General features: G+C 36.8%; 2 protein-coding genes across 2 annotated transcripts; both read left to right on the top strand.

The window, feature by feature from the left end:
* Nucleotides 1–18,760: 18,760 nt before the first annotated feature.
* On the top strand, nt 18,761–48,437 carry TMEM236 (transmembrane protein 236; the record flags this gene model as incomplete). Its single annotated transcript, XM_081047990.1, has 4 exons — nt 18,761–19,017; nt 29,779–29,851; nt 33,102–33,243; nt 47,854–48,437. The coding sequence occupies 4 exons, from the start codon at nt 18,761–18,763 to the stop codon at nt 48,435–48,437; spliced, it is 1,056 nt and encodes a 351-aa protein (XP_080904116.1).
* A 12,370-nt stretch (nt 48,438–60,807) lies between these two features.
* On the top strand, nt 60,808–143,053 carry MRC1 (mannose receptor C-type 1). Its single transcript, XM_081050245.1, has 30 exons — nt 60,808–61,139; nt 74,946–75,347; nt 78,792–78,965; nt 82,951–83,115; nt 87,597–87,710; nt 90,518–90,664; nt 94,596–94,778; nt 97,818–97,975; nt 99,555–99,665; nt 103,240–103,355; nt 105,484–105,632; nt 107,824–108,023; nt 110,446–110,573; nt 111,064–111,151; nt 112,316–112,460; nt 113,982–114,023; nt 115,301–115,464; nt 116,491–116,558; nt 117,899–117,999; nt 118,697–118,839; nt 119,286–119,400; nt 122,380–122,546; nt 125,022–125,124; nt 128,259–128,491; nt 131,449–131,614; nt 132,496–132,645; nt 136,352–136,465; nt 136,996–137,160; nt 138,268–138,309; nt 139,172–143,053. Exons 1-30 carry the CDS (start codon nt 61,079–61,081, stop codon nt 139,420–139,422), a joined length of 4,365 nt encoding a protein of 1,454 aa, XP_080906371.1. The 5' UTR covers nt 60,808–61,078; the 3' UTR covers nt 139,423–143,053.
* Nucleotides 143,054–144,179: the final 1,126 nt, after the last annotated feature.

The raw sequence follows: 144,179 nt of genomic DNA, 5'->3' as shown, positions 1-144,179 counted from the left end.
CCTCTGTCAGACAGATTGATCAGTGATCAACAGAATGGCGTATTCATGAAAATTTGCCAAACACTAAGATGGTGTAAACGCAAAGAGTAGAAATTGAGAGATGATTCTTCATAGTTCTTTCGTGTTTCTGTACATCTAGCAAGTAGAGGCACTGACTATCTAGACTATCTTTTCAAAGATCTTTGTGTAGTGAACAGTCTTGGAAGATAGAAGTGGTGTCTCCCTTTGGAGCAAAGGGCAGGCAGGCTAACCGGTATAAAAGATTGGGGTTCCCTAAACTCAGGGTTCCTCTTTTTTGTAATTCACTGCATGTACAGGTATCACCTGACCCTTTGTTTTTTTGTTGTTTTTATTAGTTTCAGATGCACAAGACAAAGTAACACTTAGACGTTTATCATTTATATCTCTCACACTGTGTGGACCCACTGCAGTGTCTGTTGTCACTTCTCTTTCATTTCTGATTTTATTAATCTGGGTCCTCTCTCTTTTTTTAATGAGTCTGGCTAAAGGTTTGTCAATTTTGTTTATATTCTCTAAGAACCAACTCTTGGATTCATTGATCTTTTGTATTGTTTTTCTGGTTTCTATTTCATTTATTTCTGCTCTGATCTTTATTATCTCCTTCCTTGTGCTCCCTTTGGGCTTATTTTGCTGTTCTTTTTCCAGATCCCTTAAGTGTGAAGATAAACTGTTGGTTAGTGATGTTTCTTGTTTCTTTAGGTAGGCCTGCAATGCTATGAATTTCCCTCTTAGGACTGCTTTCACGGCATCCCATAGATTTTGGGTCGTCGTGTTTTCATTTTCGTTTGTCTCGAGATATCTTTTGATTTCTTCCTTGATCTCCTGCTTGACCCATTCATTATTTAGTAATAAGTTAGTCAGCCTCCATGAATTGGCATGTCTTCCAGTTTTTTTCCCTGTAGTTCATTTCTAATTTCATAGCACTGTGGTCAGAGAAGAGAATTGGTATGATTTCAATTTTCTTAAATTTATCAAGACTTGTTTTGTGGCCTAACATATGGTCTATCGTGGAAAATGTTCCATGTGCGCTTGAGAAGAACGTGTATTTTGCAGCATTGGGGTGAAATGCTCTGAAAATATCGATTAAATCCAAGTGGTCCAATGTATCATTTAAGGCTGTTGTTTCCATATTGATTTTCTATCTGGAAGATCTGTCCCTTGTTGTCAGAGGTGTGTTGAAGTCCCCTACTATGATAATGTTACTGTTGATCTCTGTCTTTATGTCAGTCAGTATCTGTTTTATATATTTAGTGCTCCTATGTTGGGTTCATAGATGTTTACTAGGGTTATGTCCTCTTGTCAGATCAATCCCTTTATTATTATATAGTGCCCATCTTCATCTTTTAACATGTTCTCCATTTTAAAGTCTATTTTGTCAGATATAAGTATTGCAACTCCACCTTTTTTCTCATTTCCATTTGCATGAAATATCTTACTCCAACACTTCACTTTCAGCCTGTGTGTGTCTTTTGATCTGAGGTGAGTCTCTTGTATACAGCATATACAAGGGTCTTGCTTTCTTATCCACTCAGCCACCCTATGTCTCTTGATTGGAGCATTTAATCCGTTTACATTTAAAGTGATTATTGATATGTACATAGTAATATGTACATAGTTGTTGCCATTTTTAAATTTGTAGTTAGATTGTTTTCATCTTTTATTTACAGAAGTCCTTTTAGTATTTCTTGCAATGCTGGCTTGGTGGTAATAAATTCCTTTAGCTTATTCTTTTCTGTGAAGCTCTTTATCTCTCCGTCAACTTTAAATGATAGCCTTGCTGGATAAAGCAATCTAGGTTGTAGGCCTTTGTGATCCATCACTTTGAGTATCTCCTGCCACTCCCTCCTGGCCGTCAATGTTTCTGTAGAAAAGTCATTTGATAGTCTTATGGGAGTTCCCTTGTATGTAACCCTCTGTCTTTCTCTTGCTGCTTTTAGGATTCTCTCTTTGTCTTTAAGCTTTGCCATTTTAACTATAATGTGTCTTGGTGTGGACCTGTTTGTGTTTGTCCTGGTTGGAACTCTCTGCACTTCTTGGGCTTGTATGTTGGTTTCCTTCATCAGGTTAGGGAAGTTTTCGGACATTATTACTTAAAATATGTTCTCAATCCCTTGCTTCCTCTCTTCACCTTCTTGTATTCCTATGACGCGCATGTTGTTGTGCTTGATGTTATCCCAGAGGTCTCTTAAACCCTCTTCATTGTTTTTTATTCTTTTTTCTTTCTGTTGTTCTGTTTGGGTGATCTCTGCTAACTTGTCTTCTAAGTCACTGATTCAATCTTCTGCTTCATCTAATCTGCTGGTAATTCCTTCAAGTGAGTTCTTAATTTCGGTAATTGTGTTCTTTAGTTCTAACTGGTTGTTCATTGTGATTTCTCTATCCTTCTTTATGTCGTCTCTAAGCTCCTTAAACATTCTTATCACCAGTGTTCTGAACTCTGTCTCTGATAGGTTGGTTACCTCTGTTTCATTTGGTTCCACTTCTGGAGATTTCTTCTGTTCTTTTATTTGGGACATGTTTCTTTGTTTCCCCATTCTGGCTGACTCTCTGTGTTTGCTTTGATGTATTAGGTAGATCCCCCAGAGTTCTTAGTTCTTGCTGGGTTATCTTACGTAGTATGTGTCCTTTATATTTGACTTGCACTACTTCATTCTTCTCTGCTTGTGCTCCAAAGGTGACTCTTGTGTTGTGTATATTGTCCTGTTAAAGAAGATCTTTAATTGCTTTTCGCTGTGAGTAGGTGGGGTTAACTCCTAGACTGACTAGTTGTAAGACTTGGCTCTGCCCACCACAGGGTGTTCTGCTGCGTGAGGGTTGACCGCTTAAATGTGGTTTGGCCTTTATGGGCTCTTGTGTCTGTAGAGAATTCCGTCTGGGTGTGTGACTTGTAGGGTCAAAATCGGTAGTACTCTGGTTTGGTCTGGAGTTGGCCTCTGGACATGTTGAATCTTGTGCCTCTTAAGCTGGGCCCTTCAAGTAATCCTTCCACGAGTCTCTTAGCCGTTCTGCGTGATGAGCAGGGAGTCCTTTGATGGGTTGTATGTCCCGTTTGTGATAAGATCCGGATGACCCTTTGTTTTGTTTTTTATCTCCCTGTGCTCAGGGAACTGGCACAAGAAAATGCTGATATTCTGGCTACTGCCAATGATGTAAATAATACAGTTCTTTGGGACCCAGGCGTCTTGTGTCTTCTGTCAGCATTCATGGAACGGTGCGGGCTAACTTGTTAGCTTGTAAGGAAGGTAAAATGTCAGAGCCTTTGTGGAGCTGACAGTGTTGTTAGGTAATAAAGTCAAGACATTGCTTCTTTTTTTTTATTAAAGTTTATTGGGGTGACAATTATTATTAAAGTTACATAGGTTTCAGGTGTACAATTGTGTAATACATCATGTATATATCACATTATATGTTCACCGCCCAGAGTCAGTTCTCCTTCAATCACCATATATTTGATCCCTGAAAAAATGCTCAGCATCACTAATCATCAGAGAAATGCAAATGAAAACCACAATGAGATATCACCTCACCCCAGTCAGAATGACTATCATCCACAAGACAAATAGTAACAAGTGTTGGAGAGGCTGTGGAGAAAAAGGAACCCTCATACACTGTTGGTGGGAATGCAGACTGGTGCAGCCGCTATGGAGGGCAGTGTGGAGGTTCCTCAAAAAATTATGAATAGAATTAACATATGACCTAGCAATCCCTCTCCTGGGTATCTGCTCAAAAAATCTGAAAAATTTATCTGTAAAGACATTGTTTCTTGTGGAACAGAAGTTAATCTACTCATGAGTAAACCTTTTCCCGAATGGATTGGGTGCCCATATGTTTTTCTACTCCCTGGAAACAGATTTTTATTTGGTTGGATTAAATTACTCCATTTCTTTCTAAAACTTGCTGTTATCAATGAGCGGATCTTCCTAAGAGTGAGGTTATTTGGGGCAGTCATATCTTTTTCACTCCTTTATTGCATTAACTTCTCCTGGGCCTCAGTTATATCACCTACATAATAAAAGAATTATATCTCTTAAAGTCTATTCCAGCTACAGTATTTCCAGGTGATATAAAAAACAGCATCACTTTAATTTTCTTTATTTAACAAGCTCTTATGTTGTTCCGTGGAGTGGACAGGTACCACTCTCGGTACTTTTCAAATAACTCATTTAAACCAGGGTCAGGTTTTTGTAGGTGACAAAACTGAGACTGAGAGTTTGGTAATTTGCTCAAGGGCATTCAGCTAGAAAGTGGCATAGCTGGGGTTCAGGCCCGGTAAAGTTTGTACTCTTTCCACCATGCTGTGCTGCCCGGCTTGTCATTGAAAAATTGATTCACTCTCAACAATGTGAGAACTCTGGAAGCCACATGGGAGAATGAGAGAGGCTGGGAAGTCCAAGATCAAGTTGATAGCAGATCCAGTGTCTGGTGAGAACCTATTTCCCGGTTCGTGGAAGGCCGTCTTTTCACTATAACCTCGCGTGGCAGAAGGAAGGGGGCAGACAACACTGGGGCCTCTTTTGTAAGGACCCTGATCCCATTGGTGAGAATTGTACTCAGGAGGTTTAACTAAACAGGCTCATGACTTAATCACCTCCCAAAGGCCCCACCTCCTAATACTGTCACATTAGGGGTTAGGATTTCAACATGAATTTTGAGGGGACACGTTCATTCCATAGCAGAATTGACATTTGTCATTTAATGCAATTTGTTTCACCACATGAAATATATTAAATTTTTCCTCTATAGATTATATTATGCATGTTTTATGGAAAGCCAACATTACCTAGGTGTTTTCCAGTTAATTGTTTAATATTCACACTGCTAAGAATTTACATAAAGTACTGAATTTAAATTATCAGTAGGTGGTGCTGCTGAGATTAAATCCTGAAAAATCTGAAATAGACATATAACTGAAGATTATGTAGGATTAAGACAGGTTATTTGGGAAAGACAGCGCAGTCAATTTTCTGAAAAATTTTTTTCATGACATCTGTAAAGTATTGCTCTTTAGAATTTTGATTTATTTAATAGGTGGAATATTCTAGATTTGCCCAACAATCAAGGGACAGCAATCGATGTATCTCCACAGCGTGTTATAGGAAGGATGAGCATGTTAGAGAACACGTTATCGATGGTTTTCTGCCATGCTGTACTGGGAGGGTAACTATTGCCTTGTTCTAATTTACTTTTAGAGATATAAGCAGTGAGTCATGATGTGTATCAAGATTTTACAAATGATCCCATTTCCTGGAGAACTACATGCGTGAAACTTCACAGCTTCATCTTCTAGCAACAAGCATCTCATGAGACAAATTATAAGCAGTGACTTCTGACTTCATGAGGTACCATTTTCCTGTCAACCCTCAGGAAACAGAGTATCATAGACCTTTACCAATAGGAATAAGCCCATAAAAATCATGGAGTTTTTTTTTTAATTATTATTATTGGTTACAGATGTACAAAACAATGCAATAGTTAGACATTTATACCCCTCACAAAGTGATAACCTCCCTCCCCCCAAAATCATGGAGCTTTAAATTGTCTAACCAGCATGGATTTTAATGATGCTAAAGTCTTCTGTTCCCCAAAGTACATCATAGGGATAGTTGGTAAAATGCAGATCTTCTGGCCATTTGTCTGGAGATTCTAATTCAGTTGATCTGAGGTAGGACTGGAACTCTGTAATTTAACAAGTGTCCCAGTGAGCCACATGGTCACACTAGTTTGGGAAACACTGATACTGTGCAATTTCCTTTTGATCTGAGTTTCTTTACATCCTTGGCCCAAGGCTGCACGAACATTTTGGGGTGACAATCACTTTGGAAAAGTTGAAGAAAGCTATGGGCCCTTTCCCCAAGAAAAATGCTTCTACCCAGAGTTTTACATGTAATTGCAGGTGCTTCAGAGGTCCGTTAGCTCCTGTCTTACAAACCTGTGTCCTATAGAATCAGTTTAAAACTTCACAGCTTTGCTTTCAAGGCTTCCCTTACTCGGGGCCCACCCTACTGCCTGAGACTTGGCCCTGTTATTCCCATCACAGTCAGGAGCTGTGAAGATGAGCAGATTTTACCAATTATATTCCTGGACATGTGGAAAAATTCAAATCAGAGGAACTTGGATGGTTTCCTTAAAGCCGATGTGAGTTCTTAAAAACCACAGAATATAGTCTATTAAGGAAATGCTCTGTGCAGAATTTCAGTTTGCAGTCATTGGCATCTTCTAGGAAAAAAAAAAAGATAAAGTTGACTGTTGATCTGTCAAGGTATGTGTATCAATTTCTTTTATTCTCAAGCTGTTGTTCAGAGCAGAATTTGGGGGCCATGTCATATCACAGTAAAGGTCATTGTGGTAGCACGATGGAACTCACATCGGATTTTTCCAGATTGTTTTTTACCAAAACATCCTTCAGCATCAGCAGGCCCGGATTCTCCCAGCCGTTACAGTCAAGTCACTCAGGTTTTTAATTATTGAGACTAATAGGTTTGTTCTTAGAACCAATTTATCAGCAGTCTGACACTGACTGTAGTGTAAGTTTGAAGTATTGTCATTATAGAGGAAGGTCACAGTAGATGCATTTGGTCAGATCCTAAATAGATGTTAAAATAGAAATCACCTGGGCCATTACCTTTGTAGGGATGATTTAACCATTACATTTTTATTTACTCCTACATTTATTCTACCGTGTTTCCCCGAAAGTAAGACTGGGTCTTATGTTAATTTTTGCTCCAAAAGATGCATTAGGGCTGATGTTCAGGGGATGTCCTCCTGAAAAATCACGCTAAGGCTTATTTTCAGGGAAACACAGTAATGATTAGCTAGATGTTTACATGAAATTGGTTTATCTAGGCTTAAGTAATACTGGAAAAACAACATACCTCATATTAAGTAGCAAGATACAGTTTTTAAAAACAACATGCGGTTTTTAGATGTAAACATAATTCTTTATAACGTATGACATTTTCATTTCTGTAATTCCCATTGTCTCATTTTAGCAAAAGCATCAGGTTGAAAGTGGAATTCAGCAGATGTTTGAGCCGAATGAGATGTAATACTGTGTTTCCCCGAAAATAAGACCGAGCCAGACAATCAGCTCTAATGCATCTTTTGGAGCAAAAATTAATATAAGACCCGGTCTTATCTTACTATAAGGCTGGGTGTTATATAAGACCGAGTCTTATTTTACTATAAGAACTGGTATAACATAATATAATATTATACCAGGTATAATATAATATAATGTAATATAATATATAATATACTACCAGGTCTTATATTAATTTTTGCTCCAAAAGATGCATTAGAGCTGATTGTCCGGCTAGGTCTTATTTTCGGGGAAACAGGGTAGTGACTGCCGTGCTTCCCTGAAAATAAGACCCAGTCTTATATTAAGGTTTGCTCCAAAAGATGCATTAGGGCTTATGTTCAGCGGATGTCACCCAGAAAAACCATGCTAGGGCTTATTTTCCGGTTAGGTCTTATTTTCGGGGAAACATGGTAAGTGGACAGGAAAGAGCACTGCCGGCCTGACTGTGGTCTCTTGGAAGTCCTGTTTACAGGCTGACCCTTGATTGGCATTTGGGAACTTGGATTTCAAGAGGGTTCCCACCATTCCCAGAACTGGTAAGAGTGGCTCACTGTGCCCCATCCCTTGGCATAAACAATGTGGTTTATGCTGAACATCTGCTTTTCTTCTGGGAGTCTGCAATTTGGCTGCAAGCCAGGCAGAGTGTCTCCATCATCAGTCCCCAGTGAAAGCCGCAGGTATTCAGTCCAGTGAGCTTTCCTGGTTGGCAACATTTCCTACATGTTGTCACAACTTGTTGGTAGGGGAATTCAACTCATCCTGTGTCACTCTACTGGAAGACTCTTGGAAGTTTATACCTGGTTTCCCCTAGACTTGACCCCATGTGCCTTCTTCCTTTGCTGGTTTTTGTGTGGTGTAATAAATCATACCCAGGAGAACAGTATCTGAACACTGTTGAGTCCTTCCAGTGCACCATATCGGAACTGGGGGTGGTGTTGGGGTCCCTGCAACACAGCCAGATGCTGTCACTGCCTTTAAGGATGTCATAACTGTGTGAGGAAATAAAACATGTATATGTACAAGTGCAGCACAAGGTAGAATTTAGTAATGTATTAAGTACTATAAGAAGAGATGGGGCTACTAGTGCTTGTGACTGGGAAGTGACAGTTAATCTTTAGTCATTTCAACATTTGAAGCAATATTTTCCCCCAGCTTTGTTGAAATAATAATTAGTATATAAAAATTGCACACCATGGATATAATTTTGTGAGTTTGGACATGTGTACACTCATGTTACCATCAGCACAATCAAGGTCACAGACATATCAATCACCCAAAAATATTCTTGTGTTTTGTTTTGGTTTTGTAGTAAGAACATCTATTAATAACATGAGATCTATTCTCTTCACAAATTTTAAGTGTGCAATACCTATTGTTTACTATTGACACATTGTTGTACAGCAGATCTCTGGAACTTTTTCAACTTGTATAACTGAAATGGTATAGCCACTGAACAACAATTCCTCCTATCTCCCTTCATCCCCTGGGAACCACCATTGTCTACTTCTATACATATGACAATTTTAGATGCCTCATGTAAGAGGAATATGCAGTATTTGTCCTGTGACGGACTTGTTTCACTTAGCATGTCTTCCAAGTCCACCCATGCTGTTGCAAGCAGTAGGATTTCCTTATTGTTTTTTTTTAAGGTTGATTAATATTCCTTTGTATATGAATATGCCATAATTTCTATATCCATTCATCTGTTAGTGGACATTTGGGTATTTTCATATCTTGGCTGTCGTGACTAATGCTTCAATGAATGTGGGAGTCAGGTATCTCTTCAAAATCTCGATTTCAATTCATTTGGTTGTATACCCAGAATGGGGATGCTAGATCATAAGGTAGCCCTATTTTTAATATTTTGAGGAACTTCAGTACAAGTTTTTCATAGCAGCTGTACCATTTTACATTCCCAGAAACTGTACAAAGTTTCTGACTAGTATATATGTACCATATATGTGTGAGTATATACAGAGGGTGCCTCAAAAAAGTATACACATTTTAAGAAAGGAAAAAACTGTATTAAAATTACACTGATGGTAACCACTTTGAGCACCTCCTGTAATTGCAGAAGTCAAACATGACTTGTATTCATCTTTTGTTATCGGTATATTGAGCATTACAATTTTAACAGTTTTTTCCTTTCTTAAAATGTGTATACATTTTTTTGGCACCCTCTGCAAATTATATATATATATATATATATATATGTATATATGTGTGTGTATACACACACACACACACACACACACACACACACATCCTAACAGGTGTTATCTTGTTTCACATTTTAGGAGTAAATATTTCAGTTTTTCACCATTAAGTATGATGTTAGCTATGGGCTTTTCATATATGGCCTTTATTGAATTGAGGTAAGTTCCTTCTGTAGTTTTTTTTTGGGGGGTGGGGGCTATCATGAAAGGGTATTGAATTTCGTCAATTTTTTTTTCTGCATTTATTGAAAGAATCATGTGATTTTTGTCCTTCATTCTGTTAATGTTATGTGTCACATTGAATGATTTATGTATCCTGAACCATCCTTGCATTCCAGGAATAAATCCTACTTGGTCATGGGATATGATCCTTTCAATGTGCTATTGAATTAAGTTTGCTAATATTTTGTTGAGGATTTTTACATCCCTGTTCATCAGAGATATTGGCCTTTAGTTTTCTTGTGGTGTTTCTGTCTGGTGTTGATATCAGGGTGATGCTGACCTCATAAAATGAGTTTGGAAGAGTTTATGGAGAATTGGTATTAATATTTAAATGTTTCATAGAATTCACCTGTGAGATCTTCTGGTCCTGGGCCTTTCTCTGTTGGGAGGTTCTTGGTTAAATCTCATTATTTGTTATTGAACTGTTCAGTCTTTCTATTTCTTCTTGATTTAGTCTTGATAAGTTCTGTATTTCTAGGAATTTATCCATTTTTTGTAAGTTGTCCAATTTGTTCGTGTATAATTGTTCATAATTGTCCCTTACGATCTTTTTAATTTCTGTTGCATCAGTTGGAATATTTCCTTTATCATTTCTGATTTTTAGTCTTTTCTCTTTTTTGATCCATAGTCAATCTAGCTAAGAGTTTGCAAATTTTGTCTTTTATAAAAAACAACGTATTGTTTTGCAAATTTTTAATACTTTTCTATTCTTCATTTCACCTATTTCTTCTCTAATCTTTATTATATCCTTTCTTCTGCTAACTTTGGGCTTGATTGTTCTTATTTACTTGAGGTGTAAAGTTAGGTTGTATGTTTGAGATCTTTCTTTTTTTAATGTAGTTGTTTATCACTATAAGCTTCCCTCTTATGATTGGTTTTGCCATATCCCATAAGTTTTAGTATGTTGTATTTTTGTTTTCATTTGTCTTAAGACATTTTTAAATTTCCCTTTTCATTTTTGTTTGAGTACTATATGTCTCTACCTAGACTACTTTCTTGAGCACGGAGAATGTGCCTTTTTTTTTTTTCCAGGAAACTTTACCTGAACCTAAGTTGACTATATGTTGCTCTTCTTTGCTCCTGTAATGACTTGGGCGTACACCTCTCATTGTACTTCCATTGAAATTACTCATTGAAATGTCTGTCTCTTTAACTAGACTATAAACTTATAAGAGCAGAGAACATGTCTTGGTCATTCCCTTCCCCGCGCCCCGCAGCATTAGCACAGTAGCTAGCATAGAGAGTGCACTCAGTTCATTTGGGAATTCATTCTGTCACTTGCAAAGTCGGCAAATATTTTTTGAGATCTTACTATGTGTCAAGCACTAGTCTAGGTATGAAAATATGATGGAAATCAAAATTGGTAAAAATACCTGCCCTAAAGAAGCTTATGTTCTAATTGGGGGAGCAGACAATTAATGTACTAAATAAGTCAAATAAACATTACATTATTGTTAAGTAATAAGAGGAAAAAGAAAGCAGGGAGAAGGATAGGAAATTGAGGAGGGGGATATTTTGAAAATTTGGATAAACAGTCTCACTGAGAAAGTGTGATTACATAAATACCCCCCAAAAGTGAGGATTTTGGATATCTGGGGAACAGACAGAGTGAAGAATGTGAGGTTGAAGAATATTGAAGAGGACACTGAGAGTGAGAGTAAAAGGATGTTAAGTTGGAGAGAAAGATGGTGAGGAAGAGATTGCAGGGTTTGAAAATTCCTTTTTTTTCTTCTTCCCCCCCGCCCCCAGTTCAAGCCAGTTGTTTCTCAGTCTACTTGTGTAGGACACAGCTCCCTGGCCCATGCTGGTATTATGAGCCTTGCGCTCCTCCAGGCTGAGGCAGTCGGTCACTGGTCAGCTGCTCATACGGTAGCCGGTGGCAGCTCATGCCAACCTCCGACTTCATGGCAGCCCAGCTCCAGGGAGAACTGTTGTTCATAATCTTAGCTATAGAGGGTGCAGCTCACTGGCCAATGTGGGAATCGAACTGGCGACGTAGGCGTTAGGAGCATGGCACTCCAATAGCCTGAGCTACTGGGCAGGGCTGGGTTTGAAAATTCTGGTAAAGCCTTGGGCTTTTACTCTAAATGAAATAGGAAGCCACTGGGAGTCTTTTGACAAAGAAGACAGAAGTTGACTTATTAAATGTTTGTGAAACTGAATGGGCCAAATATACATAGTATTAGAAGACATATTATGTACCTTATAGTCTAAGTTTTAGAAAGGGTAATTTAGGTTAGAAGATTCCAAACCCACAATATCTTTTAAAATATCCACTTAAAAACTGTGGTTAAAGGGAAACCTGCACCGCCTAGTGGAGGTAGGAAGCACTGCATTTGGGTAAATCACCTCGAAATTCTATGTGATCTATTTAACCAAAATAACTGGATAGTTGTCATTTTTGCATATTTTGTTAGGATACGGGCATGACTACTAACATTATTTTCAAGTTACTTTATCTTAAGTAAGGAAAAAATCTGCAAACATATCAAGTTCTTATCAGTGAAGATTTGGAAAATCTAGGTTAAATCATTTTTGTGAACTTTGGGATGAACCTACACTAATAATTAGGACTGCATCTACATTGAAATAGATTTTATTTTTTTGCTTAAATTGGTTACTTTGGAATATTTAAAGGCCAACTTAGATTATTGTTGTCTCTTGAAAAATAAAATCTGAGAATTGTTGTAAAGAAATGACTTCCTCTTTTCTTTAAGATTCTGTTTCTTTTTCTATAAGATTTTTGTTTTTGAGCCAAATTGATGATAGTACCAGGAAGTAAGATCTTAAATGCTCCCTCTAATATTCTATTTCTAATTCTCAGCTCCCATTCATACATCACTACACACAATTTATGTGATGGCTATGAGGTCGGGAGAGAAACCCTTCCTTCCTTCCTTCCTTCCTTCCTTCCTTCCTTCCTTCCTTCCTTCCTTCCTTCCTTCCTTCCGACCTTCTAAGATCTGAACAATTATAATAGAAAAGCATATTACAAGGGAGCATCATTATTTTTAAAATGTAAGAACATTTTCTACATTTTGTTAATTTCAATAATAGAGTCACTAGGTAAATGCTGGATATCAAAAGGGTTTCCAAAGTGAAATCTTTGCCCTTGCAAAGTTGTGTATTTAATAGCCAGAGAGAGATGAAATTATACTTTCCCATAATATAAATTTAGTATGCACTATGATAACATAAGATTGGGAAAGGGGCATATATTAGATAGTGAAATAATCTTACTGAATTCACTTCAAGTGATTTGGTTGGTGACACCTGCTTATGAGAATCTGTAATATATTTTGGGAATACATAAATATTGGACATGATAAATGATCAGTAAATTAGGCCTAGGGACACACTTTCACCTCTTTCCTAGGCTCTTCATAGATCCGGCTTGAGCGGCTGAGTAGTTTCACTGTCACCAGCCACTGCCTTTTTGCACATCAACCCCATATGATCACAGGAAACAAACCACAGACATGCCAGAACATTCCTAGCAGTTTGTACATTTTGTTTCACAGACTACATTGAAAACAATGAACAAACCTTGAGATTACAAATGATCTTACTAACAATTTAAGAGACTTTCAATTTTGACTTCCTGCCTCCAGGAAGGAAATGACAGTTGGAAGTGTGGAGAACAGGTGTTGCCCTGGACAGCATGATATCTTCTGCTTACTAAAATAAAAAACATTGCATCAACACTCCTACATGGAAGTGAGTTCTAACCACAAGACTCAGTCTTTCCACCACAGACCCAGCTTCAGAAAACCAAATCTGTTTCCTACCAGGAAGTTGTTAAAACCAGCATGAAAGAACCTAGTAAGAGGCACAGTTCTTGGAGTCAGTGTTGGATGAATCCACATAAAGAAATTGGGTGGCTTGAAAATATCCCCTTCCATGTCCTTCTAATTATTGCAGTACAATTGTGTGGTGGGTTCATCAGGGAATTTAGAAGGAAAAGAATCAGGATTGTCATAATCTGGTCCCAGCTGAAGGGTAGGTGATTTGAAACCCTCTCTCATCTCCCTTTGTCTTTTTCTCCAAGTCAGGGGTCTGGTATGTTTTTCCTCCCAGTAGCTTAATGTTGGCACAATGGCAGAACGGCATTCTTTTTCTTTGCAAGCTTGTGAATTCCAATATTCCTCGTGAAGGATCCTTCCCGGCCTCCCAATCTGTTATGGAAAATGTAGACAAATGACCCTTTAGAAGGACTAAGGACTCTGAAATAATTGAACGCTCTATGCCTTGGATCAAATACCAGACAGTCCTCTCCAGCCTCTTCCTTTCATGGTTCAGTCCATTCTGGAATATGCCTTTTTGAAGGCACATGGGTTCGAAAAGGTTGAGAAAGATATTGTATTGGGACCTATACAGTATTTGTGAGTGCTTGCAAGGGGCCATAGTCTTTTCCTAACATCCCCGATGAGATGAAGAAACTGCAATCCTGGCGGCTTTGTCTTTTCTCCCTTATCTAGAGACCGTGCTTTGGCAGAAAGAGATGTGGGGCCTGTCAAGGCGACCACGCCAAGAAATCGAAGCTCATGGGCCGAGGGAACAGACTGTATCGGGACAGGTAGTACATGATTTCTCCTGAAAGGTCAGCGTGAGGGACAGCATTCCTTTGGAATGAAAGATGAGTTAGCCGTTATCAAAGCCTAACACGTCCCCCCTGTGGCCCACCACTTCTCTTCCCCTCCATCTGCTTATGCATTCCTTCCACAAATATACACTATGTGGTCGGCCCTGTGCTGAGACATGATGATGCTAAGATGAAAACAGATGTTCTCTGTCTTCGGGGAGCTTTCGGTGATGCAGTGCACCAATAACAGGGAGGGAAGTGCTGCCATAGAAGTGTGAATGCCTGCAGAGGGGTTTGGACTGCAAAGGAGGAAACACTTCTGCTGGGAAGAGGATGGGAAGGAAAGGTTCACGCAGAGCTTAAACCGGGGGCTGAAGGGCGAAGGCTACACTTGTTCTCGCTCTCCTGTAAGATCAGGAGAAGGCAGTCAAATCCAACCCAAAATGCCCAGCTAGGAAACAGTTACGGAAGGCCACTGTTTGCCTCTTGACGATTTCACTGCTCTTTGGTCCTGCTGTCAAAGTGATATGTGGAAGTGGAATTGTTTATTTTGCTTCTGCTGAGAGGTGAGGGAAAACATTAGTGGAGGAAAGATAAAAAAAAAAAAAATCACAAAATTTTTACTCAGCTGGGATTGTTTTGTATAACTGATTTGTGTTTTCTAATATTTTTGCTTGTGAAATATCACCACATGCAAATATCACTATGAAATATTACCACTATGCAAATTTTATTTATTATTACTCTTGATCTTAGCCAAAAGGCCGAGAAGTGATATTTTTATTATTTATTAATAAATAAAAGTGAAAACCCCCTCGACCCTACCTCACCCATTCTCCAGGGACAGCACTGTGAGCAGTTTGATGACTATCTTTCCAGATTTTTAATTTACATTTAAATCTCCAACTACTGTATTTGAAAACAAAAATGAGGTGTTGCCATCCATATTGTTATGCGTGGGATTGGCACCTTGATTCTCTCTCCCACCCACCTCCCCAACTCACTCTGCATCATGACCATTCTTAGAATTGTTCTTCAAAGGAAGTATCATTATATGATCTAGAGAAGTCAGCAGAAAAAATCAAATAGACCAAAACTCACCTCCTCTGAGAAGCCTTCTCTGATCAACTCTACTTTGATTTTTTTTTCAGTCCTCTCCTCTGAATCATCCATTAGTTGTATATATTGTTTCTATATTATATTTAGCCCCTGCTCATAAACATACCCCGTTGTCTTATACTCAAGGCCTTTGGGTGCAAAGAACAAAGACCTCGTTTTGTAAGAATACATGTGAACTGGAAAGATCAACAGCTGAGACACTGGTCTTTGTGGTGTGCTGGTGTCTACCTGTTGATTTGTTCCAGTTTTTTCACACTCTGGATTGGCTTCCTCAATCTACCAACTCTTCTCTTCCTTTACCATTTGGCTTCCATTTGTTCATTCATTCGCTCAGCAAACTTAGTGTCAACAACATGCTAAGGGTGGTTCTAGCTCATATAGTTTGGATGGCTCTAATTCTGACTCAAAACAATGACCTCCTTTAATTCCACTTATCCAATTCTCCCCATGTTTCTTAATTCACATTCCTAAGGGTGAGAAAGCAATTGGCCCAATTTATGCCCGGCCATACTTAGATGGCTGAACCCCGCGGCCAAAGCCTGTTCTCCAGATGTGGCTGGAGAAGGGAGATGGAGGACAGAGGGCACACTAGCCCTTCACAGCCCTAAGCTGCCCAGCTAACTCCATGAGTGTTCTCAGGTCTTACCTGGGGTTTGTGTCATGTCTCTAACCAGAGTGTACAAGGTCGGACAATTAAGTTTGTGAACTCATCCTAGAAAAAGTGCTACATACCTCATTGCTGAATATCACTATGGTCACCTTTGAAGCACTCCCCTTGGGAAGCTAAGCACCGATGCCAGTGCCTAGTCCACCCTTCAAAGCAACTTTGGAACTCTTTTTTCTGGAATGACCATCAGAGTTGTTGTCATATTACCCTTGATGTTCTGAATGTCATCAAGATGTCTTCCTTTCAATATTTCCTTTATTTTCAGATAAAGAAAGAAGTCACTGGGGGCCAGATCAGGTGAGTAGGGAGGGTGTTCCAATACCGTTATTTGTTTACTGGCTAAAAACTCCCTCACAGACAGTGACCTGTGAGTTGGTGCATTGTCGTAATGCAAGAGCCATGAAATGTTGGTGAGAAGTTTAGGTCGTCTAACTTTTTCACGCAGCCTTTTCAGTACTTCCAAATAGTAAACTTGGCTAACTGTTTGTCCAGTTGGTACAAATTCATAATGAATAATCCCTCTGATTTCAAAAAGGTTAGCAACATCGTTGCAACAAGTTCGTGAACTTAATTGTCAGACCTCGTAAGTCAATATGGACTCTGTCTCTGCCATGATGGCACACAATAAATGTTCAATGAACAGTGTTAACACAGTCCTTCCTTTACATGGAGTCGAGCTCACTGAGAGCAGCGGGCGAGAATCACAACCTCCCTCCACCCAGAGAAAGCGCAGCTAGTTATCACAGTATTCCACGTGGCAGGTTATGCTCACACTCTCGGTGTTATCTGTGAAGGGGAAGAGAGATTAGGAACCCCAGGAAAATAGCAGGTAAGAAATATAAAGGGAATGTCAGTTTTAAATTCCCATACATGGGAAGAAAAATTGAGCATTTAAAATGGAATTATAGACCTGGGCATGAGTCCTTTGTCCTGACCAGGCCATTTTTATTCAACCACTTTCTTCAAATGCTCAGGTCACAATTCCTATAAATATGCAAAGTTTGTATATGAAATCGTAATACAACATAGCACTGATGACTTAAGACAGAGGGTTAGGACAGTAAAATATAATTTGTATCTAGTATCTTTTAAACAGAAAATTTTTGTTAGGGATGATATCGAGAATTGATGTCAACTATATGATATTAGAAATAGTTGGTGACAGAACTGCTGCTCAGATGGTTTTCTGCCCCATCCTTCCATATTCTTGTCACCGTTCTTCCAAGTCTCTTCGTTCACTGAGACGACTTTTGCTAAACTTCAGTGAATTTGAAATTCAAGTTCAGATAAAATAACTAGATATCCTGCAGTGGGAGGGCAGGAGGCGTGACTCCCCAAAGCTAGCTACCCAAAATCCTAGGTGCGTCTGGAGAGCCAGGCAGCATAGGGCCCGTTCCGCAAAGGGCCTTGGGAGAGAGGAGCCTAGAGAACACTGGCTCACGCCAGTCTGACAGACAGCGGGCACAGAGGGAGCCATCTAAAGAGCAAGTACGGGGAAGGCATTCGTGCTGGTGTCTGTGGATGCAGTGCTCTCCTCATCGCTCCCGCTCCCTTTGTTTTAGCTGAGGCTCCCATCTCTTGTCCAGACTCCTCTGTCACTCCTGGTTGGCTTCCTGCCCCCAGGTTAAGGCTGCTGCTGTCCTTCCTCCACATATGCACTCACTGTCCTTTCCAGACGATCAAGTGACTCCTTTAGTTCAGAAAAAGTTGCTTTTATATTCACAGGCACCCCAAATCCATCATGGGACATTTACATTCTGATCCCAGCCGATGTTTACAACCTCTCCCTCCCCTATTTACTGCATGCCCCACCAACCTGTTGCAGTCTCCTTGCTCCTTTCTACTGCCTAAGAGGTCACTGACACCCCAACCCCCTCCATCCCACCCTCCCTGTCCTATCTTTTTTTCCTTCCCCTTCCCAGAGCCTAAACAGGAAGTTCTCTTCTGTGTTACCATAGCATTTGGGTTGTGGTTCTGACTTCAGTTATTTTTTTGTTGCTCATAGGTTTGTTTCCTCCAGTGGATTGTGGACAATTTGAGGGCAGCGACCTTCCGTCACTCATTCATCCTCACACTCAATACCTAGCACAGGTGCTAAGGAAGGATTTTCATGGTGACAACTGTTGTCTTTTAAATATTTGATGCACTTTCAGACTATATGTAGATAGCTCTTAATTTAGTGTTAATCCTGATAACAGGTTTTTAATATGGCCGTTAGTTTCCTGACCAGCAAAAGAAAAATAACGTTAATCTGTATTACGTAGTGATGAGTGTATAAGAACAAATATTTCAAGTACCAGGAAGAAGTTGGGTTAGGGAGTTGGCAAAGCAAATCTAAACTCCGACTTGTCCAGTGCTTTGAAGAAAAATGAGGGGTCGTTTTCCAAGACGAAGACTCAGGTTTTGGGTAATTCACTTTGCCTGAATTTGCTTAGATATAAAAAGAGGGGGTTGGGTCCCCCTTTAACTGTAAAATTATATTCTTCTAATGATTCTGTTTAACAAGTGTTAAATATTACACGGACGTTTTTTGGGCTCAAATTAGCAATTAAAGCTACGTTAAAAAATATCTTAACAGTGCTTCAAAGCATGTTCCGAAGTTGATTTGATTTCTAATAATGGATGTGCAGACACATGAGGCGATCACTTCCACAGCTGCTCTGTTTCTTTAAGAGAACTCGGTTGTTAAGTTGGAAGATCATTGAACCATATGAGGGTCAATAAAAGAATAAAAAGTCACTGGTTGGTGATTCGAGTACAAGGAACTTGATCCTCGTTCAGTATCTGTGTGTCCATATGCTGCCTAGTCAGAGGGGGAGCGTCTGGTCCTCAGCAGCTCACACTTCCCCGGGATGGCTTCTGGAAGAATAATCAAGCTTGTGGTGTATGAGCTTCTTCAGTTTGCTGCTTTCTCCATACCCACACTTGTGACTGTGGAACAGTTTGCCACTGCCTATCAAAGGACAAGGGAAACACCTGAGAAAACGCATTATTGGCTGATTGTATCCTGTTCGATTGCCTATGTGGCTTCAGTGAGTCTATTGATTTGGGTTCCTGTAAAAGTTATCTTATACAAGAAACCGCATCTTTCCAAAAAAATTAAAGGATGGTAAGTAAAACTATTCCTAAGCAGGGAATCCCTCAGATGCTTTCAAGGATAGTTCTTCATGTACTATGTGTAAGGATGTTAGCATAGCAGAAATGGACATAATGTAAGATTAAAGAGAAGTAACAATCACAGTGTCTATAAATTATGCTATCAATATTATGCTATCTTCCATATTTTTGTAGGGTCATAACAAATTACACTTGTTCGTACAATAGACGTTAGCATGAGTCCATGACACCCTGAGCAGTAAATGTTGGACCTAATTCCTCTGTATACTTAACTGCCTAAAGTTATCACAGTTAGTTTACAGAAATCATAATTGCAAGATTATAATATAGAATTTTACTTTTGTATAAAACTGAAAGTAATGTCTGTTTTAAAATGTTTTCATTGCCTGTTTTGCAGGTCTAAGGCCTCCTCTGACCATTAAACAACTGAGATTTTTAAGCAACTGTTTCCTTTAATTAGATTTTTAAAAATACTATGTTGGTAAATTCTTTTACCCTGGTGGGGGTGTGGAGTACTTCAATAATAATACAAAAATATTTTAAATAAATTAAGACTTAGTGTTGATTTAACGAACAGTTTAGCTAATGTCTATATTGACCCATGTAAAAGTGCTGAGAACAAGTAATCTCTAATACTAATACGTTTTTTATTTTAGATCTTCAGATCTGATTCTTACTCATCTGGGATTTCTTTGTTTTCTTTGATAACTTACATTTTCTTTCATCGTGATCTTTTATTTTAAAGTTGAACAACATAGAATACATTTGAAGAGCAAGGAGTTGGGAATTTGAACATAAACAAGGGTAGACATGTGAAAATAATAACTACCTCAATATAGCTAGTATTATAGTATTATAATACTATTAGCTATAGTATACTAGCTAATATAGCTAGTATAGTATAGTACCGCAATATAGTATTACTGTTGGGAGGGTGCAGAGGGGGAGAGCTGAAGTATGGAGCTCATGAAGTGCCCTTTAGATAGTGATACCGATACCGGATGTGGCCTCGAGAACCCTACTTACCAGGACACTTTCAATTCCCGGTGGGCAGAGCTCCTGAGGGGTTTCGGGCATAAACCATTTGGTTGGCACTACTTTTATCGTGAAGTTCGGGGTTTTTCCAAACCTTGACCCCACGACCTAAGGGGTGGATTTGGAGCTCTCCACTTTTTACACTACCTGGTAGTTGCTTTGATTGAGACTCCTGCCTGGTGGAAGGTTCAGATGACCACAGGAGTAAACCAATGGGAAGCTGGTGCCCACCAGCCTGGGAAGGGGCTCTTTTATCTTTTTTCTTTTATAGCTCAAATTCCTAGGACTCTAGGTTCTTAATATCATCAAGGCAGCAAACCTTCCTATGGCATATATCATCATCATCACTATTAAGCTATAATTGCTTCTTTGCTGATCCCGTACGTGCTAATAGATTTATATATGAATGTCATTTCATCCTGTACCACCTCATGAAGTGGGTATTCTCATAAGTTTGTCATTATTATTCACAAGAGGAAACTGAGGATTGGAGAGCTATGCAACTTTCCCGGTCAGTAAACTAGTGAGTGGAGAGGCCAGACTTCAGACCCAGGTCCCCCTGACTCCATAAGTAGTACTTCAAACCACTACTACTTAATCTCCTGGGGCAATGTAGAGTAAGGAAGAGAGTAGTCCCTTGTTTCTACTCCACAGAACACATATTTCCTTTTGTACATCTGGTTCAGCTAGTCTCCTTGTGTAAGCTGTCTTGGGCTGTCAGAACAATTACATCTGTCAGTGTTTCTTTTCGGGAAATACTCTTCTGGTCTTTCGTTTCTGTTTGTGGGTATGGCTAGCCTAGCCACAAGTGCCCTAACTAGTTTTAGATATGACAGGTTATCTGTAATTTCAGTGAAACTCAAACTGTTTCCTCATGGCCTCATTCATGAGTCTTATCATATTGTTATCTCTTCCTGGCATAGGACAGAAGAAATAGCAACTGAGCACTATTCTAGGAGCTTCTTGCATTTTGTACTGTTAGATTTGAACTTTACAACAATCTAGTGAGGTATGTGCCAGTGTTTTCATTTGAGAGATGAAGAAACAGAAACTCGAAGAAATGATTAACCTTGTCAAGTGATAAAGTTTGTAAATGGTGCAGCTAGATCTGTGAGGCCAGATCAATCTGATTCTGTGCATTATCTCTGTTTCATGCAACTTTTTCTTTATTCTTTCTGACTTTGAATACCAAGTGTGTTTCAAGAGAACAGGAGAAATTCAACTCTTTTCATGTCACTAGGATGCATTTCCCCAAAAGATGCATATTTGGATATTATATATGATTCCCTAAAGATGAATATTTTGATATTTTAATATATGTGGCAATACAGAGTGTGTCGTATATCTTAGTCGCTAGATGAAGATGATACAAAAATAATTGCTGCTATAGAAAGTAGGTGTTAAAAGCATGAATTAGTTTTGAAGAATACTTAAATTGTTAGCTTCTGTGAAATTCCATAGATCCTTAGCTCTCACAGATATATTGTTGATGAGTCTGTTGGAGAACGTCCTTGTAGATCCACACGGGCATCCTGAGTCAAGGAGAGAGTGAGTCATCCAGCTAGTAAGGGGTGTGCTGTGGCAATACAGACTGGGACGTCCAGACCTGAGTTCAAATCCCAGCTTTGACATTGACTATGACACCTTGTGTGAGTTATTTAAATTCTTTGAATTTTAGTTTTCTCATGAGCATAACAGGGACAACCTAGTTTCTTCATCGGAGTGTTATTTGAAGAAACTGAATAAGACTATGCACATAAAGTTATTTATTTGAAGAAACTGAATACGACTATACACATTAAGAGCATAGCCTGCCACCTCAATATTGGTGTCACTACCTCAGGCTGAATTTAGTATTTCCACATGATCTTGTTTAATCCTTAGAATGACTCTGAGAATTGGTAGGACTGATGATAAAATTGATAAAATGGAAGAAAACTATATGCTATTTAAGTGATATTCTTCAAGTTTAGAGACTCTCATAGATCTCTTTTATCGATTGAGAATAATTAAGGCCAATATAGTGATACCATGACTATCTTCTAAAGTATTTTGCGTATACACAGTGCTTTTATGTTTTATTTCATTCACTTGACCTGCAGGCCAGTGTTGTAAAGTTGACCACATAGATATAATTCCCATATTATAAGTGAGAAAACAATGTCAGAGAGCTGAAGACATACACACTAAATCAACACTGGAGTCTGAACTTTGCTCTTGTTAAACACTTCCTCATTCTTTTCAAATGATTGTTCTTTTTTGGGGGATGCCTTTCATAATTCATAATTATGTCTAGGGAGATGGTGTGAGGAATGAAGAAAAGCTATTTATGTACACACCAAATTGTATATTCCAGTAAATAAGAGAAATCCTCTTTTGGAAGAACAGTGAATGTGTGAAATCACTGAGCAAGGCTTCCCAGGAAGTGAAGCAGACCTCCGTGGAGAGGGTACCTTGGGGCAGGATAATACTGGAGGACTCGTGGGGATTCCCACACGGCCTTGGCACCCAGGGCTGTATTTCAGGAATTCTCTCAAGTCGTTCAGAGTTTAATTACTTTAGGCATGACGTGTCAGGAATCTTGGGCAGTGCCAAGATAGAGAGACTCCACCCTTTGGGACTACATTTTACCTCGCTTAACTCCTTAACATACTCAACAAGATGTTGCTATTGATTTGTTTAAGGTAGGGGTAGTAGTAGTAATAGTAGTTGTCATTGTAGTAAAATAAGAGCAAATATTTACTGAACAGTTACTATGGACCAAGAATAATTGTAAACATTGTATTTTAATTAATTCTGTAACCTTTTTATGTAAGAACACTTATAGTGCCCATTTTACAAATAAGGAAATTGGGCACAAAGATGAAAAGACCACACTGCTAGTGAGTACTTGGAGCCAGCACTGACACAGCATGTCTGCCTCCAGAGCACGTTACTCTTCTTACTATTCCATGGCAACACACACACAAGTGGTGTGTACAGCACCAGTACATCTGGGCCGGACAGATGGGCTAACCTGAAGGAAATAGGGCTCGCGCTTTTCAGCGCCTCTGAGAAGGTCATCGATAAACTACTATGAACTAAATAAACACTGGCGCTTAACAGTGAATTACTTCTTCCCAAAATATTCCCAGTTCTCTCCGTGGGTCTGTCATTTTCTGAAATACTCAGAAGGCATAATTGTGTGATGATGCTCGACTAGGCTTTCTCTGCCTTGGTCCCACCCCCATATTCAGAAATCAGCAAAACTACATTTATTTTTGCTTTTTCTCTCCCAGCATATGCAATAACTCACCAGATTCTATTAATGCTTCCTCTTTCATCTCCCTTGTATCAGCTCCTGGTTCTCCATGACTGTTTTCCTCACCCTCGTGAGGCCCTCATTTCCAGGACCTACTCATACACTGGCGTGGTTTCCCAAGTTTTTAGATGGCCATATCCTGTGTCAGATCATTGGTCCTGGTTGTTTTGGTCAAGGAAGCATGCAGAGCATATCATTAACTAATGCCGGGGCTCAGCCACCCTTCACTAGCTGGTGTCCTTGTCCTTTGCCTCCTCTCTCCACTCTCTCTTTCCCTCGCGGTCCCAGCTGATAGACTAATAATCTTCTTGAAAAGTGTTCTCTGCAGGTCAGTTCCACCCCCCCCCCCCAAAATGTGCTCTTCCTCTTACTTGCACAATTCAATGTTGACAGGATAGCACAGAATCCTAAAGCAGGAAGGCACCTTAGCGTTTTACGCTGTTCCTCACAATACAGATAAACAGTCTGCCTCTGAACTTAAAGAGGATTCACTACTTTTTGTGTCTCTAACTATGAATATAGTCTTCCTTATTCCCTTATATGAAAATAAAATCTGCCGCCATAGGACTTCCTCCCCATCTGTGTAGACTTCACGTCCTCTGCCCTCCCCTCTTATGCCAGTGAATTTGGCCATGGCCAGGAGCTCTGCCTACCCCCCACCCCGATTTTCCTTCTTCATTGCTTTTCGAGCACCCTCATGGGTTCTGATAGTGTGAACTGCCACTTGTATGATGACGAGTCCCGAAATTGTGTCTTCAGTAGTGGCTTCTCTGAGCTCACTGTACATCTATTAAAGCTTTTCAAATACTTGAAGATAACTACATCACTCTGCCAGCTGACCTTATCTCATGCACAGCCTTCTAAGTCTTTTACGCAGGTTCCAGGTGTCATCAGTTTTTCTTGTCCTGTGATTTCTTTTATTACCCTTTTGGATGTCTCCTTGGGATGCTGGCTGGCTTATTAATGTCTGGATGTGATCTCATGGATACCCTGATGTCCTATTGACTTCAGCTCTTGATGTGATGTATTGATTTCAATTGCAACTGTGTCACTTATTTCATAACTGAGAGTGTGGTTGACTAAAATCCCTGAAACATCTTGCTCTCAAGTCTGTTTCCTCATCTTGTGCTTAGGCAGCTCCCATGAGCCTGTGTATCCTTACTGTGAGCCTTACAGTGACAGTGTATCTTGCGTGTCTTTCTGTCCTTTGAACAGAGTGTAGTACACACATTTAACCACAGTGTAGATGAGTGGGAGAATGGATGGATCTTGAACTATGTTTTTTAATCTGAACTCTGTAATTTACTCTTCTCCCTATTAAATACCATCATATTGCTTTTAACCATAGTATTTTTAATAGGTTGCATTCTTCTCAGTCCTGATTGTGTCACCCAAAATGCTAGTTGTCTCACTTGATTTTGTGTCATCTGCACATGAGATAAGCATATCTTCCTTGTCTCCCAGAGTTACTAGTAAATGTGTTAGATGGCACCGTTTTAGTAGGAATCCTCCAGGTTAACAGTCATCCACTAATCTGCTCTCAGGGTTGGTTAGAATAGCTATGAATTTACCTATTTGAACTTCCTTCCAGTTCCCATTTCTCATTCACTCAGTCCCTCTTTTAATAAATATTTGCTGAGTAGCCATTGACTGCCTGGCAGATCTATGCAATGTGGACATCGCCATCCTAGTCTCACTATATCCTAGGACTTACCCTGGCATTCAGGACCGTCCATCCTCCGACTTCTACTATCTCCATTTCCGGACTACCTCCCTGCACAGATTCTTCATTCTAACTGGCATTATTCCCTGCCTATCATAGGGGGATACCTGACTACACATTAGGTATTGTCTCCTTCTTCAGGGAGCTTATAGTCTACTGCGGAGACTGCACAGTTCCACGTTAAACCAATTGGATAGTAATATAAAACACCCAAAATGCTAGTTGTCTCACTTGATTACTAAATCACTAAATAGTATGTGACTCACGGCAAGGTCTTGATAATCCGAGAGAAGAGTCACCAAAACTTAGTACTGATGGTCGGGAAGGTACCCTTTTTGATTCATTGTCCCCCCCCCTTCACACCCCATGAGACCACCAATGCCCTGCAGGTGTTCAGTAGATGGGGTTTGTGGACTCAGGCTTATGAAGAGAGCACTGTGCTTTAGAGGAGTTAGGGAGTCCACCAAAGACAGCTGGATTTGAGCCAAGCTGGGAGTAGGAAGACATTCCAGAGGGAGCGATGAATATGAGTAATGAGCTGATGTAGGAATAAACACGTCTTCTGTAAGGGGTGGGAGAAGACCAACTTGCTGAGAAAGGAGGGAGTAGAGAGAAGTGGACTGGACCATATTGCAGAATGGGTAGGAGTGTGAGTTTTGGAGTCAGAAAGACCTGGATTAGAACTCATCTTTCACCTAGCTTTGGGATCTTGGGCAAATTAAACCTTCATCATCACTTTCTTCATCTGTAACCTAGGGCTGATACCCCCACTCAGAAAGTTGTTGTGGGGTTTGAGTAATGTCTATAAAATGGAATAGAGCTCCCTGGGCTTAGTGTAGAGTGGAAGGGTTACTGTTGGAGAGTTCAGGCCATATTGTGGGAAGCCTTGAAAGACAGGAAAAGAAATTTTGGCTTAATGATTAGGTAAAAGAGAACCTTTGTGAGTTTTTGAGCAGAGTGGTTGCCCAAGTTATTATCTGACCTTTCCACTCTCCACGCTTCCTCTGTGAGTAATCTCAGGGCCAGAATTCTTGTTGCACAAACAGAAATCTTTAACTCACCGTGGCTGAGTGCATGTCTTTCTTTACAGGCCTGCTTGTGGGAGAGTCCTCCTTTTTGACAATTTACTACAGATATATACAGCGCTCTACTCTGGAAATTATACCATGTCCACAGTTCCTTCTCTTCAGCCAATCTGTAACGTGATGTTAGCCTCGCATTAGTGTCAGCTTGTGTACACCTTCAAAGGATTGGCTATGATATTTCTAACAGAAATGCTATTACTCATTGGATTAGTTTTCTAGGACTGTTCTTATGAAGTACTGCAAACTTGGTGGTATAAACAACAGAAATTTATTGTCTCCCAGTTCTGGAGGCTGGAAGTCTGAGATCAAAGTGTTGGTAGAACTGGTTGCTTCTGAAGGCCATGAGGTAGAATCTGTTCCAGGCCTCTCTCCCAGATTCTGTTGTTTTGCTGGCACCAGTTAGCATTCCTTGGCTTGGAGATGTATCATCCTGACTGATCTCTACCTTCATCTTCACATGGCGTCTTCCTGCGTTTCTTCACATAATCTTCTCTCTGTACATATCTTTCTCCTAATTTTCCCTTCTTATAAGGACACCGGTCATATTGGATTAGAGCCCACCCTAATGACCTCATCTTAACTTATTACCTCTGTAAAGACCCTGTTTCCAAATAAGGTCACATTATTAGGTACTAAGGGTTGGAATTTCCAACCTGTCTTTTGAGGGGACATAATTCAACCCATAACACTCTTTAATAAATTATGAACATATGCTAGCAGTAAGTCAAGATTTCCAAATACAGATTATCGTTGTTTCTGGTTAAATAAAACAGAGACTTGGATTGATATTTATTTAATAACTATTCTATCTGTTCATTCAGTATTTATTAAATTCCTATTATGTGCCAGACACTCTCTGGCATCATGAGGTCTTTGAACTTGGATGAGAAGCATGTTACATTTTTATTTCCACTCACCTCTAATTGAAAACTAACGTTTCATTTTCAAAATTGGTAACAAACTACAGTGGTATTAGCAGGACCTCTGACTTTATGACACATATCTTTTAATAACACATTTCTCAGATTTTTCATATCACAATATACAGTTGCTGCATATACTTCAGAATATGGTTTATGATCTTCGCTACCTTGAAAGTATGAGTGATTACATTTTCCACTAGATCTTGAGTATTTCAAAGAAAATAGGTGACAGTGTGTTCATAGGTAGGTATGTTTATTAATATATCAAAATATTTTAAGATTTTGCATAGTTTTTCAACATAATTGCTTTGTTTTATAAGTCTATGTATTTTATTTTGTGCATTTAAACGTTCTATTCTGAGAAGCGTCCATAGGATTCACCAGGTTCCCAGAAGTTTCATTGCACAAACAAGTTTGAAAAGTGTTGTTCTAGATGGTGGAAAGAAAGTAGTGAACAACATAGCTAGGGCCTCTGCTCCCAAGGGGCTTACCTTGGGTGTGGACACAGAGGGATGTGACAAATACGCAAGTAATAAAATAATCAGCAGAATTTCAGGAAGTCATATATAATATATATGCGTCAGAAGTGTCTGGATGCTGATGGTAACCACTTTGAGCACCTCTTGTAATTGCAGAAGTTAAATGTGACTTGTAGCCATCTTTTGTTATTGGTGTATGCTGAGTATTACAATTTTAATACAATTTTCCTTTCTTAAAATGTTTATGCATTTCTTTGGCACCATATATATATATATATATATATATATATATATATATATATATATATTTTTATGACAACAAGGAGACAAACATGGAAGATCCAGTAGTAGAGAGTCCCTGGCAGTAGGAATAGCCAGCATATGACTCGGAGGTGGGGCAAGCTTGGTGGGCAAGCTTGGAATAACCAGAAGGCCAGTGTGGCCAGACTTAAGTAGGTGTTGGGGGAGATGCAGGTCATTCCAAGTGAGGAGGAAAGTAGGAGAAATAAGAGAAATCACATTATGGAGAGCAGTGTAGGCTAGGGTAATAAGTTTCAATTTTATTCTAATTGTTCCTTGTGCTCCTATCACCACGATCTATCCATAGGATTCTTTTCATCTTGCAAAACTGAAATTCTACCCATTCAACAATAGCTCCCCAGTCTTTCCATACTCCAGCGTTGGAGATTGTGGAGGAGGACAGTGATAAGATGTGTTTTACATTTAAAAATATGACTGTTGACTCTAAGGAGAAAATGTTGCTAGAATAGACGCATGAACAGGAAACCACTTAGAAAATACTGCAGAGGAGAGATGATAGTAGATGAACCCTGGTGTTAGCAGAGCATAGATTTTAAATGTATTTTGGCAGTGAATGAGATAGGATTTGATGATGATCAGAATAGGTATGGAGAAGGATGTGCGTGGGTTCTTCTTTAGGCACGTTAAGTCTGAGTTGCCTTCTGGACATCCAAGTAGAGGTGCCAAGTAGACAGTTGAAGTATAAGTCCAGGGCTCAAGATAGAGGCCAGTCTATATATATTATAATAGGTTTGGGAGTCATGGGCAAGTGGGGTATTTAAAGCCAAGGGATTGGCTGAGATAATCAAGGGAGATAATGGACACTAAGAAGAGGTGCAGGAGTAGTTCCTGGGATACTCTTCATCTTTTAGAAGTCAAGCTGAGAAGAGAACTCTATGAATGCTGTAGCCAGTCTTAGAGAGTTGAGTGTTGGATCTGGGCTCAGAAAAGGAGGCAAAGTGACTGATTTAAAATCCCATCATACCTCTGGTTTTAACAGGGCATGCTGGTTCTGGTTTATATCTATACCTAGAACATCTGAGATGGGGCTGGAATAGAGAGACACCTATCAGGACCCAGGAGAAATTCTTTGTCATTTGAAAGACTCCAATACTTTTTGTACTTAGACATACACTATCCTATAAATGTAATAAATATGTTATGTATTTAACTAAGGAAATAGGAGGTAAATATATCATTGTAGAAAATATTTAAGTATATTTTGTCTTCCCCTAAATCAATGATGCTAAATGTGTAACTATATTTAAATTCTCCCTGCCATAAGATAGAATATTGAATACATATTCTATCTCAATAACTGATTGATTGATTGATCTTGTAAGGTTTAAGAAATGGTCCAAAAACAAGTTTGAAAAATTATGTGATTTTCATGTATATATGTGTTTGGTTTTTTTTGGGGGGGGTGGTTCAAACAAAAAAATATCCAAATATTTTCAATCTAAGTTGTCCTTAAGTATCCAAATATCATCTCTAAATGTATTTGTTTGAAAAATCGATTTCACCACATGGGGCATAATATAACTTAAGAAAATTGTGCTGTTCTTTTTTTTACCAGTTGGTCATCAGAGCTTGAACTCGGGCAGGATTCTTATTAATGAATTGTAAAACTGTTGCATGTCACATGTCTTACACTGTGAGCTTTTAGTTGTCTGTGCCTTGTTAGTTATTTGGAAATATGTCCTCCTTGTTCTAGAAAAGCATTCTGTTTTTTTGGCCTGTGTTCCCCTTTGCCATACTAAAGCATTTGGGAAATGGAAATAGGGAAGCAGTAGCTTCTTAGAAAAACTATTGATGAATGGAACAGGAACTGCAAAATTAGCAAAAAGTAACAGGAAGTGTTGATCTTGTACATTGCTGCTTTTGCTTATTCTTTTCTCCTTTGCTAGGAGACCTGTTATGATGATGTGTGTAGTACTCACCACACTCCCCAGCTTCAGCTTTTCTATAGCAGTTACTGAGGTATGGAATTTTGATTTCTTCTACTGCAAGATTTTGAGATTTAAAAATTTCCTCTGTTATTGGGATTGGATAGAGTGGTTACCCAACAAATTCCTTAAAGTTTATTTCATCCAGTCTTCTTCCAAATTTATATATATATATATATATATATATATATATATATATATATATATATATATATATATATATATATATGGTATTCAGATGATTGTTACCCCTGAGATTGTGGAGGAAAGTCTAACAGCCAATTAAAAAAAAATTACTGGGTGGCCGGATGGCTCAGTTGGTTAGAGCTAGAGGTCTTAACAAGAGGGTTGCCGGTTCGACTCCCACATGAGCCAGTGACCTGCGCCCTCCACAACTAGATTGAAGGACAATGACTTGGAGCTGATGCGCCTTGGAAAAGCACACTGTTCCCCAATATTCTCCAATTAAAAAAAGAAAAAATATATATATATCATAAATATAATATATACATATATATATATATATATAACTTCTGTGTTTGTGTGTGTGAGACAGGAATGTTATTTCAAAATAATTTTTAAGAGCAAGGAATTTGAAAGTAGGTCTATATTTGTTTCTTCTAACCTGTCTTTCATGATTGTATTCAGTTCTAAATGGAATAGAACAATATTCTAGTGCATAACCACCACTGATGCTCTAAGACCTTTGATAATATATCCACTGACAAATACTTTGCACATGATACTTCTTTGAAAATAACTTTATGTTTTGACTAAATGCAGCTTCAAAAGGACTCTAATGGACAGGTATCTGCAGGACAGGAATATTATAGGCAGAACTTCCAGGCTATAAGAATTTATTATCCAAGAAGTTCAAAGAAGAATGCCCTCCTAATCTTATCAATTTGCAAGCTGCTGTGAAAGATATAATTTTCACTTCCCCAAAGTGCACAACTTAAATTACTTTGTGAAATTTCATTCATATGTTGAGCAGATGATAAGTGTGGTGAAAGAGGTAAGTATGGGGGGTAATTTTTCACTGAAGTGTAACACACAAACAGAAAAGTACACAAAACATAAACATACAACATTAATGGGATACCATGAATCAAACCCTGTGTAAACACTACTCAGTTCAAAAAAATGAAACTTTGCCAGCTGCCTAAACGCCATCCCATGTTCCTTGCAATGAATCTTTCCCTCCACCCCAAAGGTAGTGTGCCACCTTAACTTCTAATCCCACAGATTAGTCTGTTTTTAAATCTTTTATAAAAGGAAATCAAATGATGTATATTATCTATCAATCATCTACCATCTATCTAATTTGTGTCTGGCTTCTTTTATTCAAAAGTGTGGTCCATTCCTGTTTTTGTGTCTAACTGTAGCCCACTGATTTTCATTCCTGTGGAGTCATTTTATAAATATATCACAATATATGGATCAGTTCTACCCTTGATGGCCATTTCAGTTGTTTCCAGTTTTGCCTGCCATAAATAATGCTGCTGTGGACATCCTTTCATTTGTCTTTCGGTGCACATGGACAAGTATTTCAGTTGGTGAAATATGCAGGAGTAGAACTGATGGGTCATAAGATACTGAAATGTTCCATTGTAATGGACAATGCTGGTTTTCCAAAGAGATTAGACCAGTTTAGACTTCCACTAGCAGAGAGGGAGGCATTTCTGTTGCTCCACACACTCACCAGCACTTGCATTGTAAGTCTTTTTATTTTAGCCATTCTGATGGGTATATTCTTGAATCTCATTGTAGTTTTGCATTTTCCCAATCACTCATGAGACTGAGCATTTTTTTCTTGCCAATTTTTTCCATTGTGTTGTTTATCTTTTAAAAATAGATTTGGATGAATTACATATTCGGATTTCAAGCCCTTTGTTGATTATGTGTATCGCAAATATCTTCCTATTCTGTGACTTAATACTCCTAAAGGTTTCTTTCGATGGAGAGAAGTTTTTAATTTAAAAATAATCCGATTTATCAATTTCTTTCCTTTATGGATAGTGCTTTTAGTAACTTGTTTGAGAAGATTTTGCCATATTGTAAATCTGAAACCTGAGATCCTGAAGATATTCTCCTATATTATATTTTGGGCCATGTATTGTTTTACCATTCTCTTTACAATCCAACTGGAGCTAATTTTTGTACGTGTTATGCCATAGGAGGCAAGTTCTATTTTTCCCAAAGAATATCCCATGGACTGAGCACCATTTATTAAAAAGTCTGTTTTTCCACATTTCTCTGTAGTGCTACCTTTATCATAATTCAGGTATTTATATATGTATATATGGTCTATTTCTGAGTTTTCTGTTCAGTCCCATTACCTACTTTTCTATTCCTGTGCCAACACCACATTGTCTTAATTCTTGTGGATTTATAAATGCTCTTTATATCTAGAAGAGTAAATCTTAATAACTTTTTTGTTTTCTCCTGGTGTCTTGCCCTTTGTATTTCCATGTAAATTTTAGAATCAGCTTGTCATTTTCTAGGAAAACTTGGATTTTTGATTGAGGTTGCATTGAATTATATCATGGTTTTTTGGGTTTTTTAAATCTCATTTTCTCTTTGTTATTGGCACGTAGAAATAATTTCTCCATTTGGGGGGATTTTCTTCATATACAATCGTATAGTCTATGAATGATGTTTTGTTTTTCTGTCTTGCCAATGTTTATACTGTTTCTTCTTTCTCTTGTCTTATTACACTGGCGAGGACTTCTAGTGCAATGCTGAATAGAAGTGGTCATGGTGGCATTGTCTTGTTCTTGATCTCAGAGGAAAACCTCTCAACATATTACCATTAATGTGATGATCGCCATAGGATTTTTTTTGTTGTTGTTTTTTGTAGGTACCTTAATCAGATGAAGGAAGTGCCCCAAAGTCTAGCTGGGGCTCTTCCTTCTTGGAATTTCCTAAACTCCAATACGTGTCCCTGTAGCTTTTTGAGCTAGGACTCCAGAAGCTCTACTTAGCAGCAGGGTTGGAAGAAATTGCCTATTCCACCTCTACCAGGAGCCTGCTGTTACATTTTACATGCATTTACTAAGCTGTTTCTTGAACTGAAAGTTCTTTTGTTGATATGAATTCTTATTACATCTTTAGAAATGGTACAAAATCTTATGGGGTTGAAGACTTGAGAAGCTGTAAACCAAGCTTCTAGTCTTTTAATAAATGTATTTATAATTAATTTAGTACTGTTTTCAGATGATTAAAAGCATTTTAAATAATGAAAGCACAAAGATTTAATACTTCTAAATGTTTTCTGAAAACAGGTTCAAAAGAATGTTAATGGTTCCGCTGATGTCTTACCTGACACCTTACCTGACCTGCCAGTCTCTCTGGTTCTGACTTCTTTGATCGTGGTTGATATTATTGAAAAACTCAGGACATATTCTCTTAGAGGGAGGCAAAAGAGTAAGTATTTTTTTAATTTAAATTTTTTTAAAGTTAGATATATCATTCACCTCTCTCCCACCTTGTTATCTATTGACATGTTTAATGATAACTTTTCTCTGGGTTAACATTACAGATAGAAGAGTACAAATGCAGATATCTGAATATAATTTTTTTGAAACCTACTTTGATAGCTAGACAGTTATTCTTATTTCTTATTTGCATTTTGATAGCACTGATAAATGAATAAAGTTACCAAATATTTAGTATCAAAAATGTAATGTTTACTCTAGCAAGAAAATTATCTACATAACTTATATAGATTTGTGTTTTTAGGAATTCTCTTAAAACCTTAAGTTTAGATGGATATATAAAGAGTTTAGTTTGGATACCTGTGATACAGGAATTAATAGGATTACTGCAGTTATGTCCTAGGGAATTGTTTTTAACAGTGGATTATCAGAAAGCTAAAATTCACACTATAAAAACCAATATATGCCACATTCTCTAAAGGAAAATTAAATATGGGTTGGCCTTTTTTTAGGGAAAAAAAGTATTTTGTTAACTGAATATTCTGTTTGGTGAGTCCTAAATTCTCTTGACTTTGTTTCATGTGGTAGTAGCTGTGTTTAATTCACAGTATTTGTGGGCTGCAATTATTGCATGGCTAAGGTTTTGTATTTGAAATGGGTGGGTTTTATTTAATCACTTCCTGATGGGCTGGACAGGGTAAATTGAGTGACTCATTGGAGAATGCTTTGGAGTAATAGGCATGACTACTACAGCCGGAAAGGAAAAGACCAGATAATCATTTTATGGGTTATAAGCCACCATTCTTCTCGTCACTCTTGCTTCTCAAATTGCCGGCAAAACTGAGTTGGAGGCTACCAGGAAATCTGACACTCTTGAGCTTTATATTTTGCACTTTGTCCTTGGGTAGGAGGTGATGAACTATTATGTTTAACATGACGCAGGTGACAAGTTAGATAAAATGGCAATCAGTGGCCATGGGTTGAGGAAAAGGTACCCCCAAGTTACATCTGCCCTCCAGAGTCAAGTGAGGAGATTTGGGAGTCACCAAACTCTTTGCTACTTCTCTAGACTCCTGGAACCATGTAAACCTATTTTGAGATTGAACTGTTTTTAATGATTCTGTTTTCTCCATGTGAATGGGAACTTTTCTGTTCAAGTTTTTAGTGAAAGTTCTCTTTTTAAAAAATGCACATGTATATTTTTGAGAATATTTTATTGGCATTTTATATTTTAAATGATGAGTTGGATTATTAAAGGGGAATTTTCCCTGTATTCAGAAGTGATGATGATGCTGAGAATCAAAATAAGAAAACTCCAGAGAAGAAGTGAGTCTTGGGGAGAAGACGTGAGGACAACTTGTACAACTGCCTCTTGTTCATGGAAGAGCCTCCCTCTGGAGCTCTTCTCTGTCCAAATTTAGGAGGGTTCATGGTTTTAATTCTCCGCAATTTAATAAAATCACCCTTTAATGAACCAGCATTCCCTCAAAATGCCTTTGTAAACATTAATTATATGTACTGTTAATTCCTTTTTTAAAAAATTTTTTGTACACTTAACTTTTAATGCAAACTTTGAACTTGAATAGTCTTGAATACTTATTTTAGCATGCATACTAGTGGAATAAATTGTGCGAATTTTTAATCCACGGGGAATTCTCATTTATCCTCTGGAACTTAAATCAATGCATAAGTTCATAAACATGTAAATTATAATATATAAATCTGAGCATAAGCAAGTATGCTATAAATATGGTTTCACTGCATGTAGGATTTCAGAATCAAAGAGGTAGGTGGGTGACAAACAACATTCAGAATAATATGGCTCCCTTTAGACAATGTTGAGAAAGGGAATGCATTCTGTTCTGTGCTCTCTCCAGATAGTTTGAAATGCATTTACACCTGTTGTCTTGCAGCAGTTTTGACATTATACTAGATGAAACTAAGATAATCTACAATGCTTGGATTTCTGGATGTTCTTGTACTATCCTAACCATCTCAATTCCAAGCTACCAACGTTCGCTCCTTGTGTAGCTTTGCTTTTCTAATTTTTTAAATAGGAGTTATTCTATATATGAAATATACTTATGCTTAGAGGAATCTTCACTGATCCAAGGAATCCCTTCTGCTAACTTCCAATTACCAGTTGAAATACCTCAGTATCACGTGATTACTATGTCATAACGTTCAAGTGCATCATTGTTCAGAGCCTGGGCCTCACATGGGAATGTTTCCTGCTGCATAGACCACTGAGGCAAGGCAGAATCACACATGTACCTACGGTAGTACTTAATATAGTCGATCCTCGAATAATGTCGTGTCATTCACCATAAAATTGGTTTCCTTACACGTCATTTCACTTACAGTCATGGAATAATGACATTGAGTAAGGACTTCATTGTAATGTCCAGACCCAGGCAAGTGAACAAATAACAAGAATCCAATATATAGACCAAATGTCCCCAGGTCTTACTAGTAAGTGTACAAGTGAGCATACCTGAACATTTCCATCTGAATTTTGCTAGTTCATTCTCAACCTGCCAGTGACGAGACCTCCATTTCTCTTCCTCTGCCATCTTGTTCCTGCTCCCATTTTCAAACCAGACCAGAAGTGTCTCCTGTGGTCTCATCTGTTGTCCACACTGTTGGCTACCTCATTTCTCCTGCTTTCTTCTCGGTCGTCATTCTAGTGCACAAAGAATTTGGTGTGCTATTTTCCTACCACTCTTGCTCTACTCTCTGCTCCAAACACTCTCAGTACTGCTGCGACTCGCCTCTGGCATGTTTGCTCGATGTTCTGCTGGTGCTTTGCACTGACTTCCTTTTGTCTGGCAGTTGGAATAATGGCTTCCTTCCACTGAGTTCTACTTTTCTAGAGAGGCCCCAAACAGTGTAATGGAATAGCTATTTTAATGAGGAAACCTAAGCCTTTTATCCCCAGAATGTTTATGTACCAATAGATGGGCTGGGCTTTAATGATTCTAAATAATAGCCATTCTACTCAGCTGGAAACCACCATTTTCCTCCTATTACTGGATCTGGTGGCTTCTTTTGAGGTAGCTTTATTCCATGGGATCTCATAGTTTTTCCTTATTTATATCATCCAAACTCCAAAGCATGGTCACTGTTAGATTTACTTTCCTGCCCCAACCTAGATTCCTTAACTCCCATATAAACCAGTGAATATAAACATACATAAAGAAGTCCACAGTTAGGGTGCAAATTTTTAGTCCTACCTGCAGGACTCATTTGAATAGCATGAGTTCTGCTCCGATAGCTTGTTATTACTGGTATAACAGAGTATAACAGTTAAAGTACTTTGGGGCCACAGAGAAAGGAAAACTTCATCTTATCTAAGGTGTTAGGTGAATGTGAAATAAATAGGCATGTTTGGGTAGTAAGAATAACTTCAGTTGGATTTCATACCGAGTCCACAAACCTATTACTAGAACGGAAGTTATTTTCTTAACACCAACTACTGTTTGTTTTCAAATTGTCAATTTGGAAGCGTACAAAGCTACTGATTTCTGGATGTCCCAATTCCTACTGATACCAGATCAACACATTTTTTGTTTGTTTAGGAGTTAGTATGTTATGACAGATTTCATTTGAAAACGTGGTTCTTCTGCTAATGTCTGAAAACCATTCATCTAGGCCCTCATTTAGAGTCATAACTGTATCCATTTCTAAGGCATGACTGTCACTTAGGTGATGGCCAATTCTCAACCTCTCCAGCCCTGATTCCTTGGGAATAATGACCTTGCACCATCTAGAGACAAAGTGTACCCTTAGCCAAAGTCTTGTGACTGCTGCTGCTATGGTATTCAATGCAATACAGTACAATACAATGCAATACAGTACAATACAATGCAGTGTAGTTCAGTTCAACGCAATGCAACTCAACACAACACAACACAACATAACACAACACAATGCAATACCACACACCATCCCACTCTGCCCCCCCTCCCTCATACCACACAACACCACACCACACAATACAGTTTCTCAGGTTTGTGGCCCAACACATACAAAAAAAAAAACAACAGGTAACTTTTTAAACATTCCATTTGGAATTGTTTTATTTCTAATGTTTTATGTTTTTCCAATACATATTCATTTAAAAAGGCTGTCAAACAGACATCAGTCAAAAAGAAGAAAATGGAAATCAACCATACTCCTATACACTAGAGATTTGTAACTGATAGCATCTTGATGGACATCTTTCATTTAAGAAAACCTATTTTATAACTTCCTTTTTTCTTAACTATATCTTGTGGGTATCGTTCTTATTATTCCATCTTTTTCTGCTGTATCATTCTTATTGGTTACATAATATTACGTTATATTAATGAACGATGATTTATCAGCTAATAATACAGTTGGTCTATGGATGGTGCAAGTGGTCTGTTCAGGGGAGCCTGTGCTGTGTATGAGAGTCAGAAGCCACTCTGCGAGGTGACTAGCCAAGCAGAGGCTGGGGACAGAGAGAGTTATGTTAGCAGTTATGCCGCTGGACGACAGCCGAATGATATCAGGATGATGACCAGAGTGTCCTCAGAAGACCCTGAGCATCTGCACATGCCTGGGCTCCTTGGAGACAATGCTTGCCAGAGGAAAGGGACTATTATGGACTGGCTGCACATGCAGACATATACAGAGAGGGTCGTGGGGGGTTGTACAAAGAGGGTGGCAAGATAGTTTGGCTACATTAGGGATAGTTTGGCTGCACAGTCAGAGATGACTAGAGGTGAGATCAACAGGCTGTTTGAGTAGAAAACATCAGAGCTCTGCAGAGGAGGTGGTTTCCACTATCACATTAGTGAGAGGTGCCAGATACGATGTTGGCAGTGTAAGGTTTTCAAATAAATCTGCTAGCAATGGCCCTAGTCCAGTTCCTTCTGGGTAGTCTCTTTAATATCCAGTGACTTGGACCAAATGCTGCTGCACTTGAATAGCATAGAGGATTATTTCTTTAAGGTAAATGCCTAGATGTACAATTTCTGGCTCAAAGTATATGCAAAGTTTTCATGTTTTTTTGATATGTGTCGATCAATCAGTGGCTCCCTCTAAAGAATGCCCTAATTTACCCTCTAAACAGCAGTGTAAGTAAACACCTGTTTCTCCTCAACCTTGTAACATTAGACAATTTATTCCTTTTTATTTTTGCCAATTTCCTAGGCAAACATAGTGTCTTATTGTTTTAATAATTTGCTGAAAGAAGTGGCTGTATTGAACATTTTCTCATAGGCTTATTGGCTATTTGTAGTTTTTATAAATCATATAGATATGTCCTTGATCTGTTTTTCTGTTGACATGTTCATTCTTTTCTTTTAACTGCCAATTCACGAGTTCTGTAAATAGGATGTTAAGCTTTGTCTGTCATAAATGTATCATATATTTCTGAGTTATTTGCCCTTTTAATTTTACTATAGTGATTTTATATAGGAGATTTTAAAATTTTGATACGACACCATCTATCAATATTTTTTTTATGCACTCTGTCTTTGGTGTTATACTTAAAAAGTCTTTTTTTTTTCACTTCAAGACAATATTTTTACCAATTGTTTTCTCAAAAAAAATTTACATGTAAATGTTTAGTGAAGAAATTGGATTTTTTGTAGGGTACAAACTTGTTAATTTACAGGTAACTAGTAAATATGATAATCAGTATATTTATTTACTTGATCTGGCAAAACTTTTAGATCCCTCCCTCTACTCTATTTTTGTCAATTTCTCCTGATATTTCCAACATATGAAAAGCACTTAATAGAGTACTTTAAAAATATCAGTGTCAATCATTACCACACCAGATAATTGAATCAGAATCTCTGGTGATGGAACTCGTACATGTAGATTTTTAAAAAGAAAACCTCATTGAGTCCTTATTTATATCCCCAATTAAGGGCAGTGGTTCTCACTTTTGGCTGTACAGTTAGAGTCACCGAAGGGGCTTTAAAACTTTTGACTCCCAGACTGCACCCCCAGATAATTAAATCATAATTTGGGGTGGGTGGATGGGATCCAGGCACTAGCAATTTTTAAAGCCGCCCAGGTGATTCACACTTGTAAAATGTGATTGAAGTGGATGGATAGAAAGAAAGCAAGGGCAATTTACACCTGAAAATGCCCCGTGTCTTAGTGAATTAGGAAGCCACGTTATCTGCTGAGACCAATGGTGGTGAAGGAAAGGGAGAGACTCTGTAACAGAATGGGCAAGGTTTGGAGTCCTCATTGTGGGAAGTAGACACAGTGGGTCAAGGCCATGGAGAAGCTTAGGCTACAGCCCAGGATGGAAATGAGGAATTTGTCCTGGGTCCGATCAAGATTATGTGATTTTTCTTCAGTGACTCAGAAATCTGGATGTTGGCTGTAGCACTGATCCAGGCTGAGAGTTTGGGGAGCAGGAATTGGAAGAAAAGGATCTATTATTTCTTCTTATTGACTTACCACACATAATTTCTTAAAATGAATAGGAATGATGATTTTTATTGAATGTCTAAGCTATTTCCAGTGAGTCACGGGGCCACCTGTTAACATATATGCAGAGGGCTATTACCCACACATACCCACGAGAACCACCAGAGGGGTCTTTGCAAAGTAGAGAGGCAGAACTCTACTTCCTGATCAGTATATCAGAGGACAGCTGGACCTCAGCGTACATGATTATGTCTTTATGTTAGATGCCTAGATGGGCAATTTCTGGCTCAAAGTGTATACAAGATTGCACGGAAGGGAGAAGGGAAAAGAAAAAAGGACGCTGGGGTGGCCGGTTAGCTCAGTTGGTTAGAGTGTGGTGCTGGTTGTCAATTCGATCCTGCATGGGCATCTGTGAGCTGCGCCCTCCTTAAAAAAAAAAAAAAAGAAAAAAGAAAAGGGACGCTGATTGTCTCTGAAGAAAATGAATGGCATTTTGAGTTCCCCTTTGTTTCTTTTTAAGAAAAAGCTTATTATACAATATGAGCCCAGTGTGTGAGCTGGGTCTCCATAATGTGTTTTGCAATGTGTTTAGAGAGCATGTATGAGGAACACTGTGTGCGGAGCCCACCCAAGGAGGGGGGAGTATTTCCTTTCATACCCTCCCTTTGCTGTTTAGAAGAGGGAAGTGTCAGGAAACGATGTCAGTTTAGGATTTTTTTTTCTCCTTCTCAAGAAATAAGCAGCCATTTACCAGCGTGGGGTGAGAGAAGGCTAGGATTTCTCATTTACACCTTGTAATGAAGCAGAACTGTCAGGATTAGGTCAGTGTGGAGTGGGCCAGAAACTATATTGCAGTGACCCCACAAGACAGAGGACATCCAGAGTTATCGAATCATGAAGGAGGGCTCCCTTTGATTAGGGCAGCTTTACATGATTTTAACAATGTGGCACTTAATTGTCAATTTTTTCCTACATGGGAAAAATTGTGAACAATTTTAGTATATAAAGTGAGATTCTTGAGAGTTGCAAGATATTTTTAAAATAAATATTTCAGAGACTGATAGGAATAAGGGAACATTAAAAAAATGCAACATGCATTACTTTATAATATCAAGCCTTGGTCTCCATATCAATATTAACAAAAGTTTATGGACCCAGTTTGAAATTAAGGGCATAGGTCATTGATTTTCTTTTTTTTTTTTAAATTAAAATTTATTGGGGTGACAATGGTTCATAAAATTACATAGGTTTCAAGTGTACAATTCTGTAATACTTCATCTACATATATCACATTGTGTGCTCACCACCCAGAGTCAGTTCTCCTTCCATCACCATATATTTGATCCTCTTTACCCTCTGTTATCCCCCTCCCCCCTTACCCTCTGGTCACCACTAAACTATTGTCTGTGTCTGTGAGTTTCTGTTTCTTTATTTGTTTGTCTTGTTCCTTTGTTGCTTTAAGTTTTACATGGTTTTCAGTATCTAGATTTTCTTGTCTAGGACAGAAGAGAGTGAAATCGGTTGGTGAGCTGATGGTCTGTCCAATGTACAGACATTGTTGGTCTATTTTTTGTTTGTTAGTCTTAAGTGGTGTGTATGTTAACAGTGGGGTCCTATGTATATGAACACCACTCTGCTACCACATGCTATAATATATTAGAACCCCAAACCCCTCTATTTCTGGGTGTGGTGGGGTTTTTCAAAGGTTGCTTCCTAAGACTCACAAATGCCTTCTGCTGCAAATTACACATGGGCACTTTTGTCCCCTGACTGGTGACTCCTGACGCTGCCAGTGTGTGGGAAGCCTTTGACATGCCTTGAATCACGGGCTGCTGCTACTGGTGCCATCTCCTGTCGATGTTGCCCAAGCCCTGCTGGGCTATGCCAGTGCCACTCCACACTGGCGTGCTCTGCTGGGCCCAAAGCCATGTGACGTCTTTTCTTACCCGGAGCCTACGCAGGTCCCCAAGCTGCCCTGCCAGGAGCTCTTCATGTCTTCTGGGGCTTGTTAGCCCAGTCAGTCCTGTGGTCTTGCTTAACGGGTCCTAGGACCTGGGACAAAGGACTATCTGAGTGGTAGTCTCTGTCAGGACTCCAGAGCCCTGCTTCCTGTTGACTTGTGGGGGGGGTGGAAATGGGGGTGGGGTGTGGTTATTCGGCCTGGTTTTTATGCTTTAGCTTACTTGCCTCCTTGCAGATATCCCCCTGGGATGCCCATTGCTCACTCATGCCACGAGACTCTAGAACAGGCATTCCTCCCTTCTTTCATTCAGAAAATCTTCGTAGAGTGTCTGTTCCATGCCAGCACTCCACTCGGTGCTGGAGGTACCATGACAACAGGCAGAGCCTCCCTTTCATGGAGCTCACGGTCCAGTGGGCAGAATTGCATGTCAATAAACGACATTAACAAATATGTGTAATTAAAGCTGAGGGAAGTGCTCTAAAGGTAGCTTATCAGCTCACTCCTGCATGTGTCCGTTTTTTTGTCACCCAGCTGGAGTTCCTGCTGCGGTTCCTAGCGCTCGTCTGTATCCAAGCACTAACTAGCAGAGACACTTCAAACCATTTCAAAATCTAGAATTATTTATATTTGGAAATAAGACAACTATACACTTTTCAACATTTTCCCTTACAATTTATGTTCTATTTAAATAGATTCACTATTATATATATTATTTATATATCATCTATTATATCAACACGTATTGTATTGCATATTATCTATTATATTAATCATACATAATATTGTGTATGTATAATTATATTGATACATAATTAATATAATTATTAGTTATTACGTTATATATTTTTATATTTCCAGATATAAATATATAAAATACATTTTCTATTTGTATGTTGTAAATTAAATCACAGTCTCTAGTCTAAGCACCTCTCAACTAGGGAGTAAGGCCAGATTATTCCAAAGAAAAAGCTGAAGATTAGAAAATGTAGATTAGAAAGTTTTCTCAGACAGGTCTTCAAAAATGGAATATTTTTAAATCAATAATATTATCAGTTTTTAACCATTTGTTCATTGTTCGATGAGTCTACAATGTCACATTGCCTAAACTCCAGAAAGAACACATTTATTTATTTTCAGATTTATGCAATGCCAGGCAGGGAACTGAAACTGAATCTTAGGGCTTAACAATATAAGGCGTTTCTTAAAGTTGCCACAACTATGTTCCAGCTGGAAATGTACCCCCTGGGCTCTTCCAGAGCTGATGATGGGGTAAATATTTGTCTTGAATTCCTTAATAGTATTACTTATCCTGACTTGGTGAAAACATGCATGCAGTTTGGAGCACAGGCAGCAGTGTGCTGCTCAGTGTTTCAACAAGTGTCTCTCTAGAGGAGAAAAAGCCCTCATTGGTAGAACTTGCCACTTTCTCTGACTTGAGTTCTCTTACCATGACCAGTTTCAAGCTACTAAGGTGACGTCATTAAACACATGGGACTGAGAAGAGATGTACACGGTAAGCTCTTGTTGGCTGGTGCAAGCTGTCTCTGCCCGCACAGGGCATATCTGCATGGAAGCATTTTTCTTTGTGATGTGAACAGGCAAATACGAGAATTGAACTCATGACTTTCTCAAGGCTCTGTAGTGTGACACTATTTCTCAAACTTTTTGACCTCCCCAGATGTATGGGATACTGGGTAACAGAGTAACTATAACCCAAGTTTAACAAACTAATCACCCTTACTAGTCACTGCATTCTGGTATTTTCTATTCGATTCGAATTCATTTGAAACAGTAAATTGTTGGGGCGGCCGGATGGCTCAATTGGTTAGAGCGCGAACTCTTAACAACAAGGTTGCCAGTTCAATTCCCGCACGCCCCTGCAATTAAAGATTGAAGATGGTAACTGGACTTGGAGCTGAGCTGCGTCCTCCACAATTATATTGAACGATAACAACTTAGAGCTGATGGGCCCTGGAAAAACACACTGTTCCCTAATATTCCCCAATAAAAAAAAAAAAAAACCCAAAAGCCCAGTAAATTATTTACTGATTTATACTTTTTATGTATATAACGTACATATGGCTGTTTCTCTGTGTCGGGCACTATTTTAAATGCTTTACAAATATTGACTGCATCCTTCATTATAACCATCCTGTGAAGTAAGAGCAGTACTCCGCATTTATTACTTGGCGGTGACATTACTTGCCTTCCAGACCTCAGATATGCTCGTCAAAGGAAACAACTTTACATAGTACAGTGATTTTAATCAATGGATAGTGTCAGAATAGCAACGCTTATAATTTGCCCTGGTGTATATTTTAAGATATTACATTTTCCTCTTATTCTCTAAGAGTAATATGACTAAAAGTGTTTTGTGTGCTTAATATATTTTTTGAAAAAATTTAATAAGGCTAATTTTCTTTCCAAGATTTTTTTTTTTTCTAGAATGTTCCAAGTCATTAGCATTTCATTTTCTCTGGAACATTTTTCTCTATGGGAAAATGGATTTTGGGGGCTGTTCATTAAGACTAGCCAGACTTTTTCTGAATATGTAATTTTTCTGAATATAATAATTTCTAGTTGCTGTGAATTGAGTAACAATTTCATTTCTCATCGGTCTGAAGAGCCTCTTTGCTGATGTCTCCATGACCTCTCTGTTTCCTGTGCCTTCCATTCGCCTCATCTTCAGCAGCTTTTCAGGGAACTCAGAATAAAGTCCAAAACTTTTACTATGGCCCATAAGGTTCTACATTATCTGACCGTGCCACAGTATGGTCTAGAGGTTAAGGGTTTGAAGTTCATGTTCTGGTCTCTTTGCTAGCTGTGGGACAATGACCTAATTCATTCTTACTTATTCTTCATGTCGCTCCTTAATTGTCTCTTCTCAGACGAGCCTTCCAGACCCCCTGTCTAATTCAGACCTCCTGTGATAATCTCTCATCACAGAATTTACCTTCCTTTTAAAGCACTGCCACGTTTATTCTTCTGTATTTATCAGTGTGATCCCAGAAGAGAGTGGTGAAGGCGGAGACCATCCCCACATTATTTGCTATATCATTCTCAATGCCCAGCCGAAGCTTGGTCCAACACTCTAAAATTTGTCTGCTCACATCAGTTGGGAGCCTAAATACTACATTTTTAGTATCAGCTTCACTTCCATCTTGTTTTCAGGTGCCTTTCCTTGTGATTCTTCATTTTCTGTCTTTTTATTTGAATAACTTTTATTGCTTTTCCTTTTTGAAGGAGGAATACATGCTCACTCTAGAAAATTCCTCCCTGCTGATTTGTCAAGTTGCATTTACGTTTTCCCTGTAAGCTATCTAAAACTTATGGGAAACAAGTTAGAGATAAAAATGCATTAATATACAAAATAATAAAGTAAAATAGGTATGTATTACCTACTTAAACACTTATTAAAATTACATTTTCTTAATTATTTAGCTGGCACAGTGCACACAAAAAGTTGTTTTGGCAACTGGCTTCAGATGAGGGGAACTACACAGTGCAGCTGCTATTTTTACTTTTTATAGGGCAACATGAACTGCTAAGGAAGTGACAAGATCTCTTTCTTCATGCTTATATCTTTTATGGGTTTTGTGCAAATAAACATTGTTTTACCCAAATAGAACACTAACAGCTAACAACAATAACAAAAAGAATTCCAGCCGTGAGTGGAAATTTTAAAAATAATTTAGAGGGAAGCTAATCATGGATCCAAAGGGAATAGTGTTAAGTACATGAAAGGTTACATTGCTTGGGGATACATTTGCTGATCCATTCTAATGACCAAACGATTTTTTTCTTTCTTCTAAAAATTAGATTTATTGGGGTGACATGGGTTAATAAGATGGTATAAGTTCAGGTGTACAATTCTGTATTACATCATCTATAAATCCCATTGTGTGTTCACTACCCAGAATCAGTTCTCTTTCCATCACCATATATTTGACCCCCTTTACTCTTTTCAACTTCCCCCTACCCCTTCCCCTCTGGTAACCACCATACTGTTGTCTGTGTCTATGAGGTTTTTTGTTCTTTATTTGTTTGTTTTAACTATTTCTTGACTTCTTCAACTTTACCTTGCCCTCTAGAGACCTGCAGAGCTTTCCAGTTGATAGTTCTAGTGCTTCTCACTTGGAAAAAGGACAGCAGAGTCCCTGGACCCCCAAACCTAAACTAGTCTCTATTGAACTGTGGAGAGGTTATGAAGCTCCCAGCTCTGATTTCACCAAATACACATGGACTAGTGCCTTGCATTTCATTAAAAATGAACTCTAGTGAAGAATGCATTGTACATCCCACAGCTCTTATCTATAGTATTAAGATTCTTACTGACTGTTTAAAAGTGTTAATGTGTCACTTCTTAGATTGCCACTTCCTGGCATTGCAACAATGCTGAATGGGCAGTTATCTTCAGCAGCCTAAATTATGTGTTGTGTTCTTCATGATGAAAAAGGAATTTGGATTTTCATTCTAACAGTGTTATCTACTAAGAGAGGTGAAGGAGAGTTCTCTAGGACATGACATACTCTAAAAAACATATTTTTATATTGATTTTTTTTTTTGGTAAAATGGGAGATATAATTGATGCCAGTGAGCATCTGAGACGATTTTATGCTTATTAAAATAATAGTAATTAGTGTGTAATTTTTTCTCTTACTTGAGTATTATTTATAAAATAATACTCATTCATGGCACTCTGATATTAAAGGTTGATAAAGAAGTTTCTGAGGGTCATGGGTCCTACCATTTGCTTATGAATGATTCATATCAAAGTAAGTAATATTTCATCAAGATTTTAGAGTATGTTTTTAGTTTATTAATATACTCCACTCACACTTAAATTTTTAAAGTATAAATTTAATTGTATAAACATAAAACTGAGATTTGTCCTTTAAATATCTATTTATAGTAATCAAACATTTCATTAGTCATTAATTGTAATAACTTATTTATCTTAAAATGTTTTTACTTCAGCTCAATATAGTTCAACACACTTTTATTGCTTTTTGTGTCTTTAAGTTTTCCAGTTGTTCAATCTAATGACTCTCTTTAAATTTTGTCTTATCAGGTTATAAGACAGGTCAGCATGTTCACTAAGTAGACTTTGTCAAGGCCTGATAAATTCCTAACAATAAAAATGGTGCTTAAGTGGATAAATGTTTGAAAAATAATGTGCTATACCTTTTTCATATATGGTAAACCATATATGAAAAACCATACCATCAAAACATAAAAACCATACCATCAAAATTGTTAGTAAGTCTTGAGGTCTGCAGCTCTCCTCATAATCCCCCAACCTCAACACACACACACACACACACACACACACACACACACACACACATAATGTGAAGTTGATGAGAAAATGCTCTGCTCATTCAGGTGACTGGAAGGTTGACCAAACATAGCCTTGTGGCTACAAATACGTTGCTATAGTCTAACCAATTGCACTGACCAGTTCAACAATTTTGGGGAAAGATCAGCTTTAAAATGTTGGATTCCGAGTGTCACCTATCACTAAAAAGTTAAATAGATTCCCTCTTAGCACCACACTTCAAGCTTGGAGATTTGGATTGTAGTGATTTCTGAGGGCCTCTGGTAAAAGTCACAAGATTGGATCATTGCACTTTCATTTGACCATTGGACTAGATTCATTTGATTGTATGATATTTGTATGTTTTAAAATCAGCACGTGACATATTGCTTCTAGATGAGTAATAGCAGCCATAAAGTTAAGAGATTGTATTGGGATCAAACCAGTCTGGGTATGAATGCCAGCTCTGCCCAGTGCTGTGTATTTGAATTTGGGTGTCATTTTGCCTGTTGGGCACCAGTTTCCATATTTATAAAATGGGATAGGAATCTCTATTTCTCAACTTTTTCTGAACATTAAATGAAATAATGTGTGAAAGTGCTCAGCTCAATAACCAATAGAGGCTATTACTATGAAATGGTAAAAATGATTTAGGATCGAAAATACGAAGACATGAAGAACCTTCTCTGCTTCTGTTTTTTGTTGTTGTTGTTTTTTTCCAATTTGCTATGCATTGTTATCTTGATGTCCCATGTGTAAAACAGACCTTAAATAAGAAAACGCTTACAATTTTAGTTTTTAATTTTCAACTTAAATGAAATTTTAAAAATATAAAAATTAAAAATGTTTTCCATTTAAATAAAAATTTAAAAATTTAATTTAAATAAGTCAATTTATTGCAGGTAATGAAGATAGGCACATCCATATCACCACTTTGCAACAAATAAAAACTGTGACAGATCAAGAGAGGGAAAATGAAGGAAACTCTGCTACTCCCCAGCCAGCCATCAGGACGGGGGCATCACAGCCACCAGTAGCCACTACACAGAGCCCTGCTCCGGAGCTGGCAGGACCCCAGGAACACTCTTACCAGTCTGGAATCCTGAGAATGATGTCCCAGCGGGACGTTCGTGCAGAGATCTTCCTGTGGAGCTTTCTGCTGTGGTCTGACACCATAGAAATGGTGCGTGTGGCTGGCCACCAAGCTGTGTACAGGTCAGGCTGGCTCTACCCAGTCTACATATTCAGTTTTATTTCTCTCCTCCGAATTATATTCACTCCCCAAAACCCTCTTCTGAATTCTCTGGGCATCCTGCTCCAGGATTTACCCTTTATTTTTGTTCGACTTAGTTTAATCATTGCCCTGGGAACTATCACACCCATATTGGGCCTTTGTAAAAATGTGCTGGTGACTCTCTCTTATGTTTACTTCAATTACTTAACCAGATACAGGATTTTCTCTACCTTTGAATTATCTTCATTTTAAAAAGAGAATGTAATATTGTGAAACTTCCTTATTATGCATGTGTACACATTTGTAATCTTTTATTGTTTTGAGGCATAGGTTTTTGCACTATATAAAGAAATGAAGACTAAATTGTAGAGAATAAACTATTTTTAATAACTGTAGCACCAGTTTTTTTTATGTGTATATGGTGCTAAATTTAAGCAAAGTTGTGTTCTTATAAATGGCTCCCCTGTATCTCTAGAAAATAGTAGTGGTTTTAGATAGTTATGTGTACTGTACCATTCTTAAACCACTCTTCAATAAAGCCTATAAAAAAATGAGGACATGTTTTTGCCACCAAGTCCAAGAATGAGATTTTTATCATTTATATCAAATTAAATCATAGTATATTAAATTAAAAAGTATTATAAGAATTAAAGAGTTTATATTAATATTTAGGAAATACATCTGGATTTTTTTTGGATTATACTTTAAAAAAATCTGAATTGTAGTCTTAGCATCTCCTTCTAACATAGAATTCTGATCTTCATTCCACTGTCGTAAGTGACTTTTATGTAATTGATGGATTTCAGCATAAAAATCCATTCAGTTTAACAGATATGTGTCTCAGTTTAAGGCTTAGCTAGGACTGAAGTAGTAACATAAAGATTGTCTAATATAATGAAGTCAAGGAACATCAGTAATCCCTAGATAAAATTTTATAATAGGCAGCCATAAATCGAAGATGTAGATTTCACAGTAAAAGAATATTTTGTGGAATTTGATACCATCATGAAAATAATCACATACAAACTCTGTTTAAAATTAGAAGTTCAGCTTAGAAATATAACAGCAAATGCACTAATGTCTTATGTGATCAGATGTAATGAATATCTTGATGTTAAATAATTAGATACACAATTACGTAATTTGCCTTCATTATGTTGGGACACTCTTGGATATTCATAGCAAGGCTTCTTCATTTTATGTGAATTTCCGATGCTAGAAAGATTTGTGAGAGACTTATGTGTGCAGAGTCATGTTTTACAGTGCCACCTCTTCACTGATCTGTGGGAACAAATAGCTTCAGAGTAGAGAACTGAACTTGCCTGCCACCCTACTCTCCACCAACACCCCCCAATCTTACTTGCTCCCTGTGCTTTATGGTTTTTCCCTCACACTGTTGGAGAAGGTCTGTTATGAAAAGCTTAGCTTCTGGCTTTATGACTATGGGCAAGTTCTCTGACCAGCGTAAGCCGATTTCCACATCTAAAAGATGAGCATAATAATAGTACATTAATAGGCTTAAATAGCCCTTTAATAGGGTTGAGAGGATTAAATGAGGGAGGGAATATTCTCATCACATTGTCGGAGAAACAATAATGACTGGATAAATGCTAAGTTATTTTAATTGTACCATATCAAAGAAACAAGTAGCTAAATGCATTGTTTTAATTTTCCTGTTTTATTCTCTTCTGTGTCCCTGTTTATCCTCTAGGAATAAAATAGTATCTAAAATCTTAACTTTACCTCAAGTTATAATATTTCATCAAGTAGTATTATGTTCAGAAGTGAGAAATCTACTGAATATACAGATTAAAGTTGATGTGAGTATTCTTTCATCAGGCATTTGAATGTCCCACTTATAAATTCTCATAGAACCCTAATTATAGCACTTTCTTAAGACTTTCATTATGTGTTTACTTTTCTGAGTTCCTCATTAATCTTTAAAATCTTTAAAGGAAGGACTGAGGGTATCTTGTTTAACAACGTATCTTTATCTTCATCCAACAGTAATTTATATAACACTTATAACTGAAAAATTTTAATGCACTTAATTTATTTTAAATTTTGACATGATAATCTTTTTATTAATATCCTAAAACCAAGTCGTTTATTTGTAATATTCCTAAATGTGAAAATGTATTACATAAATTTATATTTATCTTAATATCGAAATATATAGAGTGAACAGTGCTCAGATAAACTGAAAAGTATTACTTATTGTGAGGTTAGAATGTATTTGTATCTAATATTTGAATATGGATGTGCCTGATATTTTGGGAAGTTGCAACACTTTATAGAAATAATGAAGGCATGTGAATAGATTGCATGTAGGAAAAAAATTATTCTGTACCTAAATTAATTTAATATTTTATTTTAAGAGTATATACATGTTTGTAAAGTTCAAGTGTATTGTATGTACTAGAAATTGCAGCTAATTATGCTAATGAAACATTGATAATTCTATACTGTGTGATGAAAAGTTATGTTATTAACATTATATTATAATTCTCATAGCTTTAATGGTTGTTGGTACTAAGGCCCATATGGCTTTTGTGTGCTTATAAAAAGTTTTCTGCTGTATGAAAGGATGCATGCAACAATAGCAGGCTATGTAGCAGGCTTATGGTATTTTATTCCAAGTAAAATTTGGAGCCCAACTGATAATTATGTCTTATTTAATGTCAGGCTCAAATAAAGTTAATTGTAGGAAAGATACATTTTCAAAAGTTCATTTATGATCAGACTATTATTGTAAAGTAACATTTTTTGTATCAAATTCTAATACGTTTAATAGACTAGTGCCTTTTTCTTCTAAAAGTTAATATTTGAAATTAAAATGTGTGAATGTTAACAGTCTTGTTTTTCTTATTACGGCCCCATTTCACTGAATGACAATTGTAAATAGTCATAAGGAAAAAAAGAAAAAGGAAACAGTTTGTCAAATGCTATGTGCTAGGCAGTATGTGTTTGCCTAATGAATGATTATCTTGTACAGTGGAACTTTCAGCAGGACTTTACTTTGTGACTATATCGGTAGTGTTTGCTCTTTATAAACATTAAAAATATATTAAATTAAATTTATTAAAAGAACAATACACTAGTTAGACGCTATAGTACTTAAAACAACTACTTGAATTCCACAGAGAAAGATGTAGTAAATAACAATGAAAAAAATATGAAGTATATATACAGCTGAAGCCATTTTATTTTACAAACTGGTTCTTTTTTCTTGTTAAAAAAATTCTGTGTTTAAGTGTATCTTTTGTTGTGATGCCTTTATCATTATGGGAAGATGTGTTTACTCACTTTTCAGCTCCTGGCTGTAAGTCTCTCAACCGCCTTCCTGGATCTTTAGTAATCTGGTTGAAACACACAAACTGCAGAATCGAGAGGTGAACAAACAGAGAAACACAAAGACATGCACACTTGCACACACAGAAATATCCAAAACCAAATCCACTTCATTAGAAAGGTGTTTCAGTGCCTCACGAAGAGATCAATGCATGAGCTCTACATCATGCTTCTCCCTCTATTTATCGCGACTGCCATCTATGATCGTGGTAGCCTAAGAGAAGGGCACTTCTTCAGGGTGAGCAGTGTGCAACCTGCACATCTTTATGCAGTGGCCTGAGAAAACGAAACCAAAGTACCTGTGGTTAATAGTTTTACTAACACCTAAGATTTGTTAATAATGGTTTATGAGAGCTTTTATATATACTCCCATATTTATTCTGAAGGTTTTTTAAAACATCGCATCATCCTTTCATTCATTCAACAAATTTGAGAACCTATTATATGTTTTTTATGATTAAGTAACCCACACAAAAAAGGTTTAGTAAAACTGAAAATTACTTTAGTGACTAGTTTAGGCTACTTCTGGTTTTCAGTTTTGCATACAAGGAGCTTGGAAGTCGCCACTCTGTCCTAACAACAAATAAAAAGCTAAACAGACTGAAAAATCAACTTTTCTGGGATTCACAAGAAAGGAGAGGACACAGGGAAAACTGCTGTTCCAAAGATTGGAGAGACAGGTGAATGCAGAGAGTCACAGCAACCAGGAGCAGAGACTCACCAGCTGGAACCAGCACACAGGTAGGAAAACCTCAACTGTAGCTAATGAATTGCCAGAGGCTCTGTTATAAACTCCAGAGGGAGCCAGTCATAGGGATCCCCCACAATATTGTGAGATCTACATAAAGAAAGGAAGAGTATCAGAAAATGAATACGTGAAGGTAAAATAAACCCTTTTTTTTATTCTTAATTGATCTAACAGATAACAGTTTGTTCAAAATACTGGCAACAATATATTTGATTATGTGTGCTTATGTATATAGCTTATATATGTATATGTATATATATATACACTTGTGTGTACACTTATTTATAAGTGAAATGAATGACAGCATGACGCAAGAGATGGGAGGAAGAAATTAGCATAATTTCATTATAAGGTACTCATACTACCCATAAAGTGGTATAGTGTATTTTGAGTATACTTGGAATAGTTGTAACTGTATGTTGCAAAGTCTAGGACAACCATTAAAAGAAAGTGGGGAAAAAAAAAAGTATAACAGAGATGTTCAGGAAGAAGAGAAAATGGAATCCTATAAAATGCTTAATTAAAACCATAAAAGGTAGAAAAAGAGTGAAAGACAAAAAATAACAACAAAGAACAAGGGAAAAGCAGAAAACAGTAATACATATGATAAATATTAATCCAACTTTATCAATAATCACTTTGAATGTCAATGGTCTAAATGCACCAATTTAAAGACAGAGATTGTCAGAGTGGATTATATAGACCTAACTATACATTGTCTACAAGAAACCCACTTTAAATACAAAGACACATATAGATGTTTAATGGATGGATGTAAATGGATGGAGGAAAATATACTATGCTAACACTAATCAAAAGAAAGCAAGAGTAGTTGTATTAATTTTAGAAAGAGCCGACTTCAAATTAAGAAAAATTATCAGGGATTAAGAAAGGCATTACATAATGATAAAGGAGTCAATGCTCTAAGATGAAATAACAATCCTTAACACGTATGTACCTAATAACAAAACATGCAACTAGATGAGGCGAAAACTGATAGAACTGAAAATAGAAATAGATGAATTCACTATTACAGTTGGAGACTTCAACACCCTTCTCTCAGAAGTGGACAGTGTTAGAGGGCAGAAAATCAGTAAGGACATAGTTGAACTCAACAACACCATCAGTCAGTTGGATATAATCGGCATCTATAGACATCTTCAACAACAGCAGTCTACATATTCTTCTTAATCTTTTGATCCCATTGACCATATTCTTCTTAATCTTATATGGAACATTCACTAAAATCAACCACATTCTGGGCTGTAAAACACACTTTAAAAGAATAGAAATTATCTGATGTCTGACCTCATAATATGATGTAATTAAACTAGAAATCAATAACAGAAAGATAACAGAAAAATCCCAAAATACATGGAGATTAAACAACACACTTCTAAATAACACATGGGTTGGAGAAGAAATCTCAAGGGATATAAAAATATATTTTGTAATGAATGAAAAAACAAGGCTTACCAAATTTGTGGGATGCATGAAAAGCAGTGTTTAGAGGGAAATTTATAGCATTGATTGCATATATTAGGAAAGAATAAAGATGTAAAATCAGTAACCTAAGTTGCTGCCTTAGGAAACTAAAAAAAGAAGAGCAAATCAAATACCAAGTAAGGAGAAGAAAAGAAATAATAAAAATTAGAGCAGAAATCTGTAAAGCAGGAAATCAATAGGGAAAATCAATGGAACCAAAAGGTATTTATTTGAAAAAAATAAAATTGATAAGCCTCTAACCAGCCTAAGAAAAAAAGAGGGAAGACACAAATTAGTAATATAAGAAATGAAAGAAGGAACATCACTACAGAACCCATTTAAATTAAAAAAAGATAATGAAGAAAATCTATGAACATCTCCATACCCACAACTTTGATAACCTAGATGAAGTGGACCAATTCCTTGAAAGACACAGTGTGTCAGAACACACGAGAAGTAGATGTTCTGAATAGGTCTATATCTATTAAAGAAATTGAACCAATATTTAATAATTTTCCAAAACAGAAAGCACCAAGCCCAGATGTGTTCAGGAATGAATTCTACCAAACAATTAAGGAAAAATTATTCCAATTCTCTGCAATTTCTTTAAGAGGCTAGAAGAAGAGGGAACTCATTCCATGAGACCAGCATTACCCTAACACTAAAACTAAACACATTACAAAAAAAGAAGAAAACAAACCTAGAGACCAATATCTCTCATGAACACTAATACAAAATCCTCAACCAAATATTAGCAAATAAAATCCAAAAAAAAATATAGAAAGAATTATACACCATAATTAAGTGGAATTTATCTCAGTTATGCAAAGCTAGTTTCAACATCCTAAAATCAGTTGGTGTAATCTATCACATTAACAGGCTAATCAAGGAAAATCACATGATCATGTCAATTGATACAGAAAAAGCATTTGAAAAAAATCAATTGATACAGAAAAAGCATTTGAAAAAAATCCGACACTCATTCATTAAAAAAAATAATAATAAAAAAATCTCAGGAAACTAAAGGGAAATTTTCTCAACTGGATGAAAACTATCTACAAAATCTATGTACAGCTAATATCATACTTAATGGTGATAAATTTAAAGCTGTCCCATTAAGATCAAGTACAAGGCAAGCATGTCGCCTATCATCGCTACTTTTCAACATCATCCAAGTATTGGAAGTCCTTGCTAATTCAATAAAAAGCAAGTGAAGAAAATAAAAGGTATATAGATTAGGAAGGAAGACAAACAACTCTCTTTGTTCACAGATGACACGATTGCCTGTGTAGAAAAGCCATAAGAATGGACAAAAACAAAAACAAAAAAACCCCCTGAAACTAATAAGTGATTACAACAAAGTTATAAGATACAAGATTAATATTTATATAACTGTCAATTGCTTTTATATGTACCAGGAATAAACAAGTGGAATTTGAAATTAAAACATGTCAACACTTACATTAATTAGAACCCCCCCCCAAGTGAAATACTTAGGTATACATTTCACAATAGATAAAAGATCTATATGAGGATAATTACAAAACTCTGATTAAATATATCACAGAATAAGTCAATAGAGAGATATTCCATGTTCATGAATAGGAAGACAAATATTGTCAAGATGTCAGGTCTTCACAACTTGATCATAGATTTAGTGCAATCCCAATCAAAATCCCATCAAGTTATTTTGTGGATATTGACAAACTGATTCTAATGGAGAGGCAAAAAGATCCAGAGAGTTAACACGGTACTGAAGGAGAAGGACAAAATTGAAGAATTGACATTACCTAACTTCAAGACTTATGATAAAGCCACAGTAATTAAAACAATATGGTATTGGCAAAAGAGGAGACAAAAGATCAATGGGACAGAATACAGAAACCAGACAAAACCCACATGAATACAGTCTGCTTGTCTTTGACATAGGAGCAAAACTAATAAAATGGAGAAAAGATAGTCTTTCAACAAGTGGCGTTGGAACTACTGAACGTCCATATGCAAAACACGTGACTCTATAGATAGACCTTAAGTTCTTCACAAAAATTAAGTCAAGATAGATCTGAATGGAAAACACAAAACTATAAAACCTTAGGAGATAACATAGGAGAACCCCTGAATGACCTTGGGTTTGGTGATGCCTTTTTAGATACAACACCAAAGACATGATCCATGAAAGAAATAATTGATAAGCTGGACATCATTAAAATTAAAAACTTTCTGCTTTGTGTAAGACCTTATCAAAGGCATTAAAAGACAAATCAAAGACTGGGAGAAAATACTTGCAAAAAATATCTGCTGCTGTTATCCAAAATATATAAAGAATTCTTAAAACTCAATAATAAGAAAAATGAGCAACCCAATTAAACAATGGACAAAAGACCTGAATATACTTCACCAAAGAAAAGATACTGATGGCAAATTAGCATGCCAAAAGATGTGCTACATCGCATGTCATCAGGGACATGCAAATTGAAACAATGAGAGAACCACTACACACCTATCAGAATGGCCAAAATCTAAATACTGACGCCACCACATGCTGGGGAGGATGTGAAGCAACAGGAACTCTCATTCATTGCTGGTGGGAATGCAAATGGTACAGCCACTTTGAAGAACGTTTGATGGTTTTGTACCCAACTAAACATACTCTTACCATACCGTCCAGCAATCGTGCTCCTTAGTATTTACCCAACGTAGCTGGAAATGTATGTCCACACAAAAACTTGAACATGGGTGTTTTTAACAGCTCTGTTCATAACTGCCAAAACTTGGGAGCAACCTAGATGTCCTTCGTAGGTGAAAGGATAAACTGCAATAATTCCAACAATGGAATATTAGTCAGTGCTAAAATGAAATGAGCTATCAAGTCATGAGTATATATGGAGGGAACTTAATTACATATTACTAAATGAAGGAAGCCAATCTGAGAAGGCTACATACTGTACGACACTCTGGGAAAGGCAAAACTACACAGAGAGTAAAACAATCAGTGGTTGTGGGGTGGGGAGGGAAGAAAAATGAACAGGCAGAGTGCAGAGGATTCTGACAATGGGGGAGGCTACGCATATTTGGGGACAGAGGAGTATATGGGAAATCTCTGTACCTTCCCCGCAGTTTTACTGTAAATGCAAACTGCTCTAAAAAGAAAGACTTTTTAAAAAGTAATTTTGTCTTAAATATATCACAAAGTAATTTTTATATGTTTTGGGGGATAATATTTAGCAATATTTGCTGGAGAACTTTACATTTATACATACACAAATCTTAATTTTCCAGGATGTGCCTATTAAAAAACTCATAATTTTTCTAACATTGAAATTGAAATTTTAATAGATTTTTTAAGAAATGCCTTTTTTCTCTACAATGTATTTCTTGTTTTTAAAAAATTTAGATACCTTAGAGAATAGGTTTTCAAGAATATTTGAGTGAATAAATATATAATTTACTCTTTAAATTACTAAAACTTATAAGTAACATTACATATTTGGTGTAGTTCTGAAGAAGAAGCCTGATTTTTGTTGTGTGTGTGTGTGTGTGTATGTCCTGATTTCTATCTATGAAGTTTAGGTCATTTTCAGATCATAAAATATGTGTTTTCATCTTATTCTTAAATTTTTTTCAAATATTAAATGGGTCAAATAACATTCTAATTGAATTATTTTGTACAGTTAAATGTGTATATTATAAAGATGTGTGCCGTGCTAAATAAAACATAGCATTGATTACAAAACTACAAAATCACAGGCCCTTCAAATAGTCTGCATACATATCATATATATATACTGTAGACTACAATAAATCTAAATATATGATCTGAAGAGAATTATGATTAAAGTCAAATTTAGATAAATAATCCAATGCAAAGATTTTTGATTGCTATAAGGTAATTGTTTTCTATTAAACTGCAAATGAACTTAGGTGTTTTGATATATTTTGGTAAGGACTGGAAAATGAGAGGAGTAAGAACAGAAAAAGTATTCCATCATTTATGTTTTTAAAGTTTTACTCCGCTTTATTATTGTATCTTCTTTCTTCTGAGTCAAAATGATCTTGATACTATTTGTGTAAATTTGCCCATTAAAAAAATAGGCTTGTTTAATTAAAACAACTTTCTGAATCCTTTACCAATTTGAACTATGAGAAATGATAGGTTACCAAAGAAATTGTTGAGCAAATGTGCTTGGAACTATTGCAGAACAAAGTGTTCACTAAGTTCATCTTACATGGAATTGAGTGGGTGTGAGGTGCATGATGTTTCAGAAAGTCTAGGAGGAAATGAAATATGTTCAGCAATTGTCCTGCAAATTTAGAAAAATAAGGATTCTCTTTATCTTATAGAAATACCTCTTTAGCTTGAAGAAAATACTAGTCAAAAACAACCACCAACATCAATAGCTAAGCAAAAGCCAGAACTAAAACTTAGAAAGGTATAAGAAGAGCATGGTAAGAGTTGGATTTTATTTTTATTGTGGTAAAATATACATAACATAAAATTTACCATTTTAACCATTTTTATGTGTACAGTTAGTGGCTTTAAGTATTTCACAATATTGTGTAACAGGCACCACTATTCCTTCTCAGAACTTTTTATCATTCAAAGCAAGAACTCTGTACCCATTAAACAATAATGCTCATTCTCACATTTTGTTTATTTATTCATCTGCTGATAGACACTTGGGTTTCCTCTCTCTCCCTTGGCTACTATGGATAATGCTGCTAAGAACACTGGTATCTGTTTGAGTCTCTGTTTCAATTCTTTTGAGTATATACGTAGGAGGGGTATTGCTGAATCATGTGGCAATTTAGATTTAACTTTTTGTGGAACTCTTTGTGGGACCACCAAGCTCTTTCTCACAGTGGCGGTACCATTTTACAGTCCCACCAGCAATGCACAAAGATTGTTTTGTTGCAATGTATTGTTTTGTTGTTGTTGCCATTAAGTTGTACTTCTTTCTATATTTCTGGATAAGGAAGTTAGTCCCTTATCAGGTATATGATTTACAAATATTTTCTCCCATTCTGTGGATTGTCTTTTCACTCCTTTGATAGTGGTTTTTGATGCACCAAGTTTTTACTTTAGATGAAGCCCAATTTATCTATTTTGTTGTTGTTGTTGCCTGTGCTTTTGGTGTCATGTCAAAAACAAACAAGTAAACAACTCCCCACAAAACCCAACAACAACAAAAAGAAACATTGCCAAATGCAATGTCGTGAAGACGTTTCCTGATTTGTTTTCTAAACGTTTTATAGGTTTAGGTCTTCCAGAACACACAACTGTGATGTTTGGAGGACAAGGTCCTTATTGTTCACCCTGTCTCCGGCAAGCTGCCCCAGAAACTCAATCTTTCACTCTCACTTTTGCCTGCCACAAAGATGGGGGTTGGAGGATGGTAGCCATTACCCCAGGGAAAGGATGAAATTCACTGACATTTATCAGCCTCTCCATCAAACTCTCCACTGGATGCTCCAAGTTTTATGCTAGAGTCCAAAGTCCACAGTAGTTTCTTCACCCAGTGCCTGTCAGTTCAGTAGTTGTTTAGATAGAATGAACTGGTCACCCTCTTATAGCCTGATAAATCTTTGTTTGAGTAAAGTCAAGGTCATGGGGTAAATTCTTTGTGAGATGATTGGCTTCCTTTTGTGGTAAGCTGATTTTTACTACTCATCCTGGTTGGCCATTTGACACATCTGTGTAGAAAAAAACCCAAAAAACCCGCATGTGAGAGTAGAGAGAATTCAGTTAAATTTTGTTTGCTTCTGAAATTGATATAAATCCAAGCTAGGCCACTCTTTTTGAATTTAAATAATTTATTTACATTTATAAGCATGAATAACTCATTTAAATTTTTTTTCATGGTAAATCAGTGAAGCGATGTTTTAGAAAGAAACATTTTTGTTTCATCTGTTCTATTTTGTAACCAAACTTTTTTTTGTCAGGCAAGCATAGTCTCATTGAAAAAGAAACATTTGTCCTGTGTCCTATATTTTCACCATCTTTTTCCTCCTGTCAGAATAATCTTAAATTTAGGATATTAAAAACAAACAAATAAGAAAACAAAAACAAAACAAACAGTAAGAGAACGTTATTTCTTATTGGGAAAGAAAGTTTATAACTTTATCATAAAGAGAGTGAATCTTGGAGCTTTCTACTAAAAGATAAATGATTCATTTAAAATTTAAAAAAATACAGTGTTTCCAGCAGCTTATTTCTCAATAGCTAACATTTCCCATATTCCAATTGTGGGTCGGCTATCTAATTACTAATATCTGCTTCAAAATGTTCTTAATTCATGTTTTACTTCTGAAAAGTAATAAAATGGGTATTCAGGGGTTAATATCTTGCTTCGTGAAAGATCTTTTACTATTTTTCGAAAAGGAAAAATTCCACCTGTCGTGTAATGAATGTACGTCTTTTCAACCAGAGTCAGGTGTTCTCTTAGCAAGAGGACCCATCCACACATGGAGGTGATCAGTGTGGCTGAGGAGGGAGAGCAAGGCTTGATTACAAAGCCTTTTTCTGACTATCTAGAGAAATTTCAACACAAAGACTTCTAGAACTTTTTCCCTCCTGGCTTGACTGCTATTCCCTTCGGTTTGCCGTCTCTTTTACTATGCTTCTCGCTAAAGGAACAAAACTCTATGTGAACAGTTTTGTTTTTTTTTAAAGCTTCCTAAGAAAAAAAGAGATACTCTAAGCCTTTCCTATGGAGAAGGAGAGGGATCAGATTCAGCCCTCAAGAACATGTTGCCACCATAAAACTGTCCCTTTTAACGCCTGCCACTTCTGTCCGTTTGGAGTGGGGGTTATCTGCCGAGGGACCCTGGTATCCACTGCTTCCTCAGTTTTCTTGTGCAGGTAATGGCCTCCAGCTTGCTCTCCACACAGCCCCATTTGAGAAGGCTGTGAGGTCCAGAGCTGTTTCACTTCTCTCCTTCCAGCAGGCCAGCCCTTGCTCCTCCTTTCTGGCCCTCTCACCTCCCCCCCCTCCTCACCCTTCTCTCGCATGTGTCCTCTTCTCCCCTTCCTCTGTGTCTGCTCTTCTCAGAAGTTAGCTTACGAAGCAAAGTTGTAACTTTGAATTCCTGTTTTTCCAACCACCCTCATGTGACAGGATATCTCCTTATTGGAGGTTTTCCCTAATTTCAGAAGCCCTTTAAAAGCAAGTGCTTCCCCCACCCTACTTTTCAGCAGGGCCACTCTGAGAATCGAGTAGGGGAAGGGGTGGCCCAGTCAGTGCCCTCATTGTTTTGGTTCTTTTTTACCCCCTCCTTTCCATCACTGGAAGAAAAGGATAAACTCTGAGCCATGAGGCTGTTCCTGCTCCTGATTTTCCTGTCTCTCATTCCAGTTGCTGTGCAGCTGTTGGGTAAGTCGGCTCTGAGGTGGAGGCTTTCTGACTAGGGCTTGGGGTCTATGGCACACCTTCCCTGGTGGGTCCGTGTGAGGGGATTACTTTCCAAACCTGTGGTGAGGAGGAAAGCAATATTCCCATGCACCACCATTTCTGCAGGAAACCTGTTGCCTCTGTCTGGATGCCAGGCCTGGAAGCCGGGCAGGGGGGTTAGTGGGGGTGGGGGCACTGCTTCTCAGATGGGAGGTGTCCCCTCTTCCTGAGCTCCACAGAAGCCCTGTCTTCCTTCCGACGTCTCTCATCTCCCGTTGTTCCTTCTCTGCTTTATTCTTAGAGGGAGTACCTCTATGGTTTGTGCATTCTAGTTTTCATTTCACAATATTTCTCACCCCTAAGGAATATCTTCTGAGTGTTTGGGGCTGAAAGGAGGGCAATTGTAGGTCTAACTACAGACAGGATCACAGACCCCTCCCCAAAGGTCATTCCATGTGTTTTCCACAATTTGTCTTTTTATTCCCCCATGAACCAATTTACTCATTCTTAGTTTTTATTGCTGGAAAGATCATCCTTATCTGTAGTCTAAGCTGTTCAGACTGATTTATTTCTGTTTTCATTTCCTTTTTTTGTTTGTTTGTTTCTTTTTTTCCTGGAGATTGGTACTCACGAGGAACAGATTCAGAGCTTTTCAAATTCTCAAAGACATCCTCAAGTCCTTCCGTTTCTCTAGAGTTAACCTGCCTAATCTTCAGAATGAGGGTGCCTGTAAGAATTTTCATTCCCAGTTCTCTTTTGAGATGAGATAGAAGGGATTTCAACTTTGCAGTTTTGGTTTCAGATCCCTCTGTATTTTTCTCAAATCAGCGAACACTGTCAGTGCACGGTTTGTGCCAGTGGCACGCTAAGCACTGCTGAGATGGTAGGGGCCGGACTGGGCGGGCATAGGTAAGGCAGAAGCTATGGACCCCCAGGAAGTTTTTCGTTCAGGCATGCCACAGTAGTGATTATAAAAACACAAGCGAAGGCTGCATGGTTTGCACCCTGCGTGCTACTTAATTTCTTTGTGGTTTGGTTTCCCTGTCTACCACATGGGGAGCCTAATATCACCTGCCCCATTCCTCAGTCTTTCGTCGTCGCTGCAATGATCCAAGGAGTTACAATATATAAACAGGTTAGCACATAGTGTGATCTGTGGTCATTGTTTCGTCAGTGTTAGCTATTAAAAGGAGTGACTTTTTTCCCCCATCGTGGTAATTATTTGTCTAATAAAAGCAGCATAGTAAGTGTTTCAAGGAAAGGTTTCCCAAGAAACAATGCTGAGGAAAAATTCCTGGAGCCTGAGGAGATATTTCACCTTAGTCTTGGCTGCAAAATGTACCTCTCAAAGAGTACGGGGGTTGACAGGGGGAGCAGTTAACCAGTTGTGAGAAGACTGCAGTGTGTGGTTAGACATCTCACCGTGTTCATCTTGACAATTTATCTTGCACAGGAGGATGAATATATTCAAAATCTGGGGGGTGTATTGTGTACTTACAGCACATCTCAATTCAGACTGGCCTCCTTTCAAAGGTGCTGTAGACCCATCGGGCAGCACACACACAGCACCCTAATTTTCTTTAAACAGGACTCTTAATGTTTCGGGGCACAAGCGTTTCTCAATTTGTTTAGGAATTTTTCCCTCCTTGAGACAGCAGGACACCTTCCTCTGATGATACAGGAGAAGCAGGGAGATGCTGCCGAGCTGTTAGCTTAGAGAATAAAAGACAAATAAACAAAAACACGGGTCAGGGAGCCCCTTCCAGAATTGTTTTTTACACTTGAGGCATTTACACTGTAATTCTTAGTTTACCTTTTCTTTGCCGAAGTAGCATATGAACAGAGGTGTCTGGATAAAAGCAGACCGTGTAGAAAAGTATATATGAATTCTCGGTACCCCTCCCCTGACCCCTTACCCACTAAGAAAACCCACAGAGAGAACTTCCTTCTTCTGGAGGTTTATTTCTTTTTCGCCCAGAGCCCTTTCTCTTTTCTCCCCGAGAGCACCCCACGCCATCAGCACCATGAGCAACAGTGTTGTTGTACCTTCAAGGACCCAGGAGGCCAAGCCTCACAGTGAAAGCCACTCTCCCGTTTCGCTCTTTTTCTTGCCCTGCCACCTTTTCAGCAGAAAGAACTTTATTCAGCGTTTTCGTTTAGACATCAGTGGGGATATCATCATAGTAGAGAAGCAGTGAGAGTTGCTTCGACACAGAGGTTGGACCTCAGCCAAAAAATGTAGTTTGAAATGAGATGGTTTGGCTCACTAAACTTAACGATTGGTTCTCAGAAGAAGAAAGCACTGATTTGTGGCATTTACCAGTTTCCGTGGTGTAACACTCCCACCATGGTGGATTTCAAATGACCAATGTGATGCCACTGGGGGCAGAGTTGGGCAGGGAGTGAAAAAAAAAAGAATAAGTGAATTGGCTATCTAACACAGACCCATGCTGCATCTAATCTCCATGGTTTATAGATAAGAAAATTAGGGTCCCGACAGGTTAAGTGATCTTTCCAGGGTCTCACAACTTGTTAGTGGCACAACTAACTAGTTTAGTGCTCAGAATTGACTACCAGGGGAGAGTTCTTCCTATTAAACAGAAGCAATGCATGTTTGCTGAATGAACAAATGACTGGTTTGATACCAATCCAGGATTTCTTCAAAGAACAACTCCCCACTGCCATTTCCCTACTAGTTTTAATTTTCATAAAATTTTTCTTACAATATTTCTATGTTGCTTTCCTTATAGTCTCTCATGTCTTCATATATATATATATACATTTTTAGATACCAGACTGAAAATGTACGTACTTTCTGCAGTTACCAAGTTCTTAACATCTTTCTTTTTCCCGATTGTTCTTTTGTTTGTGTATTTTTCTTGTTGTTGTTGCAAACTACATCTGATCTTTCTATAATTCAGAGATGGAGATCTGTGTATGTAGGATGTGGCTGATATAGGTAAGAAGACAACTGCTTTTTTGCATGACAATTTCAGTATCTTCTGAGGGTGTGGGACCTAATTTCTAAGTAGGAAGAGTCATCGTTGGTTACACGTGAACTTTAAAGGATAAAAATGCTCAATTCAGTTAAAGACAAAGATCCTTATCTTTACAAGAGAGCTGGAGCTCGTAGGCGTCCTCTGAGACTCACAACCTGTCACCTGGTCTTTGACATTGAATCTTGAGGGGCTAAGGGAACACTAAGTGACAGAGGCCACGAGAGGAGTTGAACAAAGGAAAATAGCTTCAGCAGCAGTGTGTACGTGGTAGCAGAGAAGGAGTGAAACTGACGTCAAAATGAGAGCAGAAGTGGCATCTTGCCTCTTGGCCAGCGTTATTAAATGGGAAAATCATCTGGTTCGCTCTGTCCACAGAGGAAACCAGTGGAAATTAGGTGGAACAAAAGTGAGAGTGGAGGAGATAAGAAGTCAAGGGCTCTTTCAAAATGATTGAAACTGACATCAAAAGAAGGAGGGCTTCGAAGACAAAGTCTTCCAATTACAAACCAAGTTAAGGTCACAGAGGGCTTTCAAATCCTTAATCCCATGAAGTCATCACTTTCAGATCCTTAATCAGATCTGTACAACAACACGTACATGTTACCAACCACATTTTTATTTTTACTGCATGAAAACACTGAGGTGTTACCAACCACATTTTATTTTCACTACATGAGAAGTCAGCTAGCCAGTAACGACCAGAGCTAATTCTTGGCCATGGCCTTCCAGTTCTGAGTCTAAGAAGTAGACATAATCTGCCAGTTGGGGTGTATTGATCAGGAAAAGACATAAATGTGATTCAAAACAACAGTGTCTGAAAGAAGGACTTAGTACCTCTATTTGTATCCATTATGTAGACACTTTACTTCTAGAGGGGAAGGGAGGCCATGAACATTTCAGTGTTTCCTGTATGTAAAATGACATGCTGGGTGCTTTATATAAATGATGCCATTTAGAAGTTCACAGCAACTCGGTCAGAGATCATGATGCTCCCCATTTTACAGACGAGGAAATCGAGGCTAGAAGGATTAACTTACCTAAGGCAACACAGCTAGTGAGTGGTGAAACCGGAATTTGATTCCAAGTTTGGTGACCCCCCAAAGAACATGCCTCTCTCCACCAGATCACCTGTCACCTGAGGACGGAAGCTCTGTCATTTCCTTCTCTCTGGGCTGCTGCAACAGCTCTGTTTTCTCTCATCTCATCCTGTTCTGAACCATTTCACACTGATTTTTCAAGGCTGATTTTCCCAAGTTACTGACAATAATGAACTAACATGTATCCAGCCAGGTCTATGTGTCAGAACTGTGCCAAGTGCTTTACTTGGATGATGTCCTTTCATTCTCACAAGGACCAGCAGGCTCCGTGACTTCCCCTTCATTTTTCAGATGGGGGAAAAGGAAGCACAGAGGAGTTGGGAAACCTGATCAAGTTCATATAGCCTGTGAGCAGGGAAGCTCTGATTGTGTCATGATCAGGTTGGAAGGACACACAGACTCATTAATTAGTTAGTATGGCTCTGCGTGGAAGAAGAAAGAGGGCTGTGGTGGCAACTTCTTACCTACGGGCTTTGTTTGTTTGTCTTCAAATTGCGGGAGAGGCTGGCATTCTGAGGTTGAAGATACAGGAGACAAAGGAAAAGATAGAGAGTAGAGAGGCGGGAAGGGATGGAATCCAGGGCACAGGTAAAATGATCAGCAGGCTGAGGGAAATCTACTGAGATGGGAGTGAATGCACACCAGGGAGGGTGTAGATATTCATATCATTAGGGAGGGAGGCAGGAAGTCGGCAGAGTTTCTGACACTTGACCTCTATCTTTCTTCTTGAGGTCAAGACCCATATTGGATTCATATTAGTACCTCCTTCAATGGCCAAATGCAGTGGCTTAACAGTAGTAGGTTCTCTGAATAGGTGAGGAATGAATGGATTGAAGTGAAAAATCAAATAATCCTCATTTTTTCCTTTATTCTTTTGTTCAGTATTGCAAAACCTAACCCTGTGATCCCAGCCCTCCTCCTGCCCCCAGCACTTGGCATAGTTTTTTATTTTTATTTTTTTTTGCGTATACTAAGTACATGATAAATATTTGTTTTTCACTTAATTTCAGTTCTTTGGGGAAACGCATGTAGGCTTTATGCTCATTGACTGAGGCTCATGGATGAGTGGGTTGCTGAAGACGCCGTCCTCTGACGAGCATTTGAGTGAAGTAGTCTATTTGGGAGTCGGCCCCAGGAGACACTGGCAGAGAGCAGGGGCAGTAAGACGAGATGGGAAGGCACAGATAAAGGGTGTGTTAAGGAGCCAGTGACCACTGGGGACAACTGGAGCTCAGCCCTGCTGGGGGACAATGTAGAACTGTGTCTCAGAGTCATCCCACCCTGGGCACGAGGGACTTGGGCTGTTCACTGGTCAGTTCCCATTGGTCACTGGCAAAGTGCAACCCGACTCCTAGGGGATTAGTTCTCTGACCCTTTTCGTCTTGGCAGTGTGTCCATAAGGACTCCCACAGCCAGAAAAGACCCCCATGCCCAGTAATGTGGTGCTGACACTGGACAGTGGGGCTGGCATGCACTGAAGAGCAAACAGCAAGAAAAAATGAGTGGAATTCTGACAGTATCTGCTACAAAATACCCACTGACTTTCCTCGCATCCAGCCTCTTTATCTTCCAGAAGGGCTTTTCTTTTTTATGTCTGCATTTTATTTATTAATCATGGGGGAAGTCTAGATAGGTATAAGGGAATCTAGCGTATATTAAGTATATCTCTAAACAGTGACCTTTAATAACCTGATTTTCTTTGCTAGTAAGTTTGAAATTTTAATTACTTGCTCAATGTTATGGAACAATTGAAAACACACTTAAAAGAAAATCCACGCTCATGTTATTGGATATCGGTTATTTTTAACCCGAGAAATTGAGTTGCAACTTATTGCTTCTGTCCTCAATGTATTTTGGCCTTTGGTATTTCTGCCCTTGAATTAACCACAACAGAGTGTGAGCTCAGTGTGCTAGGGAACTCATCTCTCGTTTGTCTTTGCACTGTCACTAACATCGAGCCTGGCATATATTTATTGAAAAGTAAATGTGAGATTGGTAAGAGAGAGTTAAGATGCAAGGAGGGTCTCTTCAATTCTGTAAATAAAATTTCTGATGTGTGTTACACACACACACACACACTCTCACACACACACACACATTGGAGCCCATACATGAGATCACAGAGAAATGAATATAGCTATCCAAGTGTCCTCATTTGTTCAGCCTCTTTGCAATATTTGTATTACAACAATATAATTAGTATAAACAAAAAATTGGAATATGTATACATAGGAAACATTGGTGTGGTTAATAGTGGCAAAAATGCCACAAGTTGCCTTTTGGTCAAGGCCTTGAATCACTTTAAGAGGAAGGAGTGTGATATTTTAAATCAGAGACATGGCACAGAAACAATGATAAAAGCAAAATTACATGTTGACTAGTTGGGTAGAAGAATAATGTAGCAATGTAGGACCATAAAACGATAATCTTACATTTCCTCGTATTGTCTGGCAAAGGCAATATCAAACTTGCTCTGCTTCCTAATGTCAAAGATAAATAAAGGAAACAAGAATAGATAAGTAAGTATTGAAATAGAAGCTTTTCATTTCCAAGTACTCCTTGCATAACTATAAACATTTATAAATTGCTTTTTGGTAAAAATAAACTTTCAGGGGGAAGAGTAATATTAAAATAGACCCATCATCATTAATAAATTATTAAATAAAGTGATGTATCTGTGTTACTAGGGAACATGCCTCAGGTTTAATAAATATTCTTTATTTTTCTCATTAAGTAAAGTTGAATAATATGCATTCATTCAACTTTTGTTACTTGAGATTATTATGCTCCCAAAAGAGAGAACACAGTACTGAACCAGAAAGATAGTCTTTCCACTTATGGAATATCCATTCCAGTAGAGGGACACAAACAAAACATAAGTAAACAAAATTAAAAAAAAAAACCAATATATTTTAAGATGGCTATGAAAATAAAAGTAAAATTAGCATAGTAAGCTTGCTAAGGAGTTGACACTTGAGCTGGGACCTTAACAAGCATCCCAAGAAGAGGGAACTTGAAACATGAAGCTTCTAAAGTGGAAATGACCTTGAGGTGTTTGAGGAACAAAAAGGCCCGTGACTGGATGTGGTGAGGGAGAGTGAGAGGGAGGAGGTGAGGGCAGAGGGGCAGCTCGGCTGGATCAAACCCTCTCTAGTGAGCTGTGATGTGGAGGCCGGCTGTTTTTTTCCTGTGTGCACTGGTAGCACTTTTGAAGGGTTTAAATTTTGGGGAGAATTGTAGCTAAAAACAAAATCTCCTCCCTACCTAGAAAACCTCTCCACAAAGCTGTAAGAAACATAAAATAATTTTATTATTAAGTAAGCATTCACATCACAGGAAATCTGCTAAAGAGTTTGCATAAGCAGAAAGAAATCTGACTCTTATATAGCTAAGTGGAAACTACCCATTACATTAGTTTGTTTTGCAGTCGTTTTGCAATTTGGAGTCAGCTGAGTCCATCTCCTCCAAGAAACCGGGAGATCAGTTGTTATGTTCTCCGGTGATTCCATTTCAAGGAGAAGACCAGAGCAAGATCATGGCGGCTTGGTCTATGGTGGTAGCAGTGGAGATGGAGAGAAAAGAATGGATTAGGGTGTATGTATTAGTCAGGGTTCTCCAGAGGAATAGAACCTATGGGGGTGCGTGTGTGTTTGTGTATCTCTCTATCTCTCTATCTCTCTATCATCTATCTATATCATCTATCTAATCTTTCAAAAGAGATTTATTTTAAGGAACTGGCTCATGCAGTCGTGGAAGTGGCATGCTGGAAACTCAGGAAAGAGTTGATATTACAGTTTAAGCCCAAAGTCAGTCTGAGGTTACTCTTCTTCAGGGACCTCAGTCTGTTTTCTCTGAAGGCCTTCAACTGATTGGATGAGACCTACCCACAGTATGGAACATAATCTGCTTTTCTCAAAGTCTACTGATTTAAATGTTAATCATATATATGTATATATATATGTATATATATATGTATATGTATATATATATATATATATATATATATATATATATATATCCTTTCATCTCAACTATGCTGGTGTTTGACCAAATATCTGGGTACTGTGACCTAGCCAAGTTGACACATAAAATTAACCAGCACAGTATATATTTGGGTAGAGTCAATAGAATCTACTTTTGTCCTAGAAAATGAAGGAAAGCTGGGCATCCAGGATGACTCCTAGACTTTTTGGCTTTTGGATCTGGGTGAATGATGGTACCATTAATGAGGGGGAAAAAAAAGACTGTATGTTTGTGCATTAAATACCATCATATTTAGAGTAAAATTAAGATGGAACTACAGATTAAGTACATGAAATAAAAATCAAATAAGTTTTAAAACCTCTGAAAGAGGAATACTATTTGTGCATAAAGACTCATGCATCTTACTGTATTTTTAAAATGATTTCTTTAGTTTTCAATTATAATTGACATACAATATTATACTGGTTTCAGATGTATAACAGTGATTAGACATTTATATAACTTATGAAGTGATCACCCCGATAAATCCAGTACTATCTCACACCATACATAGTTATTACAATATTATTGACTATATTCCTTATGCTGTACTTTACATCCCCATGAATATTTTGTAACTACCAATTTGTACTTCTTAATCCCTTCCCCACCACCCTCAACCTCCCTCACATCTGGCAATCATCAAAATGTTCTCTGTATCTTTGGCTCTATTTCTGTTTTGTTTGTCAATTTATTGTGTTCTTTAGGTTCCACATATAAGTGAAATCATATGGCATTTGTCTTTCCATGTCTGACTTACTCTACTCAGCTCAATACCTGCTAGATCCATCTATGTTGTTGCAGATGGCAAGATTTCATTTTTTAATGGCTGAGTAATATTCCACTGTACCTTCTTGATCCATTCATCCATTGATGAACACCCAGATTGCCTCCTTATCTTGGCTATTGTAAATAATGCTGCAGTGAACATATGGATACACATATCTGTTCTAAGTAGTATTTTGTGTTTCTTTGGATAAATACCCAGAAGTGGGACTACTGAGTATTTGTCTCTTTGTCTCTTTGCCTTTTTTTGAAAGTATGTTTTGTCTGGTATAAATATTGCTACTTCAGCTTTTTTTATTCATTTCTATTTTCATGAAATGTCTTTTTCCATCTCTTTACATTCAGTCAGCGTGTGTCGTTTTGATCTGAAGTGAGTCTTTTGTAGGCAGCATATGTAAGGGTTTTGTTTTCTTATCTGCTCAGCCACTCTCTGTCTTTTGATTGGAGCATTTAATCTATTTACATTGAAAGTAATTATTAATAGATATGTAATTATTGCCATTCTATTGTTCATAGTTTTCATTTTTTTAAATTCTTTTTCTTAAAGAAGTCTCTTTAACATTAATTGTAATACTGGTTTGGTGGTTATGAACTCCTTTGCTTTTTCTTGTCTGGGAAGCTCTTCATCTCTCCTTCAATTTTAATAGTAGCTTTTCTGGATAGAGTAATCTTGGTTATAGATCCTTGCTTTTCATCACTTTGAGTATTTCCTGTCAATCCCTTCTGTCCTGAAAAGTTTCTGTTGAGAAATCAGTTGATGGTCTTACGGGAGCTCCCTTGTAGGTAAAGACCTTTCTTTTGTTGCTTTTAGGATTCTCTCTTTGTCCTTAACCTTTGTCATGTTAATTATGATGTATCTTGTGTGGGCCTCTTTGGGTTCATCTTGTTTGGGACTCTCTGCTCTTTCTGGGCTTGTATGTCTATTTTCTTTGCCAGGAAGCTTTCCGTCATTATTCCTTCAAATAGGTTTTCAATTCCTTGCTGTCTCTCTTCTCCTTCTGGTGCACCTATGATGCAAATATTGGTACGCTTGATGTTGTCTCAGAGGCCCCTTAAACTATCTCAATTTTTTTGGATTCTTTTTCTCTTTTCTGATTGTGTGTTTTCTGCTACCTGATCTTCCAAATTGCTGATTTGATCCTCTGCTTCATCTAACCTGTGGATTCCCTCTAATGTATTCTTCATGTGAGTTATTGTATTCTTCATTTCTGACTGGTTCTTTTTTTATGCTTTCTATCTCAATTTTTATGTTTCCTATCTCTTTGTTGAAGTTCTCCCTGAGATCATTAAACATCCTTATAACCAGCGTTTTGAACTCTGCGTCTGGTAGATTGCTTGTCTCCATTTCGTTTAGATTTTTGGGGGGAATCTTTGTTCTGTTCTTTAATTTGGGACATGTTTCTTTGTCTCCCCATTTTGGCTGCCTCCCTGTGTTTGTTTCTATGTCTTAGGTTGGGTTGCTATGTCTCCCAGTCTTAGAAAAGTGGCCTTATGTTGTAGGTGTCCTGTGGGGCTGAGAGGTGCAGTCTCCCTCGTCACCTGAGCTGGGTGTTCCAGGAATGTCCCTTGTGTGGTTGTGTTTGCCCTCTGTTGTAGTTGAGCCTTGGTTGCTGTTTTCATGTCCATGGGAGTGATTGACACTCATGCTGATTGGTTGTGAGGCATGGTCATGACTATAGTGGAAGAGCTGTTTTGTAGGCGCTGACCCTACAGTTCAGATTCACTTTGGTGGGGCTCTGGAGCCTCCCTGTCTGCATTTTGCGGGTGTCGTCTGTGAAGATGGCCTAATGGTGCTCTGGCTATGTCCAAATCCAGCCACCAGGTGTGCCAGGGCCTCTTCAGAGGTGCCCTTCTGCAGGCCAAGATCATTCTACACCTGTGCCCTGCCCAGGACCACCTGGCAAGCACCACAAAGTGATCTGCAGATGGCTGCTACTCAGTGGGCTTAGAGGTGTCGGCACAAAACTAAGCTGTGAACTGAGGGTGGCTGTTCCTAGTGCCGGGCTTTGGGCTGCTTAGTAGGTATGGAGCATGCCAAGGCCAGCTGTCAAGCACCTTAATTTAAATGGCTAGTTACCAGTTGGTTGGTTGACTAGATTTGGGCATTAATAAGTGTTGGCTGCTTGACAATACAATGAAATGACTGAAATATGAGATGAAAGATATATTTATTATTGTTGATGAGGTGTTACTGAGCAAAACCATCTGGAAGTGGAAGATAAGTCTAGGTAGGAAAACAATAGGTGGAATAGCAAAGACAAATTAAACATAAAGGGCAGTATAGTTGAGTTACAGATATGTATGACAAAATTTTCATAGTTCATTACCGTTTTAGATTAGAGGAGCTTAGATTTACATTTGTGTATGGTAAATGATCATAGTAATTCTTTTTTTAAAAAAAAAAAAACACACAAACTTTATTTTCTGATTTCCTGTAAACCAAACAGCATTTTAGTAAATTCTTAATTTTATTGCCAATGCAGAAGGGTACTCATCTTGCCACACTAAGACAAGCTAGATGGGAGGAGATTCAGTCCTGCATTGCATGTTGGGTTGACAGATGTCAGCTCCAAGGAAGTCAACAGAAGCAGTTCTGAAATCAGTCTCTACTGAGTCCCGATTACAAGAAATCAAACCAGCAGAAATGAGGAACCCATCCCAGGAACACAGGCAGAGATTTGAAGCAGAAACCCAGACAAGACAGAGACAGAAGACCTCTAACGAGTGTGGGACAAGAGCAGTTATAGAAGTGTGGCAGGAGAAAATAATTTTTTGAGGCAAAGATCCATTATGAGGTCTGAGTTGATGGTCTAAGAACTGACCTCAGAGAGTTAAGTGTTGCTAACCTCACAGGGGTGTTGAGGAAAATATTAATAAATAGAATTTGGCTTGTAAAAGGGCTTTGTAAAACAGTGAGGGACTCTGCTAGTAGTAAAATTATTATTTTGTTCTGTTTCACTGGCGTGATTTGATTAAAAATAATGAGCACATATAGTCAAACCCTCAAACTTCTGCAATACTCCCAGCTCATTTTGAAAGAACCACTTACGTAGAAGGAATTTAGTAAAACTTCACAAGAAATGTATAACTTATAGTTATGTCACAAAATTAAAATAATTCATTTTTCTATTCTTAAAAAAGTAAACAACAGCAACAGAAAAGAGAAACCTTTACATGAGTTAAATTTTAACTTAAGGGAAAAAAATATGCTTACCATATCCTTTTTCTCTTTTTCTTTCTTTCTTTCTTTTTTTTTTTTTTTGCCAAGAGGAAGTTGATTTTTGCCAGTTAGCAGCTATGTACTCTAAACATAAGTCATCCACATGTATTTATTTAAGTCACCAACCCCAAATTACAAGTATAAAAAATACTTATTTGTAAAGTTATTCTCATAAATATTACCTTAAATAATATTTAAGATTAGAGGAGCTTAGATATAAATGATATAAAACTTACATTTACTTAAGCTCTACTGCAAACACAAATTATTACACTTTTAAATATATTTTTGTCTCTTTTTTGATACGAAGGCTAGACTGAGTATGCCAGTGAATCAAAAGTTAAAATATATAACAGATACTATTTTATTTCTAGACAGTAGTTCTCTGAGTTACCTATTGTCGGACAAAACCAAACCAAAAACTTCCCTAGTTGCCCAAATCTGGACTACCCAGAAAGCACTTAGCTCAAAAATTTATTCTGGACCTAAACGGAAGGTAAAATTTTCTGAAATAAAATTACTTTTGGGGGTGACTTGTTAGCTCAGTTGGTTAGCGTGCAGTGCTCTTAATAAGATTGCCGGTTCAATTCCCACATGGGCCACTGTGAGCTGTGCCCTCCACAAGTAGCTTAAAATAATTACTTGACTTGAAGCTGATGGGTCCTGAAAAAACACACTTAAAATAAATAAAAATAAAAAAATAAATTATTTTCTAAGTTACAAAAAAACCTCTCTCATGTTATCCTTTGAATAATCATGTATACGTTTCATGTATCTCAAAGAGGGTAGGGATGAGTCAGACATCAAAACTCTATCCCCACAATGGAATACTATTCGGTGTTAAGGAAAGATGATATAGGAGCATTTGTGACAACATGGATGGATCTTGAGAGTATAATGCTAAGTGAAATAAGTCAGACAGAAAAAGCAGAGAACCCTATGATTTCACTGATATGTGGTATATAAACCAAAAACAACAAAGGAACAAGACAAACAAATGAGAAAGAAATACTCATAGACACAGACAATAATTTAGTGGTTACCAGAGGGTAAGGGGGTGGGAGGTGGGTGATGAGGGTAAGGGGGATCAAATATATGGTGATGGAAGGAGAATTGACTCTGGGTGGTGAACACACAATGGGATTTATAGATGATGTAATACAGAATTATACACCTGAAATCTATGTAAATTTACTAACAATTGTCACCCCAATAAATTTAATTAAAAAAAACCCTCTATCCCAAATGTATTTAATTTTATAGGGTATTATATTCATATTTGGATTTTATTTTCTCCGATGGGTATTATTTCTTTTCCTATTATCTGCTGTTTATATTTACTCCAAAACAATTAGTGTATATGTAAGACAGGCCTTTCTGTAGTGCTCCTCATAATGAATGAGGATAGCTTAAAGATTTCCTGTGTATTTTCCATAGTCACGTGCTTCCAAGAGAGGCCCCTCAACCCAGTCTCTCTCTCCAGCCTCAGGGATTCCCCCCTAGAGGGAGCTGAGCTGGCGCAGGCAGAGCCCACTTCACCTCTTTTCCTGTGATCCTAAGTCTTTAGGGAAATGGGGATGTTAGCAATTTTTGACCAAAACTATTGTCTTTGTCACATGTATTCACTTAAACATCCTTTCTCCCTTCTTTTTTTCTTTGACAGACACGAGGTATTTTTTAATATATAATGAAGATCACAAGCGCTGTGTGGAAGCATTAAGCCCCAGTGCGGTCCAAACAGCAGTTTGCAACCCGGACAATGAAGCACAGAAATTTCGATGGGTGTCTGATTCACAGATTATGAGTATTGCATTTAAATTATGCTTGGGGGTGCCATCAAAAACGGATTGGGTCTATATCACGCTCTATGACTGTGACTCGAACAGCAAATTGCAGAAATGGGAGTGCAAAAACGACACACTTTTGGGGATCAAGGATGAAGAGTTATATTTTAACTACGGCAATAGACAAGAAAAGAATATTATGCTTTACAAGGGATCGGGCTTGTGGAGCAGATGGAAGGTCTATGGAACCGTCGATGATTTATGCTCTAGGGGTTATGAACGTAAGAAGCAAGACATTTCTTTACCTTTCTGTCAACCTCTCCTCATCTTCTTAGTTGGAAACTAATTTAATAAAATAAGCCTATTTTAGTCTGTACTAGAAATTTTAATTGATTATCTTTGTGTTTTGAACTTTTCTGTGTTCTATAACAAGACAGTGAATAAATATGGTAGCAAGTTCTCAGTGATACTTTAGCTATTTGTAATTAATGGGAAGACATGTTTGGTTTGTGTGTTTTTTTAACTTTGGCTAGATCTTTTTTTTAAACTATGAGTTATAAGTTTTAGAAATGGATTTTCACTGTAGTCTTTGATTGAAAGCCTCCTGTTTAACATTATACAGTTGTAGTGATAAATGAATCTAGCACTGTTTCTTTTCCTTTGGTTTAAGTTATCCCTGCAGAAATGATCCACAGAACAATATTCTTTGCCAAGTCAAATTGCATACAACAAAATCTTAGGCAAGGCATTCCTTGCCTGTTTGTGTTTCAAACTGTCTCTGATTTTTTACCTTATGCGTATTTAAAGACTGTAATAAGCAGAAGATTTGAAAAGCTGTGGAATTAATTTGCAAATTAACATGCAGCATATATAGTCAGCTCTTTTAGAAAGTGGTAGCACCAGTGGGGCAGGAAATAGTTTTCTATGTAGTTGGTTCCTTAAGCTCTTGAAGGTTAAATAGAATCAGAGTGTTTAGTCTTCTCTTCTCTTGGCCAAATTTCATTCTCTGGGTGCTGCACAGAAAAAATCAAAAAACAAAAAGAAAAAAAGAACTTGAAACCCTTTAGAAAGGCTTCTTCAGTCAGATGACGTTATCACCACATTCCAGGTTTGGATACTTGGTTATTGTGAAGTATTATCTAGAACAACCTCAAGGACAGAAAAAGAGCTTGTCTTTTGGTACAAGAGATTACCTGTTTCCAAAATTACTGTGTTATTTAGGCTGCAGAGTTGAACCCAGGTATCACAGCTAAGCAGAACAGAGGAGTTAAGATCTTTGCAAGGCGGTAATTTGTCAGCTTCCCACTTTCATTCTGTATAAAAAGACAGAGAGTAGGAATTGAAGAATGAGAAGTTCAGGATGGCCAGATGGCTCAGTCAGTTAGAGCGTGAGCTCTCAACAACAAGCAATTCCCGCATGAGATGGTGGGCTGCGCCCCCTGCAACTAAAGATTGAAAACGGTACCTGGACTTGGAGCTGAGCTGCGCCCTCCACAACTAGATTGAAGGACAAGGACTTAGAGCTGATGGGTCAATATTGTTTCCCAATATTCCCCAACAAAAATTTAAAAAATAAATTTAAAAAAAGAAAAAGAATGAGAAGTTCAGAAGTAAGTTATCTGGAGGCGTTTATTGAATACAACGTAGGTTTAGAAATTACATGAGAGACAACTTATGTAGTATGACCTTCAGGAGATAGAAAATTACAGGGTAGGATAAGGGTGAACCAGACTTGACTGAGTCAAATTCCACAAACAGAACAATAGTCTTAATTGAGGGATTCGGTGCAAGGAATATTGGTGCTAAGACATTGGACTTCTTATTCTATTTAAAATATGCCACTGAAATTTTGTAGTCCCCCTCCCTTTTCTGTTCTTCTGTTTGCTTTGAGAAAAATATGCATAGGGTTCTTGAACTTTAATTTGCTTAAGAATCACTTGGGGAGCTGTTAAAAATGTAGATCACAAGGTTCCCTTGCCACCCAAATTCTAAATTAGCATATTGAGAGTAGAACCTAGGAGTCTGTTGAATTATTCTTATGAACAACCTGGGTGGTTGGATGTAGGTGGTCCATTGACCACATTTTGTATATTCTCCAACTTTCTCCCAATACTTAAGACATTTCGATAGAAGACCTAGCCCTTCAGAGTGATCTTGGACTCCATTCATTGGGACATACATGAGGACTGAAGACATTGCAGAGAGAATATACGTTGAGTTTCTAAAAAAAATTGGCTGAGACCAGGGATTGTTTTAGAATAATAGAATCAGAATTATAGTCTTAGAAGGATCTAAGGGCTGTCTGGAAGTTTGGACCACAAGAGGAAGAGTGAATTGACAGCAGTTACATGATTTGTCAGTGAAGTAGCTGGAGTAGAATGCTTGGTTGTTTTGGCCTCACCTGCTTTGTTCAGTAAATTGAGCTCGCCCTCAAAAGGCCATTTCTGACTGATGTCTATAAATCTAGCACTGAAAATTCCTCGGCCAATTTAATAAACAGTACAACTAGTCCTGAGGTGTTCTTAACAGGTTTTCTTTATATGAAGGACAAGATAACTTAAGGCTTAAGAGTGGCATAATTATTTCTAAATCCAGCATTTTCCTTATACGATATATGATTAGGAAAACTAGTCCTGTAACTTAGTGGGAAAAAAAAGTAGAATTAAACTAGCTAATTGGCAAAAAAAGTAATTTCGAGGTATTTGAAAATAAAGCTGGCTTTAAAGGAGGATTGAAAAAGTACGAGTAAAGGGAAAGGAAATGAGGTAAAAAAGTTACATGTATTATGCTCTTAATATATGTTATGTGCTATGCTACATGTTTTACAAACTTTATATTATCTAAATGACTTTTAAAGATATCCTTTAAGAACTTTCTAAAGTCATAGAATCTACAAAACTTAATTAAGAAAAGAGTATTCCTACTTAGGACAGATTCAGAATATCAGCTGGTGGCAAGAAGCTGAATACTTCACTAGAGAGGGTCATTATCTTCATTATGTCTCAAAGGGAGCAACCCTACAAAATCCTTTTGGCTTGAGCCAAATCATAATCAACAATTTTATGTATTTTTTCAATTTTCTATATATTTTTCAATTTTCCTTTCTAGGTGAACCCAGAATTTCCTATTTTGATCTGTTAGAATTTAGTTTTTTTAAAGGACAATATTGATAGTAGATGGTATCTAATGGTTTTGAGTGATTTCCTTCCATCACGTGAATTTGAGTTATGCTCAAATTCCTACCTGGTTGAGGGACTCAAGTGGAGACTGGATTGACAGGAAGTGATTGGAGGGGATTTAAGCATTGATTGTGAATTCGGGTTACATAGCTATAAGGTTATTTTCAATCTAGAGATTCTGTAATACTGTGCTTCCAACCATGAGGAAGGATGGTCTGTCTCTTCTCTGTTTTGGAGGAAATGCAAAGGTCAAGGCTGGTGTCATTGGAGCTCATTACTTTTGCCTCACAAGAAGAAAGAGGAAAATCTGTTCTAAAAGATGGCAGAAATGAAGTGGTGGTATACTTATTTCTCAGTACAGACAATTGTATGTATGCAGCAGGAGTGGGGTAGAGAGAGAAGGAAAATATAAAGGAATCCCCTGCATGGGGACACCAACTGTGATCAGAAGAGTAAGACCAATTCTTTTGGAATGCTTCTTATTGGGAAGTCAATGTTCAGAAGCATCACTTACATTCTAAGGGTGAGTCAATATGTTTCTTTTAGCCATGTACACACTGCTGGGCAACGCAGATGGAGCCCCCTGTTCATTTCCATTCAAGTTTGAAAACAAGTGGTATGCGGATTGCACGAATGCTGGGCGATCAGATGGATGGCTCTGGTGTGGAACTACTACACATTATGACACGGATAAGCTATTTGGATATTGCCCACTGAAATGTAAGTAACTTTGTCATCTAGAAAAGTTTGGCATATTTAGTATGGCAACATAGTGATAACACCTTGCATTTATCTATAACATTTTTCCCCCGGTTATTTTACATTTATTATTGCATTATGTCCCACTGTAACCCATCATAGCTGTCATTGTCCCTGTGTTATAATGGAGAAAGTCTCCCATCTTGGCTGAAAACTAGAACACAGATCTTATGACTCTCAGACCTGGGCTGCATCAAATAACCCCTTCATTTTCACCAACTACTTTTTTCTTCAAGTTCCTCTTTTACTGTCAGTTATTTTCTAAACCTTTAAGGCAAGTTATACTGTTTATGATTCAAGGTATGCTTAATACTAGATGTAGGCTTGCCATTCTCCAACCTTCCAGTGATAGATATTCCCTTATTAAGCTATAAATAAAAAAAAACAGAATTTAAACAATGCCGCAAGCACGTGGTTTGGTGTAGAGAGAGAGATGAGGAGCTTCTGAAGTTTGTGTCAATGTAATGAAAAGGCTCCTCACTGTGAAAAAGACAGTAAGGATACTCTTCTGAAATTTAATTATGAAGAACATTATTTAACACAGCACTGAATCAAGTGGACGTGGGTTATTTCTATGCTTGAAGGGTTTTAAAAACGGCAATTTAAGTAGTATTGCAGAAATGCAACATAAATAATATTGCATTATGTTGACAGGAAGGGGCCAGAACATAAGAATTCTTGGTGTTCTTTCCATGTTCAAGAATCTATAAACAATGGGTACAGCGGGTTTGGGGTGAAGAGGAGGTGGGCATTGCGTTAAGAGGCAGGGATGGGGCTGAAAAAGGAGGAAAAGCAAGAGGTTTTTGCTTTACTTTCCCTATCACCCCACATCCTCCTCCTGATGCCATCTACCCACTTCCAGTTCTTCCGCCTGAACTTCTTACCCCCTGATCTCTTGCCACTTCAGTTTTTATGGGTCAGAGCAGCTCCCGTTTTCTATTATTCCTCAGAATTCTCTCTACTGCTGTTCTGCAAAGAGGTGGTTCCAGAGGGAGGTCATCAGGTGGAGTTTGGGATGGTTGTGAGACCACCTAGATTGCAATTGCAGCACTTACAACTCCACTTTTGGGACCATACATCCACACACAACCACATTATTCCAAATATTATTGTAAAACAATCCAATTTACAGAAATATGTTAGCTTGTCAAGGGAAAACCAGAATTCCAAGAATCGTGCTTATTTATCTCATTTCATGTGTAATCCCTAAACATCTCACTAAAAACAAATTGGATTTGTCATCCCCATGTACGGCAGTTCTCTTCTGTATGCAGTCCCTCTGTTCTGGGTGAAGACCTACCCACACTCACGGGTTTCCCATTCAGAGTGGCACTGCTCTCCCATTCTTTGGTGAAGTAAATGTATTCACCTCTCTTATTAGCAACTCTTCAACGTTTGGGTACCATGAAAAATTTATAGATGTCTGATCTTTGTATCAGAAATCTTTTTGTCTGAAGTCAAAACTGAGCTATATTTTCCTTAAGATAAAGCAATTCTTATCTTTCAGTGATCAGAGTGTCATGCTCCTTTACTTAGTTAGTAGGAATGGTATTTTCCAAATTTGTCATCATAGATTTCATGGGTCCACCTATGGAGTCCTGCACTTAAGTGGTGTTGACAAAGGAGTCATTAGATGCATGTAGGGCTTCATAAATCATTAAATGGAAGACAAATGGCCAGGTGCTACTCACAAAGGTAACTCATCATCTGGGATTGATGATATGTGTTGGAGGGGTATACTATGTTCTAGAATAATCTTTTAATCTTGTTACTTCTAATTTATGTCTTCCAGACCAAATTATATGTATATATTTCCTGTTACACATAAAAGTAAAAGAACTGTAGAAAATTTTATAAAAATGTTTCATTTCAATATGCATTAAAAATCTAAAGCACAGTTTATATAGTTCATGCCTTTTTTAAAGGGCTTTGTGATTTCCCAATCTATTTCATTTTCCTTGCTTTGCGTTACTTTCAAAACAACATTTTATTTTATATTAGCCTTAAATAAGAAGCTTCAATACAGGAAGATGAGGGACCAGTGATTGACCTAGTGACACTTAATATCTTCATTGTCTTTTTGCATTGTTTATTGTAATGTTTTCCTTCTCGTTAGACATTTATTTTCAAATATCATGAGAACAGGAAAAGGAAAAGACCCCTTTCAATTTTCCATAGCTTGCAACTTTAGCTTTTAACATCAGTTATGCTGGTTTACTGTGGGAATTTGGACAATTTGGGGAGAAGTATAGTCAGCAAACCTAAACAGTCATTGAGAAATAAGTCTTAATTCCTTGATTTAAAATGCAGAGTGTACTTTCTTTAAATAAAGAGAAGAGTCAAATTGCATTTCCTTTCTTTTTTTTTTTTTTTCGGTCTTTTATATCTCTTTCCTCTATTCCTGGACAAGAAAATAGCGCTCTCTCGCTCTCTCTCTCATATCTCACATTTTTTGTTTTTAGTTTCTTTAAGCAAAACCTCCAAGTTTCTAAAACTATTTATTAACAATATTTCCATGTTCAAATAAACCTCAAACAGTCTCAGTTGAATGATCTTACTTAGGTGAAGAAGAATCCATTTGGACATTAAACTGGTACAGCCTCAGATTATGATAATCTAAGTTTAACATCACTAATTCAAATTTATTTGTATATATATATATATATGTATGTGTGTGTGTGTGTGTATATATATATATATATATATATATATATATATATATTGATTTTGTACTTAAAACATCTTAGGAATTTCTATGCTGTTGCATGGATGAAATGTTGATATACTTTTCATCTTCTTTGGTGTGCCATAGGCCCACAGGTTTTATATCATAATGTGTAATATGTTTATGAAAAACATTGCCCCCTTGTCAGATGAAAAGAATCCTGGCAGCATAGGCTCTATGCTTATGGAAAACTACCCAATTTCTTAGCAAGTTGACTACATCTCATAATCCTTTCTCTTTTCCTTGCAAGTAAATGAAAAGATTATTACTTCATACGACTTGTAAGTAGAATTTTACATTATTAAAAGGACAAAAGATAAATTTTCATCACATGAAGCACACAAACATATTTCATTTGCTAACTTCCCAAGCATCTTATATGTACAAGGCTGCAAATAAAATGTTTCTCTCTCTCTCTCTCTCTCTCTCTCTCTCTCTCTCTCTCTCTCTCTCTCTCTCTCTCTCATTGGTGTTTCATGGAGCAAAGCCAAGTTTATAGAGTATATTGCGAATCATAAAATAATAAAAGAAAAATAAGCTACAATATTTATTTTTCACTCTGAGGGAAGACAACCTAACAGTCAGCGTCTATACTATGGCAGGAGCTACCTATATTGAATATATTCTAGAGATGAAAAAGTGAGACTCCCAACATTCATTTAACTAAGATCAGACCACTAGTGGATGACAGCACTGAATGCGAGTCCAGGTCAGCCTGTCTGTGGAGTCCAATACCTTCCCCACCAATACCTGAGTCTTTGGTCTAAAAAGACCAAACTAGAATATGCAGACAAACTATTCACTTGCTGAGAGAAGACGTATATTTATTTTTTTGTCTCCCTTTTTATTTTCTAGAAAAAACTAGATTAAGGAAGTTGGGCTGGTATCTCTATTCTTAGTTTTTGTGGTTGCCTCACTTCTCAACTCATCTGGTCCTAAACATCCCAAATTAAAAATAGGGAGATGATGCCCCCTTTCTTTCATTAGGTACACGGAAGAGATTCAACGGGGTTGATCGTTTGAAAACTTCCCCTCTTCATTTCAGGAGTGAAGAAGATCTCATGGGCTTTTAAAAATAAGGAAAAGGGGGGAAAAAGAAAAGTAAGGATAGGAAGTATAAGGCTTTAGGCAATGATTCTACTAGGATTGTTTCACCAATATTGTTTGCTGAAAGTCTTTTTTTTAGGCATAACAGCTCATTCTACTTGACTTCTTTTACAGTTGAGGGCAGTGAAAGCCTGTGGAATAAAGATCCATTGACTGGCATTTCCTACCAGATAAACTCCAAATCTGCTTTAACGTGGCAACAGGCACGGAGGAGCTGCCAACAACAGAATGCTGAACTCCTGAGCATCACAGAAATACATGAGCAAACCTACCTGACAGGTAATGACATGAAAAGAAAAAGCTGTAAGTAAGACGGGATTATTTTGTCTCTACACATTCTAACATCAAGGCAAACACCACCAGTGATTCTAGCCATCGTGATAGAGTCAGTCCCCAAGCAGGTGGTACAGAGAGTGTGACAAATTGGCACCCTGAAAGAGACATCCGGGATGGCAGATAGGTGTAGTCTCATGCACCAGTTTTGTTCTGTGACAGTCCTAGGACCAGTGCTGAGAAAGATTGTGAAGACTAACCTGGGCTCATAATAGAAGATGCCATGATTCGTGAGTGATGGTGTTTTGAACACAACACAGGCTATCATGGTGGTCAAGTACCCAGGTTTCACCCAAAGCCAGAGAGCTTCCGTTAGCATCACAGAGTTCCCAGTGATGAAATGCAATGCTGCCACCACAAGCAGCGACAGGTCATGAACTGCTCTGAAACTCTGCGTCCTTTCTGTCTCCTGTCCCTCGAACTCCTAGACTTTCAGGTCTTACTGACACTCTTTTCACAACACTCTGTGGTTTTTGTTTTTGTTTTGTCTTTCTTGGAGTCATTTATTGATTCTTAAAACTGTTTGTTTTTTAAGCTTCTGTTCTTGGAGCATTGTGAAGATTAAAAGAGCTAATGTTTGCTTGAAATAAGGATATTTGTTTTAGCTTCTAAAATCCACATTGGTGGAACAGAGAGATTTGGGCCAGAAATGAGTGTGGGAGAAAAAGCCTCCCCAGCTCCCTGTTTCTGATTCCCCTGTTCACCCTGACACAGCTACTAGATGAATGCATCTCTGGTCCTGAGACTACCATGTAGACTGCCCTTACTGGCTTTTTGTTTCCTATCAAACTATTCACAAAATACCTTTGCCTGACATTCGAAGGCTGTCATCTGTCACTGACTACTGTTCCCTTTCATGTGTTCCACCACAGTTTTGACACAAGAGAAGTTTTGGGTTCCTCTTCTATGTCTCATTTTTTCTCACTTCTACATCTTTCCCCAGGCCATTTCTTGTACCTGAAGTTCCCCAAATTTTACACAATTGAAATGGATTTCTTCTCCATTTCCATCTGCATTTCTCTTATTTGTTTACTGCTTTTACAATATGTCCCACTTCCTCTACAAGGCTATGAATACCTTCATTTGTTATTTTTCGTTTATTCATTCATCCATCCATTCATTCATTCAATAAGATGACTGGTATCTGTGTTCGAGGCATTATGCCAGCTCCCAGGGACACAGTGGCGACCAGAGCCATCCATGTCCTGCCCACATGGAGCTTACAGTCCAATGTGGAAAACAAATACAAATAAGAAAATAAACCAAGAAGTAAATACAAAGTATAAATGCTGCGAAGAAAGTAAACTGAAGGCAGCGTGGAGAATGGATTAGAGGGGCAAATGGCTAAAAATGAGGAATGTCTTGTGACTATTTTTGCCCCCCCCCCCCCGCCCCGTTCCGAAAGAGATTCATACAGAACCTTCGAGGATGACAGTCTCAGGGAATGTTTGCTGGCTGATAAATGATGGTGCAGCATAGTCAAAATTATGATTTAGCAATCAGCCTCATGTTTGGACACGCTGTCCGTGTATGGCAGGAGGGCAGTGAGAGTGGTAGTTGTTAAATGTGAAAATGCTTATTAATCACCAGGGAACTTTGTTAAAGTAAAGATTCTCAACCATTAGGTGTGATGTGGGGTCCAGGAATCTGCATACTGCCAACTTTCTGGGTGATTCTGGAGCAAGTGTTTTGGGGGACCACACTTGGCAAAACACGATGTTAGTACCTGCTGTGTCAGCAATGCATCCCAATTCCATGTGAACATACTAGGCAGCAGAGTGCAAGAGTAAAGAGAATAAACTCTGGAGCCAGGCTGCCTGGGTCCCAACACCATGAATCTGGGGAGTCTTGGGAGGATCACCTGTGACTTCTACGTCTCAGTGACTTCATCTATTACAGGGGAGAGTGTGTGTCAACCAACAGAGCATGTCCCCAGCCTTGCCTCATTTTCTAGGACTTCACTCTCTCCAACTCTTTTCAGATGATACTTTGCATCAACTGGAACACATTTCTCCCATCAGTTATTAGGTTTGATGTTTTTTTTTTTAAATTGAATTTGAAGATGTTTATTGCATTCTATTTTTGGTAGAAAAATGCGACATACGTTTATGTACTACAACCTTGTGAAATACACGAAGTGTAACTGGGTAAGAAGTGCTTTTCTACTCCTAGTCCATTTCAAAGGACTAAATCGTGACCTGCTCAACTGTAATGCAATATTTCTTACACGAGTTCAGCACCAAGCTTAACATTTATTAATCTTCTCCTTTCAGGATAGGCAGCCACTCACCATTTTCTTTCAGTTATTATTGAGGAGATTGATGATAGGAAAGCAACCTGCCTTCACTGTGAGCACTCATAAGCTCAAAGATGAGAGTATACCTCCCTCTGCTCAGTTGTTCTGTTTTGGGTTGGTTTCTTGGGTCTTTCTAATAGTGGGACAAAGTATCAGTGATTAATATTTACAACCGTTTCTAAAAATAAGAAAGAGAAGAAAGCACAGAAAGAGACAAAACTAAATTCATGTAGTGATTAAGGAAAAGATGATATAAGCCCATTCTGGTGTTACCTGTGCACACTTACACGGATGAGAGAAAAATCTATCAGATTTGAAATGGTTTCAATTGGATTTGAAACATCTTTTTTTAAGGACTCTGTTTTGGGGTTGTATTTTCCTGACTCTTACAAGTTGTACTTGTTTTCTGGTTTCTCAAAACCAAGGGACAGAACACAGGTTACTTTTTAACTCTCTTCCCCAGCTATATAGAGGAAAGGGGTGACGTGGCAGGACAGCAGCTCTGCCTGGCTCTAGGCTCCTTTCTTGGTTCCTGACTCTGCTATCAGGCTCCAGCTGCAGGAAATGCTTCCCCAATCAGCGGGTGCTATTGTTGTTTCCCTCAGGAGAGCAAACAAGCCCTAAGATTCAGAGGCTTTGTTCACCTCAAATTCTTATTTAAATCTTATCCAGGCCTCCAGAATTTTAGTCAGCACATTTTTAACTGAAACCTGGATAAGAATGATTTCTCAAATGAGATTTATAATGTTTCCTGCTTTTCTTTAAGTCAAAAATATCATCTATTTAGGGATGGGGGGAGGGGAAAGTCTGAGGAGGAACTTAGAAACTAAAACAGAATTTTGCTTCATTGGAGGGAAGATATTCATGACATTTGAGATTTATGGGGCTATATTGGGGAAGAATCTAGAAAATAATGGTGTCAATGAGGACGATGAGCTACTCCGTTTTGGGAACTATGTCACTAAAATGATAATAAAAAAGCACCCACAAATAGTTATATTTTTAAAATAATTAATAATTCCCTGTCATTTATTGAACACCTCCTATGTGCCAGACACTCGGCTTTATTTCTAAAGCTCACAACCACCTCCTACATGAACACTATTGTCGATGAGATAACAGACTGGAAGGTAAAAGTTAAAAACTTGTCTAAAGTCTCATGTTCGAAAAAATAGCCAAATTAGAATTCAGTGCTGTCATTCCATTTCAGTTTGCCTGAGTCTCACTCACAAAATAAACAAGGCTCTGGTGGTCCCCAAAGCAGTCTAGAGAAAGAACCCTTAATTAAAAAGTCAACAGCTCCTTTGCTCCAGTAAATTTATTCTAAACTGGCAATCTGATTTCACATTCTCTGCAGGGTTACTGCTTCTGCCCAGCAGCCCATAGAGACATCACCACCATCATTTCATCACCCTCACTTCTGTTTCTAACCTCAAAAATTTTGGGACACCCTATTTAATCCTCAATTCCTGAATCAGATTTATAACTACATATGTGCAGGATTAGCATTACAGAACTGAAATAAGGAAGTGAAACTTGGGCTTGTTACTCTGATTGTTTTTGCCAGTTTCCTTTGGTGCTGGCTGGAAAACAAATTGGACCTCAATATAGGGAAAAAAAACAAAAAACTACCAGCGTAATATTGGACATAAATGCATTTTCTATTATAGCCAAGTTCAAAAGTAGGTATATAACCAGTCCAGACAGCACATGCAGAAAAGTTAAGAATTAAAATGTTTAACATGCGGAATTGATGCTTTCTATAGTAATACTAAAACAAAATTGGTCTCTCAAGCACATCAGAGAAAAAAATTGTGGCTGATGCTCATTTGCTTCAAGTCACATATTTAACATTAAGTTTGAATTTTGTTTTGAAATCACACTTTTGCCAACCCTACTTCAACATATGATGATGATAATAATAATGTCAATAGCTTATATTTATTGGGCACGTACTATGTCAGGCCATTTTAATAATTCATTTAATTCTTTGAAACAAGCCTAGAAGTGCCTAAAGCAGATGAGGAATGTTAAAGGATCGGTATTTCCCTTAAAGCACTTAATTCTGAATTCGATTTCAGTATCTTTTCCAGATGTGACTTTGGTTTCTGTTTTTCCTTTGTTTGTACAGGATTAACCAATTCCTTAACTTCAGGACTATGGATTGGCCTTAATAGTCTGAGTGTCAACAGTGGATGGCAGTGGAGTAGTGGCAGTCCATTCCGATATCTGAACTGGTTACCAGGTAGGGTGAAGCTTGTCAGTGGTTGAATTCATCTAAGTTTAATTTATCTGGATACCATGGGGACTTTCACCATCTCACGTGTAGATCTCAAAGAGAAGAGTTTGGGAGACTTCATCAAACACAATTCATTTCCCACCTTGATTTGAAATCTTCCCATTAGATTTGAATATACTAAAACTGTAAGGTTATGCCAGCTTCCTGGGATAAAGACTTGTGGTAGGATTATCAAACAAATCAAAATAGGTCTGTTTCAGTATCAATTCTTAGAGGATCCTATATTTGCTAGGTATAAAATAGTTGGTAGGATGGATGATCAAGCCTTCCACAGCTTTCAAATTTTTCTGGAGGACAGAAAATCGTCTGAACTAATTACTTCTACATTGTCATAACGTACAGGTAGCAGAACATAAAAGGAGACAAAATAATAATTTTGCTTCACATATACAGCAGTTATTCAAAGGAAACAAAATCAATGATAACAAAAAAAATCTCATCTTATTCACCAACACCAACCAGGCACTCAGTTGAGTATGATTCTGAACCTCCATGTCCACCCCACTCCTAACCCCATACCCACCCCCATACCAATCTTAGTTTATTACGAAAGAGTACAATGAATAATTAGTGATGTCTGCCATGTGTGGGAGAAAGGAAACGAATAGAATATGGGTCACATCTTCATTTCCAAGTTCTGCTATGGAACATACTAATGGGGTGGGTGTTTTTTTTTTCATACACTTAGACTTTGTTAAAGGCTTTGAATGGATTTTGCATCTGTTTTCCAGAATTAAACTCTCAATTTTCTATATTATTGACTTATGCTATTAAAAAAGGGAAAACTTCAGTAAAATAATATTCAGAATAGATGCTGTAACATGAGAGGGAATTTTTAGAGGATACATTTTGGTTTAAACTGCTTAGATTTTACTATGAAACATCACTCTCAATGCATGATGGTTACAGGGTTGTCACTAAAGTGTTACAATTAGTATCAGTTCTATTTTCCCCTGGACATGGGAAGTAAAAACTGCTGCAAGGGAATGTAAGATCCCCTTTTTTATGGATGAGGATTTGAGTTGTCCGCCTACTCACTCAGTCAAATTAAACTGGAGGTACAATTGGGCTCAAACAGATGACTAGACAATTAATAGTCATTTATGAGGGGAGTAGAGTTTATTCTTCTTTGTTGCTTAATCATTGGGCAGGTCATTTTACTTACTACTCATTTTGGGGGTGATGATTGTAATATTTAACCACCTGCATTATAAGAGTTCAGTGAGAACATTTTGAGGTTGGTTTCAGTGCAGGTGAGAAATGAAATTGGAATAGCAATAAGAAAAAAAGAAACGACCTTCCTTACTAAACTAAGTTCCTGAGAAATAGATGCAAAATTAAATCACCTTCTGAAATAATATGAGGGTTTCTTCAACCTAAATTAGAAAGTTTGTGGGATATTAGAAACTGTTATTGTATAAATTGTTCAACAAGCATTCAATTGAGTACTTATTACTAAGTAATACATCTATTAAAATACATTCACACTTGAAGTGAGGGTATTTTGTACACATGATATAGAACTATGAATTTAAATATATAACTATGGTAACCATTTAAAGACAACTAATACATTAAAGTTGGTAATAGTGTAGTGATAAATAAATGTCTAACATGATTTTCTAGTTTATATATTAATAACCAATAGCTATAAAATATATTATTGTTTCTTGAAAATTTCTTTCTTCTACTGACACTGACATCATATCTGTTAGTTCAGTCATACTGTGAATTTGGTCACAATATCAACCTCCTTATCCTTAAAAACATCTTTATCCTTCTCACTAACAAGTTTTTTCTTTGTGTGCTATTCAGGCAACTTTCAAAATTTTTCGACAAAGGCTTATGGAGCAGGTAATATGATTTTCATATTACTTGAGGGGAGTGAGATCCAGGTCCAAGTCATACACAGGCCAAATCTCACAAAGCAGAGTCATTAAGAAAATATGGCTCATTCATCTGTCTTCAGGTGTGAGAGGGAGCTAGTTTTTAGAGCACTGGTTTTGAAATCATAATGTAGTGAAAAAGCATGAGAGATATGGATACCAATGCATGTATTTGTTGACATGAGCAAAGTTGACTTTATCTGGCTCCTTAATCAGTTTCCGGTAAAACATGGGATGAGGGGTTAGTTGTTAAAAATATTCTTCGCAGGCTGCGTTGAAAATCTTGAGAAAGAAGTTTAGTTCTCGGCATACTTGATCAGCATTTACTCGGGCACGTTGCTGCTTCCAGCATCTGTTCCCTTGCCTTTCTCCTGTCTATTGTCTTCCTTTCCTGTCTCCTCTTTCTAATCGGAGAAAGTTTCCCCATGTCCAGAAACTCTCTAATATGGTGCTGACAGTTAGGTAAACTTAGTTTTGTTGGTAGGTATTGACAGTGTTTCATAGGGCTGGTTTGGAACACTAAGTATTCACTGGTTAGCTACCTCTCTGTCACACGTCACATAACCCTGCGCGCAAATCACTCAGGCTTTGAAGTCTCACTTTATCATTTGATGTTGTGGGGAAAAGTTATTTCAAAGAAGCAAACTTGCATATTCAATACTTTAGGCATTGGAGAGATCCAACAACAAGAAAACAGACACCCAACATAGCTTTTGCTCTACAGTCAGTAAATATTTATTTGTGAATCTATAGCAAAAGACAGAACGGGAATCCATTAAATGACAAGGATGAAGAAGTGGGACCGAAGAGGCTGTTTACTTGTGATACCTATAAGAGTCCCACTTCAATTTTTTCTTTTCCCCACAGGAAGTCCATCAACAGAACCTGGAAAAAGCTGTGTGTCACTAAATCCCGGGAAAAATGCTAAATGGGAAAATCTGGCATGTGTTCAGAGACTAGGCTATATTTGTAAAAAGGGCAACACAACTTTGAATCCTTTTGTTATTCCCTCAGGTATGTGATTTATTTGATCTGAAGTGTATAAAATATTATAATTAAAAGATAAAATTACAACCTAGGCATAACTGTATGAAGTGACATGTTTTGTGGATAATTTATGGAACAAGGTTAATGATATTTCTACAAAATTTCTTTTTACTGGTTCCTACTTACTGATCACATTTCTTGAGTGATATTTCTACAAAATTTCTTTTTACTGGTTCCTGCTTACCGATCACATTTGCTGAGTGTGGTGTGGTGCTTAGGTATGTGCAAAGCCTTTGACAGAACATAAATAAAAATTTTATTTTCGCTGCAGCCTTTTGAGGGAGTTATTATTCACACATCCTAGATGAGGAAAAGAGATATTCAGAGGGTTTATAAAACTTGCACATGTGACAAAATTGGAATCCAACCTAGGAAATAAATATCCGAAAGAAAAATGTTTTAATGGCTTCACTGTTTTAAGGGTCTATCTGGGCTCCGATCCTATTCAAACATTGTACACTGAAGTCTTCATAGAAATGGAATAAAACATCCCAAAAGTGGTAACTGAATTTTATATATAGGCTAGACCTGAGGAAAAAAATCAATTATGTTCTCTACTATAATTTTGTAGAAGAGTTAAACTACTAAGGCAAGACTGCATCCTTTCTACAAATTGGTAAAAAGCAAACAAACTCCTTTTTTTTTCACAATTAAGCTATTTTTAAAGGGACACTTAGTACTTTAAAGAAATGTATGTATGTATGTATTCTGCTTGGGAAATCTGATTGTGTGACATTGTAGACTTTTTTTCTCTTTGGCTTTTAAAAACAATTTATTTTACTTTAAAATATGATTGACATGTTTGGAAAGTCAAAAAGTACCAAATGATAAATAACAATATTTCCTTCCAACTTCTTACTTCTACCACCCAGTTCTCCTTTCTGGTGAATAAGTGTTTCTGGGTGTATATCCTAGTTATTCTATGAAACAAGTATGTTTATAAGTATTTTTGTCTGTTTTATTCAGTGGCAGCATACTATACATATATTCTTTAGTTTTTTACCCAATAACTAATTTTGGACCTCATTCCATGTAGTACACAAATAGCTCCTGTGTTCATTTTTATGGCTGCACAATGGCCATTGAAGAGAGAAGGACTCTCTCTTTATTTTGACAAGTTCCCTATTCATGGACCTTTAGTTTACTTCCAATTTTTTAATTATCATAAGCAATTCTACCGTGAATAACTTTACATACATGTCATTTCACATGTGTGTTAATTCCTAGAAGTGGAGTTGCTGGATGAAAGAGTAGGTGTGTTTGCACTTTTAATAGCTACAGATATGGCCGGATCTCCAATGGGAATAGGTGAGGGTCCTGGCTATTGGGTCTGGTCATACTTTTCAGTATCACCATTATGACTGTGAACATGACTCAGGCAGACCGCAGTCATTCTTGTATTTCATCTCTTCTAGCCCTCCAGTAGGAGAAATAGTATAATTTTCCCTCCTTGGATGAGCTTATCCAATTCTCCTTCAGAAGACTCGGAATTGCCTCTTTGGGGAAGAGAAGAATGGTTATTTTATAGTTTTCTTGGTCCAGGAGGTGGAATTCTGTTGACTTGGCCTTGTTACTTAACCCCCCTAGTTTTAGGTTCCTTCTCTGTGAAATGGAAATATTGACAATCGTTCTTCCTGTGAACATTTGTTCACATTGTCAAGCACTCAGTAAACTATTCTTATTTCTTTCCTATGCCTCACCTTGCTTCACTTGTTATTGGTTCTTAAATTTCTCTATATTTCCTGGATTAACCATTTTCTCTTATGTATAAAGCCAAATAAACCAGAGCTTGACAAAGAATATCAAAGGTCAAATTATGCAGCACATGTGACTGGGGACCCCTTGGGTGAGAATTCTACCTTGGGCCTTCATGGCCCTTGTAGTGATATCCTGTTTGTCCATAATTCCTGGGTCCCTAGAGCTGCACCGTTCAGTTCAGGAGCCACTTAACCACAGGTGGCCACTGAGCACATGAAATGTGGCTCGTTCCAACTGAGATGTGCTGTCAGTGTGAATTACATACTGGACAAAGACTTATGAAAAAAATCATTTTATTGATTGCATGTTAAAATGATATTTTGAATATATTGAGTTAAATAAAACATATTACTAAAATTAAATTTACCTGTTTCTTTTTATTTTTAGTTAACATGACAACTAGGAAATTTAAGAGTTTACAAGTATGTGGCTCACATTGCATTTCTGTCGGAGAGCGCTGCTCCCGAGCAATAAAGTGACCTTTTGTAGCTACTCCAGGGAACTTCCCTTCACTGGTGGTTTTTATGTTTGAAAATATCCTTAAAGTTCATCTGCTCAATGTTTGAAGCCCTGAGCATTTGCTGACATTATTTTCAGCTTCCTAGACAGCAAAATTAAAATATCCCACCAGAGGGCTCCAGAGGTATACAAACTTTTTTTTTCCATTTTGTTTTTTTTGTAACCATTGGAAGTTTACAGAATCTAAATTATTAGTATTGAGGGAATACAATTTTTTAAAATATGCATATTTCTATTACAAAAATACAGTATTTGGTCATCATGACTATCTATTTACTTGAGTGACTACTGTACCCAGAATCCTGGGCTTTGACAAAGATATTGCCAATAGTCTCAGCCTTAAAGGGAAAAAGGGACTGACACATTAAACTCATAACAAACATTGTTATGTGCCCTACACTGAATATTTACCAAGGCAGCACATTTGAGAACATTAATATCAAATTCCAATATATACATTGACATTCATTTGGTAATATAGTCCTTTTTACGCAAGGTTTGTTGCTAAATTGCTGTTTGAAATAGTATGCATAAAATGGTAATCATAAGCTGCAGTATAGCAAATGTAACTTTAATTCTTTTTCTGGACCAACATGCATATTACCCTTACCATATGCCATGCCCTATGTCAGTTCTAGGGCACACGGGGATGAATATGGTGAGTCTCTACCCTTGCCATCCCCAGCTCAGTACCGTGATAGTATATTTTTGTAACGTATAATTAAGGTTCTGAAATTTGACCATAACAATTAGTAGGATGTTGGCCACTATTACTGATTTGATGAAATAATAATCGTGTGGCATTTTTAACTTACAGTCACGTTATCGCAAATGCTTTCTAGTCCAGAACACAGTGAGGATGGGTAGTTTAATATTAGTATTAATGTTATTTAAAATGTTTTAAATACATGGATACTTTGGTTCATAGGATGTGACTGGCCCAAGATTACACAACTTGTGGCAAATTCAGGTTTTACCTGAAAGACTTCTGGATTGAATCGCTGTGATTTTCACAATATCATACATCATCTTTTGGGAGCAAGTCAGTGGCAGTGGGTCTGTTCAGAGCTTCCTACTGCTAAGGTTTCAGAGGCTCCTTGGCTCCCCGCCTCCACATCTTATTCCATTTTAACACCTCTTTCTCATGCCTGTTTAATGAGTCTTGCCCCTTTTCTGAGGAATGATTGGCCCCCTAATGTTCTATGAACATTACTTTAAGGAATGTATGATATGTCAAACCTCGCCCCTCCAGCATTTACACAACATGCTTAGTACAGGTTTGCTGATGACAAAGTGCAGATAAAATGATACAGTGTATTATATCTTCATGTGGCGTGGTAGATAATTTTTTTTTAAACAGAGCTTTCCCTAGCATTATTTTTAAAATGAAAGATGGATTCATATACGTTTCAGTCTAAAAACAGACACAGTCTTGTTTATCTTTTGTGAATATGCCAAAAAATAAAAACTAAAGATTGCCTTTATTTGCCCATAACTCTGAACTGTTTTTTATACAGAATGATAGAAAAGGTTGTTACAATAAAAAGAAAAAGAAGAAAAAGAAAAAAAACCTTCCCTTTTAAATGTTTCCCAAACTCTTTTTTTTTTTTTTTTTCCCTAGAAAGTGACGTGCCTGGTAAATGTCCGAAGCAGTGGTGGCCATACACAGGTCACTGTTACAAGATTCACAAAGAGAAGAAAATCCAAAAAGATGCCTTCATGGCATGTCGGAAGGAAGGTGGTGATCTAGCAAGTATTCACACCATTGAGGAGTTTGACTTCATCCTCTCTCAGCTGGGATATGGTACGAACTTCCATCAGTAACAGGCTTGACTCCAATCTTTGAGCATCTCTGGAAAATTTAATCATAAATGTTAAATTTTATAAATTCAAATTAATGATTCAATTACCAATTTCATATATTTAGTAATAAATACTAACCATGTCTAAAATGTTAAAATTGTTTAGCATTTTAAAGAATTTTCTTATCACTAAGAGCTAATTTGATTTATGTTTCTTTTAATATGTAATCAATTCATGGATAATTTAAAAAATATTTTTCTATATATAATCTGGACTCTGAAAAGTCTACCTTAAACTTGTCTATAGTATTTCAGTTTTTGTAATTATTTGTGCATGTATGTATATTTTCTTTTCTGAGGCCTATATTTTATCTCATAAGAAAGGTCTCAAAATGAATCATCTCATACTTTGGATTTTATTTTCTTTATTAACCTAGCTAATGCTGCTAGAATGGTGAGCAGGGAAAGAAATAATTTATTGGAATAGTTAGATATTGGCCTCAACCTATTAAAGAAATTTATGTCTTCATCTTAGGTACATAATGTAAGACATGAATAGAAAATGTACCAACCAAAATGTTGTAAAGTTTTGAAAAATTGAAAAACGCTTATTAAAAAAAAAGTGTGTAAAATGAGTTGGGAATGCTTATCTTGAAAAGAAGAATGTGGAAGAGCCTAATGATAATGGACCCTCTTGTAGTACTTGCTGATTAAATGATTATCATTTTCTGCTTCTACTGATGAGACTTTTGAATTGCTGCAGCTGTTCATTTCTAGCAAGCAAAACAAGAGGAAATGGATGGAGGCGATGGTGGGGACTGTTTCCTGCCACTTCCTGCCTACAATTGATAGGAGTGGGGGTAGGGAAGAGGAAAGGGCCATTGACAAATAGATGAGAAAAATAGAGTCATTTCAGAGAAAGATTTGAAAGATTCCCCAAATACTACTACTCCTCGCTCCTGTGCCAAATGGAATCCTTTCTTCTCTGCTTACCTCACTTGAGTTTACTAGGCCATGATAATAGACTGCGGCAGCCTATGAACAATTTCTTGATTTTTTTACTATTTACTATCCTGGAGAATTCAAATCAGACGATAATAATGTAATCAAAATGGATCTGTCTGGCTAATATCATGACATGTAAGTCATGATACTTATAGTAGGTAGTAAAATTTGCAAATAAATCAGTAAAAAACAGATTAGTTATAATGTTCTAGGGCTAATGTGCAAATTTTACTCCATTTTATGTAATATGATGTAGTAACCAGAGAACCTTATATGTTTATTACTATAGTTATTTTGGGAAGTTGGATAACATTTTAAATTCAGCTTGAAAATGAGTGAATTTTCACTAGGGAAACATTTCTTTTTTATTATTGATAAGGACTTACTTATTTAAAACAATAAAAATAATATTAATAACAGTAAAGAAAGACATAAAATTAAAATTACTGTTTCTAAATCCCAAGCTTAGGAAACCTTTTGTAGCTAGTTGAGATGATTTATGTTAGTCATGGGAATACAGTGCATAAATTGGGACCGGCACACATACATTATGATTACATCAACTGAGACAGCTTCCATAGCCAATTTATAAAAATCAGCCTTACAAATTTATACTCACGTCTTCCATATTTTGGTAGGGTCAAAACTGTGCTTAGGAATGAGAAAGGTAGAAGGGAAGAACAGTTTAGTCAGAAAGATGTCTGTAGGAAGCTCTTAATACTTTATTATAATTGTAGAACTTGGGAGTTAGGTCTTCATCAGTTTTGAACCTAAATCCTTGAGGTGTCTGTGAGATCATTTTGAAGTCTGTATTGGCTGCTCTAAAAGACCATCATCTGCCAAATTAAGTGAAAGGAAAAAGGATTATCCAGGCAATGTCATTCACTATAGTGCTGGAAACATCTGCTGGGACTGGCACGAGGCCAGTCAGGGACTTCTCCAAAAGCAAAGCTGAGTGACAACTGTAAGAGGAAGAGACTAAACCGGTTAGGGAAATTCCTGTATAATGGCATTTTTCTTCCATACAACATCATCTTTAAAATCCTTTGGCAAGTAATTTTATGTTACCATTTAAAGACCATAAATCAAGCATTCATGATGGAATTCCCAGTAGTGCAAATTAAATGGATACTGAATTGTGTGTTCTTTCTTTTTTTAAAAAAATTGGAATTGTACGTTTTTAGTCATGAAATCCTAGCCTTCAATTTTGTCACATTTTACTCATGATATTTAGAATTTTTAGAATTATAACTATTGATAAAATCAATACTGCTCTTCATAGGATTTTAAAACGAAAGGATCACATTTTATATCTAGACCTGGTTATTTTTGTTTTAACTTTATTTGTTATTTGGGTGTTTCCTGTATTTCATGGTGAAAAGAATTCCACATCAATTTATATTTCTAGGCTAATAAATAAATGCCAAATGTCAGGACACAGCGCAACTCCTCGATTTACACATCTTCTCACTGTATAGGTCATTTTCACTCTTAGTACGATGAGTGAGCTTTAACAGAAATACCTAGAATGTTCTTGTTAACAACAGTTAGTAAAATAAAAGTGGCTTTTAATATTTATTATTTTGAAACGTAACTTAAGACTTACTAGTACTCAAAGAGATTTTTATATACATAAGCTGCCATATTTCTAACACAATGAGTGCAGCTGGCATGTTAAGTGATTTATGACGAAAAAGAAGCTCCACAAGATAGAGGGTGATGATAGACCCACTTCAATTTCAGTTTTGCACCTCTCGGGTGATGTACTTCATAGTAGCACAACAAAACAATAGTCAGGTTCACAATGTGAAGAATACATTACACAATCCAACGGTAATAAAATTGACAGCATAAAGTATGGTTCACATCGCAATCTACAGCAGGTAGGTCACTTAATAGGATGCTCCTTTATGATTGTTATCATATTAACAGAGTAGAACTGTTGTTAAAACAGAGGGCCTTCCTTTCCTGATATCTCCTGATCTCTGAAAAGAAAACTTTGTGTAAATTGCTGTTGTGTTCTTCTTCTTGTTTAGAGTCAGACGATGTGTTATGGATTGGCTTAAATGACCTCAAGATTCAAATGTACTTTGAATGGAGTGATGGGACCCCTGTGACATTTACCAAATGGCTTCGTGGAGAACCCAGCCATGAAAACAACAGGCAGGAAGATTGCGTTGTCATGAAAGGCAAGGTGAGGTAACGTTAATGACTGACCTCGAGCAGAGGCTACAGGGGATTTCCCCACGTATTACATGTGGTTGTTTAGATTATGTCTAGTCTAGGTTACCCTGACATAGATCAAGCTTGAATTAAAATTCAGATTCAATTTCTTGAATCTCTCTCAATTGTTTAGCAACGTCAAATTTTCAAGAGGCCCAGAAAAGCAACAGACCGAAACTTTTGGGTCAAGGATAAAATTAACCAATAACTAATACTCATATATTGATCCTGTGCTAGGTTCTAAATGATACCATGTATGTATGGGTTGAGTAATCAATTCAGAACTTTGGTTCTACTTTCAACTGGTTGCCCTGAATAGATGTAGACCTAGTTAAATTCTGGGTCCCAGAGCCAGAATTCAAGGCTTTTGCTTTTTTTTTAGATTACATGGAAGTGCCAAATATGAAAAGATTGCTTCCATATCCTAAATATGACTTTGGCAACTGAAGAATATCATCAAATTCAGTTTTGTTAATAGACAAATGTGGTGGTTAAGAAGCAAGGTTTTGATGTGAGAAGTATTTCCTCATTTGCGAAATGAGCATAATAATTGTACCCAGCTCGTATGGTGGGTATAAGGATTAAATGAGTTAATACATATAATGTGCATAGTACTTGACCCAAACTTATTGTCCAAATAAGTATTAGCTACTGTTTTGTCATTGTGGTTGTTTTTGTTGCGATTAATTGAAAGCTTAAGAAGAGAGTAGGTGGAAACTACCAAAAGAATAGCAGAAGTATGTCCTGGAAGAGGAAACCAGAAAGCATCCTACTGATGCATAGAGTCAGAGAAAGAAAGGTGGGTAGGAACACCCATTGAGATTGAGAAAACGTGTATTCGCCCGGGAGTGGGAAGACCAAACCTACCATTTATAAACATCTCTCTGGTGAAAGGATTGAATCCTAGAGTGCAGTGTGTTGAGATGGAGTGAGAGATGAGGAATTAGAGGCACACCATACAGAAAACATTTTTCAAGGTGTTTGGAAGTTAAGTGAAGGACAGGAGAGGTCATTTTACCATGAAATTTCTAAGGAAAGGGGCTGAGGATGGAATTGGAAACAGAGCTAAAGTTGAAGCCTTAGATCCAAGAGGGCAGTCATTAATAAAACTTGGAAAAGGAGGAAAGATGCCTGGTTTCAGGTGTGTTTTCAAGTTTGTTGTGTTGGGCGAGGGAGTGTATTCTGGATGGCTTTACATGTACTTGCTTAACTTGAAAACAGCTGACTGTAGAGGCTGTATGCAAAACTTTCTTTGGCACCATCGCTTACAAAAATTTTAGTTTCTCTCTAGATCCCTCTAAATAGTGACTTGGATAGCTAAGATATAAAAACATATGGGGACTACAATCTCCTTTTACATCTTTGTAGCTAGATTCAGATTTGCTGTTTACTTGTGAAACGTCAGTTCACCTTTGCTTTTTTCATAGATGCCATTTTCTCTAAATAACCTTAAATCTTTGTTTTTCTTTTTCTGAGGCACAATTACAAGAAAATAGCATCAAAGTCAAACAATTGATAATCATTACGTTTTTCCTCTTTGCTTTCTACAGGATGGGTACTGGGCAGATTGGGCCTGCGAGCGTTCTCTTGGTTACATCTGTAAGATGAAATCACAAACCCAGGAGCCAGAAATAGTGGAACCAGATGCAGGCTGCCGGAAGGTGAGTATAGAATGTGCATGATGATTCCAGATCAGGAAATAGTATATGATATACTTGGCTTTATTTTTGCCCGTGAAAGTACTTTATTACTGTCATAGCTAGCCAAACTTTTCAATGGTTTAAATATTCAGTGGTTTATTGTTAGTTTTTGTATTATTGTTTTCGCTGTGATTCAATTCTAAATATTTTCAACTTCCATTAAGATTTCTTTGACCCATGAATTGTATGTGTGTGTATAGGTGTGTGTAGGTGTGTGTGTTGGTAGCGATGAGTGTTTTGTTTATTGGCTTCTAAATAATTGGGAGATACTATTGATTTTAATTTCACTGCATTGTGATCATATAAAGGTATAAAGTTGTTTTATGTTGATATTTTCTTTATGGTCTAGTTCATAGTCAGGTTTTGCGAATATTCCAGGTGTGCTTGAAGAGATGGTCTTTGGTAATTGGGTTCAGGGGTGTATATTATATATCCTAACTAGGTAAAATTTAGCAATTATATTATCCAGATATTCTATATTCCTAATGTTTTGTCTACTTGACAAAATATTCTCCTTGCATTTCTGTCAATTTTTGCTTTATATACTTTGATATGTGTTATATCTTCCTAATGAATCAGTCCTTTCATTATGTAATTACTTTCTTTATTCATAATAATGCTATTTTTGCCATAAAGTCAATTTTAAATAATATTAGTATTGTCACAGAAGCTATCTTTTGCTTGGTATTTTCCTAGAACCTCTTTTTCTAATGATGTCATTATATTTTAGGAATAATCTTGTGAATATATATTTATACTTTTATTTTTAATCTAATTTGATTAATCTAATCTGGCTTTTAACTGGGAAACATGAATTTAGATTTGTTTTGTATACTTATATATTCGCATCAGTTTCTACCATCTTATTTTGTGCTTTATTTTGTTTACATTCTATTTTCTTTTTTCTGCTTTCCTGCATTGCGTTGATTCTACTGAATATCTTTATGCCATTTTCCTCCTCCACATGTTTGGGAATTATACATTTCATTTCTATTTTTTAAGTGGTTAACCTTGTGTTTCTAACATGCATTCCTGACTTGAAGTTAAAGTTAATCACTGTCTCTCTCTCTGCTTCCTGTCTCTCTCTCTCTGCTTCCTGAACAAAATGAAGATTATAATTCCACTTAGACTTCTAAAAGATTTTTTAAAAAATTGGGCATTCAATATTATTTTATATTAATTTCAGGTATACAGCATAGTGATTAGATATTTATATGATTTAAGAAATGATCCCCTAACATTTGATTTACAATAAATGATTGTAAATTAGTGACTGTGTAGTACTCACCTTGCACTGTAATGTTAGACTCACAAGAAGCTGAAAAAAAGAGCACAGAGCATTCCCATTTATCATCCACTCCACTTCTCCCACTGATAACATCTCACTAGAGTACATTATCACAACCAGGTAATTGACAATATTATTAACTAAACTACCAGTCTTACTTATATTCCATTCTTTAACTCCCCACTCCCAGTTAGTTATCTTTGCCATTTTTACAGGTAATTAGACCTGGATTCGCTAAGACATTTATTGATTTCTTTGTTCAGTGTACACTTTTAGCCCACTCATTCCTACTGACTTAAAATTCCTTCTTGCCAAAGTAAATAGATCTTTTAGTAGTTCTTTCACTTGGGATCTGAGAGACGAAAACTTTATCTGAAAATGTCTTGAATTTTTCTTCATCCTGCATACTAGTCTATGTAAGTCATTTTAGAATCCTAGATTGACAGCTGTTTTCTGACAGCTTTGTATATTATTTCATTTTCTCCTGGCTTTTAATTTTGCCATTGCAATTCCTGTGATTAGAGTAATCCTTCTTTTTTTAAAGTGTGTCCTCTATATTTTCTCTGATTGATTTTCAGATCTTTTCATTATGTTTGTCATTCTGCAGGCTTAGTCCAATGTATCAAAATTTGGATTGATTTTATTGGTTCCGTTTGGAACTCGATATGCCTCTTTAGTTTGAGGACTAGTATCTTTCAATTCTTGCAAATTGTCAGTCTTTAATTTTATTCTGTGCTTCTGAATTTTATCTCAGATTGATGTTCTTATTCTATTTTCAATCAATATGTTTTTTTAATCAACTTTCATATTTTAATTCCTCTGCTCCATTTATCCAACTTGCCAATCTTTCTGCAACCCTATTTTCTACATTTAACCTGGCCATTAAGTTTTTAACTTTATATTTTTCTTTTCATGAAATTCTATATTTTGTGTGTTCAGATCTTCTTGTTCTTTGTTCATAGAATTTGATCTTTCATTATTGATTTATTTTCTTCTTTTATGAGTTAATCTCAAACATACTGATTTTTATAATATTTCCCCAGATTGTGTAATTATGTTAGATTGTTGACTTTCCCTTAAAATGAGACATTTTCTCACATGGTTTGTAATTTTTTATTGTTAATTAGTTCCCACACCAACCCTCAAATATCATAGTCTTACATGACTTGTGTTGTAGAAATATTTATGTTGTGTGCTTTTGCATTTTACTTCTCTTAATACCTGAGATTCTCCTTTTGTAGACTAAATTTTACAATTTTATTTATTTATTTATTTTTGGCTGTGAATGCTCATACAATGTGGGTAGTGTAAAATGAAAACCAGCACCCATCTGTGGCATGGGTTAGGTGTTTTCCCAACAGAAGAATTTTTTCCCCGCACCCAAAACCCCAGGCAAATGACAAGAATCTCTGTCATTTCCTAGTTCTGTAGCTAGAATGTTCTTGTTCTCTTTGCTCAGAGGGGCTATCTGTAATGGGTAAAATCTTTATGCAAGGATTTCAGTTCTATCTCCCTGCCTCAGATGGGCTGATGACCAGTTATCCTCGTCTGCATGGACAGTAGAACCCCAACCCCTAGACCCCAAGACATAATCTAGGTCTGATTCGCCCTGGGCAACTTCAGTCTCAGATGATACACTTTCTGTTCCAGTTTTTAGTTTCTTACTTATTTTTTGTACCTGGAATGTCCCCTTCTTTCATTCAAGCTGTAGTATGGATTTTTTTGTTTATTGTTATATTTTCATTTAGCATTTCTCTGTGTTGGAAGTATGGGAGGGGAAACACGCCAAATCGTGTTGCCATAAATTTGATGAGTACTCTCCCGGCTGACATATCTTAGGCTCACCACCTGCTGTTGGCCTCAGTAGGCAACAAGCTTGTCATTCTGCAAGTTATTTCCTGTGGTTACCTATTCTAAAACCCAAGTCTTAGTTATTCTGTTCAGTTTATTCAGTAAACATTTCCCAAATCATTTTGTTGGAGGATGCCCCTGAATTGGAGAGAATGAGTGCCCTCCCCCCATTTTGTACCATGATTTGTTCTATGAGGAACAATCCACTTGTTATTTGTATTCATGAATATTTTTCAAATGACTTGCAAATAATTTGAAAATGCAAAAATGCATTTCAAATTATTCAGATTTGAGTTCTTTAGACACTTCTCTTGTTTATCAATTTGTGTTTCATAATAGATTATTAAAATAATGTCTAATAAATATGCATGGCAATCTGCTTGATAACATTAACAGGGCTGGAAAAGACATGGCTTCTACTGCTACATGATTGGACATACACTTTCAACATTTACAGAAGCAAACCAAACCTGTGTGAATGAGAAGGCTTACTTAACAACTGTTGAAGACAGGTATGCAACGATTTATTTTAAAATGTCAAATGATGAAAAGTTTTCAGAAAAGTCTAAATATCAATGTGTTCTAAATTTCTGAGTAAATTACATTGTGATCATGAGGTATAGTTTGTAAAAGTAGAAGAATTAAAAATCATATTCTCATTTGAATTCTTCATTACAGACATTATGAAATATTTTGCTACTTTTAGTACTATAAAGCAATATTCAGAACTGTTTACTCATGCACTAGTAAATGTAGTTTATGGATCTAACTTTTTTCTACGTCTATTTTTGGAAGCTGGGAAAGTAAGTTTTTCAGGTTAAAAATCTCGCTATCTTTACCATTTTTTTCCACCAAAAAGTAGGGCAGAGAGATTTACTAAATACTTTATTCATTTTTCCCATTCTTCTATTCTTTTCTTTTCTTTGCTAGGTTTACTAGACTAATAGACCAAGAAAACCACATGGACATAGAGGATTTCACGTAACTTTTGACCTCTAGAGTCCCATCTATTTTTAAGATTTTAGTATTTATTTATTTTCCCCCTACTCGTTTCAAAGCACTAGAATAGATCCAGGAGAAACTTAAAAGAAATTTTTAAATGTCCATTCCATTTGTAGTAAGAAGGTAAAATATTATTGTGTTTTTGTACAATAAGTATTTCTTGATAATTTTCTCTTCTGTTTCTGAGCTGACATACAAGAATGAAATTGAGGGTAAAGTCCACACAGATTTGTATTATCCCCTTGATAATGTCATGACCTCTGAAGTTACTTAGCCAAAAATTGTGTACAGCATTTGAAATATTTGAAAAGTGGACTGATTTTTAAACAACGTATTTTAAAATGCTGTAGTTTTCTCCTTTGCATTTTCAGGAATCTCTTACATTTTGAGGAGGGGTAGAGAGAAATGATTTGAGTATATTTGAATGATTTTATTCACTCACCTATATACTATTTTTCCTTTATAAGATCACGTTTCCTTAGTGAAATTTTCATATCAATGACACATAAATGTAGCACAATATATTTGAGTTACCAACAAAAATAATAGCTCAAATGTAGAAATGAGATACTTTTCACATTGATAATTAGAAAAATTTGCATTAATATTTCTAAAATTGCTTGTAGTTAATTATTTTATTTATTTTATTTTTATTTTTTAAATTAATTTATTGGGGTGACATTTGTTAGCAAAGTTACATAGATTTAAGGTATACAAATCTGTAATACATCATCTATATATCACATTGTGTGTTCACCACCCAGAGTCAGTTCTCTTTCCATCACCATATATTGGATCCCCATTACCCTCATCTATTATGTTGGTGCAAAAGTAATTGTGGTTTTGCAATTGTTTTTAACCTTTTAAACCGCAATTACTTTTGCATGAACTTAATACCGCCCCCTTCCCCCCTTACCCTCTGGTAACCACTGAACTATTGTCTATGTCTATGAGTTTTTGTTTCTTCATTTGTTTTTCTTGTTCTTTTGTTGTTTTCAGTTTTATATACCACATATCAGTGAAATCATATTTCTCCACTTTTTCTGTCTGACTTGACCTGAATAGACATTTCTCCAAAGAGGACATACAAATGGCCAATAGACATATGAAAAAATGCTCAACATCACTAATCATCGGAGAAATACAAATAAAAACCACAATGAGATATCACCTCACACCAGTTAGAATGGCTTTCATCAACAAGACAAATAAGTGTTGGAGAGGCTGTGGAGAAAAACGAAGCCTCATACACTGTTGGTGGGAAGGCAGACTGGTGCAGCCACTGGGGAAGGCAGTGTAGAGGTTCCTCAAAAAATTAAAAATAGAATTACAATATGACCCAGCAATCACTCTCCTGGGTGTCTACCCAAAAAATCTGCAAACATTTATCTGTAAAGACATGTGTGCTTTGATGTTCATTGCAGCTTTATTTACAGTGGCCAAGACATGGAAACAACCAAAGTGTCCTTCAATAGATGAATGGATAAAGAAGTTGTGGTATATATACACAATGGATACTATTCTGCGATAAGATAAGATGAATGAGTGCCATTTGTGACAACATGGATGGATTTTGAGATTATAATGCTAAGCGAAATAAGTTATTTTATTTTTAATTATTTTACTATTATTTTTTAGATATGAGCAAGCCTTTCTAACTAGTTTGGTTGGATTGAGGCCTGAAAGATATTTTTGGATAGGACTTTCAGATGTACAAAACAGAGGGACCTTTCAGTGGACCATTGAGGAAGAGGTTCAGTTCACTCACTGGAACTCTGACATGCCAGGTATGAGCAACAATTTAGCCTGTGGATTTCATTCACCTTGGACATCCACTGGGAAAGCCTGTTACTCCTCCATGTACCTTTTCAAATAGACAGTATAAATGAATTGTGTTTTCAGTATTTTATATTCTATTCTCTTTCAGTTTTTCTATTTTTTAAAAAAATTTCCAATTAGTTTGCAGTGATAAAAGAAAACAAAGAGGACACAATCTCTAGGTTTTCGGGTACTGTTCTATTTGAAAAGTATTTATGAAATCCTGCATGGTCACAAATGTTCCAAATGGTTAACTTAATTCTAAAAATTTAAAGCTATACTAAAGGGATATAAAACTTTCAATGAATAGAAATATTAGTGTGCTTGAGTTGGTGGAGCAAAGATAGTGCTTACATAGAACTCTTTCTATATCGTGTATGTGTTGCCCTGTTTAGTCCTTTATATATGTTAGATTGTATTTTATCCTTATAAGAAACCTGCAAAGCAAGTTTGCATATTTTCATTTTAAAGATGTAGAAACTGGGACTCAGAAAATTTATATCACTAGAAAGATTCGGACCATGGATTTAGACTAATCTGTGTATTTCTGAAATCTGTGCTATTTGCACTAACACCACCCTTCCTCCCTATAAATTTTGATTTGCTTCCTTAGTAGGTAGCTTCTGAAATAGGCTCTGAAAGATTCTTTACCTTCTTTTTACACTGGTGCCATAACATATGACAAGTGCCCGGAAATTCAACAATGTTTTTTGCAAATGTTTCATTGTACCTGGGCAAAAAGCTAAAGATGGAATAATAACTCAAGGGTATGAATTTACTGCTTAGCCTAACAAGTCCTAATCTTCAGTTCTCTATAGGAAAATAGATCAGTAAACTAGATAGTGCGATTCTTGTTTAATTATTGAGTGGTCTGAAAAAATAGTAAGATTTCAGTTTATTTTTAAATAACTGAGCAACATTAAGAGCTGAGTGCACACTTTAAAGAAAAAAATGTTAGGATTTGTTAGGAGTGATCATTCTTACTCTCTAGGATGCACTCCTTAATTTTGCTTGTATTGTTCATTTATTAGTAGGATTATGAGAGATTAATCTGGGAATGTCTTTATGGAATAAAAATGAATGAAACAGGAGCCATAGGGAATCAGGGACCTTAATGACAACACTTTAGAAAAGATATATCTCCCCAGAACTTGAGTTGCTCTAAACACTTTTAATGTCCTTTGAAAGAATAATAATAAAAGATGACCTCATCTTCGCAGCAAGTAATCCTAATGTTTGCCAAGCTCTACCTTAATTAATTACTATTTGGTAATAACCATGACTGTAAAACAGAATTATAAACCCTCAAGCTTAATATAGTCCTCATTTTATTCTATGTACTTTTTTATCCATGAAAACATTCATTACAACTCTGTAAGGTAGGAGGTGCTACCGTGTTTCCCCGAAAATAAGACCGAGCCAATCAGTTCTGATGTGTCTTTTGGAGCAAAAATCAATATAAGACTGGGTCTTATTTTACTACAATATAAGACCTGGTCTTATATAAATAATATAGTATGATATGATATGATATAATAAATGTAATACCGGGTCTTGTATTAATTTTTGCTTCAAAAGATGCATTAGAGCTGATTGTTTGGCTAGGTCTTATTTTCAGGGAAACATGGTATTTGCATTTTAAGATGAGCCAACACGTTCCAAGTGACTGAGTAATGATGAAAATCCCCAGCGCAGGTGTACCTCATTTTGAAGTCTGTGAAGAACTTGTGTTCGAGGATCTACACAGACCCGAGGGAACAAAAAATATCTAGGAGAATTTGTTTTAAAAAAAGAAATGTTGAACCATTCTTTTTGTTATTAAGGTCAATTTTATTATACTGTAATTATTGTATCATTAAATGTCCATATGGGGGGGCACCCTGCCAGATGTTAGAAATACAAAATGTTATCAAAAACTTTGAGATCATAAATTCAATTGCTATGTGACCTTTGAAATCATAATTCAGTTGGGGACATAGGCCACACAAATAAAAGATAAATAGTAGTTTGCATAGCACAAATGAATTGCCAAATGCTGCAGAATTTTCTCATCACATGTAGATTTGGCCACAGAATCGGACCCTCAGGTTTGAGCATCTCCTGTAAGCATAGCCAACCTTCAGAAGCACCGTTTGAGTGAACTGTATGTATTTCATGCAGGGCGAAAACCAGGCTGTGTTGCCATGAGAACTGGGAGAGCAGGGGGCTTATGGGATGTTTTGAAATGTGAAGAAAAGGCAAAATTCGTGTGCAAACACTGGGCAGAAGGAGTAACTCACCCGCCGCAACCCACAACAACACCCGAACCCAAATGTCCAGAGGATTGGGGCACCTCCAGTAAAACAAGCTTGTGTTTCAAGGTAAGTCACAATTACTAAACTAATACAGAATTGGGAATATACTTCAGCTTTAGGGGTCACCTAAGGAATTAAAACACAACAAAACCCAAAACCACCATGCCTACGCTCCACCTGTAGAAATTCTGGTTTTACTGATCTGGGAGGAGTACAGGACATCACTTGTTTTTAAAGAGCTCTCCTTGGTTTGATGCTAGTGACCAGTTGCATTTAACACCAGCGAACATATCGAACAACACAGACACAGGTCACAGCAGCCTTTCTTCCAGTGCTTTCAATTCATCACCCCTCTCTCTGCATCCCGTTTCTCTCCCAGGCTTTCTGACACTAGTCTGAGCTCGCATTTCTTTTCATCTTAATGAAAATTTCTTCTCCTCCTCATTGTCTCCCATTGCATCTCATTTTCGCTCTGTTCTTAGAACCCTAGCCTTTAGTTAACTGAATTGATAAAGGAATCTATACTAATGCCACAGAGGTGTCCTGAAGATAACGCTCCATTGTTCTGATTTTACCCCTGATGATTAGGGCTAATGGGAGATGAAGGCACTGCCAAGTAGGGGCACCTGGCCATTCAGTGCCCTTTAAATGACAGTGTGATCGATCTTCTGCTGTTACTTTATGCAGTCCTAAGCAGGACCATCCATTTTCTCCTAATGCAATCGAGTTCCCCCAAACAAATAAACAAAAACCCCAGCAAATTCAGCATTGGGTATTTTTCTCTCTCTCATAAGTCATATCCATTCTAGAGAAGGTGGTATTTAGCCAAATACAGAAATAAACTTATCTACTGCTTAATGATATTATTCTCTAAAAGTCCTGCTCTCAGGGACCTCTGTTATTCAATCCTTTCAATGGCAGATGGCCATGGCATGCCTTGTACAACAGTCAGGCAAGGTTGATGAAGAACTTGAATTACTATAAAGTGTGTCAGAATTAGCTTGTTTAATATCTAACTGGAGGCATATGGCTTGTGGAGTAGGAAACTCCCATTAATAGCAATAGAGACTGATGAATTGTTCAAGCCAGATTAGCTGGTGTGGACTAAAAGCATAATTTATATAGAAGGGGATGTGTTGAGCCAAGACAAGAGAGGATTTTGTAAATGGACTGAGGACCAACACAAAGCCAATCAGGTATTGATTGCTGCCTCTGGACACTTTTGAGTCACTCCAGGGCGGCCAGGTTTATCCTATACACAGCCTGAGGGTGGTAGGCTACTGAGATTTATCGCAGCATTTGGAGAGAAGTAGCAGCAACCTGCAGAACTGGGAAGTGAACCAAGTTTCCACCAGACGTTATCCAGGTGGATGTTCAATAAACCCTTGCATGTGCTTCATTAGAAAGTTTGGGGTAGGCTTTGTTTGGAAATATACAGACCATCTTTGTACAGATTAAGATATGGGAAATATTAATAAAATTCAGCTGATAGTTGATTGAATTAAGAAAATAAAATCTTATATCACAGTCTAGTAAGTCAAGGTACTCATGGGACTTGGGGTTACTGACATGGAAACTTACTCAAGACACCTGTGTCCAGATAACTCAAGTTAGGGTCAAGGTGAAGGTCACCTTGGGTTGTTCGATGACAGCTGGGCAGCCATACTCCGTTGGAAGCAAATCCCTTTCTCCACAAGCCTTGGGTGATGATGCCATTATTCAGAAAAGATGAATAAAAATTATAAAAGCTGGTGGAGACAATGAACTCCTATATCATTTGCATACTGATAGGTGTTTTCCAGACTGTCACTGTGAATTCCATGTCACTGCAGTCCTCTGGATAATATGACATATTCCCTAAGTTATTGACCTATTAAATTGAGTTTAGCTTATAACCCATCTTATTAGATGCTCTGCCAGACGAGTGTCTGTTTTGGCATGTACTCCAAGAGTTGTGAAAATATATATCCATAGGCAAAAAAGGCAAGGCAGTTTTGAAAGACACTACCAACGAAATATTGAAAGACTGCCAGGTTATTCATTATTTAAGCTAAACAAGATAACAATCTGTGGCACAACATTAGGGAGGTTATTATCCTTAAAATGTGCTTTATTCATGTTTACTTTGTTCAAAAGTTGCATTTTTTTTCTCCATCTCAATGCCACTTTTCACATTTAACCTAATCTATCCTGTCTTCGATAATGAGCTTAACCCATATGCCTAAGGCTTCAAAGATCTTAATCTAATTTCTCCTGTGCTATCAAATAATTTCATTTTCTAAGGTTTTGTCAACAAAATGATCGCCCCAATTTCCCCCCCAAATATTCAGTCATAAATTCATTTTTAGCCAAGAGAATTATATTGTTTTGGGCCACGGTAGTGTCTTGCTTTTTTATAAATGAAATCTCATCAAAAGTGAATAATTCTTTTTCTTGATTCGATACGCTATGACATGTAAAATAACATCTGAAACCATATCATTTTTAGCTGTTTACAAAAGGAAAATATGAGAAGAAAACATGGTTTGAATCTCGAGATTTCTGTAGAGCTTTGGGTGGAGATCTAGCGAGTATCAATAATAAAGAGGAACAGCAAACAATATGGCGATTAATTACGTACGTATCTTTTGTATATAATACTCCTTTTTTTTTAACTATTTGGTGCTAAATGATGTTGAAAAAATTCTTACATTTCTGAAATTGTTGGCTCATGATACTACTTTTGTGTCCATGTAGCATATCCCAAATCCAGGAGCCCTTTTAAATCGTTTCACTTCCAAATGCTTTAATTTTGTATAAACCCTATGAGGAATGGCTCTATAAAAGTACAAGACACTCAATACATATTGTCAAATGAATAAGTGAACGGCTATCTTTCAATGCTTTATAATGATATATTCTCAAATGGTAGCTTCTTTTTGGGATATTTGTGGGTTGTACCAAAATGTGTATCTATTTCATAATACTTACTCTTAGTCATTGAATTTACCTGTGTACTAACTAATTTATGTTTTGGAGGTAACTTTCAAATTTGGCGAGTCCTCATAGGTGACCAAATTTGTTTCATGCTATTGCATAAGCTTTCTTTATATCTTGTATGTTGCAGGAGTAGTGGAAGCTACCATGAACTGTTTTGGTTGGGGTTGACGTACGGAAGTCCTTCAGAGGGCTTTACTTGGAGTGATGGTTCTCCTGTGAGTAATTTGATTTAATATATCATTTTCTGACTTTATCACATAGTATTTATTATCCTTGGCTTAATCCACACTTTTGGTAAGAAAGGTTATCATAATAGCTAGAGACATTTTTCTATGGAAAATAAATTCTATTTTAGGATCATTATTCTGCCCCTGCCCTAGTAGAGTTCTCTTAGTCACTCAAGGTGTAACCATATTGACTAGATTAAAAAAAAAGGGGGGGGGGACTCATTCCACTAGTTTCTATAAAATAAAATCTTTATTCTGTCATGTAAAATTGATATGCAAGTAGTTAAACTTTTAAAAAATTGAATATTTTATAACCTCTTATAGATCAGAAGATCTGGAAACAACTTTTGATATTTCATGAATCACCATTAGGCTTTGTCAGACTTCTCCATTCTCAGAAATGGAGAAGTGAGAGACTAAGCACTTGCTGTCAATGTTTAGTACACTAGTTGTCACAGGAAGTGATTTGTGATTTCAGTTCTATCTCCTCTTATAACACAGCAGCAACTTTTCAAGGAACTTGGGTAAGGTGGTATATTTGATGGCTCCATTGACATTTGAATTTTATATATTATATTTCTGGAAAATAAATCATAATGCTTAGTCTAAAACACTATGGGCTAGGATTCCATGCTGAAAATTCCATAGAGGACCTAAACCTAGCCTTTCATCTATTTCTACTGTTCATTTGGTAGTTTTTGTTAGCAACATGTTATAGGCCTGTTTCTTTTGTAAAAAGAACTAATGCATTTCTTTGTGCTACCCATCTAATAAAGAGAAAGTTTCCAACATCACACATATTATCCCTTAAGAACAAGTTATAAATATACGAACTCCTAATACTGAGAAGTGGAGCTCTTTGTCTGATTTTTCCTACATATAAATGCCACTTTTGTGGCCCATTCTATTTAATGAGGGTAAAGGAAATTTTATAATAACCAGTAGCATACTCTATTCAACTTCAAAAGTTTCCATGTAATGAAACTATGTCTTTCCCACTCGTGTTTATAAATCTTTCTTTCAAAGCCAAGCTTTGAAAAATAAAAGTAAATAGATTACAAAATGTAAATATATCTTTCCTGTTTGGATAGATGATTGACATTGGCTTGATAAAAATTGTTAAGTGATTGCAATGTAATGTTTCTAACACAGGTTTCATATGAAAATTGGGCTTATGGAGAACCTAATAATTATGGAAATACTGAATACTGTGGAGATTTGAAAGGTGATCCTAGTATGTTCTGGAATGATATTAACTGTGAATATCTTAAGAACTGGATTTGCCAGATAAAAAAAGGTATGATAACCTGTTTTCTCTTTTATCTCAGCTTAAAGAACTGACCTCCTGACATCCCAATATCTTCTCTTCATTAGGGGAACCAAACAAACAAAAATAGCAAAATAAGGGAACTGGCAGGGACCATCATTTCACAGGATAAGAATGAAGTCGCTGACCACAGATAAATGTTCCAAAGGAATGGAGGATCAAAAGGCCACTGAGAATCCTAGACCAAAATCACGTCCTCCGAAATAGTTCCCATGAGCTGTGATTTCTGACTCGGTCCTACTGTGGTGGGAGTGGGTGTTCTACTCTGTGAGCAGAGTATTGAATATGCGATTTCTTTTTTGGAATTTTCACCTTCTGACCTCCGATAGTCAGGTGAAAGCTTCCTTAAGTCTGAATTTCTTATATATTGATTTGTCAAAGAAATGTTCAACACAAAGAACAACCACCGTTTTAAGGTCCCTGATAGTATTTGTACCCACCATGGTATGATGGTCAAAATGTATCAGTGCATGCTGTCAGTCATGATCTTGACTCAGAAATTTCCACATTTCCAAGTTAGAGAGTGAGGTCAGAGGATTCAGGTTCTTATGTTAAAATAAACAATCCAACAGACCCACCCTTGAACCAAAATATACATCAACTTTCTCATTTGTAAACAGATAGATGGAACTACATTGCCCTCTGCTGTCAGGAAGCTTTGGCTACTGTCCCAACTTGACTTGCTAGAGAGACTGCTGCTGACTGCTTATTCTCCTTACTCCTGCTTAGATTTTCCTTACTCCCTGCTTTCAAATTTTCAGAATGGAGGAATAAATAGTGGCCAGTTTTTCTTTAAAAATTCTAGCTACCAATGATTAGTTTCCTTATATATTATTAGTAGCTCTGTTGAATACACTAAACCAAAAGCTAGGTAATCTGAGTCCTTTTATCAGATTCCAACAAAGTTCAGATAGATCAGTAACTACTTGGAAAGAAAAGTATTTCATTTAACTTGTAGTGAAACATACATTTAATAAAAATATCCTTTGAAGAAAAATATATTTTATAAATAGTTGATATTTAGTGGTTTCAAATAATGATATTGTAAGTAATTTCACAGCTAATTATAAGATGTGTTAACATCCATTGAGCACCTTCTAAATATCAATAACTCACATATTTTACCCCACCTATTGACACATATTAGAAACTTTTTTTTGCAGTTGACAAGATTAAGGGTAAGCATTTTAAACCCAGGTCTGTCTTCAAAACTCGTGCTCTATTTTTTCCCCTTTATATGACACTACTTGAACCTGAAAACTCTCTTGTGATTTCTGGTGGCTATTATTATAACTACTTTGTTTATCTCTTAACTCTTAATTTTGTTTTCCTTCATTCTCTTCTATAGCATGATAGGAGAATTGGAGAGTGGAAGAGAGGGAGGAGGAAAAAAGAGAGAAATTAAATTTTTAACTATATCAACTCATGAAAATAGTGAATCCAGAAGGATATATAATAGCAGAAGTATAATAATTTTCTTTTGTTTTTCAGGACAAACACCAAATCCTGAGCCCACACCAGCTCCTGAAGACAGTAGGTGTTTTCTTATTTTCTGATATCCATATTGATATTTTCCGCCTCTTTCCTCTCACAATGAAAAACATATTTACTTTATGAAAGTGAGGAGCAGAGGTTCTTAATATCTTTGGGAATCTCATGAAAATTTGGATTTTTCTCTCTAGACAGGTGCTCATATGCACAAACATAAGGCATTGTTAGTACAATTTCTCAAGGGCTCATGAATCAAATACAAAGACACATGTTTCTTCTTTAGCACATGTATTAGTTCCCTATGGCTGCTGTAACAGATTACCACAAACTTGGTAATGTTTGGTGGCTTAAAGCCACATTCATTGGTTTCCTTGCCTTTTCCAGCTTGTGGAGTTGTATTCCTTGCATTTATTGTTTCATGGCCCTTTCATCCATCTTCAGAACCACAAATGTGTCATCTTGCTTCATTTGTCACATGGCTTTCTTCTGTAGTCAAATATCCCTCGGCCTCTCTCTATCAGGATACTTGTGATTACATCTAGGTCCCATCCAGATAATCTAAAATATTCTTTCCATCTCAGGATCTTTAACTTAATCACATCTACCACGTCCCTTTTTCTGTGTGAGGCAATATTCACAGATTCCAGATATTAGGGACATCTTTGGGGTCTCTTATTCAATCCACTAACAGCACAGATGGTTTGGCAAGAGCCTTAGGTGCCCTCCTGGTACCATGTTTCCCCGAAAATAAGACCTAACCAGAAAATAACTCCTAGCATCTTTTTCAGGATGACATCCCCTGAACATAAGCCTTAATGAGTTGTTTGGAGCAAACCTTAATATAAGACCCAGTCTTATTTTCGGGAAAATATGGTGTATGAATTCCTTAGTTCTCTAGTTATACACTGAAACACCCAAGTCCATCTGTTACAAGTTCTTTGTTATATGGAGATGAAAACTGCTTTCTCAAGCTTCTACTCCTTGAACCTAGATCATCATGAGTGCATGGATGTAAATCCTTCCATTTATGTGATCCTATTGATAAAACTAATGTTGGGAGTTTGTTTACCCAATAATGATGCATGGACCTTAGTTGAGAAGAGAGAGTAGCTAGTTTTTACAGAGTTGATGGAAAGTAGATATTTGGCTTTAGGAAATGAGTCTGTATCTGGCAGAAACATCCTGCTTGTTCTGGAATCTCAAAGTTGCAGATACCTTTGTTATAGCTACTCTGCCCTTTTCACTTTTGTGTGCCATACATACCAGATGCTTGAATTCACCAAAATAAAATGCATCACCTTTCTTCATGAATTTTTCAGCTCCACCAGTCACTGAAGATGGTTGGGTTATTTACAAAGACTACCAGTATTATTTTAGCAAAGAGAAGGAAACCATGGACAATGCACGAGGATTTTGCAAGAAGAATTTTGGTGATCTTGTTTCTATTCAAAGTGAAAGTGAAAAGAAGTTTCTATGGAAATATGTAAGACAATGATTAATTTAAGAATGGAATAGTGACATGGGATAAGCAAAGATAATGTTTACAATTGTTACCCCATGGTGAAATTTTAAAGTATGTGCTGAATTGAAACCTGCTAAGATCGGGGTAAAGAAGTGAATACCAGAGGAGGGGGTGTGGGTATTGGCCATAATAGAAGTGAATGACCTGATTGTTTGACTATTCAGTGCAGACTCACAGAACCCAGAGACACTTTTTCAGCTTGGCCTTTGTGGGATCTATATTTCATGGCTTTGAATTCACTAATTTGATTGTCAAAGATTACAATTTTTAATCAGTTGTTTATATCCATGGTTTGTGTACATTGCAGGTTGATTATTCATTTAAAAATCTGTCTTAGTTGGACCAAATTGTTGGTTGACAGATAGTACAGCTTGATTATTCATATAAAAATCTTTCTTGGTTGTACCCAAATTGTCAGCTAACAGTAAAGGTATAATTAATTTTTTCCAAGAGTGCTGGCGTGGCTCAATCGTTCTCTTTAAAAATCCTCATCAAAAAGGAGGCAAGAGGGAGAGCAGAAACAAAAAAGCTGAACAGTAATGAAAAGAATAGAAATCCATTTGATTACAAAAGTATTAGAGTGTAGTCTGACTTTCTTAATCTTTGTGGATATACCTTGGTTTGAAATTCCAAGGATATTTCCTAATATTGCACACAAATATACGTGGATGAAGATGTGTTTCCTCAGATGCATAATCTAAAATGGCTACTTTGTTTTAAAGAGTGTCTTCAAAAAACTAATTACTGTGTAGGCATTTGATAGGATAGAGAATGCCTTAAGGTATTTGCTTTATAAATGCAGGTTGTTATATAGTATGCAGATTTTTCTTTTTATTTCTATGGAAAATATAACTTTGAATATATACAACACAATTTCTGCATGAATTTCTCCTTAGAAAAAGTCCCACAGGCTGCCTCATTAATATGTAGGTTTTATTTAAGAATTTGCTTATTATATAAAGTATAACTCAAAACTCCATGTTTTAGGTAAACAAGAATGATGCACAAACAGCCTATTTTATTGGCTTATTGATCAGCTTGGATAAAAAGTTTATGTAAGTAAATCAAATTGAAACAACTTTGCTTAGGATAGTGCTCTTATGATAAACACTTAAGTGACTTCGAGGCTTTTCTTTGGCTGAATGCAGTTTCAAAAATCCTCCAGGATTCTCAATCTAAAAGGCTTCCTTAAAAATACCAAAAAGGAATTTAAAATAATCCTATTAAATCTTTTCAGCATTCTAATTCTCCAATAACTCAAAATCTGATTTACTCTTGCAAAATTTCACCTGTCTTTGTTTTGGCATAATATCACCTATTACTAAATCATTGTCTATGAAGATGTATTATATAGATAGAAATACTGAATTGATTTTAAAAATTATGATTTCTACTTGGACTTATTGGTGCCCAGAACCAAAGATTCCTTGTATGTCACCTTATTCACTGCTTTAACAGCACAACTTTGAAAAGCTCTTTTGACTGCATGAAATGCTATCCCTTCAAAGGAATGACTGCACTGTTTTCCATTAGATACAGGAGCCAGGAAAAGCTATGGGAGAGAGGACATTAGTACATTTGGGGGGTGTCTTTCCTTGTTCATTAATACAGACGTTCCCCTAAGTTGGAAGAGAAGATATGTCTTCCAGCCTCATCCACAGATGTTTTAGGCACATGTGTTCTCTGTGACTATGGCTGCCATTTCTGAGCAATAAAGACCTAAACTCACACTCGTTATTTTTAAAGATCAGATATATTTCAGGCTCCTTTGAACAAGTACCTGTTTTAATCATCTCTAAAATGAGAGCTCTCTTAGTCCTTTTCCAGCTGTCTCTGAATTTCTGTAATTTGTGAAAATAAGCGTTGCTCCACAAAACCTGGGAAAAACCAGAGTAAACGTGGAATTTGGAGAATGGGCCTCACGAGAAACTCCGTATTTCAGCCTCTCTATGGGTGGTTGTAGTTTGTGGGAATCATGCCTAAGAAGTACTATGGAAGACTTTTGGATTGGCCCACTTCCGGAATAACTGGGGTCTCTCTGTTTCTTCACTCACCTGAAGACTACAGGCAGCTTCTTGAAAGGATGAAAAAGAAGGCAGACTAGCCAAGGAATCAGGTTGCTAAAGAGAAGCACAATGCACGGGAAATACCAACCATCTTTGGGTTTTCCTGCTAATCTCTCTAGAACCCCTCTTCTCTAGAGCCTCACTCTAGAACCTCCTCTGTAGAAACTTTCTAGAACCCTCTCTCTAGAACCTATCTCTAGGATCTTCTCTTCCGTTAGCTTAGGATCTGGGCTCCCTTTCTCTTAACTGACTTGCCTGTTCCCGCCACTTGGCTGTAGCCATCAGCTAATAATTGCAATGTTGCTAAATGCCTGGGTTTTCTTTTCCAGTTGGATGGATGAAAGCAAGGTGGATTATGTGGCTTGGGCCCCAGGTGAACCCAATTTTGCAAATGACGATGAAAACTGTGTAGTCATGTATTCAAATTCAGGTAAATAATATATAAATATTCTTTTACTTGGCTTGTAGTATAATGTGTCATTTGCTATTTCCCTAGGCTAAGAGTAACAAATTATGTCCTTAAATCAGGCAAGACAAGGAGAGAGAATAAAGGAGAAAATAATTTCAGTAGCATAACCATTCAAATTGTAAAGAGAATGGATGCTTAACATTTACCCTAATAAATGGCAAAGTCAATCTTCTTATTTCTTCTCATTTTATGAAATATTTTTTCATGTTCTGATTTAAGGAAAATATCTAGAATGTTTATCTCCTTTATCTCTCTCTCCATGTCTTTATCTACAAAATGAGAATATTGACAAATTATTTGTTCAGGAAATTAAACAAGATCATACATCTAAAACACTAAGCAAATGCTTGGTATATATAAAGTTTAGGTATTATACACTTATTATCATTAGCAATTACTGGCTATTTAGATAATATATCTGCAACACCAGGACTGTGCGTGGCTCAGAGGGAGCTCTCTGTAAAGTTGAACTGTTATGAGTTCAAGTGAAAGAGTGAAAGAATATTGCATAGATTTTTCGAGTCTCTTGTATAAATTCAAGTTTGATTGTAGTCTAAACCAATTTTGAGAACCCTTATAATACATAAATGCATTTTTTAAAAAAGAGTTTTTAAACATAAACATGCTAATCTAATTTAACTGTTTGGTTCTTTGCCAGGGTTTTGGAACGACATTAACTGTGGTTATCCTAATACCTTCATTTGCCAGCGCCATAATAGCAGCATCAACGCCACAGCTATTCCTACCACGCCCTCGGTCCCAGGAGGTTGTCAGGAAGGTTGGAATTTTTACAATAACAAGGTAAGAAGAAAATTAGTAGCTGTCTTGACATTGATCCACTGTTAAGGTGTCTTGACAGTGACAATGCAAATCTCTCAGCTTAAAGTTTGCGTTTGCTTACTTCATCACTGTAGAAAATGTTAGGCACGAATAGGTGGAGATCCCCACGTCAAATTCTCCATGGAAATTGTGAATATATATATATATATATATATATATATATATATATATATATATATATATATATAAAGATATTATCCAAATAGTTGTCTCGAGAGAGGAAAAAGAAAAACTTTGCTAAGAAAGTTAGTGGGTAATAAAACAGACTTAATTTTTTAGATCTTTATTCGGTTGTGAAGAAATGGATAGTTAGCTATAATCTTCATAAATAATTTTGATGTCTTTCAGGAGTCTTTTTACTATTATCTTTAGTTAATCCCTATGGTTTTCTTTTTCTTCCATCCCAGTGTTTCAAAATCTTTGGATTTACTGAAGATGAAAGAAAAAATTGGCAGGACGCACGACAAGCTTGCATAAAATCCAAAGGAAATCTGGTATCCATACGCAATGAAAAAGAGCAAGGTATGCAGACCATTGTACAATCAATGATACATTTACACACATAATTTCCTCACAAAATGGTAGGACATTGCTGACAGTAAATGGCTTTTTGGTTTTCCAGAGTAAAAAGTAGAAAGGGAAAAAAATCATACCGAGAACCATTTTACTCAGTTGTAGGCACCCTGTGAGACATTTTACCTATGAAGTGCCTTTCCATTGTCAGAACAACTCTGTGAAGCAGGTGTCATCACGCCATTTTATGAATGGGAAAATGGTGTTCAGAGAGCCTTGAGTCAAGGAACTTCTGGTGAAATGTAGGGTTGGGAATCAAGCTGCATCTCCCAGCTTACATCCCACTGAGAGTCCACCAAACCAGTTTGCTCCCCAAAGAAGCAAAGGAATAGAGTAGTGCTAGCAATACACTGAAAAAGTGATGGCTTCCCAATTACTGCTCTTCTAATTATGTGACCACATACATTATAATGCGATAAAACTGATTTTTAAATATCAACTTCGAACAAATGGATAAAAACATTTTGATAAAGCATAAGGGTAAGCAAGAACTTTGAAGAAGAAAACTCGCCATAGCCATGTAGCAGATTGTAAAAACTCAGTATGTTGCTGTCCAAAGAAAGGATTCTGACCACTTCTGCATGGTCTTTTCAGGCCACCTTATCTGAAATAGATATTAGGTTAAATTTGTGACTTGTCGCTCTAAGGAGAATGTTGACCAGCTGTAGGCGACTCAGACAAAAGTGACTAAACTGATGAAGGGTTAAGAAATGACCGCAAGCAGCAAGTGAGGACTGTTTGAAAGGCCCTCAGGTTTCATAGCCTGGAAAAGAGAGGATGTAGACTTAAAAGGATCAACCTCTATGGCTCCTGAAGAAAGATCTAGAACCAACGAGTGGCAGTTATAGGGAAATAGATTTAGGCTGAAACTGATGAGGTCATTCTAGCAATTAGAATCAATTGGACGGGCTGCTTCATGAGTTTTCTAAGGGGCTGTGAAAATGCTTAAACTGGAAGGTACTCAAACGGATGCTATAGAGTCCCATATATTGACTAGTACCTAGTGTGGAAGATGCTCAGTGCTTTTTGTGCATGAATCGATGTAAATGTTGTAGGGGAGTGATGTGGTCTGGGTAATTTCTAAATTCCTTTTTTGGTTCCAAGATTCTTTGACGTCTAAAATCATTTACCAGAAAAAAATGGTTATGGCTCAAAAATATATAAGGGAGGAAAAAAAAGACACTAGAACCATGTATGGCACTCTCCCCAATGTTAATTTTACTCCATCAACGCCACCGTTGCTCTCTTGGAACATATTGTACAATAAATCAACTAGGCTTTCACTGAGAACCGTCGACAAGTTCAGCAATTTGCCAGACACTGAAAGAAGGGGGTCAAACCATAGCATATCATAAAAACATTTTAAGAATCTAATATCCACATTTCTCTAACTAGCCTACCACATTTTGGGCTTAGCTACCCACAGAGAAACAGAAGAATTGAATTCCTCTCATAACCACAAAGTACTGATTCCTGGCATAACAAAATTAGAACCTAGGTAATAGAGATGTGCAGAAGGAAACAATTTTCACATAAAATAACATTATTCCTGGCAAAACAGGTACATGCTGTTGAATTCTTTTTGTGGTTGTTCGCAGAAAAAAGTCAGCGCTGAAATATTGGTAGGTAGAGCCTTTCCACATTTAATTTGGAGTTGGGGATGGGGTGAAAGTTATGATCTTTAGGAAATAAAATAAGGCCAAAATATACATCCACCCATGTTCTCCCTCTCTCTGAAAAATATTGGCAGACAAAAAAAAATTTTTTTTTTAACCTTTAGTTAATTGAAAAATAAACAAATCTCTGAACAAGGTGGTCTTTGCATCCACCACTCTGTAGAAGAGTAAGCGTGGAGCAGCGGCCCTTCCATGAAATTGTTTACGAATAAATAGATAATTGTGCCTCTGGGGGTTTCTCTCTATTTTGTATTTTCCATTAGTAACCCAAGTGCTTAGTCATTCAGTTTCCTATTTGCATTCAGAAGTCGTGTTCAACTATGTATGTTTAAAAATTGTTCTGTGGCTTTGGTGCTTGTCCTCCTCGGCGTCCATAGCTGCTGGCAGGTTCAGTTGCTCGCATGCAAGGCCGCTGCTGTGGGAGCCATTGGGGTGGGTTAACGGAGGGGGCAGGAGGCATATGTACATTCAAGCCTTTTTTTGCTTCTGGATATTTTCCACCATCCTGTGTGCCATGGAATTGATAAGGAAGCAAGAGGCCATATTTGTTCTACAGTCTCTGAATTTCTCTAGAACTTCTAGCGATGTGACCACATGGCATCAGGGTGCCCACTGGGTCCCAGCACACTCTGTGGACAGCAGCTGACCCATAGGAGTTGGCCGCACAGGGGGCGTCCCAGTTGGGCAACGCTTTTGGTGTGGCACTCCAAGGTGGTGACTATTTGACAGCCTAATTCTTCTTGTTTTGAGAGATAGTGGTCATTTTTCAAAACTTTTCTGGATGAAGAACTATATTTGCCCCCTAGTTATTCTAATCAGATAATCTTATCTATAAAATCAGGATACCTGCTAACTCATAGGATGTCTGTGTGTGAATTAGAAAAATGTCCCTCTTACTGCAGGGTGGTAGATAGCCATGACGCAGATCGGGGTGTGTGAAATGGAGAGTGGGGCATGAGATGGACTTTAGTGTCCCTTTTCCCAGTACTCCAGTGCCCTTGGACAGGGCACGACCTGTAAAACTATCTGTCGTAGCGCGGAAAAAACCTAGACTTGCATTGTGCGAAACTTTTCAAAGTCCAAAGCTGAAGTAATCATTCTATGTTAAGGTTAGAATGTGCTTGTTTTCAGAGTAAGTGCTTTTAAATAATAAGACATTAATCGCATGCTTTGTATTTTAAGATGAACATACTTGAATATTTTCAGTATTTTCCCCCAACATTAACAATTATCTTGTGAAACTTTCTTACAGCATTTCTTACCTATCAGATGAAGGACTCCACTTTTAATGCCTGGATTGGGCTGAATGATATCAATTCAGAGCACACGTTCCTTTGGACGGATGGTCGTGGGGTTCATTATACCAACTGGGGGAAAGGCTACCCTGCCGGAAGAAGGAGCAGTCTTTCTTATGAAGATGTAAATATCACTTTCAGGTCACCTCTCTGTACACTATGAGTTTGCTTCAAGGCATCATCTTAGCGATTCATCTTCTGTGAAAAATCAACCAGAGTACTCTTTGATCTGATTTATTCTTACAGATTTTCACTGTTGCAGACTGAGCCAGCCTTGACAAGGGGTACAAATTCAGTTAAGAATTCTTCAGCTTGGGGGCAGGTGGTGATGGCAGTGAGGGATAGGGAAAACCAGCTCTAGTGCGGACCTATCTTGTAATCAAAGGTACACTGCAACCCAGAGTTATCAACTTTTTTGTGTGTCAGCTGCCCCTAAATTATTTTTTAAATTTTATTTATGTATGTTTTTTTTTCAATTATAATTGATGTTCAATATCATTGTGTATTAGTTTCAGGTGTACAGCATAGTGGTTAGACATTTATATAATTGAAGCAATAATCCCCCTGACCAGTCTAGTACCCACCTGGTACTATAGTTATTACCATATCATTGACTATATTCCCTATGCTGTACTGTACATCCCCATGATTATTTTGTACTTCTTAATCCCTTCACCTTTTTAACCCTTCCCCCCAAACCCTTTCCACCTATCACCCCAATAAATCTAGTACCCATCTCACCACACATAATTATTATAATATTGTCGACTATGTTCCCTATGCTGTACTTTATATCCCTGTGACTATTTTAGCTGCCCGTAAGCTCTTGAAGCTGTTGTAGTATTTGGGGTATAGGTCTGGAAGCTATTACTACTTCTAAGATATCATCATCATCATTATTAAGCTCACATTTACAGAGTGCTTACTACGTGTCAAATACTGTGCTAAGTACTTTAACCCAAGAGACAGATGATTCCTTCTTTTTTTTTTTGATGATTGCTTCTTTATTTAACTACTTTTAATCTTATATCATCGAATAGTTTACTAATCAATGTTAAACACCGTACTGAGCATTGTGAAAACACGAAGAAACATAAGATTTTGTTCTTACCTTAAAGCAGTCTTATATAAGAAAGAAGACAGTAAAGAAATCAAAGTGCATAATTATCATCAGCTATAAAGCACTGTAGTAGTTAGGAGGAAAGAAATTTACTATGGAATGGAACAATTTCATCCATCAACACATATCTGTGGAGCCCTTTCTGAATGGAGGGAAGGAAAATGAATCAGCTAGGGGTCTTTTACTCAAGAAGTTTAAAACATAATCATCAGGGGAATTTGGTAAGGGGCTGGGGAAGGCCCTTTTAAGTGAGCAAGGTGAATAAAATCTTCAAGTAAAAGGCACTAGGTAGGTTTGGTCAGGGATAAATGGCTTTGGATGTAGCAGGGGTTATATGCAGAAAAGAAGAAGGAATAATCTTTGAAGGTGGGAAGCAGAAAATAGAGAAATTTAGATGCCCTATGAAAGAGTTTGGACTTTGTCAGATGGACAATGAAAAAAGGTTTGAGAAGGAAAATGATCTGATCAAAATGGCATCTTTACTAGAATTAATTGGGTCGCTGTGTGCAGAGTGGATCTATTTTGGTGGTGGGTAAGTGATTTTCTGTGGAGAAATTCTTTGAATCCTTATTAAATCACTGAGGACTGAAAACTTACTGAAGAAGTTAAAGTAGAACGGAGTGAGATAGAGTTTGCTTAGAAAGATTTCAGGAGCAAGAGGTCAATTTTATGTAAAGCAAAAAAAATCTTTATTACCCAATTGTTTAGTTTTTAGAACATGAAGAAATTCAGAAACAACAGAAACAAAATCTGCAATATCACCCCTCAGAGATAAAAAATAAACAAACAAAAAAACCTTAATTTTTTGTTGCTTTTATCTCTAGACTTTTGTTTAGTGCGCATAAAAATATAAAGTTTCTATTCCACGAAAATGGGACCAAAATACATACTGTGTTACTACAATTTCAGGACTTGAAAAAGGGAAAGATTAAATAGTTTGATAAAGGGAGTGGAGAGAACTTTTCAAATGCATTTGGTGGTGGAAACATGCTTGTTGCATACATGTTTTTGGAACTAGAGCAGAGACTCTGAGCCAGGACAATGGAAGATAAAAATAGCCAGTGAGGGACATGGGGATGAGAGAATCTCTGAAACGTACGACTGGGGGGGTTCCTAACAGTTGAGGCCCAAAGGATAATGAGGCTGGAGGCAGCGAGGCTCAGAAGAAATTAACTGTAGTGCAAACTGTGTTAGCAGGTGGACTGGGGAATTAATGAAATTTCTGATAGCAAAGTTTCTCAGACATGTCTCCAAAATGTACCCAACTCTATTTGGTTTTCAATTAAATAGCCAAAGTTCAGTGTGAGAGATGTGTTTGGAAAGTAGGGATGAATAGAACATACTGTAGGTGAGTGAGGACAATCTTAAAATTTGGAGGTTAGGGATGACGGATGCTTTTGGCTTATTAATGAGATGATTTAAATAATTGTTTATTCACACTTTCTCTCCCTCTCCCCACTTTGCTCCCTAAATATACAGGCTGACTGTGTTGTTATTATTGGAGGGAAATCCAAAGAGGCAGGAAAATGGATGGATGACACCTGTGACAGTAAACGAGGCTATATATGCCAGACATCTCCTGGTAAGCGCTGCCAAACCTCACATGTCTACAAGAGCTGGGGTTTAACTTTTTTTTCTTTTTAAATGAACTCCTCAGTTTTGCCGTGAACAGGAAAGTGCTTAAAAAAATGAAGCCTTATTTTTAAAACATGAGCATTCCCTTGCATATCAACAGGTTTCATTCTCACTTTAATCCATGTATGCTTGTGACAGAAAATACGGGTGATGTTTTCTCTAATTTATTAGGAGGATGCCCTTTCATCCATTACCAGAAAGTTTTGTGCAGACTAAACTTGAAGTTGAAACTCTTTCTAATTTTGTTAGAAATTAGGGATGTTTGCTTATCTGTACCTTTTAAAAAAACGTCAGAGCAAGAATACCTCAGTTTAACTTGCATAATTTGAGAAACATCTATAAGAAACATGAGCCTAAAACATCATATATGCCTCATTATTTGTTCTGTATTCTGTGTCTTAAAAAAATAGAGATATCTGATTTGTGTTACCTCTTTCATCTTAGGAAGCCTGAGCATAATTAAATGAAAATAAAACAGATTATGTGGATAGTTACTGAGAGTCCAGATTATGGTTGTACACATTTTAGTTTCTAGTGAAACTGGAAAAAAAAGTCTTGCTACCACAAGATCAGAAATTAAGAAAATAGGTTCGAGATGAGGGTTGAAAAGGGGCTGGGTGCTTCATCCTGAGTACAGCTCTTAGAGGGTGAATGTGAGTTCAAATGTACTTGTTCTCCCAGAATTAATAGGTCTTTCTATACTTTCTGGGGAATCAGGAACTAATGCTATCTCATGACTAATACCAGTGATGACTGAAAATCTCTTAAGATATTTGTAGATGATTGTAAAGTACTGCAGACATTCTCACTTTCTATTAATCCAAAAGCCAGTAGAGGCCATTGTCACTTTTCTTTCTACATGAGGCCTCCCAGCACCGGGATCATAGGCCCGGTAACGCCATAGAAATGCCATCCAAGCCTCTGTTCTTGGGGCGAAGTGGGGAGGCTCCTTCTCGGAGTGCATGATGATGCACACACTTCTTTAAAATCTTTTTCTTTTTATTATAAACATAAGTGATAGAATATTTGTCACCAATAAGAAGATTTGGAAGATTTTTAATGACTTTAGGCTTAAGGAAAGAAAGGTGCACAGCATTAAAGAGAAAAAGGCAGAATATAAAATTTTATAGAATATCAATTATGCAAAAAAAATCCCTATGAACTCCCTTTAAAAGGTAAGAACAAAAAAGGACAATGGAAATGCATCAAAATAGAAAAAGTGGTTATATTTGGATAGAGGGATTCAGGGTGATATTTAGTTCCTTCATTTATTGTATTTTTCTGCATTTTCACTCTCTACATAGTGTATACATACATACACCATATACATTGTATTATATTATACTATATTATATTATCACAAATATGTGTGAACAAATGTGAATAAAAAACACTATTTAAAAAATACATATGTTCTTTGTTGAAATTTAACTAAATATGGAAAAACATAAAGAAGAGCAATATTACCCATAATCTAACCACTTGAAAATAACTTCTCAATGTTAGGTTTTTACTTAATAATTTTTCTAAGAATGTTTTAATAAACAAGCAAATTGGATAGATGAGCTAAGTTGCCTAGTTGTATACAGCCTTACAGCCTTTGGTGAAATTTTTTATTTTTAGCTTGACCTCATTTGCCACTTTTAGTGGTCCAAAAAATTACCAGTGATGTTTATAAATACAAACGCAGATCTCCCCAAGCCAGGAAATGATAAGACCTGTCAACTTTCCTTTTTGAGGCTGTACCATGTTGAGGACGCTGGCCTGGGTCTCTTGGTTTAATGATATTCTACCAACACGAGGTGGCAGCAATAGCAGAAGAAAGGGGAAACTGTCCTCACTTGCTGAATTCAAGTTGTTGCCTTACCAGCATAATCGAAAGAAAGTTTGGCATTTGTATAGTAACAGAACAAGCCTGGTGAATTGGGTTGGTCCGTAGAGGAATAGGCAGAGAAATGGCCAAGACAAAATCGGAAGGCAAAGATATCTAGAACCCTACCTAGATCAAGGCTCGGCAAGCGATTTCCTGTAAAGAGACAGATCGCAAATATTTTAGGCTTTGAAGGACATACAGTCTCACTTGCAACTACTCAACTTTGCTGTGATCATGGACAATCATACAATACATAAAAACATAAGCGTGGTTGTGCTCCAGGAACACTTTATTTAGAGACACACATTTGAATTTCATAGAATGTTTACATGTCATGAAATATTATTGTTTGATTATTTTCCCCCAACCATTTATAAGCCATTTTTAGTTCATGGGCTACAGTAACAGACCACAGGTCAGATTTTACCCTCTAGCTGGATTTTGCTGACCTCTGTCCCAGAGCATTAGCTAAAGCATGCTAAGTTCTTTTGGGGGTATCTTGACAGGAAGTGGCTCAGAGTATTGGTGAACCTAAAACAGTAATTAGAAACCCATGATAGTAGATGGAAGAGACAAGATTAGAAAGCCCAAATGACTCTGGCTTACAAAGGGCTCCAGCCCCTGAGTCGGTATGGTTAAAATATGGGTGGCCTGGGTGAAGGGCACAGGAAATCATGAATAAGAGTACAGCTTGATCCTGAGATCAAGGTTAAAGGAACCAGGGACTCACAGATAGAGTCAAATAGATACAAATAAGATGTAACTTAATGGACAGAGTGGAACACAGATGAGGAGGGAGAGGAAACGGTTCTTGACCTTGAAATTTGACCCAGATGGAAAAATAAAGATTTGTAACAATAGGATGATAGATGATGTTCTTTAATTAATGGGGTTAAACTGTGCCCTTCCTTTCATCCAGATACTAGATCTATTGAATTTGCAAGATTTTTTGTTTCTTTAGTTTAGAAACTTGATCATGTAATTACCTTAATATTCTAAACACAGTTTGGAAATTATTTAATTCAATCAGGCATACTGATTTAAAACTAGAGTTTTGCTTTCTGGTGTGAAATGGCTCATGAAAATATTTTTAACACCTGATGGTTTGGATTCTGATTATCTTTATGATTATGAAATACAGTAGTCGTGTACTAATGGCACTCGAGTGACGTTTATTGATAATGCTAATGAAAATCTTTTTATTCCAGACGCTTCCTTGCCTCATTCTCCAGCAACAGTTCCAACAGATGGTTTTAGCAAATATGGTGAAAGCAGCTATTCACTCATGAAATTAAAGTTCCAATGGCATCGTGCAGAGGATTATTGCAAGATACATAAATCCCTTGTTGCTAGCATTCTAGATCCCTATAGTAATGCATTTGCTTGGATGCAGATGCAAACATTAAATGAACCAGTGTGGATCGGCCTGAACAGTAACTTGGTAAGATGTGGAAACATATGCGACTTGACATGATTGATACATTGTGATGGAATATGACTTCCTTCCTGTTCATTCTCTTGAACACTTGTCATGTGTAAAAAACTGTGCCAAGGTATGTGAATGACATAAACATGAAAAAGGCCCAATATTTCAAGGATCCAATGCCTTCCAGGATCTAAGAAGTTGGTCATATATGTTAGAAATCAAATGAAGATTTTTCTAACTTATGTTAACTCTCATATTGCTTTTTCAAAAATGTATTTTTACTTATAGTTGACATACAATATTACGTTAGTGATTCAACTTTTCTATATACCCGTAGAGTGATCACCACAACAAGTCTAGTAGCCTTCTGTCACCATACAAAGTTATTATGATATTGTTGACTCTATTTCCTATGCTGTACATTACATCCCAGTGACTTATAACTGGAAGTTTGTATTTCTTAATCCCCTTCACCTTTTCCACCCATCCCCCAGCCACTGTCTCCCCTCTGGTAGCCATCAGTTTATTCTCTGTATCTATACATTTGTTTCTGTTTTGTTTTGTTTGTTTGCTTTATTCGTTAGATTCCCATATAAATGAAATCATACGGTATTTATCTTTCACTGTTATTTCACTTAGCAAAATACTCTTTAAATCCATCCATGTTGTTGCAAATAGCAAGATTTCATTCTTTTTTTATGGCCAAGTAATATTCTGTTGTATATATGGGCCACATCTTCTTTATCTATTCATTTATTGATAGACAACTCTCATATTGCTTTTGAATATTAAAATTAAATTCTACATCTAAACAGGTTTATTTATTGATTAACTTATTTCTTTCTAGTGTCATGATTACAACTATGCCATTGGAATTAAGAAAATAGGTCAGGGATAGAGTTCCTGGGTGATGATGATATTTTTTATTTTTTTGTGACAAACCATTTTTGAGTGGCTATCAGTTCTGAAGTTGTGGAGCTTGAATGTATGTGTAAGAAATTTCATTGCAGTCAATTCCCTGTATTCCATGACAGAGAAAGAAAGCCTGGCAGAGAATGGGGTGGAGTCAGAGATGAGTCACAGAATTAAGAATGGTGATGGAGTTGCCAAAATATTTTTAAAGTGAGCATTCTCTGATGCCTTGTGACCCATCTATCCTCCATCCATACATCCATCCATCTAGCTAGTCAACCAGCCAACTTCATATCCTGTTTCCCCGAAAATAAGACCTAGCCAGACAATCAGCTCTAATGCGTCTTTTGGAGCAAAAGTTAATATAAGACCCGTTATTATATTATATTATATTATATTATATTATATTATATTATATTATATTATATTATATTATATTACATTACATTACATTATATTATACCCGGGATTATAGTAAAACAAAAATTAATTTTTGCTCCAAAAGGCGCATTAGAGCTGATTGTCTGGCTATGTCTTATTTTTGGGGAAACACGGTAGTAGAAGAAACAGAGGTGTCAATAAGTAATCAAAGGATGATACAAGAAGTGTCAGTGAGAGGTATATGCAATGTGCTACGAGAGGAGAGAAAAGGGATCATTTGTACCAGGGAAGAGAACCAAGAGGGCTTTTCAGAGAAAGTCAAGCTTTATAGATGAAGTCTGGGATGGTGAAACATAAGGAAGGAGTGCCAAGAAGAGAAAAAGGATAGAAGGGGATAACACTGGAAGGTAGGTTGGTGTCAGATTTTATAGAGCTTCTAATGCCACGATGCAGAAATGGAAATTTATGCTTCATGCAATTCACTTCCTAAGCAAGGAAGTGAATATTTAAAAGTAAGTAGCTCCTTAGTGATTTCTGTGATTAAACTTGGGCATTTTTATGTCTGTGTTGACTGTGTTTTTAGTAATTAATACTCTTGATAATTCATTCGTTTTCTTTTTATAGACATGGTTACAATTCTCTTGTGAGTTTAAAATAGGCTTTTATTTATTTTTAGAAAGATTAAATAGCTTTCCATTATACCAACATTTATAACTAAAACAGTACTATTATCTTTCTTACATCTATGGAGTTACTGATTATGTAAGAATTATTTGATGAAACGTGGTAGAATGTTACAAAATTCTAACGAGATAACATATGCTTTTGATTTTGTCATTAAATCTGTGGTAATTGGCTTGGTCAATTAAATAATGCAGTTAAAAATGGAACAGTTGTTTGAAAAATCAATTTCCTCTGGTTAATGGTATATGTCATGTTTTCTTAGGCATTACCTATAAAATCTCTTTTAGGTTGTTAAAAGGATATTATTGATAAATAATATTTTCATGTTATCTATTAATTTGTATGCAGTCATAAATTTGTTTGACTAAATTTAATAAGAAACTAAGTGTGCGAAGTGAATAAAACAGTCAGCTTTTTAAAAAATGCCATCATAATTAGTTATAGTTGAAAGACCACCTAACTGGAAGCAAGAAACCTAAGCTCCTTTTTTTTTTTTTTTTTCCCATGGGATCTTACCTAAATCATTTGTCTTTGGCCTGTTTCAATAGCTGAACAGTAAGATTAGAAGAGATGTGTTTCTCTCCAGGGCCCATGTGTTCAATGAAAATTATTTGCTTTTGACTATTACTTCAATGATGATAAATATTTTATTCGTTTGGAAGCTAACACCTCTATTTTACACTGAAAGCTTACAAATAAGAAGAGTTTCAAAGAATATGATATAGGTTTTTAAGTCAGTTTTCAAACTATCTTCCAAAGATTTATGAGGATCTCCAAAAGGTAGTCCTTTTTTGGTTTTGTTTTTTAAAAGAAAGGCTGCATTTACTAAATTTGAATTGGTAGAAATTATTTATGATTTTTTTAAGAATTCCTAAATGTTGAAGATTCTTTGTCAAATCATATTCTTAAATATATTTTTAACTCCTCATTCGGTTCTCCTGGTATTTTCTAAATGAAGCAAGGCTCCGTGTTAATTGTTGTTTTTGTTCTTGCAGACCAATGGTGAATATGTTTGGATTGATAAATGGAGGGTGAGGTACACCAACTGGGCTGCTGATGAACCCAAACTGAAATCAGCGTGTGTTTATCTGGATCTTGATGGCTACTGGAAGACAGCACATTGCAATGAAAGTTTTTATTTTCTCTGCAAAAGATCAGATGGTAAATGAATACACAAAAATGATTAAGGGACTTGAAATTTCCTTGATAGAAAATTTCTGTCGATATTATTAAAAACAGTCAATATTATTTCTGTCGATATTATTAGACTGTCGATATTATTAAATAGCCACATGTCTTGGGGAGCTGAAGAATAAGATAAAACATATTATTTCACCTAACAAAAGACTGACTTGGTAATAAATAAATATACATAGATCAAAACAGAAGATTTTCTTCATTGCTAGAGTTTATTTGCTCTTTAGAATTTCTGAATGGTTAGTACTGAGATTATCCTCTGAATCTATATCAGATTCCCCAGGAAATTATGATTACTTTTTGATGTTGACAGCACAGCTAGATGAATATAATTTTATCAGAATACATGTACATTCATCAGAGTCAGTGATATTACAGTGATACAGTTCTAGAAAGCCGTTGAAGAATTGGACAGTGATAAAAAGTCCCATATTTCTAACTACAGCATTTAGTTATATCACAGATGTCAGTCATAACTAAGATGGCTCTATAGAGATTAAGATCCCAAAAATGGAAAAGAGGGTCTTGAAGGCAGACTCTTTGCAAATTTTGGGTGGTGACTTTTTTTTTCTTTTGGTAACTTACCATCTTTGTAAATATCTATAGATCTACATTCATAATTATGAGTGTGATTGATTGCAACCATAATACATTCTACTGAAATATATTTAAAATGAAAAAGAAAGATAAAACCTAATAAGAAAAATAGTGGATCCAAATGATTAGCATTAGAAGATTTTAAAATAATGATAGGTGATGAAATTTTCCATAGCTGCTAATATATTATTCTAAGTACTACAGAAACTTCAGGTTTTACTTTATTTTAAGTGTCTTTTTATTAACAGAAATCCCTGCCACTGAACCTCCACAACTGCCTGGCAGGTGCCCAGAGTCAGAACACACAGCGTGGATTCCTTTCCATGGTCACTGTTACTATATTGAGTCTTCATATACAAAGAACTGGGGCCACGCATCTCTGGAGTGCCTTCGAATGGGTAAGTGCCACATTTACTGTAAGAAAATCCCACAATTATCTATTCTGGATTACCATGATACTGATAACACTATGCATTAAAACATAAGGAATATAAAAATATCTATTTGTTTTTCTTAATAATTTATATTGTAACAGAATGGTCAATATCATGTCCCCAATTATAATTTCTAGCATGATAACCTCAAAATCTTAAAGAATTCCTGTAAAAAACAATCATTTGCTGAACAAGTCTTTCTTACTTTCCACTCTAATATTCTAAAGTGTTAGGATTCTCATTCTCAGTTATTCAGAATTTTGTGTTTACTTCTTAAAAGGTTTTACAAGTGCCCAGGAATCATTTTGCTTTACCATTAATAGGAAAACATTTATGTCTGGTTATCTTATTTATGAAGAAAAACAAAAGAAAACTCAAGTAGACATGATATGGATGTATAGCTTTCCCCATGAAATAAAAATGTCAAAGTTAATTTTTCAGGATACGTTTAAAAATTCATTTATTTAAATCTTAGTATTTTACTGATTTTTTTTTTTTTTACTAAATTTTGATTATGACCTAAATCAGGGTTTTTTATTCAGCAGTGGTGTGCAAGAGTTATATCCTCATTTCCTTCAGGTCCATTCGAAAGTCAACCTTGAGGTTTGACTTTTTATATATTTTTCAACTTTATTGAGGTCAAATTGACAAATAGAATTATAATACTTTTAAAGTGTACAACATGATGATTTGTTATACATTGTGAGAGGATTTCCCCGTCATCCATCACCTACCTCACATATTTACCTTTTTTTTTGTGTGTGAGAGCACTTAAGTTCTACTCTCTTAGAAAATGTTAATTACACAACACAGTGTTATCAACTATAGTCACTATACGTTAGATCTTCAGACCTTATTCATCTTATACCTGCAAGTTTGTATGTTTTTTACCAGCTTTTCCCTGTTTCCCCCATTCTACTTTCTGTTCCTGTGAATTTGACTTTTTTTTATATATTCCACCCATATATGATGCCATGCAGTATTTGTGTATCTCTGTCTAGCTTATTTCACTTAGCATAATGCCTTCCAGGTTAATCAGTGTTGTTTAAATGGCAAGGTTTCCCTCTGTTTAAGGCTAAGTAATATTTCATTGTATACATACAGAGGGTGCCAAGAAAATGTATACACATTCTAAGAAAGGAAAAAACTGTATTAAAATTGTAATACTCAATATATACCACTAACAGAAGATGAATACCAGTCACGTTTGACTTCTGCAATTACAAAAGGTGCTCAAAGTGGTTACCATCAGCGTAATTTTAATACAGATTTTTCCGTTCCTAAAATGTGTATACATTTTTTTGGCACCCTCTGTATACACAACCCATTGATTGTTCAGTAGCATATTGTATAATCTCCATATATATATAATTAATTTAATCTCCATATATAATCAATTACAAAAAGAAAACAAAAATTTATATATATATATGTGTATATATATATGTAAACAAAAATGTATGTGTGTGTGTGTGTGTGTGTGTGTATATATATATATATATATATATATAAATTTCGGTTTTCTTCTGGTATTTGATTTCTAGTTTCATACCATTGTGCTCAGAAAAGATGTTTGATATAATTTCAATCTTAAATTTATTGAGACTTGTTTTGTGGCCTAACAAGATCTGTCTTGGAGAATGTTCTATGTGTGTTTGAAAAGAATGTGAATTCTTCAGTTGTATGGAATGTTTTGTATATATCTGTTAGGTTCATCTGGTATAATGTGTAGTTTAAGTCTACTCTTTCCTTATTGATTTTACTATCCATTGTTGAAAGTGGAGTATTGAAGTCTTCTATTATTGTTTTGATGTCTGTTTATCCCTTCATATCCATTAATATTTGCTTTATATGTTAAGATGCTTTAATGTTGGATGCACATATATTTACAATTGTTATATACTTTGATAAATTGACCACTTTATCATTATATATTGACCTTCTTTGTCTCTGATTGTAGTTTTTGGTAAAGTCTATTTTGTCTGATATAAGTATCAAACACCTGCTTTCTTTTGTTTTCCATTTGCATGAAATAATTTTTCTATCCCTTCACTTTGACCTATGGGTATCCATAAAACTGAAATGAGTCTCTTGTAAACAGCATTTATCTGAATCTTGTTTCTTTTAATTCATTCACCCACTCTATGTCTTTTGGTGCATTTAGTCTGTTTTCATTTACGGTAATTATTGATAGATATGGAGCTACTATTGCCATTTTGTTGTTTTCTGGATGTTTTGTAGTTTCTTTGTTCTTTCCTTACTCTCTTTACTTCCTTTGTGTTTTCATGATTTTCTCTAGTCGTATGCTTAGATTCCTTTCTCTTTATCTTTCGTTATTTACTCTAGGATTTTGCTTTGTGGTTACCATAAGGCTTACATGAAATATCTTATAATTATAACAATCTATTTAAAGCTGATAACAATTTAATTCTGAGTGAAGACAAAAGCCCCACATTTTCACACTCTCCCTTACATTTTATGTTTTTGATGTCACTATTTATATCTTTTTATATTGTGCATCCATTAACAAATTATTGTATTAATAGTTATTTTTAGTAGTTTTGTCTTTTAACCTTTATACTAGAGTTAAAAGTGATTTAGTTACCACTATTGCAATATCAGAGTATTCTGATGTTTACCTTTACCAGTGAGTTTTATACTTTCAAATGTTTTCACATTGCTAATTGGTGTCCTTTTGTTTCAGCTTGATGAACTAACTTTAACATTTCTTACAAGGCTGGTTTATTGTGATGAACTCTTTCATCTTTTGTTTGTCTGGAAAATGTTTTCATTTAATTTTGAGGGACAACTTTGCTGGGTAGAGTATTTTGGGTTGGCAGTTTTTTCTTTAAGCAGTTTGAATATATCATCCCTCTCCCTTCTGGCCTGCAAAATTTCTGCTGAAAAATCTGGTTACAGTCTTATAGGGCTTCTCTTGTATGTAATAAATAGCTTCTCTCTTGCTGTTTTTGAGAATGTCTCTTTGTCTTTTAACTTTTGACAATTTAATTATAATGTGTTTTGATATGGGTCTGTTTAGATTCATTGTAATTAGAACTCTATAGGCTTCCTGGATCTGGATGTCTGTTTCTTTCTCCAGGTTAGAGAAGTTTTCAGCCGTAATTCCTTTGAATGAGCTTTCTGTCCCTTTCCCTTTCTCTTCTCCTTTTGAGATTCCTATAATGCACATATTGATTGGTTCACTTGTTGTTGTTTCATAAGTCCCTTAAGCTAGTGTCACTCTTTTTCATTTTTTTTCTTTTTTTCATTTTGCTCCCCGGGATGTATTTGACTGCTTTTTCTTTGCATTCAGTGTTCTTTTCTTCCAATTTATCTAGTTAACTGTTGAATTCTTCTATTGAATTTTCTAATGGATTTATTATATTTTTCAGCTCTGTGATTTTTCTTTACTACTCTTCAATATTTTCTATCTCTTTGTTGAAATTCTCACTTTGTTCATGCATGGTTTTCCTGACCTCATTGAGCACCTTTATAACTGTTAGCTTGAACTCTCTATTGGATAAATCACTTATCTCTGTTTCATTAACATCAGTTTCATTAACTTCTGTTTCATTAAATCTTTTTATTTTGTTTGGAATATATTCTTATATTTCTTCATTTTAGCTACGTAAATGTACCTCCATCATATTTGTTCTTTTATATTCTGCAGGTTCCTCTTTGGTTTCCATTGAAAGTACCGCTGAATCGAGTTTTCTATCACATCGAGTTGAACCACTTCAAGGCAAAACCAATTTTTGGATAGGATTGTACAGAAATGTTGAAGGTAATTTTTGCAGGATGAGTATTTACTCACAGATATTTTAAAATGTTGTATATAAAACAAAGTTTCAGTTTCAAAATGTCTTGCCTTAAATTATGGTGAATTTGTGAAGAGTTCGAAAATTCAAACCTATATTTTCATTTGAGATGAGACCTGAATTTTAAAATGATCTACATATTATGCTATCCTGAAAGTTGCTAAAATATCTTCTGTAGCTAAGTTAGTTTAAGAAGCTTTAAAAAATATTTTCTATCTTTTGCCAGAAAAAGAATTTAGGGAAAGATAAGTGTACATATATGTATTATTTAGGAATAAATTTTCAACTAAAGCTAAATCAGAAACATTCTTCTCAGTTTCTTTCCCTGTAATAATTAGTCATTATAATCTTGCCTACTAAAAGTCTGGTTGTAAGCAACTATTGATTATAGTAGTATAAAATAACATGCTTAGAAATTTTACACGGATGAGTTGAACTTATTTTAAGATGGGTTCTTTTTTAACTTCTATTTTTATTGGCTTTATTTATTACTCAGGAAAGTGGCTGTGGATAAATAGCAATCCAATCTCCTTTGTGAACTGGAACACAGGAGACCCCTCTGGTGAACGAAGTGATTGTGCAGCTTTAATCGCATCTTCTGGATTTTGGAATAATGTTCATTGTTCTTCCTACAAAGGCTATATTTGTAAAAGACCAAAAAGTAAGTAAGAGCTTGTCCCACAATACATATATGTTCACACGCCACTATTACTTTCAAATATTAAGATGTCGGTGTGGGATTATAATGTGACAGCAGGTTCCTTGCAAGCTCTACCCTGGCATAAGTGAAAAGTCCAGTCTGCCATAGTGATCAATTGCTGTCTGCAGCTCTGAGTGAGCACAAAACAGTATCTGTCTGCTTAGTTGACATGATGGTTTTGATTTATCAATCCATTTATAATGGGATATCCGTGCATATGGATTTATGAAGTTGCAAGCAGTTTGGAGAGCCAGGCTACAAAGCCTTATGGCAAGAGAAGAAAAGGGTTGAAGTGGTCACCTGGCCAGACCAGAAGGGGCCAGGGTTCTGGAGAAGAGTCAGAGTTTAATACGAAATGAATTATGTAAGACCACTTAAGTCTCCATCTGAGACTGAGTGCAGACTATGGAAGGGCAGGATTGGGGGAATGAATAGTGTCATATGCCCATCATGTGATGCTATCTGGACTTTAATACTATTTTCATAGCATTCCACTACATATAATATCCTTCCCAAGATGAAATTATTCATTAGATAATAGATTTAAAGAAATTAATTGGATAAATTAACACTCCATCCTCAGTAGATTTTATTATTTTAGAATTCTGTAGTTCTTCAGTCTTTTAAAACTCTGCTCTAAGATGTCACACCGTTTGGTGCCGTTTCGGGAATCTTATTTCACTTTTCATTCACATGCCTTGTAATGCCTTAGGCTTCTGTGGACCAGTTTAAAACAACTAGCCTGGAATACATTATTTATGGGTGGATTGGGTAGATTTTGAGGGTGACTATCAGTGGTTCAAATGCAAATCAGAGGACTGTATTTTTAGATTTTCAAATATATCCAAACTCACCATACAGCTGTATAATGCTGTTACAGAATATCTATCTATCTCTCTCTCTATCTCTCTATCTATCTATCTATCTATCTATCTATCTATCTATCTATCTATCTATCTATCTAATCATATCACCATAATCCAAACATGGAGGATTTATGCATTTGTGAACCAAACAATTATTATGGTATGCTATACAAATTTAATTAATTTCTTATTTTACAAACAGTTATTGATGCTGAACCAACTCAGACATTAATGACAACAAAAGGTAAGATCATTATGAAAGTTCAAGTTCCGTATTATTAACGCATCAATATAGTCTGTTTTGAAAACCATAATACTCCCTGCCTATATCCCCTGCACCCTCAGTAGCATTGCTTGAGCTACACTGGCCTTTGTCCTTATGTCATCAGCCTCCCTTAAATGATGTTCTAGAAAAGCAGGCCTTGGAGTTGGACTGGTGCTTCTACCATTGATCTTTTTGAAGACATTGATTCCTCTGTTACAAAGAGTTGCCTTATGAGAACCCATAGAAAAAATTTCTCTCAGGAATCCCTGTGGTATTTTTTTTAAGCAATGTTTTTAACTTGAATTTAATACTAACTTGAATTAGAGAACTGATCCTATTTCACTCATTTGGTTGGCTGCTAAAATAACTCAAAAAGTGATATTTATGACTTGCCTGCAATCCCCTTATTAACCTCATGGGTGCTATTTGTCAACTAACTACACTCATGAGCCCCAATTTCCACTACTCTTATTTTTCTCTTTCCCCTAATTTTTTCACTTGCTTTTTATTGCCATCATCATCATTATTACTAGTCTATTTATCTTCATATAATGTATTTGCCAGCAGCCTTATATTATTTTGAAACAAGTATAAATATTTTAAAACACTGATTAGCTCCACGCTACATAGGTAGATGAAATATTCTTACAATTGAACAATAATCTTAACATCTAAAATAATCCTTTATCTTGTTTTCATGTCCTACATTTCTGTTTGTCAAATTCCACTGGAAAGAATATTTATGTATTTTAGTTTTTCAAAAAGAAAGTTATAATGTTCTCTATAGTGTTCTACCCTCTGCCTCCCTCCACCTTTTCCTAATGATTTCATTTATTTATAGCTGACCAAAGGAAGATGGACCCTGCGAAAAAGTCTTCTAGCAAGGCCGGAGTGGTAGTTATTGTGGTGCTCCTGATTGTAATGGGTGCTGGCCTCACTGTGTATTTGTTTTACAAGAAGAGACGTGTGCATTTACCTCAAGAGAACACTTTCGAAAACACCCTCTATTTTAACAGTAGATCAGGTCCAGGAACGAGTGACACAAAAGATCTCGTGGGCAGCATTGAGCAGAACGAACATGCGGTCATCTAGCATCATAATGTCATTTAAGTATATTTGAACTTCATAAGATTATAACTACTAAAATGTTAAGGTCTTTAATTCAATCTGATTATTTCCTTTAAAATTAGTACTGTGTCGCACTGGTCTGTCCTTTTTCTTTGCCTAATTGAAGAAATAATTGCTCATTTCCTAGCCTGGCAAGGTATTTTCACAAAAGAGGGTCAATAACAATGATCACCACTTTAAAAAATATCTTAGGTGAATACACAGCACAATAATGACAATATTTAAGCATCATTGGTATGTAGCTATTGTCAACGGCATGCAGATTATAAGAACCCCAGAAACAACCAACTAAGCTTCCTGAAATAGCTTAAGGAGTCCCCAGAGAAATGCTACCTACTGAATTGTAATTCACCAATGAGAAGACCATTTAAAAAATCAAGTACAAATAACCTCAGGTGGCATAAACATTTAGTCACTTTTTTTTCCACCCATCTTGATATTCACTCCAATTATTTAGAATTGTCCTTGTACATGTGCAAAAAGAATAAGACAGCTGAGAATCTTGTTTTCTCCAAGCAGGGTTTTGGAGGCTGAATATTGCAAATTAGTTCTTTGTCCTGTTATATGTATATCAGGAATACAAAGGTGTGAAATAAAAATGTAAATTTGCATAACTGGATGTACTTAGATAATGTGAAATAAACATCAAAGACAAGGTCTATTTTTAATAGATTTGTATTTTCGTGATTTGGTAAGTGTACAGTTTCTTTTAAATGAGATTTACTTATCCATTTACTTCACATTTAACTTTGCTCTTAAACAAATGATCTTATTAGTAAAGGAATTCTTTAACTTAAATTCTTCATTTCTTTGGAACAGGTTGCTAAAACACCGTGTACAAAATGAGTTTTATCGTAATGACTTGCATAGGTTCCCCCAGATCTTTCCCTGTACCACTGACCCAGCTCAGAATCAAACAATCAAACAATCAAAGGCACTGCTATTGGGAATTAGATTTCTAAATATCTTATTCTCACTTTAACAAATTCTTCTTGCTTAAGAATTTTGCTTTAAAGTTTCATGTACATTGTGAAATATGTTGGAGGTTTCGCATCTCACATATGTACCATACTGCCAGCTCATCCTTGGTTTCCCTAAGGGTTGTTCTATCTATTATCCATCTGCCATCTATCATCTCTCTCTCTCTCTCTCTCTCTCTCTCTCTCTCTCTCTCTCTCTCTGTCTCTCTCTCTCTCTCTCTCTCATCTATCTATCTATCTATCTATCTATCTATCTATCTATCTATCTATCTTTCATACCATCTATCTATCATCATCTACCTATCGATTTATTTTAAGGAATTGGCTTATGCAACTGTGGAGGCTTTCTAAGTCCAAAATGTGCAGGATAGACCAGCAGGCTGAAGACTCAGGAAGAGCTGCAGTTTGAGTCCAAAGGCAGTCGGCTGGTGGAATTCTCCTGGCTATTTGTTCTATTAAGGCCTTCAACTGATTAGATGAGGCTCATCCACACTATGAGAGTAATCAGCTTTACTCAAAGTACGCTGATTTAAATATGAATCTCATCCAAAAAAACACCTCCACAGAAACATCCAGAATAATGTTTGACCAAATACCTGGGCACCGTGGCTCAGTCAATTTGACACATAAAATTAAGCATCATACCCTTTTATATGGCAATGAGTTTATAATTATTTTTTTATGGAGGGAATAGAAAGATAATACAGTTTTTAGCAGGATCAATAAGAATTCTTAAAAATCTTTGGTAGTTTAGAAAATGTCCTTCCGCTACATAATTTGTTATTGCTAATATGGCGTAAACTTTTAGGATTATGGTGAAATATGGGACAATATTGAATTTCACTCATATATAAGAACTAATATTTCAGGGCACTCATTTTGAGTTTTTTTTTTTTTGTATGTGCAATGAGTGATCTTAAATACCTCTGAATTGATGACGCTCACTTACCAGTTTGTTGACAATTGTTTATATAATGGCATATTCTGATTTTTTTGGTGACGTTGGTGTTTTGTGTCAAATCAGCTAAAAATTTCAGTCTTTTCCAGTATATTCATATGTTTCACTTTTCTTCATGCTCTTCATTAACTAAATTACCATATAACTTAAGAGTCTCTTCACGACTTCAGTTGACAATGACATTGCAAAAGCTTGCTGAATTGGCCCGAGATCCTGGCTACACTGTGGGGCTTTAAAATATTAGTTATTCATGGCAGCTCAGCACGATTAGGTTTTGGCAAAGATTATTGATCTTATTCCACTAGCTCTGTGGGTAGAATGAAAACCTTTCCTATCACAGCTTTCTCTTTATGGGTCCGATTACAGCTCATGTACACAGAGTTCTCTAGGAGATTTGAGGAACCCTACAAAGTCACCATGCACTCTTTTCTGTTGATTTAATAGTTTTCTGTAAGGGCCAGAAAATTCAAGACTCTGAGCTTGCTCCTGATTTGGGGTTTTGGCAGGGATTCTCGAACTTTGATGAGGATATGAGCCACATGGAGAGCTGATTCAAAATGCAGAGGACTTTGGTCCTGTCCTTATGATTCTGATTAGAGTAGAACTGGGTCAGAGTCCTGGAATCTGCATTTCAACAAGCGGCCCTGGAAAGTCTGATGCTGTCAGGCTGTGACCGTGAGAATTACTCTTATTGTGGAATCATTTTCCATTGAGATAGCATTTCCCCAAAGCTGTTAGAAATCTCACATGATCCATCAGATAAAAGCAGTATAGCCAAATAGCATTAACTAAAGCCGCAGTTTTCCCATTATGTCTGTTAATTAACCAGAAACTGTAGATGCTAAAATTCACTCCTGAACTTTTTGTCTTGAACTCCATTATGTTTTTCTACCGACTGAATGTTCGTGATCCCCTAAGTGTATACATTGAGACCTAACCCCCAATGGGATGATGTTAGAAGGTGGGGCCTTTGGGACAGGATTAGGTCAGGATAGTGAAGCCCTCATGAATGGAATTAGAGTCCTTATAAAAGAGACCCCACAGAGCTCCCTCATGCCTTCCACCATGTGAGGATACAGGGAGAAGACAGCTGTCTATCAATCAGGAAACAGGTCCTCACCAGAACTGAATCTGCTGGCTCCTTGATCTGGAACTTCCCAGCCTCTAGCACTGTGACAAATAAAGTTCTGTTGTTTCTCAGGTCTCTAGTATTTTGTGACAGCTGCCTGAATGGATTGAGACATCTCCCAATGCCCTATGGTTCCTACATTGCCTTTACAATCACCATTGATAAGTACATGTAAGTTGAGAATTTGTTTTTAGTGTGTGTGTAATCTTAGAATATAAATTTACTCTAGAAGGGAAAAGGTCAGAAATGACGTGGTCCTGGACAGAACCCCAGATCTTCATGAAAAGAACCACTTCTCCATGCTGTGGGTGATAACAGAAAGGCGTTTGTCCCCATAGAGACTCCCATCTCGTAAAAATGTCAGTTTCCTTGGGTCAGAGTTGATTCATGTGATAAAAGGGAGAAAATGGAAACCTTCAAATGCTCATGACCATCAGAACTCTGTAAGTCAGTTTTATTCTCTTAAGAAGCGAAAGAGCAGACAAAATCTCATCAGCGTTTTTGAGAATAATTGTAATAAATATTTTGAAGAAAATTCCGTCTCTTATTTTTCTGGAAATCAGAGTCAAATTTGCCTCTCAAGGTAATAGGGAAAGTAATTAAGTGCCTATCATATGCCAGGCCCAGTGGCTCATAGTTACATGACTTCCAGATGGTCCAGAAGTGTGTTCTGCTGACTGTCATGTGCCATGCTGGGGGTTACTTCCGAAACTCAGTGGCCCTGGCTTTTGAGCTGGCTGGGACAGAGGGAGGGGACTTGAAGTTTCCAGTGGAGAAGAAGGGAAGGAATGGGATCTCTAGTCTCTAGGAACCTACTTCTCTGAATGTGACAGTTTATGTATCTGACAAGGTTTGACTCCTCCAGGAGATCCTAGGCTAAGAGATGGATGGACTGAATCTCTACAGTCTCTGGGTGTTTTGTGTTACTGATTTGGGTCTCATAACTAAACGTTCTGGTTTCTTCTGGACGTGTCTAGTCTTCTCTTGGGGACTTTGCTGCCCTGGGTCAGTAGGCTGTAATTAGAGATGGGTTACATATGAATTGCTTTTGTCAGAAGAGTCTGTTCCCATATCCTATGTACCCTGCCAGCCCCCTAACTGTGCGGTGAGCTTTCTCCATATATGGACTGCAGCCTGGCTGATAAGCCTATGTTTGTCTCAAGTACCTGTGGTGTATGTGTCACAGAGCAGGTATTGGGGCTCCTAGTTTTACCATCCTTTTGTACTCCTCACCCGGTGTGGACCACCAAGCCAAACCCATGGAGCAGGAAGAGGGAAGCACTCAGTTTGGGACCTTTGCCTGAGCAGCTGACAGACTCCCTTGCCAAGCAACAGAGAGTGTGGCATGATCTGCAAGGGGCCTCAGCCAGCTGAAACTTCTGAAGCCTCAGCTCTCCTCTGAGCTCCCTCTCAAGATGTGTCTAGTCATTGTGCTTATTTTGCTTCTTTTTTGTTCTTGTGTAGAAGCCAGATTTCTTCCTTGAAAGTCAGCAAAATCTCAGTACTCTGTAGGTTTTGTGCAGGGAGAATGAGTTTAAAGAAGCCAGGTAACCTTTCCTAAAGTTCATCTTCAGAGAATCCAAGCCACTGTGTTCTTTTGGCCTATCTTCAACCAAGTGTGTTCCCCAGTGCCAAGCCTCAGGATATCAAAGAA

The sequence above is a fragment of the Rhinolophus hipposideros genome (assembly GCF_964194185.1).
Source record: "Rhinolophus hipposideros genome assembly, chromosome: 1".
Taxonomy (NCBI): domain Eukaryota; kingdom Metazoa; phylum Chordata; class Mammalia; order Chiroptera; family Rhinolophidae; genus Rhinolophus; species Rhinolophus hipposideros.
The sequence above is the reverse complement of the archived record's forward strand: the minus strand, read 5'-3'. Positions and strand labels throughout refer to the sequence as shown.

Bases quoted from the DNA above. Each gene is read 5' to 3' on its own strand.
- MRC1 (XM_081050245.1), top strand. From the start codon at position 61,079: ATGAGGCTGTTCCTGCTCCTGATTTTCCTGTCTCTCATTCCAGTTGCT. The intron at 125,125-128,258 runs GTAAGCGCTGCC...TTTTTATTCCAG, and splicing joins TATATGCCAGACATCTCCTG to ACGCTTCCTTGCCTCATTCT. The intron at 138,310-139,171 runs GTAAGATCATTA...ATTTATTTATAG, and splicing joins GACATTAATGACAACAAAAG to CTGACCAAAGGAAGATGGAC.